Source organism: Marmota flaviventris, chromosome 14, assembly GCF_047511675.1.
Source record: "Marmota flaviventris isolate mMarFla1 chromosome 14, mMarFla1.hap1, whole genome shotgun sequence".
Lineage (NCBI taxonomy): Eukaryota > Metazoa > Chordata > Mammalia > Rodentia > Sciuridae > Marmota > Marmota flaviventris.
In genome coordinates this window covers 80471496-80615674 of record NC_092511.1, presented here as the reverse complement: position 1 = coordinate 80615674, position 144179 = coordinate 80471496, and the positions used below count along the sequence as shown (strand labels likewise).

General features: G+C 35.2%; 1 protein-coding gene and 1 pseudogene across 1 annotated transcript; one reads left to right on the top strand and one right to left on the bottom strand.

Annotated features, from left to right (window-relative positions):
- Positions 1-31840: 31840 nt before the first annotated feature.
- Positions 31841-32323, top strand: LOC114081239 (large ribosomal subunit protein eL24-like; annotated as a pseudogene).
- Positions 32324-65475: 33152 nt separating this feature from the next.
- On the bottom strand, positions 65476-116377 carry LOC139701819 (zinc finger protein 420-like). Its single transcript, XM_071601810.1, is given in 5 exon segments — positions 65476-65511; positions 65514-66920; positions 76856-76860; positions 77884-78010; positions 116351-116377. Coding segments are annotated over 5 exon segments (1578 nt in total). The 5' UTR covers positions 116354-116377.
- Between the last annotated feature and the right edge of the window lie 27802 nt (positions 116378-144179).

Here is a 144179-nt window from a genome sequence, read left to right as displayed (position 1 = left end):
TTGCTGGATACAAGACACTTAGTTGGCACCCACTTTCTTTCATAGCTTGGTGTATGTTGTTCCAGGATCATGTAGTTTTCAGGGTCTTGGTTGAGAAATCAGCAGAGATCCTAATTGGTTTCCCCCTATATGTAATCTGATTCCTTTCTCTTGTGGCTTTTAAAATTCTCTCATTATTCTGTATGTAGGGCATTTTCATTATGATGTGCCTTGGTGTGGATCTGTTTTGATTTTGTACATTAGGCATCCTATAGGCTTCTAGTATTTGACTTTTCCAATTCATTCTTCATGTTGGAAAAAATTTTCTGAAATTATTTCAGTGAGTAGATTGTTCATTCCTTTGGTTTGGACCTCTATGCCTTCCTCTATCCCAATAATTTTTAAATTTGGTCTTTTTATGTTATCCCATAATTCTTGAATGTTCTGATCATGGATTCTTACCATCTTCACTGTGTGGCCAACCTTATTTTTTTCAGGATTATATATTTTGTCTGCATTGTCTCTGATTCTGTCTTCCAAGTGATCTGTTCAGTTGGAGATGCTTCCTATTGAGTTTTTAATTTGGCTTATTGTTTCCTTCATTTCAAGGATTTCCTGATTTTTTTTTTCAGAATCTCTATCTCTTGATTGAAGGAATATTTTTGCTTCCTTTATTTTCTTATGTAGCTCTTTATCAAAATAATCCTTTGCTTCCTGCATTTGCTCTCTTACATCATCCTTTAACTAAAAGAAAATTATACCCCTCCACTCCTTGTCTATCATTTCTTCTGCTGTTTTGACCATGACTTCTAATAATGGAGCATCTTTGAGGCATATTTTTTCCCTTGGTTTTTCATCTTGTTCATGCATCTTCCCTTCTAGCTCTGTTTTTAAGGTGTTACAGTTTTTACCCTGTAGGCTTATAGTGTCCCTGCAGGGTTCCAATACCTCTCCTTTAAGGGAGAGATCAATATTCACAGATCCCAATACAAACAATATGCAGCCTTAAACCAAATAGCTGCTATTAAGGTGTTTATGGCTTTTTTTCACAATATACAGAAATGGCTAGTTCAATCATTATCTACAACATAAACAGTAGGTTTGCAAAAGGGTCTGAAGTTTCTGGTGTGGACAAAGAGATAACCAGGGTAGGATGAGATGTTGTGGGGGTAGGAGGTGAGGATATAGAGTTATTAGGTCTTAGGAAGAGTGAAAGAAGAATGCAATGTTGGATAGTATCAGGAGAGAAGAGAAAAGTGATTTTGGGGAAATATGTAAGGGGAAGACAGTAGTGAGAACAAAAAAAAAATAAGAAATACAAAATGTAAAAATAGGAGATAAAAGAATATACAACATAAGTGTAATATACTTCCAGACCTCCCAGGCCTTAGTAGCCTAATCCAAGAGAAGTTCTTGGTTTACAAATATTGGGAATTTGAGGGGGGAAGAAGAGGAAGGGAGTGTAAGAAGAAAAAAAATCTCAAAGGAAGATACAAGGATTTATTTGTTGGAGTTCAGTATCTTGCCTTCTTCTTTTCTCTTCTACTAGTTGGGTTGTCTGTTGTTTGCTGGTGTCTCCACCCTCAGGATGGTGAAGGTTGTTAGGGTGGGAGGGTTGGTCTTAGGGATGGAGTTCTTTTAAGTGGTGTGTAGTGCTTGCCAGATGCACCCCAAGGGTCTCATCTGGGGCCCACCTCTAGACCTCACAATTCCTGGTCACTAATTTAGTCTCTGGAATCTATCTCACTTGCCCCTCCCTTTCTACTTCCCAATCAGAAAGCTCTCTACCCAGAGGTCTTGTGGGCTGTGCTCTGGGTGCTGCAGACCTGTTGTGGAGAGCTGTTGAGCAGACCAGGACCAGGCTCTGCAAGCTATGAACTGGCCATGTGGTTACAAGCAGTGTGTGTGGTTAGTGGCTGCTGGGGAGAGGGGGGATTTGGGGACTATGGGTACCTTGATATTTTTTCTAGGCCCCAGTCAGTGTCCCAAGCTGGGAGGTGCCCTAACTAAAGATGGCATCAAAGGTGTCCCAATTTGGAAGTGGCTGCTTTCAGAGATATGGTGTTGGTTGTGTCGGGCCAGGTGGTGGCATTGGGTGACATGTTAAGAGATCCAGCTATGTGGCATTCAGTTTTGTGGCTCACGACTGTCTCCAGATGCAGGCTACCACATCTAGGGGACTATGGCAGTGGTTGCAGTATCCCATGATGGAGGCAAATGGGGGAGACCCATGTTGGTAATGGGGAACCACACAAGAGTGCTGACTGAGGATCCTGTGGCAGTGGCCATCAGGATTCCTGCATAGATGGGCAGCTAAGAGTCCTGTGCAGGTGCTCATGCTGGTGGTCCTGCTTGGGCATGGTGACTTGAGGACCTGTGTGGGCTTTGTGGCTAGCATTACTGCATGGGAGCATCAGTCAGGGGTCCTCTAATAACTTTCAGAGAAATAGTATTTCCACTGCTTGAATCTTAGGTCACAGAGCGTCACAGCATGCAGCCTCCCTTTATCCCACATCTTGAATTTCTCCCTGTTTTATGCAATTTAAGTTACCCATGTGACCAAATGCTCATGTTAATGTGACAGATGCTAAAGCTGGGTAATTGTTGTCAAAGTTGTGCAACTCTTTTCCAAAATATGGTTGAAGTTTACTAGCTTATTTTTTTTTCTTTTTAAAGCAAGACCTTGGGCAGACAACTCCAACTGAAGTATTAATATTTCATGCTTCTTTCCTTAATTGCAACTTATCATATATGTGAATATGATATTCTACCCTGAGGAAAGAGTCCTTGTTTTGTTTTGACTATGTCTCATAACTTATGCCATAAGAAATACTCTGAAGCTAAATGTGACCATTTTTAAATTTGTGGTGCACTACTCTGATGTAAACACAGGGAGATCTTATACTCATATAGATTTCCTGATAAAAATTGTTTTTGTTTTGGAGATGGGTGCATTCTTTCCTGATTCTGTCTTCTAAAGTGAGAACAGGAAGCTTGCTGGCTTGTGTATCTCTCATCTCCTTTGCCTGGTAATGTGTTTGTGGCAGACTACAGATTTGTTCACTTGGTTTCTGACTTGTAGGGAATAGAGTTTTGTTGAGATTCTCAACAGTATCTTTGCCTTTTTCAAAGGGGTATTGAAACTTACTCGTGTTTCTTGCTGTCTCGCTTTTGTGGTTTTCCAAAATGAGATATGAAATAGAAGTGGTTTAAAGTGGATATTTTTAAGGTAGGAGTTCACTAAGTACTGTTAGAAGTGACAGATGAACTCACAACAGTAACAAAATTCAAGATCAATCAGTTGTTTATGTGCATAAGCAAATAAATAGCAAACATAAAATTAAAGACAGTTCTAATGACCATAATATCAAAAGCAAAATGCTTGGAAATTTTTCAAGAAATGTGAACACTTGAACATTTAACATTGCTTGTTTTTAGAAAATATAACATCATTAGTAAGCCACTTCCTTGTTTGTGAGGACCTTAACTTCATAGAAAGAAGACGGGAATTAAAAACTTCCCCCTGTGATCCTGAGGATAGGATCTAGGTATGTTCTACCAGTGAGTTCTATCATCATCCTGTTCTTATTTTTCTTTGAGATATGGTCCTGCCAAGTTTGTGAGGCTGGACTCAAAGTTGTAACCCCACATACTCGGCTTCTGGGGTTACATGTGTGTTCCAACACAACCCCTGTCAGGGATTGCAGTCTTTTTTTGTTTTCTTTAGAAACCAGCCACAGAATGGCAGAGTTCAGAACTATCTCTCTCTTCTCTCACAAACAAATAACTAGACAGGTTCTCTACCACTAAGCCCCAGCCCCAGGGATTACATTCTTGACTTTCGTATTACAGGTTGGCTCAGGATAGTATCTAGGTTTTCAAATGTGTATAATGTCCCCATTTTTGTTAGTAGAAGGTAGAGGCCACAATGAGAGAGAATGTCTATCATTATCGTTTGAAGTGGAACATAAAATGTGGATTCACCTGCAACTTAGTATTTCAAGATTTCCCAGAAATTTAAAAATATAAGCAAGAGAGACATGAGGTCAAGGCTCTGAGGAAGGGGGACTAGATATTTCAAATTGTGAGGCAGCAGACTAAGAAAATCAATTCTAAGCTATCTGGGTATGGAGAATAGGGTCCCTCATATTTAACTGTAGGATCACAGAGGACATATAAGAAAATAAACCATTTAGTGGGTACATTTTTAAAACATGGATAGGACTTGGTCAGAAGTCATCATTATCACACCTCACCCACACACCCACACCATTACTTTCCTTTTACCTCTTCCCCACTTGAGCAGTCAAGCCACATCCACTCCTCAAGGTGCATCCTTCCATGAAGAGAAATGACTGAGCCATAGTACCCTGGGGATCATACTAGGCAGATCCTTGCCTAGCTTATGACAGAAACTAGCACAGGAATGACAGAGTTCAGGACATTTTCGTCTCTTTTTCTCTCACAAAAGAAAAATAACTAGAGATTTGTGAACTTGGGAGTATTGGGCCAAATATTTGGAACACTAAAAATACAAATGTTCAGCAGCCTAATGTCTTATATCTTTTTAATCTTTGTTTTTGTTTTTGGTGCTGGGGATTGAGCCCAGGGGCACTCAACCTCTCAGCAACATCCCTGATCTTTTTTGTATTTTAGAGAAAGGATCTCACTGAGTTTCTTGGTGCTTTGCTAAGTTGTTGAGGCTGGCTTTTTGTCAGCCTCCAGAGACACTGGGATTATAGTCATGCACCACCACACCCGGCTAATGTTTTATTTCATTATATGCACAAAAGCAGTTTTTTCGTGTAATATAATCTACTGAACACTCTAAAATTATTGCACTTTGTGAAAAATTCAAAGAGATCGCTTTTATCTTTATATTAACAAACTTAAAGTAGATACATGATTTTTATGCCTTCTTTTAAATTGATAAACCAGGTCAGGACATAGTTTTCTAGTTTCCTTGTTCTTTTTTTTTAACTAGTGATTTGTCTCAGTGTCACTCAACCACAAAGCCATTTCCCCAGTCCTTTTTATTTATTTTTTTATTTGTAAACAGAGACTCACTGAGTTATAGGTCCCTAGTAATTTGCTGAGGCTGACTTTGAACTTGTTAATTTCCTGCCTCAGTCTCCCAAGCCATTGGGATTGCAGATATGTGTCTCCATACCCAGCTTATTCATTCTTTTGTAGTTGTTTATGTATTTTGTTACATAAATTCAAGTTGAATAACAGTATGTTTAATGATACAGATATAGAGAAAAGCCAGTGATGTAGGTAAGCAATTGAGCATATACAGCAGAAAATATATTATATATTCACCATGGTGTATTACTCAGCCATCAATACAAACAAACTCCTCTAATGGTCAGCAAAATAGATGGAATTGGATGATGTCATGCTAAGTGAAGAAATACACAAAAGTGCCATATCTCTTATATGTTAACTAAAATAAAATCATGTGAAAATAGAATAGTGATAGAAGGAATGAGGAGTGTGTGGGGGCATCCAAGGCAGAAGATGGTATTTTGATATTATAAATACATGTATATGAATATATAAATAATCACACCGAATCCCATTGGTATGTGCAATTGCTATGTGAATGATAAGCTATATTTTTAAGTGCTGACAAGAAAAACAATGCTCAATTATGTTGAACCCAATTTGAAGATACTTCTATAATATCTAATCATTTTTTAATCAGGACAAATATTACAACAATAGAATATCTGTTTGGAAATGAAAAAAAATACGAGATTGCGTCTTGCTTTCATTGTGTGTAATTGTTAGAAGACCCATTTTATGGAATTTTGGTTTAGAGTTTCCATGATATATATATATATATATATATATATATATATATATATATATATATATATATATATATATATATATATTTTTTTTTTTTTTTTACCAGAAAGTGAATTAAGGGGCACTTGACCTCTCAGCCACATCCTCAGACCAATTTTATATTTTATTTAGAGACAGGGTCTCACTGAGTTACTTAGAGCCTCACAGTTGCTAAGGCTGGCTTGAACTCGAGATCCTCCTGTATCAGCCTTTTGAGCCACTGGGATTACAGGTGTGCACCAGCACGCCCTGCTTCCATGGAGTTTTTTTTTTTTTTTTTCCTATTTGCTGATTCTATTTTATTTAAAAAAATTTTTTTAGTTGTTGATGGACGTTTATTTTTCTCATTTATTTATATGCAGTGCTGAGAAATGTGCCTCACACATGTGAGGCAAGCGCACTACCACTGAGCCCAGACCCCAGCCCCTATTTCTTGATTTTATTTATTATTTATTTTTTATTGGTCGTTCAAAACATTACCAAGCTCATGATATATCATCTTTCATACATTTGACTCAAGTGGGTTATGAACTCCCATTTTTACCCCAAATACAAATTGCAGAATCACATCAGTTACACATTCACATTTTTACATAATGGCATATTAGTGACTGTTGTATTCTGCTACCTTTCCTATCCCCTACTATACCCACTCCCCTCCCCTCCCATCTTCCCTCTCTCATCTGCTGTTGTTCAATTCTCTCCCTTGTTTCCCCCCCTTTCCCCTCACAACCTCTTATATGTAATTTTGTGTAACTTTGAGGGTCTTCTTCCATTTCCATACGATTTCCCTTCTCTCTCCCTTTCCCTCCCCCCACTCGTCTCTGTTAAATGTTAATCTTTTCCACATGCTCTTCCTCCCTGTTCTGTTCTTAGCTGCTCTCCTTATATCCAAGAATACATTTGGGATTTGTTTTTGAAGGATTGGCTAGCTTCGCTTAGCATAATCTGCTCTAATGCCATCCATTTCCCTGCAAATTCCATGATTTTGTCATTTTTTAGTGCTGCGTAATACTCCATTGTGTATAAATGCCACATTTTTTTATCCATTCATCTATTGAAGGGCATCTAGGTTGGTTCCACAGTCTAGCTATTGTGAATTGTGCTGCTATGATCATTGATGTGGCAGTATCCCTATAGTACGCTCTTTTAAGATCCTTAGGGAATAGTCCGAGAAGGATGATAGCTGGGTCAAATGGTGGTTCCATTCCCAGCTTTCCCAGAAATCTCCATACTGCTTTCCAAATTGGCCTCACCAATTTGCAGTCCCACCAGCAATGTACAAGTGTACCCTTTTCCCCACATCCTAGCCAGCACTTATTGTTGTTTGTGTTCATAATGGCTGCCAATCTTACTGGAGTGAGATGGTATCTTAGGGTTGTTTTGATTTGCATTTCTCTGACTGCTAGAGATGGTGAGCATTTTTTCATGTACTTGTTGATTGATTGTATGTCTTCCTCTGAGAAGTGTCTGTTCAGGTCCTTGGCCCATTTGTTGATTGGTTTATTTGTTATCTTATTGTTTATTTTTTTTTAAGCTCTTTGTATAATCTGGATATTAGGGCTGTATCTGAAGTGTGAGGGGTAAAAATTTGTTCCCAGCATGTAGGCTCCCTATTTACCTCTCTTATTGTTTCTCTTGCTGAGAAAAAAAAAAAAAAAACTGTTTAGTTTAAGCAAGTCCCATTTGTTTATTCTTGTTATTAACTCTTGGGCTATGGGTGTCCTATTAAGGAATTTGGAGCCCGACCCCACAATATGTAGATCGTAGCCAACTTTTTCTTCTATCAGGTGCAGAGTCTCTGATTTGATATCAAGCTCTTTGATACATTTTAACTTTTGTGCATGGCGAGAGAAAGGGGTTCAGCTTCATTTTGTTGCATATGGATTTCCAGTTTTCCCAGCACCATTTGTTGAAGATGCTATCCTTCCTCCATTGCATGCTTTTAGCCCCTTTATCAAATATAAGAAAGTTGTAATTTTGTGGATTGGTTTCTGTGTCCTCTATTCTGTACCATTGGTCCACCCACCTGTTTTGGTACCAGTTACATGCTGTTTTTGTTACTATTGTTCTGTAGTACAGTTTGAAATCTGGTATCACTATACCTCCAGATTCACACTTACTGCTTAGAATTGCTTTTGCTATTCTGGGTCTTTTGTTTTTCCATATGAATTTCATGATTGCTTTATCTATTTCTACAAGAAATGCCATTGCGATTTTGATTGGCATCACATTATACCTGTAGAGAACTTTGGGTAATATCGCCATTTTGATGATGTTAGTTCTGCCTATTCATGAACAGGTTACATTTTTCCATCTTCTAAGATCTTCTTCTATCTCTCTCTTTAGGGTTCTGTAGTTTTCATTGTGTAAATTTTTCACCTCTTTTGTTAGGTTGATTCCCAAGTATCTTATTTTCTTTGAGGATATTGTGAATGGAGTGGTTTTCCTCATTTCCATTTCAGAAGTTTTGTTGCTGATATACAGGAATGCCTTTGATTTATGCGTGTTGATTTTATATCCTGCCACTTTTCTGAATTCATTTATTAACTCTAGCAGTTTCTTTGTGGACCCTTTTGGGTCTGTTAAATATATTATCATGTCATCCGCAAATAGCGATAATTTAAGTTCTTCTTTTCCTATTTTTATGCCTTGAATTTCTTTTGTCTGTCTAATTGCTCTGGCTAGTATTTCAAGAAGTAAATTGAATAGAAGTGGTGATAGAGGGCATCCCTGTCTTGTTCCAGATTTTAGAGGGAATGCCTTCAGTTTTTCTCCTTTTAGGATGATGCTAGCCTGAGGTTTAGCATATATAGCTTTCACAATGTTGTTCCTGTTATCCCTAATTTTTCTAGTGTTTTGAACATAAAGGGATGCTGTACTTTGTCGAATGCTTTTTCTGCATCTATCGACATGACCATACGGTTCTTGTCTTTAAGTCTTTTGATGTGGTGAATAGCTTTATTGATTTCCGTATATTGAATCCGCCTTGCATCCCAGGGATGAATCTTATTTGATCATGGTGCACATTTTTTTTTATATGGTTTTGTATTCGATTCGCCAGGATTTTATTGAGAATTTTTGCATCCAAGTTCATTAGAGATGTTGGCCTGTAGTTTTCTTTCTTTGAAGTGTCTTTGTCTGGTTTTGGGATCAGGGTGATGTTGGCCTCATAGAATGAATTTGGAAGAGCTCCTTCTTTTTCTATTCCTTGAAATCGCTTGAAAAGTATTGGTATTAATTCTTCTTTGAAGGTTTTGTAGAACTCCACTGTATACCCATCGGGTCCAGGGTTTTTTTGGTTGGTAGTCTTTTGATGGCTTCTTCTATTTCTTCCTTTGTTATTGGTCTGTTTAAATTGTGTGTGTCTTCCTGACTCAATCTGGGCAGATCGTATGACTTAAGAAATTTATTGATATCTTCACTATCTTCTATTTTATTGGAATATAGGGTTTCAAAATACTTTCTAGTTATCTTCTGTATTTCTGTAGTGTCTGTTGTGATAAAGCATTTTTCATCCCGTATGTTAGTAATTTGACTTCTCTCTTCTTCTCTTCGTTAGCATGGCTAAGGGCCTGTCGATCTTATTTATTTTTTCGAAGAACCAACTTTTAGTTTTATCAATTTTTTCAATGTTTTTTTGTTTCAATTTCATTGATTTCTGCTCTAATTTTAATTATTTCTTGTCTTCTACTACATTTGCTGTTGTTTTGCTCTTCCTTTTCTAGATTTTTGAGGTGTAGTGTGAGTTCATTTATTTATTGTTTTTTTTTTCTTTTTTTGAGGAAAGAACTCCAAGAAATGAATTTCCCTCTTAAAACTGCTTTCATTGTGTCCCATAGATTCCGGTATGTTGTGTCTGTATTGTCATTTGTATCTAAGAATTTTTTTATCTCCTCCTTTATGTCTTCTGTAACCCATTGATCACTCAGTAGCATATTGTTCATTTTCCATGCGATGTAGGATTTTTCCTTCCTTCTTTTATCATTGATTTCCAGTTTCATTCCATTATGATCAGATATGGTGCATGGTATTATCTCCATGCCTTTATAAATACTGAGCATTGTCCTATGGCATAATATATGGTCTATATTTGAGTAGGATCCATGCGCTGCTGAGAAGAACGTGTATCCACTTGATGATGGTTGATAATTCTATATATGTCGGTTAAGTCTAGGTTATTGATTGTGTTATTGAGTTCTATAGTTTCTTTATTCAGCTTTTGTCTAGAGGATCTGTCTAATGGCAAGAGTTGTGTGTTGAAGTCACCCATAATTATTGTGTTGTGGTCTATTTGACTCTTGAACTTGAGGAGAGTTTGTTTTATGAACATTGCAGCACCATTGTTTGGTGCATACAAATTGATAATTGTTATGTCTTGTTGGTGGATGGTTCCTTTTAACAGTATATAGTGTCCTTCTTTATCCCTTTTGATTAACTTAGGTTTGAAGTTGATTTTATTTGATATGAGTATGGCCACTCCTGCTTGCTTCTGAGGGCAATGTGAGTGGTATGATTTTTCCCAACCTTTCACCTTCAGCCTGTGTATGTCTTTTCCTATCATATGAGTCTCCTGAAGGCAGCATATTGTTGGATTTGTTTTTTTAATCCAGGTTACTAGCCTATGTCTCTTTATTGGTGAATTTAGGCCATTAACATTTAAGGTTACAATTGAAATATGGTTTGTACTTCCAGTCATGTTTATTTATTTATTTATTTTAGTTTGGCTAGTTTTTCCTCTTTGGTTATTTTTCTCCCCCTTTACTGAGATACCTCCCACTGTTAGTTTTGGTCGCTATTTTTCAATTCCTCTTCTTGTAGCATTTTGCTCAAAATGCTTTACAGTGCTGGTTTTCTGGCTGTGAATTCTTTTAGCTTTTGTTTATCGTGAAATATTTTAATTTCATTGTCAAATCTGAAGCTTAATTGCCTGGATACAGTATTCTTGTTTGGAATCCATTGTTTTTCAGCGTTTGAAATACGTTGTTCCAGGATCTTCTCGCTTTCAAATTTTGTGATGAAAAATCAGTCGTTAACCTAATTGGTTGACCCCTGAATGTAATCTGCCTCCTTTCTCTCATAGCTTTTAATATTCTCTCTTTGTTCTGTATGTTGGCTATCTTCATAATTATATGTCTTGGTGTTGGTCTATTACGGTTTTGAATGTTTGGGGTCCTGTAGCCTTCCAGGATTAGGCAATCCATTCCATCTTTCATCTCTGGGAAGTTCTAGGATTATTTCATTTAATAGGTTGTCCATTCCTCTGGTTTGAACCTCTATACCTTCTTCTATCCCAATGACTCTCAGGTTTGTTTTTTTTATGACATCCCATATCTCTTGAATAGTTTGCTCATGAGATTTAAGCATCCTTTCTGTGTTGACTATATTCTTTTACAGTTGATAAACTTTGTCTTCATTATCTGATGTTCTGACTTCTACTGGATCTAGTCTATTTGTAATGTTCTCATTTGAGTTTTTAATTTGGTTTATGGTTTCCTGCATTTCTAGGATTACTGTTTGATTTTTTTAAAAAATATATATCTATCTCCTGGTAAAGCTCATTCTTTGCCATTTGAATTTGTTTGTTTAATTCGCTTTCAATATATACTTTCATTGCTTGGACTTGCTGTCTCATGTCTTCTCTAATATTCCGTTCCATCTGAGTTAGGTATGTGTTGAGTTCTTTCCCTGTCCATGTTTCTGATGCTTCTAGGTCCTCCTGTAGATTTAAGTTGTCCTGCATTGTTTGTAATCCTTTTTTCCCTTGTTTTTTCATGTTGTTCACGTTACTTTCCAGCTCTGTTTGATTGCTGTGTTTCTGCTCTCTCCTATAAATTTGTTTTGGTTTTGTATATCTCTGTTGTCTCTCCTTTGTGGTGATAGACAATGCTTAGAAATGTTGGGCTTTATTGTACTTTAAAGCTGATTCATTCAATTTATGAAAGGCTTCCGGATTCTGTATGCATATAGTGATTTGTTGTTTGTTCTTAGGACTTTATGTTTAGGTTAGGTGCTATGATGGTTTGAGGGTTAGTATGTCTTGGCTACTTTAGAAGACTGCTCTACTGAAGGGGGATACTGATAGGCGACTGGATCAGGATGTTGGTAGTAGCTAGGTATTTAGGAGCCCTATAGACATCCTCGAAACATTCACCTATTTGCATTTAGACAATTACACATAATGGAAGACGTAATTCTTGGGATGAAAGTTGGGGGGTAGGGGAAGGAAGGTGCTCTTAAAAAGAAAGAAGGAGAAAGAGATAGATAGATTAGAGGAGAATGGAAAGAACAATAAAACTGCTAAAGTGGATTCCACTGGGAAGGATTTCAGTCTGCTGAACTCCGGTGATGTCACCTCTCTGCTATGGCGGGCCCCAGGCTCCTTGCTGGGGTGTCCGAAGGGAGGGGTGGGCCTGGTCTGTCTCTGGTTGGTTTCAGCTCCCGGTTGGCTACTTCATGAAGGCCTGGCTATAGACCTCTTCCTAGACTCCCTGCGCCATACATGCTGGGCCGCACCTCGGGGTCTAGCCGCCCAGTCGCGGGGGCAGCAGGCAGGCGGTCTCTAGCCGCCCAGTCGCAGGGGCAGTGGGCAGGCGGTTGGTCTGTAGCCGCCCAGTCGCGCGGGCAGCGGGTGGGTGGGCGGTCAGTTGCTGCCCAGTCATGAGGGCCTGGCCTCTCGTCCCCTGGCTTCTCCTGCTAGCCCGGCCTTCCCCTGTGTGATGCCTCTCGGCGGTTCAAACTGTACTCTGGGCCTGCAGTTTGCTGGGTGTGGAGGGTGGCTATTGGGAACCGGCACCCTATTGTTTTGATTTTTTCCGCTTACCCCTCCCCCAGAGCTGGCAAGACCGGTTTCGTTTTGGCCACTGATGGGAAGGGGAGTTGGAGGTCAGGTGTCTTTACCTTTCCCCACGTCTCTATGTAGGCTCGCTCTGACAATCCGTCCCCTGGAAAGCCTGGGAGAGATTTTAGGTGAATTCCCCGCTGTTTGGGAGATGGGCTGAGTAACACACGCCTGTTTTATTGTTGCAATCTGTCGGAAACTGGCGGTGGTGATGTCAGCTTTCCAAGATGGTGGCCGCTGGCTTCCTTGGTGGACTTTCCGTTGTGGGGGATAGAACTGGACCGCTTCCTTCCCTGTCTCAAACCCCAAACTCAGCCTGGAGCTCAGTGAGGGCACAGCCGGCAGGACTCCACAGAATCCGTAGCACCATTTCTCTCTGCTTGCTGGTTGCTTCTAGGTGGTGCCCCGCCGTCTGTAGCCATGGGGCGGGCCGCGTGGCGGGCGGCGGATCAGTCAGCCTGGATCTCCGCTCGCTCAGTTGGCTCGCATTTGAGACTCAATAACTGGTCCTCGGTGATGGAAATCCTTCCTCTAGGTTTCAGTGCACACCAATTTTCCTGGAAATTCCTAGCAAGATAGCTTTTTGTCCTTCTAACTCGTTATTCACCTGCACAGTGACGCAGTACACGGGGTGTGATGCACTCTATTCGCGGCCATCCTCCATGGAGTTTTAATGATCTTCTTAAAACACAGTAAAGCCATGCATGCCTGTTTTAAATATTTCCTAAATCTAAATCTTTTATTTGGCATTTTGACCTAAAAAAAAAATCACAGGAGAACAAATCTAAGCTTTAAAAACAATGTTGCAGTCAAATAATTTTGACAGGAAGAAATCGGTTTTAATACACAAATTACAATGTAATTTAATTATATATATATATATATATATATATATATATATATATATATATATATATCATCAGATATTATATATGTATATATTTCAGTTTCTTAGTTTACATAAATAATATCTTTCAGAAAAACTGAGAATCAGATTTGAAGTGTTGAGAGTTATAAAATTGGATGACCATGTACAAGAAGAGAATAAAAGTTAGTTGTTATGCATGTTACAATATAAATTGTTCTTATTAGTTCTTACCAGAAAAATGAAATAATTGTCAATTTCACAAAACAGTGATAAATAATGTGTAAATGTAGTCACAATGCAAGGGGATATCAATTATTATCCCATAATTTCTGGGAGAAAGTGATGTTTATTTTTTTAGTTATTCATGAGCTAGTTTACTTAAAACTTAATCTAATAGTTTGTAGTTTTTTGTCGAACATTCATTGGCCATATAATGTTAGCCTTAATAAGAGACCTTAAAAAGCACTCTTCTATCAAGACACAAAAATATGTCTTCTTAATCACTGCAGAATTCCTTCAAATGTAAAGGAAGGAGAGGAGAGAGAGAAAAAAAAAAAGGTAATAGGTAATAGAGATGAAGAGTGATCAAATTATTTTCTTGTTAATCTGTGAATATTTAATAATTAATTCCACTATTATGTATAATTAAATGTATCAGTAAACATTTTGTTTAAAATAATTTCACTTAAAAAATAAATTCAAAATAATTTGAAATCACATCTAATTCCTGTGTAAAGAAATTGGGTGTAACATTAGTGTTATCACTACAATATACTTACTATGATCAGAATCTATTTCTGACTTGTTTGGAGCCAGGTTTCTCTGCACTGAGGTGATTGTAACTTTCCTCAATAACTGTGGGTGTTCAGTTAATCTCCAATTTTAGTCCCTTTTTCACTTCTCTCATTCAAGTAAAGCTTGAATTTTCAGACTTGTTCTCTATATTGTACACAAATCCATCACAAAAGCTACATAGGCCATGGCTTTTCTTGGAGCAAATTTTTGTAGCTTCTGTATATTGTAGCTTAGCCAAGAGCAGGTGATGTGAGAACCTTGAATTTCAGTCCAAGAGTACTCTCTCCTTCTCACTTTAGTGTCTGTAAAAGGAAACATCATTGCTGTTAACTTTGGCAGACTAATGTAGGGGAAGCTCATAACTAGCCATGGTTGTGTCCATCTATAGGGAGAACACAGAGGGACTGAGCTAGCCAGAAGTGATTCACAGGCTCTTATCCATGCTTCTGGTTGATAGTGTCAGTTACTACTAAAGTCCAGAAATTGATCACCCACAGGTGGAAGGGCAGTGTTATTTAAAAAATGGAAAAAACAATGTCGGGCTGCCCCAATGGCAAATATCAATTACTATTTTCATCCACAGCTCTGTTTATAATATCAGACATAACTATATTTTATGGGTTACAGCACTGTTACTTACACAAATTATCCTGATGAATACCCATCAAATCTTATCAGGTATCTAAAAGAAAATGATTTTTAAAATATTTTTATTTGTAAATGGATGCAATACCTTTATTTTGTTTATTTATGTTTATGTGGTGCTGAGGATTGAACCCAGTGCCCAACACACGTGACACAAGCATTCTACTGTGAGGAAGTGCTCTGAATGACCACATCTTTCATTACTGAAGCACAAGGCTCTGACCAGTCCATACATTTCTTTTTGACTTGGGCTTTCTCCCAGCTTTGAAGCAAGGCTGGTCTTCAGGTGTAGGCATAACCAAGGGCATTGAGCTACATTCACTTATTCCTTTGTAACCCTACTCCTTCCCTCATTTGAATGACTTCTTCCCAATGAAAGGATTCAGCACATAGACCTCTCTCTCTATCCATGGACCCCCATAGGTCAAAGGAGCCATCACAGGACCTAAAGAAAAAATGTATTTCTCTGTATCTCTGTAGTTATTTCATGCAGTCCAGTTCACCTGGAGTCATCTTGAGTGTTTAGTACTTAGACCTGACAATTGGAGGCCCATACTGGGTCTCCAGGGTAAATTTTACAAATTTAAAGAGTTTGGAATCTCTTCAGAAGTTAAACACACTTAAGATTTCAGAGTATTTTGGACAGAGTTGTAGAAAGTAAGTGAATTAGAAGAAAAATCTGTGATTTTAAACTTTTTTTAAATATCTGGGAATATTTTATCTTTAGAAAGATAAAAAAATTTGCAATTCTAGAGACCCTAAATAAATTTAAAGAATTATTAAGATTATTAATGGGATATGTTAAGTTCAGTCCTCTCCCATGAGAAAATTGCTTTTATGGACTTTTTTGGATTGTTTTTGTGAATCTTTATATTTAAAAAAAAAGGTAAAGATTTTGGGGGGTTTATATGCTAGAAATCTGTTCTTGGAGGATGTAAGAGAAAAAAGAGATTATTATTATTATTATTATTATTATTATTATTATTATTATTATTATTATTTATGGTGAGACTTGATAAGAAAGATTATCTACTTCTAGAGAGGAAATTTATTTTTTACTTTTTATTTATTTTTTGCTGTTTTATAAAGTTGCTCTAACAATTTATATTAAACCTTTTTATCACATTCTTGTCCTCCCCTTTCAGAATGGTTGTAACTCAGCCTCTGTGAACAAAAGACTTTACCTGCTTTTCCTAAGGAATCTGTAACAAGACCCACAACCAGCAGTGCTTTTAACCATTAAACAACCTGGCCTGGATGCCAAATGGAAACTGCCCTAAGATCTGATAGTAACACTGCCATCTGCCAATAAAACTCACTTTTAAAGTGTCCATGTGCTGCAAAGAAAAATACAAGAACAAGGGAGCACACACTGCAAGCACAGGTGGTAAAGACAAAGAAAGCCTCTGCCCACTAGTCAGATAAATACAAACAAATCAAATGGAATGAAATCTTGCTCTGGAAGCCTTTTCCCCAGACAATGGGCAACCAGCTCCAAGCTCTTTACATCACCACAGTAACAGCAGAAAGCGAGTCTAGCCAATTAGTCTTCTTGGTCTCTGCTTCCACATTTGTGGGGGCTTCCCATTGGTCCTTCCCCTGTCACTCAACCAGGACATCTTATCTTGCCTCCAGTCACTAAACTGTACTTTCAGTTTCACACAGATCTGATACTAAAATTACAGAGAGCCTACATTTTTATGAATTCCCACCTGTAAATCCTAACAAAATGTATCTTTTTTAGGCAAAATCTAATTCCACAGGTTTCTACATTGCAGCCCTAAGCCTGACTTGCTCTCAAGACTAAATAACTTGATTGTTTTTTTATCACCCAACAGCTTCCTTTAGGATCTTTCATTTTCCTCTATATGTTTGTAATACTAAATAATTTTCTGTTCATGAGAGGTATCAAACATATGCATCTTTGTATTTTACTTTCAATTTTGGAGGTTAAAAGAAAGTATTTGTTCACCAAAATAAACAAAGCCAGCAATGGCCCTGTGATGAGCAAAAAAAAATCTATTCTCATCACTGACTATATAATTAGAAGAAATAAGTAAATGTATACACAAAGATCTTATTATGTGACCTCACAAATATAAAAAAAGTGCACTGCTAATACAAGGAGAATTAAAATGGACTCAAATGTCTTTAAAAAACATGTTTCATAAAAGTTAATACAATTATAAATTATGCCCTTATTCTCAAAACATATTTTTTCTAGGTATTTGGATAACCAATAGTTGATAATCCAGAAAATAATTTGCATATGTATCTAATTATTTAGTTAATATATATTTATCGAATCATTTTTCTTCAACAGGAAATATATAAATATATATAAATATATATGTGTGTGTATATATATATATATATATATATATATATATATATACACATACATATATGTCTCTCTCTATATATATGTATATATATACATACATATATGTCTACATATATATGTATGTATATCTGATGATACATATATATATATATATATATATATATATATATATATATATATATTCTCTTTCTATAAAAAGAAATATTTAAGATAAATGCTTTTTACTATAAACTTACTTTCAAGAGAGAATCAAGTGATTTTTAATTCTGAAATTATTGTACAAACTTTATAAGATTAAAAAAAACAAATGTAATTATGCCTGCAAAAATGTCTAAGGGCTTTAACTATATTTTAATTAAAATTAAACTATATTTCATTTCTCTTTATCAATGTGCAATAATTTGTTTAAATTATAAAATTTTCACTAATCATTCCACAATATAACCTTTAAGAATTCTAAAATAAAAGTAGATACTTCCACAGAGAGGAAACAAACACTGGAGGTCCAAAAAAAAAAAAAAAAAAAAAAAAAGAAAGAAATCATCTTTGATTAAAACAAGATTTTCATATTCTAAATTTTAATAATAAAATTATTTCCCTAAATAGAAATATCTATATCATTATATTTGCAGATTATATAGAAAGTTAAAATAATTGAGAAACAGAATTGCATATAACTGGGCTGATTATAAAAATATAAACTAATTAATTTCAGGATACTTCAGGTTATTTCCCTGATTTCTATTATGCTGATATAAGCTAAGATCATTTTTCCATATTTTGACATGATAAAGACCTATTAAAATGTTAAGTTTTATTTTCTTTAAGGAAGGTCTTTATTGCCTGATGATTCTTACTGTTTAAGACACAGGTTAATTTTAATAAATAAATTCACGTTATTGATTAAACACTAATTATAGAAATTGACTGACTTAGATTCTAATTTTGACAATGCTTTTGGAAGACTAATTTGATTAATTCAGAGTCACTGCTGATTCTTGCATATTACCTCTGTTTGTTGGATATTGTAAGATATTGGAGAACATATTTTTAGAACTGATGCTCTCCAAATTAAAGTCTTATGTTAGTTTTAATCAATAAAAATTACAAATTTTCTTGTAAATTCATTAGTATTATATAAGTTCTCGGAGAGGACCTATTATCCATAAAAATGTGGTAATATGTATATACTACTTCCTACACTGGGAAGTTACCTTAATCATATTCTCTAGAACACAATTAAGAGACACCTATTCAAAGTATAATATTCTAAGAGATAAAGATATTTTGAAACCTTCTCTCAAAAAGAGATTGAGGGTTCCTTTTAAATTGTCAAATTACACATAATATCAAAATAATTCATCTATTCTATATATGAAAAATTAGAGTGATTAATAAAAGATGTCTCATTTTCATAACTAGCCTCAATTACTATTAACAGAGAGAACTTAAAAAATTGCCTACTGGAAACTAAAATTGAAGGAAACTTAATATAGACCAAAATAAATTAAAAGAGACTTTCAAAAAACCCAAAATCACACATTGTATCTTTCAAAATTTATGTCAGATGTCTAACATTATCTAAAGAGATATTATTCTGTTACTTAGATAAACTTTAAAATAGATGGTCATCTCAAAAACAGGTTTTTTTTTAAAGATTTATCTTAACCATGTCCCAGTGACACACAATAGGGACAAGTCTGACAGTCTGGAGAACAAAGAGTTCCCTGGGACATATTGGTATTAAATAGCAAAAGAAAATGCCTAAAAATAATAATTTATTAACCCTTTAGAAAAATTTTACTGTTTTCATAGAGAGACTTAAAGAGACAATACACACCTTTAATTTATAAGGGGTAACCCATTTTCAAAAGATAAGTTTACCATCAAGTTAGCCAAAGACATTTACACAGATTAACAAAATTCTAGTCAATTTTCAATATTACAGCATAATTAAATGAAGCCTAAACAAAGAGAAAAGGGCAAACTTACAGACGAAAGAATTAAAATGCTAATCTTATGTCAAGAAAAATAAGCTTCCTAGTTAAAAATTTTACTCCTCTTCTAATGTAGGAAAAAATTTTTAGAGACCTCAAACATTGAAACAGGGCCTTATTTCAAAACCCTGTCAACAGTTTTTCACTGAAAAAAAAAATAGCATTAAAAATAGTTACCGTTAAATATTAAACAGGCAGCCAATAATAAATCGGCTCAGCAGCCTATAGCTAATCTCAATAAGAAATCTAACATGGTGAATATTTTCTCAACCTTATAGTATAATATAATATGCTGAATACTTGATAATTTTTAAAACTGGTAAGGCCACAAATTATACATAATTATTGAAGCTAATTTTGCTACATTAAGTATAGTTATTTAACATGCTCATATAACTGTTTATTTATAAACAAAATTGTTCTAACAAGGATACCTCAATGTAATTGCTATTTCAATGCCATAAAATTCTAATTAAATCATTGTCTAAAACAATACTATTGCCTTATTTTTACCCATTGATATTTGAGATACTAACACACCGTACTCACTAAGTTTCATAATAATAATGACAGTTTTTCATGGATTGGTAGACAAAATATTATTAATTTTTCTAAATCATTTTCATTAATTGTATTAATTATATATTATATATTATATAATAATATATAATTATATATTATGTCTTCTCTAGGTTTATTTAACATATGTACTTCCTATTTTGGATAGATGTTTATATAATTTCTCATGCTCCTAATAAAGACCACTGCTTCTAAGTTAAAAAATCTCACAAACAACATTCCAAATTAAGATAATTATTTGAGTTAATCTAGAGCTACTTTCAAAATACACATTTTTATATACAACTTATTGTATTCTTGACTTTAACAGAATTATCAAAAGTAAAAATAAAGTTATACATTTAGTAAAACCTAAATATATTTGTCATGGTCCATTTAAATAACTTTTGTCAAATTCCAGGAGCAACTACAGATGGTAAATCTTTTCTTATTATTTAAATACATGTACTATTATCTATAACTTAAGCTAATGATACTATGGCTGACACCAGGCTTTTTCTCAATTTTATTAAGTGAGGAAAAGGGGGAAAAACAGAACCTCATAGGACACACTAAATCTTACAAATATTACAAAAATTTTCTTAATTATGATACTGAGAGTCCTACTGTACTGAACATGAATCAGTAAATTAATCAGATTTCAAAAGGTAGAGTTTGACCCAGTAATTGTGAAAATGACTGAAAAAACCTGACACGGAAAATTGAATCTCCCATATGCAGAGTTTATAGACATGCAGCTTCATGGGTTGATCAGGAATGTAAAAATTATTAACAAGTTCTATGGACTTATTTCTCAGGTTCACATTTAATTTGCATTGCAGAGTGGACTCAAAAGCCTTCCCTCATAATTTGTACTAACTCTAATGGTCAGTTATTTGTATATATTGATCCTATTACCATCAGGATGTCTAGGAGTATCTTTTGAGAAAAAGACAACATATTAGAACTCTAAGACAGCCAATCATGCTGGTTCTTAGAAATGACGACTATGTATCTGAAAAAAATGTCAAAATAGGAAGATTATGGAAATAGAACTTTCTTTTATAGGTCAATTATTTTCATAAAATATCCACCAATGTATTGTTGCACTAATCATTTTACAATTGAAATGGCACCATTCCTAAGTGAATAGATTTAGCAAATGTCTTGCCAGTATGACATAAGGTGTCTAGAAATACTGGGTATATTTTAGACTGGTCTCCCAGAATTGAAAAGTTGACTATACAAGGATGCTATGATGCCAGAGTTTTATTGGTAATACCCTAACCTTCAGCAAGATAGCACCAAAAAAAGATGTTTTGTTGTTTGACTTCTACCTTCAGAACATTTACATTACTGACAGACCAGATAAATTCCTTAAATGTGAGAATTAAGAGAAGGAATGATGGATATCCTGTAGCCTGTAAGAATACAACTTACCTTATTTTACCACTAGTTATTGCCACTAATATTTTAGAGATATAATATGCTGAAGTTAATGTTCAGGCTTTGAAAGAGGTGCATACCAATAAACAAGATCTAGGCAAACTCTGAATCTGATCTCATAATCCTAGAAGTGACACTATTTATAAGTACTATTCCTTACCACTACAATTCAGCTTTTGTGGCTATGTTTTTAAACTTAGAAAAGTGAATTTTCTTAATATTTGACTCAAATTACTTCCAAGATTCTTCATAGTTAGATAGTGATGATGGAAGGATTGAAATTAAATTAAAATGCTCTAGAAGCCACTGTGATAAATAATGTGAATGAGCTCTTTGCTCTATGGCTTGTGGAAAATATGGCATCCTAAATAAAAAAATTCCATTTTACTATGGCCATATGCAATGCTTCACAATAAAATTGGGGGAAAAATTAAAACCTTCTCATGTGTGTTTGGCAGAGTAATAATAATAACCTGGATCTTCCAAGTTGATTATGTTCTTGAAATGATATGTTTGCTACTAATTCCTTTCATGTTTCAACATAAGTCATGATGATCTTGGATCAAAAATCCAGTGACTGAAAGATATAATTCCCCAGTTGATGTTTTAAATTTACATTAAGAAAAGGGGAATAAGTGGAAAGCCACTCTGAGTGACCACACATTCCATCCCTGAAGCAAAAGGCTCTGACCAGTCACTACATTTCTTGGTATCTTGGGAGTGCTCCCAACTTAGATAGCAAGGCAGGTCTACATGTGTCCTCATAACCCACAAGGTTGAGTTACACTCACTTATTCCTTTGTAATTCTACCCTTTCCCTCATTTGAATGGCTTCTTCCCAATAAAAGGATTCAGCACATGCTCCTTTTTTTATTTCCACAGACTCCCATAGGTCAGAAGAGTCATCACAGGATCCCCCCAAAAGGTATTTCTCTATCTCTGTGTGGTAATTTCATGCATTCCAGTTTACTGGGAGTGATCTTGACTGTTTATTCATAAGACACAAAACTCTACCACTGAGCCACAACTCCAGCCCAGCATTATCATTTTATAAGCTACATGTTGGATTTTTTTTCCATTAACTGAACCCAGAGGTATTAACCACTGAGTAACATCCTCAGCCGTTTTTAATATAGACAAAATGTTTGACTAATTTGCTAAGTTGCTGAAGCTGGCTTTAATATCATGATTTTCCTGCCTCAGCCTCTCAAGACACCAGAATTACAGACATGCACCACTGTGCCTGGCTTTGATATGGACTTTCTAAAAAGCCATTTCAGATCATTTTCTCTCCAGTATGAATGTAGTAAAATGACATTGGAGCAAAAGTTCTCAGTATTTCAGGAAGTACTGGCTATGGTACAGGAAGATAACTTGTCACTGATGTTTGAATTAAGGTTGAATAAATTTTCTTGAGTATGTAAGATACTGGCTTCCCCTCTAATTTCTTTTGTTTATCATTCTTTGGTTCACAAGGTCTTTTCCCTTGTTCCTCATTGGTAAGTATGTGGGATGTACAGCCTAACTTTAACTCTCTCTATTGGGTTCTTTAAATAAATGTCCCTTTAGTTGTCCTCCCTCCCTTATTGTGTTGTAGAGAAAAGGCCTTCACTGGTGATCAGTGTTTGTCAGGCAAGACCATATCCACTCACTTTATTTCTGTCATAATCAGGTGTTACCTGCTGGTGACCCTTTGTTCTGTTTCCTCTTTTCTGATATTGGTATATCCTCAGTGAGTTGACAATTAAAATTGAAATATTTATTTTGAAAATGGACCACTGCACTTTCTACTTCTCACAAAAGGATTACCAAAACCTCATATCTAAATACAGGCAAATAAATACAGAGTTGTGGTGGGTCATTAATTATTAAAATGAAGGCATCTATGTCACTGAGTGAGGGCCATCCAGGCATAGCTCATAGCTGAGGTATGACAATCCCCAGTGTGTTCTATTTGTTTTAGTAGACAGGCATTGCTTTTCTCAAATATGGTTACATTTACAGTGCAATTTACCATATAGAGAAGTGTTCCCATATGCCTGCTCTACACACAGATTTTCCTATTATTTACATCTTGCATATTTATGTTAGATTCATTATCATTAGAGAAACAATATAATAGTAACCAAGACATTATTACTAATTGGACTACTTGTTTTTTTTTTTTTTATTTCTGAAGAAATTGACAAAATATACTGTTGAGTGTCCACCATTATTCCATATTATTAACAGTGTCAGAATGTAAAAGTTCTCTGTTCTTCATCTCTTCACTGTCTTCTATTGCCCCTGAATCTCTGGAACCATTAATACTTTATTGTCTATTTTTTTTTTTTTTTTTTTTTGCATTTTTTCAGAGTGTCACATAGTTGAAGTCACACAGGTAAGGCATTTAAAACCAGCTCTTCTTTAAGCAGTATGCATTAAATGTGCCTCCATGTCATTTCATATTCGTTAGCCCATTGATTTTGTATTTTGCAACACACCATTTAATGGAAATGATGCTTTTTAATTAAAAATATGTAAGTGCTTACTGAAGGATATCTGGTTTGCTTCCTGTTCTGGGAAACTGAATAAATAAAGTATGAATATTTTTATTTTTGTGTAATCATGGAATGGAACTCATTAACTCATGCACACTAGGGAAGTACAGTACCACCTTGCTGTATCCACAATTTAAGACCTTATAAAAATGTGCATGTAGGTTTTCATGTAGGCATTAGATCTCAACACCATTAGATAAATATCATAAATGTGGTTGTGACAATTGTGGTTAAGACTGTGTTTAGCTTTGTAAGAAAATGCCCAACTCTTCCAAAGTGGCTGTACAATTTTGTTATCCTGCTAGGAATGAATGAGAGTTCCTGTTGAACCTCCACTTACACAAAGCAGTTGGTATTGTCAGATTTTTGGATTTACCCATGCTTGTTGATGTAATTTCTAGTTCTAGTAATCCAGCTGCTGAAGAGGCTGAGATGAGAGGATGACAAGTTCAAAGCCAGTCTCAGCAAAAGTGAGTTGCTAAGCAACTCAGTGAGACCCTGTCTCTAAACAAAATACAAACCACAGATGGGAATATTGCTTGGCGATCAAGAGCTCCCAAGTTCAATCTTCTGTACAAAAATAAATAAATTAAATTTTAAAAACTGTATCTTTAGTGTGGCCTTGGTCCTCCTGGTGTGAATCATGTAGCTTGACATCCTATGTCATAGAATGCTAAGCAACTTTTCCTATGTTTATTTTTTGTCTCTATGTACTCCTGCCTTTTTTCCTTTTATTTTTGGATTTCTTGCAGTGATGTTTCTCATAGCAGCTAATACTTATTGACTATTTATATGCCAGACATTGTTTTTGGTGAGTAACTAATTTCTCTTTTCCCTCACATTATCCTTATTAAGTGGTATAATTATGATCATCATTTTATGAACAAAACATGTGAGGTCCAGGCTGGTAAAATAATTTACTCAAGATTTTACTGCTACTAAATAACAGAGATAGAATCGGATCCCAGATAATCTACATCTAGTACAAATGTCCTAATTATTATACTCTGCTCCATTTGGAAATGAACAAGTGATACTAATCAATGCATTGATACTAAGCCCCACATTAGCCTTTGTCATATGCCAGCTAATCACTGCATATCACTGCAGACAATAGTATGACTCAGAGATGTTTATGTCCCTGCTTAATAGCAGAAAGAACTGGGAGTACTAAAATCTCATGTCAAATAAGCTGCATGGTTCACAACATGAGGACCAAGAACACATTGAAGATACTGCTTTATCATAGGGAATCTAGGATTCATATAATCCTTTTTTTTTTTTTTTTTTTTTTTTTTTTTTTTTTTGTACAGGAGATAGAACTCAGGAGCACTTGAGCACTGAGCCAATCCCAACCCCTTTTTTGTATTTTGATTAGAGATAGGGTCTCATTGAGTTGCTTAGCACTTAACTTTTGCTGAGACTGGTTTGAACTTGACATTCTCCAGTCTAAACCTCTCAAGCAGCTAGATTACAGGCATGATCCACTGTGCCTGGCTCATATAATGTTTTATTAATCTCTCTGTTAAAATGTATTTTCTACAAATTTATTTTGAACCTGTCAATAGGAACACAGGGTGCCCAAGAATCCACTCCCCCCCACTTCTTGTCTTTGGTTTTCTCATCTATAAAACTGAGCAAACCAGATAATGACTCTCTTATTGGAATAGGGTCCTTTTTTCTATTTTGTTGTTGTTGTTGTTTGGTTCATATATTTTTATATAATGGTGGAATGTGTTGTTATATATTCTTACATGCACACAGTATAACAATATAATTTGACAAATATTATTCCCCAGCACTTCCCTCCTCCCTCAATCTCCCCATTTCTTTAATCTACTGTTCTTTGCCAAGGGAAGTATATGTCTATAGGTAGTCTTATCTAAAACTCTAAGGTCAGCCCAACATGACTTATTTTGGCAAGAGCAAAACAGAGGGTTTAGCTGTCTGGATTGTAGATTTCATTACATCTACTATAGAGAAACAAATGGGCAGAGTAGATATGGATATGCTGGCATTTCGGGTTATGGTTAGCTCTTAAATTGATGTCAGAATCAATGAGGTTGGAATTATTAGAGAAAAATTTATGTAAAGCTCCTTCACAATTGGCCACTGCTAAAGATGGTGGATTAGTGACCAAAGCTCAATTTACCTGATGTGAGGCCTAATTGTTATAGGTGAAAGGTGCATACAATATGTTCACCATTATAGGTCCAGGAATGAGGTTGCCACCAGGCAAAGGAGCCAGTCTGGTGGCTTGGCCAAAAAGGTATTTAATATTACCCAGATTACTTTAGGTGAGGTCCATTTGCATTGTTAAATTTTTGCCTGCAGGGTTTTTCTACAGAGTTAGTTTCTTCAATTTTTGTTGATGGATTTGAGGGTCCAGATATTGAGTTTTATGACAAGCATCAAGATGGGGTGAGGCTCCTGTTAACAAATACAATCCCTCAAACTCATGGTTAGGAGGAGCCCTGGACCATCCCATGCATTAGTTATAGGATTCTTCCATGAGACCATAGGTCCCTGAGAGGAGGACCCAATGTTAATGGGCTGCTGTTTCTATACAAGCTTTTGACATTGAAATAAAAATTAAAGCAAACAAGGTTTTCTTCAAGATATCAAGAGTGGATTTGTATAGTTTTCTTCCTCTATTTTGTAGCATAGTCTTTAATTTCTCATGCATTATTTCTATGATGCCTTAGCCTGAGGGTTAAAGGAGATCCAAGTTACGTGGAATATATACCAATCTTTGCAAACCACTTGAAAAGTCTTGCTAGAATAGACTGGGTCATTGTCAGTTTTAATAGACATGGAAATATTCATATCTCCAAAAAATTTAAGTAGATGGGAGATGGACCTATTTTGTGATTTCTCCTGTGGAGGCTGTGGCCATTACTCAGCCTGAATAGGTATCAATGACTACATGAATATACTTAAATTTCCAAAAAATGCATAATGATTGGAATGCATTGGCCATAAAGCATTAGATTTTAACTCTCTGGGATTTACTCTAGCAGGTTGTAAACCATCAATGACAAGAAAGAGTGCACACTTTTTGTAGTCTCTGACTAGGTACATATATGAATCTACCCCAGTGAATAACATCATCAAGTAAATTAATAAAAGTGGGGGTCCCAATTAGAATAAGATATATTCCATTCTTGTATAATTATACCAAAATACATCTTACTGTCATGTATAAGAGACCCAATAATTTAAAAAAAAAAATGCTTATTTTATTTTTTAATATCTTAAATTAGTTTTTTTTAATGTTTTGCCAAGGATTGAAACCAGAGCTTCACAAGTACTAGGCAAGCATGCTACAACTGAGTGATAACCCCAGGCCCTTGCTTATTTTAAATATATAAATGCTTCTTAAACTTAAATGACAAATTGATTTATTATAATTTCAATAAATTTTCTGCAATGTAGAAGAGCAATTTACAATAACTAGTGAAAATATATATTTTTTTTCATGAGAACTATTTTCTCGTCTATTTTCCATTCAAATCTTGTCTGATGGTGTTCTGAGTTAATTGTTTTAACAAAAATATTTTCCAAGTACAGTTTCAATCAAATCACATTTGCCTATTCACGAAAGTACATAAACCAAAACCTTCAGGAATTTGTTTGATTTAGATGAAGAAGGAAATGGTAACTATATCATAAGAGTGGAGATGTTTTGCACACTGGTTAGCAACTATCTAAATACAGCCATTGGTAGGAGAGTGACTTTAAATCTGAAAACATGGGGCAGATTTTGTAAAGAAGAAACAATACCCCAGGTGTTTCAGTGCCTCAATGAATATGATGTAAGAGATGTCATATAAAGAATGTCATATAACAAATATTCCAGCATCATACAAAACACAAGTTTTCCAATTTTTCTTAAACTTGTTTATAGGAGACAGTTCTTTTATTTTTTCCATTGGTGATGGACATTCTAACTGCAATGTTACAGGTTGAATTTAATAGGTTCTGAGTTTCATAGGATCTGATTTAAATGAAGGTCATTTGGATGAACAAAAATATTATAAACTTTTAAAATTCAGCACTTGAAATTTTTAAAAAAGACTTGGAAATTGGCATGTTGTGATCATTTCTCCAGAAGATTCCTATATCATTTTTAAAAATATTTTTATTTGTAGATGGACACGATGCCTTTATTTTACTTTTTTGTGGTTCTGAGGATTGAACCCAGTGCCTCATGCTTGCTACGCAAGCACTTAAACACTGAGCTACAACCCCAGCCCAATATTTCTATTTCTGCTTAACCAAACACGAAATCCACAGTTTGTGGTAAATAATTTTTATGTAAGCAAAAGTACTTCAGATACTGTAGATACAAGCAAAATAAGACACCATCTTTAATTTTAAGAAATCTGCAGGGAAGATTGAAAATCAAACAAATACTGACCATTAAATAATATAACTTATGATACAAACTAAAACATAATGTATACAGGCTCAAAGACAAGGGTAAGATCTGAGCAATTTCATGAGGTAAACAGAAGTAAACAAAAATATTACTCTGAAGAATGAGGTATGTTTGAGTTAAAATTTATTTTTTACTTACTTTTTATTTCCTTTTCTTTCTTTCATTTTTTTTTTTTTTTTTTTTTTTTTGAGCTGCAACAAGGGCTTTCTTTGTGGTAGGCCATTGAAGTGCTTGACGTGAAATTAAGATCAAGAATAAAATCCTGCTGCAATCAAATACTCCTATTTTTCTTCCAAGAATCCAGATAAAGATGAACAATTATTTCAGTTGTATTTCCATAAGAAATACCTTCCATCCTCAAGCTAGCATTGGAATCTCAGAAGACACATTTCTGCTTTGCCTTTACATTGTCACTGTCTTTGTGGGACCCAAACCCAGGATTACTGACCTCCCAATCACCCACATGGCTCTAACACACATCCGCATGCTCCTTACACATGGGACTTTTGGTATCTACAGATTTTGGAGAAGTGTAGGACAGTTCATGTCAGTTCAAATGCAAAGTGCTTGTCTTCCTGGCCAAGGTCATGAGGGGACTATCCACCTGCACCACCCACATGCTGGGTGTGCTTTAGGCCATCACCATCTACCTCAGTGGCTCCTTGTTGGCCTGCTTCAAATTAAAAACCACAAATACCATCCATTGGCTAATTATTTTCTTATTAATCCTCACCATCTCCACCTATACCAATCCAGTTTTATTAATATTGTGGCCAGACCAAATAAAACGCAGCCTGGTCTTATATTTCTCACTGACCACTGTTCCTTTCTGCTCATGAACTACAAGAACAGGATCCTCTTTTTTTGTACAGATGGCATTCAGTGATCTCTAGTTTTGAGACTGTATGGTTCTTTCAAGCAGATACATAATAATAATCTTTCATAGATGTAAATAACAATCGTGTTTTTTCAAAGCTCCAGATTTTCTCCATAAAGTTCCCCAGAAAAAAGAGCCACTCACACCCTTCTGCTGCCCATCATGTGTTTTGACATCCAGTATTGTTTGAACTCCATCATCTTACTGTTAATAAGCATGGTGTGAGCAAGTTATCTCATCTTAAGATGTCTTCAAAGGCTTGGTATCAATGCTGATGGCATGCTCAGTCTTTTGTGCTGATCTATGCTGACACTCAAATATTAAATCTATGCAAATTAAATGGAGAAAAAAGTCTGCTTCTGACAAAACTGATCAGAAGCAACTTTGTCATTCTTATTAAAATAATATTATCTATTTCAGAAAATTTTACCTCTTATAAAAATCAATAAAATAGAATTAAAATTTTCTATTACAACAGTGTTATCTAAATAGATAACAAGTAGATTGTGGATAATTTTTTTTTCTGTATATGGATCAGTTTTTTTTCAACATTTGCATTAATTTTCACTGTATCTTACACCATTTGTGTATCATAAAGTTTTATGTACTTTTTGTGTAAATTTTTATGTACTTTGTATCTTAGACATTCGTATTTTGTCTCTCTCTCTTTTTTTTTTTTTTTGTCTTCCTGCATTAAAGTTCCTGATATTTCTTTCAGTGAAATTCTATTAGAGGAATATTGATGCTTTTCTCTTTTTGTCTATTAATATGCACATGCTCATATCAAAGCTACTCAGGAGTCTGCAGTAGTATTGCAAGTTTGTGGAAACCTTGGGTAATTTAGTGAGACTCTGTGAACACAACAGGTAGAAGATGGATCTCGTTGGTGGACCACCTTAGAGGTTCACTTCCCTATACAAAACTACTACAACAACAAACTGAACAACAGAAATACAATAAATACCATGAAAGAGTACTTCTTGAACAAGAGAATGCCGGCATTATTTAAAAAATAGAAGTGTTGGGCACCATGTGAACCAATTAGAAGCCACACACACTTCTGTTCAAAATATAAAAAAATAGTATAGTAGGTATAGAAAAGAATTTGATGATTACTAAAATTTTAAACATAGAATTACCACATGACCTACCAATTTTATTTCTAGCTATATTTTCAAATGAGCTGAAAACAGATATTCAAACACTTGAACAATGAATATCAATGACATCACCATTTCCAGTAGAAGATACATGAAAATCCAAATTTTCATTAAGAATGAAAACAAATGTGTCTATGTATTTATATGTATCCTTGTCTGAATAAGCACATGTACATATATATTTGTTCATATTCATGTACCTATATCTCTTTATAGCATCCATATATATGTTTGAATATTATTCTGCAATAAAAATGAAATACTGATACAAGTGATCATGTTGACAAATCTCAAAAATATTAAGAAAAGTAGACAAAATCAGACATGAAATTTCACCTGTGCTATAACTATATTTATATTAAATATTCAAAATTTGTAAACCATAGAGTTAGAAAGGAGAGAGTTTGTTGCCAGGGGCTTGGAAGGCATTTAAGTGAGTGGTTGATTTACTGATTATATAATTTATTTTCAATAATTAAAATGTTTAAATCAAAATAATTGTGGTAATTATACCACAAAAGTATAAATGTCACTACTTAACTTATTTTTGATGAGCTCTTTTATGAGAATTCAACCTCAATAACCCCAATAAGAAAAAAAAAATCTTTAAAACACTGAAGTCTATACAACTATAGCTAGAGGTGACAGAAATGAACTATGGAACTGGACATAACTTTCTTATCCTTGTATTTGAACACATGACCACAGTAACTGCATTATGTAGAACCACAAAAATAGAATTCTAAATACAATGAGTTATATTCTATGTATGTATAATATGCCAAAATATGTTCTATCATCATGCATATCTAAATAGAACAAATAAAATAAAATAAAAAGAAACTATGGATTTATAGTCACCCACATGTACTCTGCATCACCAAACTAAAGCATGGATGGTAACACTGGATACTAGAAATCAAGAGCCTTCTCTGTGTCAGGCAGTATTCTTGATTCATTATTCACTTTGTCCTTATCTTTCAAGTATCATGAATCCTGATTGGAAGACTTCTGATCGTACAGATGAGTAAACTAAGTTTGAGGGATGACTGATTTTTCCAAGATCACTATCTATGCAGACTAAGGCTCTGACAATTAATTTGTGTGATTTCCAATTTACTGTATCGTGTATCACAATACAAAGTCAGCCAGGTTTTTATGTGTGTTTGTTTTGTTTTGTTTTTGTTTTATTTTGCCCCCCCCCCCCTTGGAGGAGGAAACAAGAGGTAGAAATACAAAAGGGCACCAAGAACTATCTGCATAAACTATCAATGTTAAAAACTTGATCGTGGTCATTGTTACACTGGTAAATAGGTATGTGAAACATGACAATGTAAAAATTATATATGTATAGTTTATTGTATTTCAGTATTACCCTAATACAATTGTTTTAAATTTGAATGAAAGAAATAAATATATTCCTCAGAAAAACAAACAATATATTTGGAAAGCATAGGAAAAAATGCTGAATATTAAATTACAGATAAGCCACCACCATGAAGGTCAAGCTGTGCAGTTTTAGTGGGTACAAGATATACCCCATATACAGGAGTCGCTATGCAAGGACTGACAGAAAGGTTTTCCAATTTCTTAATGCAAAATGTGAGTAGGCTTTAGTATCCAAGAGGAATCCTTGGCAGATAAACTGTACTGTCCTCTACAGAAGAAAGCACATAAAAGGCCAGTCAGAAGAAATTCAAAAGAAGAGAACCCAACTTGAAGCCAAATTTCAGAGGGCCATCACTGGTGCATTCCTTGCGGATATCATGGCAAAGAGGAATCATAAACAGGAAGTTAAAAAGGCTCAATGAAAGCAAGCTCTTAGGCTGCCAAGGAAGAAAAAAAAAAAAAAAAGGGCTAAGCAGGCATTTAAAAAGATGGCAATGGCTGCTGCTAAGACTCCCACAAAGGCAACCCCTCAGAAAAAGACTGAGAAACCTGAGAAGTTTTCTGCTCCCCAAGTTGTTGGAAAATGCTAAATTGGCAAATGAAATTTTAAAATAAAGAGGTAACCCTTTTAATTGGAGAAATGTTAAAATAAGGCAATAAAGATGCATGATTGAATGCTAGCTTTGCTTTGATATGTTTAGGACACACTACATAGACTGAAAGTAGTGGAATTTTGCATAGATTTAATCCAAGTTGACTATTCAAATGCTCTTTTCCTGTCATTTCTCTATCCATGACAGGCACATTTTTTTTTTTTTTTTTGGGTTTGACTTATACATTGGGACTCCCCCCCTTCTCCCACCATTAGCTATTATCTGATTTGATGGTGCCAAAAATTAATAGCTGTATTAATCTCTTGATCCCAGAAAATAGCATCCCCCTTTCTATTCTGGCTATATTATTCTGTCTCTGAAACCAGGGACACTGAATAAGAGTATATTTTACCTATTCCCAGAGTACTTTGTTGAGCTAGGACTTTTGACAAAGCTGTGCCAAATAAAATAAAATTGCTCAGTAGCCTGATGAACAATAAATGTGTAATGTGATAAGAAAAATATTATAATTTGTGAACAGGCTTGTACTCTATAGATGTCTTTATTATCTGCCCACCTGTGCTGAGTTGCAAAGATACAACAATGCATAAGCCATGTCTTAAACAAGCTTTCTCAAGGTAAAATTATGGTGCATGTCAACATTTTCTTCATCCCCAATTATCCAAGTTAATGAATTACGAATTTTCTTGCTGGTGCATATTAAATTCAGGCATTATTCTAACTGTTGGGTAAAATAAATAGTTTTGGGGAGAAAAAAAGAAATTACAAATTAAACACACTTGTAAAAATTTATAAAATTTTATACCTGACAATATCAAAAGCTGGCAAAGATTGGGAACAAGAGGAACTCTCATACATTGCTGTTGAGATAACAAAATTGGACAGCAACTCTGGAAGACAGTTTGGTAGCTTCTTAAATATCACAATAAAGACTTAATATGGCCCACTAACTGTATTTCTCATGGTTAATTCAATGGAATTGAAAGCTATGTCCACATAAAAGTGTCCACAAAACCTACATACAAATGTCCACAGCTTCTTCACTCATGATTGCCAAGAAAAGAAAGCAGCTAAGAGAGATTTCAGTAGCCATTTACCTGTTATTAATGCAAACACTTTGATACATCCAAACACTGGAGGGTCACTCAAAAAAATTAATAAAATGAAATTTACTATCAAACATGAAAACACATGGAGGCATCATTAATACATATTGCCAGAAAGAATATATTGTCTGAAATGCCATATTTGTGTGATTCCAAATTTATGACATTCTGGAATAGTCAAACATTAAAAATAGTAAACATTGCCAAGAAATCAGCCAGAGTAGATGTTAAAGAGGTGAAGAACAGGGACTTCTGGCATGGTGAATCTACTCTGTAAGATGCCATCATGGTGAAAATTGGCATTATTTTTTCTCAATGCTTTAAAAACTGTAGAATGATTTTTAATATATAACTAAACTATTGCCATTAACAATTATTTAGTACCATCACTATTGGAAAAATATTTTGATTTTGTACTTACATCAAATGTTTCTCAGTAATATACAAAAAAAAAAAAATAGTAGAAACTCTGAATAGGGAAGGCATATGGGAACATGGTCCTATATGATTCATTTTTCTGTACAACTCTCCTTAAAATAAAGTCTGTTCATTAAAACAATCAAAGAAGGCTTGGTGATTTTCCTAGCCTCAAAAATGTCTGGTCCTAGAACTGGCCCTCAACAATAAAATTTGTACTGAGAATTAATAATTTCCAATAACCTTTTCTTTCTTTTTCTTTTATTTATCTTTTTTGGTATACTTTTCTGTGAAGTGTTGCTGATCTTTTCCAACAAGAAAGTCAAGAAAATCTATTTTTTTCTATTTTAATTATCTTTTTAGAAAACAGTGAACATAAGCCCTTAGTGAATAAACTAGTACTTTACATTAAAAAGATGCTTATACATCAATAAAATAATTATTTATCAGTCTGCTCCATAGATAGTAAATCATTAAATACTAAGGAAAAGATGTTCTAAACTTATTTTACTAAACTCATATTCATGAGAAAATTATCTGATATATTTTTTAAGTCCACCTCACTTCCAATATGCTACCTATAAAATGAGATTACTTTCTTTTTCTTACCCAACATATTTCTGGTTGAAATAAATGAAGATAGTCCAAGTAAAGGGGTTTGCTGATACACACTATGGGGCAGATAAATTGTGGGTGATATTACTGAGAAACACAATCCTATTGATCAGATAAATAATAGGCATTTTGTGATATTGAGAGATCCATAATATTTCTCCATTTTTTTTTTTAAACTTAACACTTCCCATGTTGATCTTCCAATTCTGAGCTATGGTACTTACTATCACTAATCTACCAGAAACAGATAACATTGTCTGTGAGTTATATCTTTCCAGATCAAGTTCCATTATGCTCACAACAATATTTAGTAGAGTTGGACATGATCAGGGACAGTCAGGACCTTCCCTTATATTTCTCAGACAAGGTTAACAGAAAAGAGGTTCTCATTTTGGTTTCTAGAATGGGAAAGAGAAAATCCTGCATGATTGGCATCAACTTTTTTTTTCACAGTTCTTAAACTACCTGCTCATGGCTAAGCTGGACTGTACAGTAGCTGAAGAAATTATCTTCAAGCACAGATTGGTTCATAATGACAATGTATATCTGCTAAATATTCAATATTATGAGGGTGAGAGAATGAGAAGATAGACTACAATGGAAAGGGGAAATTGGAAGAAAAACTGGCTCCCTCAGGAAGAAGGTGCTTTAACCTATCTCTATTCCCAAATGAGAAAAATCATTGGTCAAATTTCATCCTTCCTTTCTCTCTTGTCTACTTTCTTCCTTCCTCATTTCTTTGGTTATTTTCTTCTTATTTCTCATTTTCCATCCATTCTTTGATTTCTTTCTAAGAGAAGATGTCTCAGTTCACTCTCCATATTTACTTCTCAGAAACTAGTCATTTGGAAAATAAAGCTCTATGGGAGGCATATCCATTTATATAGGGTGTCATTACTCTAATTTGTTTTCAATTGAAAAACCTGAAAAATATATTGTAAGAGTATACACACTCACATGAAACATTAGTTTGGGGTTTATAAAAATTTATATTCTTATACACCAAGCCACACATATCTGGGGTATAGTGAGAGGCCTTACATTGTTTTGCTAGGAACAGAACCAAAAAAAAAAAAAAAAAAAAAAAAAAAAAAGACAACAGCAATAAAAACCAAATTATTTTCTATCACATTACTGACTTTTCTGTAATAAAAGCAGTTTATGATAATTTAAAGTTATTTTGTCTTGTCTTGAAAAATATTTAAACTTTCAAATGAATTTTTACTGATTTTTTACCCAAATACCAAAGGATGATTTTGTTCACTGAAAACTTTAAAGAAAAAATGTTTTCCAAAGACAATTTAAATTCATTTCATGAATGACAGCAGACTTTGGGTGTTCAGGTAAAGTAAGCATTTTCTTTTCTTTTCTTTTTTTTATGGATCTTTATTTATTCATTTATTTATATGTGGTGCTGAGAATAAAACCCAGTATCTCACACATGCTAGGCAAGTGCTCTACCACTGAGTTCCAACTTCAGCCCCTACATATATACTTTTTGCTTGTATTATTGTATATAATAGTTGAGTTTGTTTTTACATAATCATACATGAATGGGATATAATTTACTCCATTTCAGGCTCCAGTTCCTCCCCTTCTCTCCCTTCTCCTTCTCCCTATTCTCCTTCCTCTACTCTTAAAGTAAGCATTTTCTATAGATTTTTTTTTTTTTTTTTGTAATTTGAAAGGAGAAAGGTAATTGGATCATCAGAGTACAACTTTGCCCCAAATATCTGAATCCATACATTGATATCAGGATGGCCAAAGCTTGGGAAAAAATGAAAATTTTTCTTGAAGAAAACTCAAAGCCCTGGGTACCTACTTTGTACCCATGAGTCTTTCAGGCACCGAGTGACTATTCTAGATGAGGCACCAGAGTTAATGAATACTGCAGCATTATTCAAAGTGTAGCCATTTATCTGAGAAGACTTTCTTTCTGTTATTACTGAATTTATTCATGGGAAATAGTCATTTTCCCTTCTCGGTCATAGATGTGTGAAGGACAGTTTAACAAGTTGAACTTGACAGTTTCTTCTACCACAGCCTGGTTTATTAGTTTCCCTTGAAATGAAGAATTTTTATTGAATTTATTAAAAATATGTGTGTAAATTATTGCCTTCTACTCTGTCCTCAGCAGCAAGAGAACTGATGTTCTATTTGCTTAACTTTATTGCTTTCTACAAAACATCTCTAGGCTTCACATTTGGATTTCCAGCTAAATTCAGCATGATGTTTATGATAGTGCTTCCTTTATTTCCCTATTTCTTAACACTGTGATCCTATCTTATATCTCCTACATTACAAACACCTAAATATTTTAGTGTAGTAATTGTCCCAATGCGCGCGCACACACACACATGAAAAATGTTGATTCCACTTCTCATGGAACTTAGCTTTTATTTGAGAAGCATTTCATGATCTTCATCCTGCTCCCATGGGACTCTGTCACTTCCCTTGACTGATCCTCATGTGTTTTATTTATTTCAAAGCTTTTTACCTTTATTTCAGGAGCATTATGTCAAGAGTATGAATAACATTAAATTCCATTAGAAATAAATTTGATAATATTGGAGAGTTAGAGTGTTAAAATATTTTATCCCATCATTTCATACTTCCATGTAGAGACTCTGATAGAAATTATAGCTACTTTAAGTGTTGTTTGGATCAAAAATTTAAGATGTGGGCTAAAAACCTTGAGTAAAATACCCAAATTGGAGTCATGGCTGTGTTATTTAATGCAGTTTTACTAAGTGACCACAAAACTCTGGATACACACACACACACACACACACACACACATACACACGTTTAAAGAAAGGACTCTTGGAGGTGTCAGTCCTCTCCTGGGGAAAACAAAAAAAAAAAATGTTTAAAAATATATTGTTTTTTGACGACTAACATTTGTCAAAGCAAGCTAATGTTAGGGTAGTCATTTCTCCTCTAAAGCATGGAGTCTTGAGTGTACTACATTAATTCTCCCAAGCCAGGCATTATCACAAGCCTAACAACTAAGATAAACCCAGTATCAGATAAATTCTCAGCCCAGTTATACAAGAAGCTGAAAAAAGAATGAACACCAATTGTTCTAAAATTATTTTATGAAATAGAAAATAGAAAAAACCTTCTAACTTCCTTCTATGAAACTAATATCAACCTGATGCAAAAACCAGATAAAGACAAATCAAGGAAAGAATATTTCAGACCAGTATTCCTGATGAACAGAGATGTAATAATTCTCATTAAAATTATGGCAAGCAACATACAAAATCATGTTAAAAAGATATTCAACATGATCAGTGGGGTTTGTCCCAGGGATGCAGGGTTGGTTCAACACATGGAAATAAACATTTTTTAAGTAAATAGATGTAAAGGCAAGAATCAGAAAATTATCTCAATAATTGCAGGAAAAGCATTTCACTAAATACATGGTCAAAACACTAGAAAACTATGTACAGTAGAGATATATCTTAACACTATAAAAGCTGTCTATCCTAAACACAAGGGAAAGTTATACTGAAAACAGAAAACTGGGAGAACAAAGGATTACAAACAGGAATGTGGACCCACAGCAAAACAAAAACAAGAACAAAAGAACAAAAGGGCAGGGGGGAGGGGTGTCAGAAGGACAGAAGGGGGGTAGCCAGAGCAAGGAAAAGGCATAGTATTTTTTTCTTCTTCTTCTCATTTCTTTCAAAAACAAACACAAGAAAACACACATGCACACACAACTGTTTGTTCCCTATTAGAAACATAAATAGTGCGAAACATAAATAGTGCAAAATCGAACACTCTGTTCTTCTCTCTTCCAAAGGCAAAAAAAAAAAAAAAAAAAAATGTAAAAGAAAAGGCAGGCTGGAGGCTGCTCCCCAAGAGCCCGCTTACACAGGAGCAGCCAGGGCGCTCAGGTTTATGCAACACAGGGAAGCCTGGGCAACAGAGGCAGCTCAAGGGGGAACAGAGGCAGCATGAAGGGGGCGTCATGTGCTCAACCCCTAAGGAGCAGGGGGCCCAGCTTGTCCAGGGTGCCCTCTCCAAGTTCTGGGAACCCCTCAGGTATATCCCTGGGGACCATGCCCTCTCCATGTCCTGGGCATCCTCAGGGAGGGGGTCGCCAGGGCCACACCCTCTCCAAGTACTGGGAGCCCAAGCCCCCCCACCAACCCGCCCCTCAAGGAGAGGGTCAGGCATGCGCCCCGAGCTCAGGCTCAGTATGCGGGCACCTGGTGCTGGGGCAGAAGCTGGCCGCCACTGTTGACGTGCCTGAGGACTTTCTGCTTGAGCTGCGCCACCTGCTCGCGCAACAGGCTCACATGGGAGGCCAGCTCCTTGTTCTGGCTCTTGAGCGTCTTCACATTTTCCTCCAGGCACAGATGAGCTCCAGATTATGCTTGCTGTACTTGCAGGCTGCGGTGCTGTTGAGCAGCCGCTTGGGCTCCGACTTGATGCGTTCCAGCATGTCCATGTGGATGGATGGGCGACAGCAGAGGGCTCTCACCAAAGCTTGGCACAAGGGGCATCATCTGAGGCTTGTCATTGAGCATGGCCAAGCATAGAGGCCCCAGTGCACCAGGGGCGGCATGCTGGGAAGTGAATGGGCCAGGCAGCAAAGGCGGGCCTTGCAGCGCGCCCAGCACCAGTGGTGCCACCAGCATAGCTGCTCAGGTTTGCTTAAACCCGAGCCTCTGGCACGCCCCTGGCTAGGGCCAGCTCTCTGCATTGTGTGGGTGCCTCCAATACCTTGACGGAGGGTTCTCCTGCAGGTGGCTGCGCCAAGCTGGTTCTGCTTGTGCAAATCCTCCAGAGCCTTGACAATATCTTCATGAACTCCTGCTCCTGGCTGCCGCCATCTTGGAGTAGAGGAACTGCATGCTCATCAGTGTGGTGGTGACCAGCCCATTGAACTGGATGATGAGGCGCTCCAGCTCAGGAGAGGCGAGCTTGAGCAGCTCCACTTCAGCATGGAGAGCAGGCCATGGGGGGCACCTCGCTGGGGGCGCCATTTGCACGCAGGGGGCCCATACGTGGCGCTGCTGCTTCTGGCCCCTCCATCAGAGGCCTCAGGGGAACAAGCGGCCCCGCTAGGTTGCCGTCATTGCCACTGGCACAGTGCCTCAACGCCCTAGAAAAGTGTTTCCATCCTCAGTCTCCCCCACCAAGCTGGCCCGAGTGGTTGGGGGGGAGTGGCCTGGACTCCCTGAGGATCCACGCCCCCCACCACCTTACACTTGACCCTGCTCCCACCCAGGCAGCAGCAGCTGCGCCTGGACCTCCAATGGCAGAGGCTCCTAGGAAACATTATTCCTAAGGGAGAAAAATTTAAAGCATTCCCTCTAAAAGTTCAAAAAAAAAAAAAAGAAAGAAAGTAAGAAAAAAAAAGAAAAAGAATGCCCTTTTTTGCCACTTCTATTCTACATCATCATTGAAACACTATCCAAAACAATTAGATGAAAGAATTAAAGATAAATGAAGAGAAAATGAGGAACTCAAAGTACCACTCTTTTCTAATGACATGCTTCTGTATTTAGAAAATCCAAAAAATTTCACCTGAAAACTTTCTTGACTAATAAATAAATTTAGCAAAATAGCACAATACAAAATAAACACCCATAAAACAAATGCATTTCTATAATTAAGCAGTGAATCCAGTGTAAAAAAAAATTAGGAAAACCACCCAATTAACAATAGCCTCAAAAAAGAAAAAGAACGCATGAAATAAAATACCTCAGAATCAATCTAAAAGTCAGGAAAAAATACTTCTACAATGAAAACTAAGGAACACTAAAGATAGAAATTTAAGATCTTAGAAGAGGTAAAGATGTCCCGTTCTCTTGGAAAAGCAGAATGATCAGTCAAAATGGCCATTCTAACAAAATAGTTATACAGATTCAATGCAATTCCTTTTAAACTCCCAAAGACATTCTTCATAAAACTAGTAAAAGTAAACACAAAATTAACTTGAAAAAATTAGGAGAGCCACAATAGCCAACGCAGTTCTCAAAAAAATGAGTGAATCAGTAGGCATTATAATACTAGACCTTAAACTATACTACAGAGAAATAGTTGATAAAAAAGGTATCAAAAGACATGTAGACCAATCTATACTAGACAAAGGTGCCAAAAACATAAATTGGAGAAAAGATAGCCTCTTCAACAATTGGTGCTGGGAAAACTGGAAATCCATATGTAGAAAGATGAAATTAAAACTCTGCTCAAAAAATCAACTCAAAGTAGATCAAAGACTTAGACATGAGAACTGAGACCCTGTGCCTAACAGAAAAAAGAGAAGGTCCGCATCCTCAACATGTTAGCTTAGGATCTGAGATCTTGAACAAGACTCTTAAAACACAACCAGTAAAATTAGGAATCAATAAATGGGATGAATTCAAACCAAGAAGCTTATTCTCTGCAAAGGAAACGAAGAGAGAGCCTACAGAATGGAAAAATAAATCTTTACCACACACACATCAAATAGAGCAGTAATCTCCAAGATATATGAAGACCTCAACAATCTTAATGCCAAAAAAGAGACATAACCCATCAATAAATGGACTAAGGAACTGAACAGACACTTCATACAAGAAGAAATACAATTGCTCAAAAAACATATAAAAAAGACCATCATCTTTACCAATTAGAGAAATCCAAATCAAAACTATTTCAATACTTCATTTCACTAGAATGTAGTCATAATGGCAATCATCAAGAATACAAGCAATAATAGTGTTCATGGGGATATGGGAGAAAAAGTACACTCATACATTGCTGGTGGCCACATCAATGTAGAGTAGGTCATTTCACAATGTCTAAACTAGGGAACCAACCTAGCTCCCTTCAACAGAAGAATAGATAAATAAAATGTGATATATGTGTGTGTGTGTGCGTGTGTGTGTATGGGTGTGTGTGTATGGAATATTACTCAATCCTAAAAAGAATGAAATTATGCCACTTGCCAGCAAATGAATGGAACTTGAGAATACCATGCTAAGCTAAATAAACCAACAGAAAAGTTCCAAGCGCTGAATATTTTATCTGATGTGCAGATGCTAATTCACAATCAAAGGGACTAGGGAAGATTAAATGCACTTTGGATTAGAAATAGAAAAGAGGGGCTGGGGATGTGGCTCAAGCAGTTGCGCACTTGCCTGGCATGCATTTGGCCTGGGTTTGATCCTCAGCACCACATACAAAGATGTTGTGTCCGCCAAAAACTAAAAAAATAAATATTAAAAAATTCTCTCTCTCTCTCTCTCAAAAAAAAAAAAAAAAGAAAGAGAAAAGAGTAGGGAGGAAAAGAGGTATGAGGTTTTGAAGGATAATGAAATGGATCAGATATTATTACCCTGCATGCTTACACAAATACATGACTGGTGTAATTCTACATCATGTACAACAAGAAAAACATGAAGTTATACTCCATCTATGCATGCTGTGCCAATGCATTATACTGTTATGTATAGATAATTGTAACAAATGCCAAAAAGATAGAATCAAACAAATTGCAAACTATAAAAATTAAAACACTGTTGTACTGAAATAGAAGGCAACGTACAGACCAATGCACAGAAAAGAGAACAAGGATAAGCCCGGACATTCACTTCACAATCATCTTTGAGGAGGGGGTCAATAATACAGAATGGATAAAGGGTAGTCTCCTTAACAGATGGTGCTGATGACACTCTATGTCCACATGGGGAAAAAAAGAAAACCAAAACCTTTCCTACACCATATCAAAACATCAAGTCAGAGAGAAAAAAAAATATATATATATATAACAGTGAGATGAGAATCTGTAAAATTCTTGGAAAAAAATACTTGGGTTCCATTTACTAATCTCTTCCCATCCTACTAAGGTGACAAATATGATATTTACTCTGATTTGATCACTACACAATGTTGCATGTATCAAAATATCATGTTATACAACACATGCAAATAAAGTTGATAGTTTTCAATCTAAATTAAAAAAAAAAGAAGAGCATAAGTTTGTGAGCAAAATATAAAAGAAAATACAGAAGAAACACTTTACAACATTGCTTTAGGAAATGGTCCTCTGGCTATGACAGTAAAACGACAGAGGACAAAAGCATAAACAGACAAGTATAATTTTATTAAACCAAAAGTTTCTGCACAGCACAATAATGCATGAACAGGGAAAAGATTTAACTGTTAGAATGAAAGAAATTACTTACACATCACCTGAGAAGAGTATAAAGTCTAAAACACACACACACACACACACACACACACACACACACACACACACAAATCCCTATGAAAAACCAGTACACGAGCTGGGCACATTGGGACATACCTTGAATACCAGTGGTTTGAGAAGCTGAGGTGGCAAGATCACAAGTTAAAAACCAGCCTCATCAAGTTATCCAGGCACTAAGCAAGCAACTGAGTGAGACTGTGTCTCTAAATTAAAAATACATAAATAAATAAAAACTCTGGGGATGTGGCTCAGTGGTTAAGTGTTGTGGGTTCAATCCTTAGTGGCAAAAACAAAAGGAAACAGAGCAGCATGTTGTTTCCAAGAAATGTGGTTCAGGTAAAACGGGTGCTAATCTTCAATGGATATAAAAGTTTAATAGTATAAGATAAACAACTTCTAGATATTTGCAGAATACTTCTGTACTTACACTTTACAATACTATAATGTTCACTTATATATGTTTTCAGAGTACATATATCCTACTAGTGTTCTTACTATTGTGCAAGAGAGGAATGAAGGAAGCAAGCGATGGAGGGAGGGAAGAATGATGGAGAGAGCGGAGGAGGCAGAAGGCAGAGAAAGGAGGCCTAGCCCCATGATGCTCTTCTACACAGTCAGGATTCCTGCTGAAAGTGGACCTGTCCTTTATTGAATATTGTGCTACTGCTATCATAATTTTTATTGATTATATCTTACTACTTACTTTTCATAAGTAAATTCCAAGAAGACAATGGACGACAGGTATGAACACTGCACACAAATGTAACCTGCAGATATATCACATGTGGCCACCTCATGCACACTGAGATTTCATTCCCATTATCATAGAAGTCCAGTGGGCCAAGGAAATATGGGAGCTAAGAGAGAGTTGGGTACAATGTAACCATTTCCTATCCACACATAAGTTAAAAAAGGGAGGATTATAAAATCCAGGGAGACCACACATTAATGTCCAACCAGAATTAGATTTAAATATAGAAAGAAGAAAGCTTTGTCACTCAAGGTACTTCACTGTGTCAGCCCATCTCTCCAGCTGAGGATGTGAAGGGAGAGGGAAAGTAGGGTGATCCACAGTCACTTTTCTTCCAGTTATTTCAAACTCATTAACAAACCAGGTGGAGAAACTTTCACAGTTATCAAGGTGTAGTAAAAACAATTGCACTGGTTCTGTGTAACATATTCACTTCTTTGGTATTAATGAACACAACATGTATGTACAAGCTCTACAATGTGACTTGTTAGTAAGTTTGCATTTAGAATTGATATGGTATACTTAAAGATGAATGTTAGAAGTCTTGCTAATAATTAAAAATGTTATAATTAAAAGGACAATTAAAAGACAGACAAACTGTACCATGATACGTGCAGAGATCACAGAAGAAGGAAATAGATTTCTGTGGCATGATGTCAATGGCACAGGTCACCTGCTTTAAGACAGGGACTCTAAGTTTTCATTTTGCATTGGACCTGAAAAATTACACGTTTCCCTAAAAATGCCAGTAGAAAGGTGTATATTTCCCTGGAGAAAGTGCTGATTCTAGGATCTGGTAAGATAAATTTTAAAATGAGCCTTAACATATGAAGGAGGAAGAGAAGGAAGAGTAGGAGGAGAGTCTCCGAAGGGCATATGTGGATTTCTGAAAAGTGACATAAGAACTAAGGTAAAAGATCCTGAAATAGTTAAAGTTGGAAAAATATGAGCAATAAAATAAAAACCTATTACAGTAAATTATAAGTGAAAGCAATGAATGAATATATATTTACTGATAAAACATAATTCACTTCATTGATAAAAAAAAGTGATGGAAACAGACAAATCTTTGATATAGAAGAGTTCAAAACAATGCAGGATAATAGCATCCCCTCCTGCATGTGGAGCTTAGTATCCTTGTCATTTTATGGATGGGCAGATTCAGTGACTTGATTGTAACAAATAATGAAGGAATAAGGAAAAAGTATTACATTCCCAAAGAATTTACCTGGCACAAAATATTTTGACAATGGATGGACTGTAGCACTTTAAATATTTCAGTGACCATCTGGTAACCCCATCATGCTGTGACAACAAGGCATTACAAATCCATACTATTCCTTCCAAAATTATTATTATTTTTTAACAAATAATATAATTTTATTTTCTCATAGTTCTGGAGACTGAGATGCACAAGATCAAGATGCTAGCAGGTCCAGCTGTCTGGTGAAAACTTGAATACACATTCTTCTCATCAGTGCATGGAACATTCTCCAAGATAGATCATAGGATAGGCCCCAAAATAAGTCTCAACACATGTTAAAAAATCGAATTAATATCACGTAATTTTTCAGTAAAATGTAATAAAATTAGAAATTGATAACAAGAAATTCTTTGGTTTACTTTTCATATATTTGTATAGTTTCCAGTGTTCGACCTGCATTTGACTTGATTTTTTGCTTCCTGCAATACTGTTGACAGTAAGTTGACATCATTAATATAAGACCTTGATTATTTGTGCCACTGTTACCTTGAAAACATTGAAAGTGGTTTAAAGATGAGCTATTTTTCCCCCACTGGAGAGAATTAACTCACCCAGTTCAAGGAAATAAAGATTTGACCTGGAATACAAACTGATATGTATAGCTTTACTTAAGATTAAATTTTATTTTTTAAATATTGCTCAAGACAATACAATGATCTTGACATATCACACATTTGATTCAAATAGGGTATTAATTCTCATTTTTCCACGTGTACAGATTGCAGGATCACATTGGTTATACATCCATGTGTATACATACAGCAATCCTAGTGTCAGTTGTATTCTTCTGCCCTCCCTATCCCTCCTCCCCTTCCCTCCCCTCCCATCACATCTCTCTACCCATTCTAATGGGACACTTATCTCTCTCTCTTTTTTTCTTCCCTTCCCTGTCAAACCATCGTATATGTATTTTGTGAAACCATTCAGATCTCCCTCCATCTTCCATGCAATTGCCCTTCTCCCTCCCATTCCCTCCCACCTCTTTTCCTTGATTCATGGTAATCTTCTTCTCATGCTCTTCCTCCCTACTCTGTTTTGAGTCACCTCCCTTATATCAGAGAAGACATTCAGCATTTGATTTTTAGGGATTGGCTAACTTCGCTTAGCATAATCTGCTCTAATGCCATCCATTTCCCTGCAAATGCAATGATTTTGTTATTTTTTAGTGCTGAGTAATATTCCATTGGGTATAAATGCCAGATTTTTTTTTTATCCATTCATCTGTTGAAGGGCATCTAGGTTGGTTCCACATTCTAGCTATTGTGAATTGTGCTACTATGAACATTGATGTAGCTGTGTCCCTGTAGTATGCTCCTTTTAGGTCTGTTGGGTATAGTCAGAGAAGGGGAATAGCTGGGTCAAATGGTGGTTCCATTCCCAGCTTTCCAAGGAATCTCCAATTATTTAATTAGTTCTCTTTATAGGTGATTGAAAGTGACCATTTTCACAAGCAGGAAACAAACCATAAGGATACTCTCTCCCTCAGTGTTGAGTGCCTACCTTTCAGTGATCAAATAGAATAATTAGTTTTAATTTGTTTTTAATTAACAAATATTTATTGCATATGTTAATGGAATTGAGCATAATAATTCCAAATTATTATGGTACACAGTTATCATATCTAATTATCTATCTTCTACTTTCATCCCTTGCCCTGCCTCAGCACCCTTCCTACTATGCAGAAATTACTACTGGGCTTCCTTATTACTTTAAAAAAATCAACTCTAGGGTGTAGGTAGCAGACATGGTAATAGAAAAAAAGATTTCTGCAGCCACAAACAAGCAATTGCAGGAATTATCTCTTTCCACATCTCAGAGATCATAAATGTTAACATCTGACTAAGTCTCCCTTTATCTCATTGTGCACAATTAGAAAAACAATCTCCAGCTATTGCTTTCACTATGCTGACCTTAATTTTTCCATAAACCATCCAATTGGCCTCAGTTCCCACAACCTAAGAACAGGGATTTTACTGAGATCATCAGAAACCACTATGGTGCCAAATCTCAAGGTCTCTCCTTTGCAACCCTGTAGTTCACTTTTAGTGGTTTCCAAAACACGAGGTTCTGCCTTTCTTTTTAAATTCATCTCTTCCAGAAATCCATGTCATTACATTTCTCTGGTTTTTCTATCTCCTTAACTGGATGCCCTCACTCTCTGCCTTCTTCATAGACTTTTCTTCTCCATTGCTAAATATAGGTTTCTCTGAGCCCTAGCTCAGAGAAATGCTCCCTGTACTTCTATATATTCACCCACACCCAGGGTCATGCTCAGTCTCATGGCAGTATTTTCCAAATCCCTTTGCCTCCCAAATATTCATTTTCTTCCTAGTCCTCTTCTGTCACCTTCAGACATGTTCAAGTGGATATCTAGGAGAAATCACAACATCAACAAAAAAGCCTTCCTCAAGACTAGCACTCTTTTCCCTGCCTCATGAGGTCTTTCTGCCCCATACAGGATTGGGTATCAGCAACTACCCTAGAGTGCTCAAGTCAAAAATTCAGCAATTGTCCTTGGTCTTTTCACCATTACTCTCACCCCAATCCATCCCCAAACCGTGCTTATCTTAAAGACAATATTATAAACATATATGTGTGTGAGAGAGACAGAGAGATTTATATATTTAAAATTATAAATATATAAGTATACAATTATATGTATATTAAATATCTATAAAATATATAATTATAAATAAATAAATCAGGTTAAACTACTTTTATTCCTATTACCAAGTCATGCCATCATATTATATCATATATATTCTATTGGTAATCATATCCATGGGGACAAGTTCTGCTAAATTGCCACAAATTCTCATATCAAGGAACTTAAAAGATGCTTTTGCCAAAAAAAACACTGATTATTCACTTAGGCCTACAGATGCCAAATAAGTGAGATAAAACTTGGCATCTCTGAGATATATTTATTCTATTTTTTGGCTTATAATAATCACAGCATAGAAAAGAGAAAGAAATACCTGCAATATTAGTAAGGACTCCTGAAACATCCCAGGCATAATAGGTGTAGGAAGAGGCCATGACTGAATTGAAACCCTTTCCGCACTTCTGAATAAAATTTTGAAAAAAAAAATACACATGCACAAATACACAGACACAGACACACACACACATAAACACACAAAAACATAAATATATACACTGGGTAGTAAGTGTAATACTCCCTTCCTTAACTGTATGATTAATTTCATACATGCAATTAATGAAGATTTGTACGAAAAAAATTAACAAGCTGCTTGTAAAACAAGTAGTGAAGGGCTTTCTAAATGTTTCATAACCAAGCCAGCCAATAAGTAGGCAGACACTCTGGTGGACACTAGAAACCTAAATGGCTTTGCAGATGTGTAAATATTCATAATCAGTCTCATTTAATCTCTTTATACAACAACAACAACAACAACAACAAAAAACAATACCACCACAATGTTCTACCCTTTGTTTGATGCTACAGTAAGCTAAAGCCTTAACAGTATTTTTACTTCATTAGATCATTAGAAATTAGGCACTCTTTGGAGTTAATCTGCAAATAAAAAAAAAAAAAAACTCATAAAACTAATGTTTTTTCATTTTATATCCTTTCACACTTTTTGAATAAACGTTATATTAAAAATGAAGCTAGATTACAAGTTAATAAATTTATACATATTTATTTGCTATCAAGTTAGAATGATTATTTCTCCATGAATTATGCTGTAATTGATAACAATTAAGAAGAAGCTTAATTTAATCTACCTCCCCATCCCTAGTACAAATTTCTCTCTAGCACTTCTGACACCTTTATCTATCATACTGTGTTCAATACTGCAAACTTCTGGAACATTTATGTAAAATGCTCCAGAAGTTTGGAACAGTTTCTTAGTGGTATATTCCAGAATGGTTCTATGAAACTCTGCATTACCATTTGCTCAGCCTAACAATTTCTTAAGACAATGAGATATTGATTCTTCATTTTTTTTTGTTTCACCCAAACTTGAAAAGCATATGTTATGATTAAAATCAATATAAAGTGAATATATAAATTACTTTTCATAAAACAAATAAAAAGTGATAGCAGCTGTCACATTTTCTAAGGTCATTAGTAATTTTAGAATTTTAAAACATGACTTTTACATATATTTCATGTTTGTATTCCTGTTTCAATAACAAAAGTAGAAATACTTGCTAAATAGCTTAAAAACAGTCTGCATTAAAACAGTGTTTTTGTAGACCTAGTTGGACAAATAAAAAACTGGGCTTAAAGAGGAGATTCCATCGGTTTTAAGTTAGGGAAGAAAAAAAGTTTATGCCACAATTACTTACTTAATTTCAATTAAAATCTATTTAGCAAATTGTCTTAGAAATATCTCTTTTGAACATCAAAACAAAAAAAGCTTCTTCTTATACTTACAAAAAAATTATTCATAAATCTTTACATAAGTGCAGCCACTTGGCAGCAAAAATATATTTTACCACAAGCTTACATCATTTCATAATTTTTTTGAAATTATCATCCTTGACATCTTTGCATTCAGAATATTGTCTTTAGATTAAATATAACTCGTTTTTTTAAATACCAAATATTCTTGTTAGCCACTTAAAAACAAAGAAAACCTGTCTACCATTATACAAATATATTGAATGTAAGATAGGCAATAACACCTAATCACAAAGTGATGATTCTGTCATAGATTGCTACTATTAGACAAAACTAAATAAAACTGTCATGATAAAATAAAAGAATAAAGAAAAATAAGCAGTGATTACTGTTTTGTCATTAGAGAAAGGAATATCCATCATAGCTCAATAAAAATGGGACGGAAAGCCCACAGCTGCACAAGTAGAGTATAGACCTGATCAAATCACTACTAGAAGCTAGACACAATTTAGGGATAAGAGTGACACCTAAACATCTATCAAAGAATAGAACAATGGGCTGCAAAGAGAACGCAAGTGTATTTTTTTAGGTTCAGGGTATGCAACATACTGAAGAATAATATTACATGGGACTGGGTGAAAAATAACTAAGCTATTCTCAAAACAGCTCTTTATTAAAGACTGAATTAGGACTATTAAGTGAGGATATTCTTTTCAAATCATTGGTAGTCTTAATTTGGTCACTTAATATGCAAATGGTCCAGGCAAGTATAATCAAGTGTGTCCCAAACTTTAATGTTTAGAGCAAATTAAATTCTAAGGACACAGAGAAACCAAGGAAAATGTCATGCAAACATGGAGAGAGAAGATGGCAATCTACATGTCAAAGAGTGCACCTCAAAGGAAATCATTCCAGCAATTACCTTGATATACAAATTCTAGAATTAGGACAAATAAATTTCTATGTAACCCCATCAGTGCATTGTCTTACATCAGCCCTGTGAAACTAATGCAGCCCATTTGGACACACATACACTGACCCTCCCCCTGGCTGAATGAATGTACAATTGGATCACATCTCCTTTCAACAGCATTGAAAGGCTGACCTGCTGCAGGAAAAGACGTTTCTTACTAGAATATTCTTAATGTATGCAAAAACATTGCTCCTTACCTGATGGGGATATAGAGATTTGTGGTATGGCACACTAATGCAAAATATATACTATTTTACCTCCTTAATTAATGTAACTCTCACTTCTCTTTGTGTCAAAATGTTCCTGGTGAGGATTTTTGTATATAATTTTCATAAAAGAACTAGGAGGACAATGGAATTTACTGGTACATGGGCTACCTGGGGTAGATGGCTAAAACAAAATCAGTAACATTACAAAAGAAAAATTCAGTGCCCCAAAAATACTGACATTGATGTGAAAGTGATTTTTCTGTTATTTCTACTTATATGTAATCTGAATATCACACCTATTATGTTGACAGGAGAAATAATACAGTCCAGATTATTTTGGAAAGGGCATTTAGGTCATTCAAGTGGTAAAGTTCTAAAAGTTAGAGGATTCCCGATCATGGGTATTTGTTCTGGCATATTCTGACCAACTCCAGATTTTTCCTGTGGAGACAATTCTCCAGAAGGCTCAGCTAACCTCAGACCACAGATATCATTGTGGGTTTTGTGGTGCACTTGTTCTTTCCACAGGAGACAGAATTAAAATGTAACTTCTTGATGGTCTACAAGAAGCTCTGCAAAGAGTTTGTCTTACATGTAAGACAACAGTTAACCCTAACCATCATGGCTGTTTCCACAGGTGAAACTCCCACTGAAAATTTTTATACACAGATTAGAAATAGATGAATATATGCATAGGTCTCCATACATTGGATTACAGAATAAGGTCTTTGGAAAATTATTTCAGTAGAAAAACTAGAATCCAATATTTAAATATCCACCCTACCACATATGTCCCAATATAACCTAATTCTGCCATTGCAGGTGCCTGCAATTACTGCCCACCCCTACACACACAAAGAGAAGGGGAAGGTCAAAAGGCTTTCCAGCTGTGATCCAAGATGAGGATGTGCCTGGATTGCTCTTCTCTGGATTGCTCTCTTTTACCTGTAAATAGCCTGATATCCTGGTGTGAAGACTGAGACAACATGTAAATATGCTCAGGACATTTTTGTGTCTAGAACCCTGGAAGGTTTGCATACATCATAAAAACATATTTTTATCTTGTGCATCTCCATTTAAATGAGAGGAATAATGCACCCTCTCTGGAATGTGTGTGGCTGGTTACCAGAGTTCTAAGTTCTATTTGGTTCTAATGCTGAATAATTGAGTTTGATTCTTCAAAGTTTCATCACCTTGGACACTTCCTATACTAAGACCATGAAAAAACATTCTTTAGAGTGCTGAATTTTGTCTTTCTATCTGTGTAAAAAAACATAAATGGATATGGTCTTTTAGTCTCTTGGGAAGTTGTCAATACATCTTGTAAAAGAACTATAAGGCCAGTGGAGTTGACTGGTACATGGGCTACCTGGGGGTGGGAGCTAAAACCAAAACAGTAGCAACAGAAAAGAAATGTTAAGTCCCCAATAAACCCTGACAATGATGAGTGCACCCATTGGTGAAGGCTTCCAGCAGGCTTGGCAGGTGCCCTAGAGTAGACTTGGATCTGGATGGCAACATTAGAGCTTGATTTTTTTCTGAGTTTAATCTGGAGGCAGAATAAAAGGATCAGAACAGAAGAGACATCAGACAGCACAGACATGTGTACAACCCAGATGTCTCTGGGCTCCCTTGCTCTCTTGTGAGGCTTTTTTTAAAGAGAAATACCTGTGGTTGCCATATGATGGCAGCATTGCACAGACCAAGGCAAACCTGTGCACTTTGTCTGCCCCCCCACCCACCTGGAACTTGGGCCCTGGGCGCTCACCTGCCTTTCCTCAAAAGTCAAAAAGAATCTGCCCAGGGGTGCATCCATAATTATAGCTGGACAATCTGCACTTTACAAAGAAAAAAAAAATAGCATTATTAACTGCCCACCTCTGCGTGCTTGTTTTGATGCAAACAGAGCAGATCTGATTCAAAGCAGAGTTCTGTATCTTACTCCCCAAATATCAGGGTTGCAAAAAAATCACATATTACAGACAAGACTAATTGTTAAGAGAGGCTCAAGGGTCTCTCTCTTCAAAGAGAAAAAAAAAAAAAAATATTTGTCTTTCATTGTGAATTCAGGAAAACTAATTCCAGATTTTTTCTAATTCTCTGAATAACTCCATATATATGCCAATAAATAAATAGCTGAGCTTAATGCTAACACAGACCCTTGGTCATGGCACCCTGCTCCTCTCTGCCCTAGTTAAACCATTGACTGCCTTGAGATTACCTGCCTCCTTGGATTCCTTCATCTGCATATCAATGCAACAGGGGTGTGGTCCCTTCTGCTCCTCTTTGCAGCATTCTGAACTTCTACCTTATTTTCAGGCCTGAACACTTTTGCATACTCTACTTGGGGAGAGATTGAGAAAATTCTGGAATAAACCTAAAGACATTTCATCATCAGACTATGATGCTATCAATTTATTCCTATGTTCCTATACATTATTTTTAAATTTACATTATTTTAGTTGTTCTTCTTAATTAAATATGACATAGAATTTACTTTGGTAAAATTAACAAGCATAGGAATTCCTATTTATGATTCATAATTGCCACACACATGTGAAGAACTGCATTCTATCCTCAGCACCACAAAAAATAAATAAAATAAATAAAGGTATTGTGTTCATTTATAATTATTCTAATTCTGAATCTCATTGTTGTGGGTGGATATGATGGTGGAATTTATTTATATATATTTTTATATGCATACAATCTAAGTTATGTTACATTCATTCTTCTGTCATTTCTATTCCTATCTATTCTATATTTCTTGAATGCTTCTTTGGATAATCTACTGAACTTCTCCTCTTTCCTTCCCTCATTTATTGTGGTTTAGCCTGACCATGCCAGCAAAAACATTTCACCTATGGTGTTTTGGGATTCTCTTTTTTCACTTAGCATATCAGTCTCCATATCCATTTATTTACTGGCAATGTCATAGAGTCATTCTTCTTTATGGCTGAGTAATATTTTATTGTGTGTATATATACAACAATTTCTCTGTTCATTATCTGTTGATGGGCATCTAGCTTGGTCCCATAGCTTAGCTATTGTGAATTGGGTTGCTATAAAGATTGGTGTGGCTGTGTCACTATAGTATGCTGATATTAATCCCTTTGTATATATGCCAAGGAATGTGATAATTGGTTCAAAAATCCTAGTGTTTTTTTTTTTTTTGTTTCAATCTGCATACTGCATTTCATAGAGGTTACACAAATTTGCAGTCTCACCACAATTTTTGAGTGTTTTCTTTCCCCCACATCCTCACCAAAATTTGCTTTTACTTATATTCTTGATAATTGGCATCATAGTTAGAATGAGATGGTATTTAGTTTTAATTTGAATTTTTCTAATTGCTAGAGATGTTGCCTTCTCAGTGTTTTTCACTTTTGCTTCTCAGTAACAACATCCATTGTATTCTGGGGACCAGTTTTGCTTTATTTATGAAGTGGGGACAAGATTTCACTTGAAAGATTGACTGGGAAGTTTAAGGCACATGACCATGAGTCCAGGAATGACTTGTACACAGTTGTCTTGCCCATGATTATGAGAAAAAAATACATATGGGGAGAGAAGGGAAAAGGGAGAAGGGAGCAAGAAAGGAATGAAACATATTGGGGCCCAAAACCACACCTTTCCCAATGAAGTGTAGGTGAATGGAAACCAGGCCTTGTCCTCAGATCTTGGGGAGAGAGATGGGCCATCTCCCCAAAGACCAGTTCCTTAGCTAAGCCAAGCTTAGACTGGTAGCAATGTGCCCAAGATGCTCCCAGCTATGGTTTGCCATGTATCTCTGGAAGTAAAAACTTGAGGTAAGTATCTTCTTGAATTTTCAAGGTTAAATTAATGCAGCAACCCTTTTGGGGCACATTGGTCCAGGAGCTGAGCTTAATGCTGGCAGAGACTCTTGGTCATGGCAGACATGACCCACACTACCCTTGTATTTTCTGGCCAGTAGAGATAGCAGCCCCAACAAGGAAGGGGACCACAGCTCTAGTTTTATCCCAGTGTTAACAAGCAGCATGTCAAACTATGGCCTTACACAGAGCTGATGAAGGAACTCCCTATGTGATTCTGCTGGCAAAGTGAGCAGCAAGAAGAGAGACAGAAAAACAGACACAGAGAAATGTGGCTGTGGCACATGGCAGGTACTAGTGACCTTGAGTTCTCTTATAATACTGAAGAAGGAGCAAGATGTAAAGGGTTAACCTGTGAATAGTCATCCTAAATCGTAAACCCCCTGAGGTCAGGGTCAGAGCTCAACCCCCAAGCAACACAAACACATTCATTCTCATAGGAATGTCCATTCTAAGCCTTAAAATTAAAGAAAAAAAGTTCTCAAGACCACATGCACTCTGCAAAACACAGTGTCATTCTTCTTGGTGTGGCACCTCCTATGAAGCAGAACAGGTTAGGCACCTGGATGAGCTTCCTAGCATAAATTCTTAGGGACAGCTGTTTAGGGCATGCAGGCTGGAGTTGGGTATCCCAGGCCACTCTGAGGCACTGAGTGGAAACAGAGATTATACTTAGGTCATATCTTTCTATATTTGAATGCACTAGTCCAGAAGTTCACTAGGTCCACTATAGTTGTATATGGGTTGAAACATTTTGCTCAAGAAATGTAGCATCACCTAGCACAGTAGTAATCTCATCACACATGCAATTAACTATTTTTTTACACATGAACATTATCTGAATTAAACCATCCATATTTTTAAACCATCATTCTTAGGTCTGCATAAGAGCCTTTAGAAACATTGCACCATAGATACCCAGCCATATTGCTATCGTGCATGATTGGGTTACTTATAATTTTTAGCTATTCTAAAAATAATCTGTAAAATATAAACATTTTACCCCAAATAAAAAAACAAGAAGTGAGTGTAGAGGAAGTATTCTTGGTTGGGGAATGATTTCTGTTCTCTCCCATCCCTTTTCAACAAGATCACACTTTCTTGGAATTCTAGGTTTTTGGGAGAATATCTGTCCTTAAATTGTTTGGACCTCTGCTCCTTAGACTCTTTGTGTCTCTCACCCATACTCAGCTGTCTTTCTGGTGTAGTTGTACTGAGTTTGAATAGGTGGGATGCATTGAGCCACTAAGGATGACCCTTACCAAACTGAGAGAGGAGCCAGACTTAAACCCAGTTGTGAAACAGGGCTGAGCAGAAGGAAGCTGAGTGGCCAACTGTGAAAGAAAAGCCACAACCTGCCTTCTTGAAGACACAATGACTTCATATTGATTTCTGAGACAGAGTAAATGTCCTTTATGTGCAGCCTTCTGTTTTAAGCAGTTACATGAAGCCTTCTCCACCCACAGGATAAAAAGACTTGGAGTCTTCAGGATGAGGGCAAGGTGTGGTGGGTTTCTCTAGATCCTTTTGTTTTTCCAAGTTTTTTTTTTTTTTTTTTAATTTCTATTTCTATAGGATCATTAGCTACTAGGATGTCATGTGGTTCATCTGCTAGGTGAGAGAAAGTCATTATGACTACATGGCTGTTCCACAGAGACTAAACAATTTTAAAATGAGAAGTTTTCACATTCTATCCTTAGAGAAAGGATATCAATGTGATAGAAATAATCTCAGTTGAATAAAAGAAAACCTTGTGCAAGGAATCAGGGAATATTGATCAAATACAGCTCTATCACAGCTGTTTGTGCAAGATGGTTATACCAGGTCCCTGAGGACTGATTTTTTTCTCTTTACAGTGACTGGTATTTGTTCTTACTCTCAAAGGCCCTCCTTGATTTTGGAGTTGGTGGCCTCTGTGTCTTCCCCTGAAATTTGGTCTAAGACAGACATTTGTGCAGCAGGTAGGCAGAAGAAAAGTGAGCAAAGATGTGTATGGCCTAGCACTGCCTGGCTTCCTGGATACACTGTGCAAACCTGGTGACTTCTTCCCAGGGCACTTAAAGCAATAATCACACTAAAGGTAAAATGGGAATTATAACATGATACAATGTTCAGGCAAAATAGTGCTAGAAGAAACCAAGGCCCCTGAATAAATTTATACACCTATAAAACTATGTGTTCAGAAACTAGGGTTGCAGTGGCCAGGACCTAGAGCCTGAGGATAAGGTGTGGAGACTTGGCCACATTTTGGGTAGGATAACCGGGCATCCTGGTTTAGAGGAGCTGGTACTTTCTTAGACTTGCTCTTAGAGTGCAGAGGAAAGTGTAGGAATGGAAAACTGCATGTGGAGGAGGATCATAGAGTTCAAGTGTGTTCTGGTGTGACCTGGTAACTCTAATTTTCCAAGTTGATTCTGAAGACCCCACCTCAGTTGTGGGATGATATTGAATGGTGAACAGATGGCTAGCCTTTCATTTAATACTTTTATTGAATTTTAAAACTATTTTTTATTTGAGGCAAGCATTACTCATTTTGATTTAAAACTGCCACAAACACTTAAGATTTTGAGGACATTTCTGTAAGTATAACAGGCAAGTTGACTTAAGAAAAATAAGTGAACAAAAAACAATACTAATGCCCAAACTGCAAAGGTGATGTGGGAATATATATGTGTACCAACCACTAGAAGGTATTAGTAGGCAGGAAGCCTCCCAAACTCAGGAACAAACTCACCAGTACAGGGCCTATGTGAAATTATATCAAGGAATCTTTATCCTTCCTGCTAACCCTCTTCCTCCTCTATGCCAATGAGAAGCTTCTTGTACTTGATAGAGACTAGCCTTGAGCTGGGATTCAAAACAGTCTGGATTTGTCTTTATATTCAGGTCTACCACTTTCAAGGCCAGTGGCCTTCGACAGGAATTTTAACCCCGTGAGTTCTGGTTTCCTCATTTATGAAGTGGGAATGTCCTGAGCCCTGAGTGCTTGAACAGTGTCATGAACTAACATAGACTTCTCAGCTCCACAGTATAGACAATGGCTTCCCTGAAGATCAGAAGGGAGTCTAATGTGTTATTTGTCTCCAGTGTCTGTTTTCTCTTCTTCCAGAAATTGCTTGTGTTTTTTTCCTGTGAATCCCCTTCTGCATTCCACTCTATGTGGGGTGAGTCAGGTTACCCAGACCAGGAAGTCTTAGCATGAAGCCCCCTGAACAAGCGGCTCTTTAACCTGCCAAGTTGGTTTGAGCTGGTCTGGACATACTGTTCCTGAGGCCACAAATAACTGTAGAAAGAGAGCATGAAAACCTTATTGCCAACTGTGGCTATAGGGAAGTCCCTGTAATGAAATGGGAAAATGAAATGGGAAGTGAGAGATGAAAGGACACTGATTCCTGAAATCAGCTGTGCCTCAGTCAGAACTACCTACAGATATTTTACTTGTAAAAGAAAACAAATTTGGGGCCAGGTGCAGTAGCACATGCCTGTAATCCCAGTGGCCCTGGAGCCTGCAGAAGGAGCATCCTGAGTTCAAAGCCAGCCTCAGCAATACCACAGAATTAAGCAACTCTCTCACTAAATAAAATACAAAATAGGGATGGGGATGTTGCTCAGTGGAGAAATTAACTCTGAAAGTGTTTGTTTGTTTTACTGTATTATATATACATGTTTATAAGTGGGCATATATTTATAGCCAATAATTTGTTTCTAGTTTCAGGCAAATTCTTTTTTTTTTTTACTAGTTCTGCAATGCATATTAAAACCACATCAACTGAGATACTTTTCTTGAGTGAGTAGAACAGGTAGAGCAAGGTTATAGTTTCCAGTTTCTTGAGTGTCCCTTGAACAGGTATAACTTCTGATTGGCTCTATGTACTAGTGGTTTGAATAGGCTGAACAGAATTTGTGGGTGGAGATCAGATCGTTGCTTACTTCTAAACTAAGAATCATTTCTTGAGCCAAGCATTTACCAGAGCCCCTTATGCTGGAGATACAGGATGGAACTGATCCTCTGATGGAATTCTTCTGGTTATACAGTGCAAAGCCTTAAGATTTGTTTTTGTGATTTTCTAGCATAAAACACCTCACATGCAAATCTTTATTTGAAAGTGATGAAAATGTGCATGTGTCTTGTGGAGACATCTCATTCCTGGCCTCATATACTGTGGATGATGACCATCCTTACCTCATTGGTCATTTGGACACAGAAGTGGGAACCAAAGATCTTTGCTGCACAGAAACTGGACTCAACCTTATCTCCTGGTGGTCCTAACCACTAGAGTGTGAGGAAAAAGACAGTCACACCATTTAGCTTTATCTTAGCTGATCTTAGCTCTATCTTTTGGCTTTTCCTGAAAGAGCTGAAGACTACAACTCTGTAAATCTTGAAAGTGTACCTGGAGCAAGCTTAATGTAGATCATGAGAACTTTTTAAATGCTTAATGATACAAGGTTGGTGACTTCATATAAACTGAGACAGTAAGGGGGCCCCCCTTCAAACTCTAATTCTTGTAACTAAGAAAAATTTCAGACATTTCACTCAGAAAAACAGGCATTAGTTTATTGAAGGGATAAACAGGGAAAGGGGACACTCTCATAGTAGATAATGGGTCCTCTGAGAGAGGAGAGAGACAGTGTGCCTTTCATGCAATCCACTTTTGTTGGGTATCCCAGAGAAGTTTTCAAAGAGTCCCACCCAGGCCTACTACTTGACTTTGGACTGACAGCTGGATGACATCCAATTGTCAAGTCCACACTGCTATGATAACTTTAGGTCAGCTTGGCCAATGCAACTGATTCTCATTGGATTCTTAACCATAAATTCTTGCAGATTTTAGAGCTAGGAAAAAATATTTTTATCTCTCTGGGTTTAAGAATGTGGTACATGGAAAGAGTCACAAAAGTTCCCTTCTTAAGGGTAACATAGCTTCCTCTTACGGACATTATTTTATACCTCATTTTCTCCTGCAGATAACAGTTTACTGAGGAATGTGATATACCCTGACCACTTAAGGCAGGCCGGGTTGCAGGTTAATTTCTTCATGATGGAAAAGCAAGTGGGGGTCAGCACAGTGACACCCACTTTTGTAGAATTATTCCCTGAACCTCATGCTCTCACCACTCAAAACTATCCCCTATCATTTAGCAAGAAGTAGTTTAGCCTAAGTCGTACTATGGTTGATCCTGCGTCCCAAAGACTGGGCCCCAGACAAACATCAGTTTTACCAGAGAACTGGATAGAAATGTGAATTCTCAGGCTGCAGTTCAGCCTTATTATACGAGACTCAGAGTGGCTCAGAAATCTTAATTTTTATTATCCATTCAGTTGCATGATTGGGGCTTAGAATCTGTGCCCTGATTTAGTCTCTCCTCTAAGAACTATTTTTTTTTCACCACTTTACAAAAAAAAAAAAAATTATTATGACCTCACTAACTTACAGCTTAATGACTTGCATCCAAAATTGTCTAGTTTCAGCCCTGGTGGACAGACCCTGAGATTCAAGGGGCTGGGTGCATGGATCTCTACTGCTGAGATGTTCAGGGAATCCTGTTGCAATGACCCCATTAAGACCTTAAAACACAACACCCACAGCTAAGAGTTAAATCACTGTAAACATATTAACTGTTACTTCTCTTCCAGAGATTAAAGCAATACCCAATCTCTTGTTTAAAAACTCTAAGGGGGTCTGGATTTGTGACAGTGGAAGAGTGTTCTCATAGCATGCATGAGGCACTGGGTTTGGTCCTCAGCACCATATAAAAATAAAATTTATAAAAAATTGCATCCACCTCAAACTAAAAACAAACTATTTTAAAAAATAAAAAAAAAAAAGAATCTCTAAAGGCCATGTTACTGCACTATAACCATGATTGGATGGACCATGGTTTTCTTAAATAAAGATTTTGGGTCATGATGTACAGATTCCCACAGTTGCCCGATAAGACCACTAGATGGTGAGCGTGGTTTTTTTGTTTGTTTGTTTTGTTTTCTTTTGTTTTTGCCAGAGGAGGGCGCTCTGCAGGTGGCTGAGGGCTTCTGTTGGTTGCTTCCATCAGAGTCCCTGAAGTATCCTGTGCTGAGGCAGGTTTTACTGCAGATTCTAGGAAGTGATATGAAGCTAGGGTCTTTGACTACAATACTACTTTAGTACTGTAGCAGGAAATTTATTTAGAATGGCACAGGGCCTCCTCCCATACAGGACAGGCAGACTATTTCCCCACAGACTGAAGTCCTGGTGGTGGCAGAGATATGGTCATAGGCGCTAATAGTACCAATCTGGAAGAGAAAAGTAGAGACAATATTTTCTTCTCCTGAAAAGTGTACTCTGGTTTTATGAACACCAAGAATATATGGCCTGCCTTTTTCGATGCTTTAACATGTTTATAAGGAAGGTAACTGAGAAGATGGGAAGGTATCTTGAATTTGAATCTTGGGGTACAAGCCTAGCTCTACTCCAGACTATTGTGGATTTTATCTGCTAATGTACCTCTTCTGCAACCCACGTTTACAACAATGGTGGAAGAGACTGCATGCAACAGGAACAGTGCCTGCACAATTCCCATATTCCAGTGCCCCTCCTTTCCACTCACCTCTGATAGCCCTTTGTGCTCCCCAGCTCTAAGAGGGCGAAGACCTTACAGAAAGCAGGGGCTTCGGTGCCTCCCCATGACAAAGACCATGTGGTACAGGTTACAGATGTAGTTGCTCTGGCCCATTTGAGGAGATTTATAGATTTTCCATTGCCCTAAGAGTGCCTTGGGTTTTAAACATATATAGAAGATGCACATAAACACATGCACTGTCACAGAGAAGAGTTTCCTATAAGCAGTACTGAAGAGCCATTTGGGAAGCTCCAGGGTTGGTCAGGAGATGAGGGTGTGGGAGATGATGGAGAAAATGGGAAAGAGATTTTCTTGTATTTGTGCAGGAAGAAAAGATGAGACAGCATAAGTGGATTTAGGGTTAGTATGTTATTATAATTTCAGTGAGCTGTAGGGGGCATGAGCCATCTCTGGCATTATGGTACCTGGACATGCCATGATTATTAGATCAGACAAAGACTGACATTGGATGCTGGGAGCATAATAGGAAGGATATTGGTAGTATGGAAATTATATTAGTTAATTTTCACATGGACAACTTGGGAAGATGGCTAACTATCTCTAAGAATTAACTCTGTACAGAAGGTCATGACTGGGTGAAGTAGAGCATGCCTGGGTGAGGTGGTCCATGCCTATAAATCAAGGGATTCAGGAGACTGAAGCTGGTGGATTTTAAGTTCAAGGTCAGCTTGAACAATTTAGTGAGACCCTGGCTTACAGTAAAATTTGCAAAAACACATCTAGGTATCTTCTTCCGGTATAGTAGAACAGCTGTATAATGCTCTTGAGTTAAATCTTCAGTACCTTCCTCTGCCCCCAACATACACACAGCCACCCACAGTCTAAGAATTTATCCCCTTCATGGTAAGCAAAGCCCCATTGTCAAAGAAAGAGAGTCCAGGCTGTAAAAGGCTGTAGTAACACAAGTACTTTCTATTACCAGAAAAAAAAAAAAAAAAAAAAAGGAAGTGACTCTGTAGGTCCTTCTAGAGGCTTAATCTCTACTCCCTCATGCAAGGACCTGTGTTTGTGATCCTTTTTTTTTTTTTTTTTTTTGCTTCATTGACTCTATAGAGCCTTGTGGGTGATTGCAGAGCAGCAGGAATTTTGTTTTATTTGAGTATCTTCCAGTGAGGCATAAAGCTTAGCCAGCAGAGCAGAGAATTCTGATGCCTGTCAACAGTCTCTCCTCTGTCTTTGATCCTCAATTTATCACCAGGTGATACTTGCCTGGGGCAAGCTCAGGATGTTTTGGAAAAGGCAAACTACTCAGGTAGAGAGATGAGGGCAGGGACCTGGCTTTGAATCTCAATGGACCTTTTTTTCCCTCTGGTTTGGCACCTTGGAAGGGGAAAGTAAAACACTGCACAGAAAATTCTGGAATGTGCAGGAGCAGAAGTAAAATGTCTTTCTTGTAGATGGCAAGATAATGTCCCAGGCCACCAGCTCCAGCATGGGGTTGCAGATTCTGATCGCCTGAATATTGATATGTGTGTGTGTGTGTGTGTGTGTGTGTGTGTGTGTGTGTGTGCACGTGAATGCAGGTGAAGTCCTCAATGACTCACTATTCATTCCTGGAATAGAAGAGCTGGAAAGACTACTTCCTCAATGGGGTTTCTGCTAAGAAGAATCTTGTCTGTTGTTCAAGTACATGCATCTGGCTCAATATTGACAACTGACCTGAGACCTGAGGTTTGGGAAGGATGGTAGAACTCTTTGACAGAGAGTTAGTAGCACCACAATCAAGCCCAAATTAATAATTCTCCTGCCTGCAGGCTTTAGGTTTCTTCTGATAATATGCTGTGCTTCTCCTTTTGCTCCTTCTTTTGTTTCTTTCCTCCTTCCTCACTACTTGAAGACAATCATTGTGCTTAAAGCACTGGGGAGAAAATAATAAATTAGAAAAATCCCAGTGGTTTTTTTTTTTTTTTTCCCAGCATGTATGATCTACCCCAGAGTTCCTGAGCCTAAGCATGGTTAAACTTAGAGACCAAAGACTTATTTTTGGCAAGGGGCTTGCCAACCATGATGATGTTTAGTAATCCTATTCCCTACCTTGAAAATAATTTAAAAAAATGCCTCTAAAAGGCTCAATGTCCACTGGGTGTAACCACTGCCATGGCTGAGAACTTCTGAGCAGTGAGGTATAAAGCTAAGTTCACACCTGCAGTGGAGTTTGAAAGGATGTCTCTGTGTCTTCTTGGGGTCTGTTTTACTTAGAGTTATGATCTTCCTAACTTCCTAAGCATTGCCACATTATTGATATTTGTATGGTTTCTCCCCAGTATGAATTATCTGGTGTTGCTCTTTTATTAAAAGCTTTGTCACCTTCTTTACTTTTGTATGGGTTTTCTCCAGTGTGAATTCTCTGGTGTTGATTAAGTCATGATTTTTGAGTCTGAATTGTGATCACGAAGTAACTGTAGCTATTACCATTTTTTTTAAAAGAAAAGCTTTCTAAATGCTGCAATTGTTCAGACTTATGCACAGCGAAAACCTGAGTCTGATGACCACAAAACCCGAGTCTCTCTTGTCTTTTTTTTTTTTTTTTTTTTGTACTTGGGATCAAACCAAAGTGCTCTCTACCACTGAGCCACATCCCCAAATCTTTTTTATTTAGAGTTTAATCCCTGTAAGTGTTACTGGCAAGATGACTCATCAGTCCAAATGCTTTTCATTGACACCATTTTTTAACAATTATTATTTTTTTTTCAAATGTAACACAATTATTGATTTAAAAAGTGTGCAGGGCTGTGGTTTTCTTTTAAGAGAAAAAAAGGGCAACTATGTTTCATCAGGAACTGGCTCAGTGTTCTCAAAAACATATATTAGATATATGCAAGCAGAGCCACACATTGGTACAAACACACACAGTGCTACCCCTGGTCTGCTAGTAAATGCTATACTATGTTCAGGGGTGGGAAAAGGTAGTATGCTTCTTTCTCACTTGTTCAAACCCTCTGGAGGATCAGGGGCTCAAAGTCATGGATGGAGGCTCAGGGCTCTCAGGGTCATACACAGTCCTCCTGCTGTCTATTCAGTGTGAGCATTAACACCCACTACATGTGTGGATTTAACCAAAACATATATTGCATTTTGCTGTTCAAAATCTTTGTTTCTCAGCCACCTGGTTTCAAACGTGTAAACTCTGCATTTGATGTAGAAAGATAAGATGTATCATTTTAAAAGCTAGAATCTGATGCCTGAAGTGTGACAAAAAATATTTTTAATGCTTTTTATGCCCATAAAATCCTGAGTAAAATTTAACAAACTACAGAGCAAAAGACATTGATATGCACGCTTCTCATCCAAGCAGCACAGGAGGCTGAGGCAGTAGAACCACTAGTTCAATCCCAGCCTGAGTACTAAAAGTGAGGCCCTAAGCAACTCAGTGAAATTGTGCGTATAAATAAATACAAAACAGGGCTGGGATGTGGATTAGTGGTTGAGTGCCCCTGAATTCAATCCCCAAAACAAAATAAATAAATAAAACATTGACAAAGGAACATGCTGTCCATCTGAGTTTATGGGAAAAACATTGATGTGATCATAGACTTCAGGCATAAGATAGTTTTATTAATGTGTCAGTTTGATACAAATGAGGCCTTTAAGTCCAGAGATAGCTTTGGAAAAAAAAATCATTTGAATTTAATCAATTAAAACAGAGAAACTGATGAAAGGACAAGTGAACATGGAGAGGTCCACAGAAGGAAAGAGGGCCAAGGATCCAACCATGCTTCCTGCCCACTTCTATGGACTCCTGTGTAATGGCCAGTTGGGCAAGGGTTGGGGTTTCATAGAGTGAGCACTGCAGAGCTATCTCTGGGCAATTGTAACTTTTCTTTCCAGTATGATGTTTCTGGCGACCAATGAGGTGTGATGTTACAACAAATGACTTTTACAGCCTATTCTTTACAATAGTATGGCTCTTCGCCAGTATTAATTCTCTGGTGTCAAATAATGTATGATCTTTGGTTAAAAGCTTTGCCACATTCTTTTCATTTATATGGTTTTTCTCCTATATGAAGTCTCTGGTGTTGACTAGGGAGTGACTTTCAATGAGAACCTTTGCAACATTATTGATATTGGTATGGTATCTCCCCAGTATGAATTCTCTGGTGTTGAGCAAGGTATAATCTATTCTTAAAAGCTTTGCCACATTCTTTACATTTTTATGTCTCTTGTCCAGTATAAATTCTCTGATTTACAGTAAGATGTGATTTTTGAGTAAAAGCTTTGCCACATTCTTAACATTTCTACGGCTTTTCTCGGGTATGAATTATCTGGTGTTGCGTAAGGCTTACTCTATAATTAAAAGCTTTACCACATTCTTTACATTTGTATGGCTTTTCTCCAGTATGGATTCTCTGATGTTCATTAAGGTGAGATTTTGAATTAAAAGCTTTGCCACATTCTTTACATTTGTATGGCTTTTCTACAGTACAAAGTCTCTGGTGTCGAGTAAGAAGTGATTTTTTATTAAAAGCTTTGCCACATTCTTAACATCTGTATGACTTTTCTCCAGTATGGATTCTCTGGTGTTGAGTAAGGCATGATTTTTGATTAAATGCCTTGCCACATTCTTTACATTTGTATGGCATTTCTCCAGTATGAATTCTCTGGTGTTGAGTAAGTTGTGATTTTCGATTAAAAGCTTTGCCACATTCTATACATTTGTATGGCATTTCTCCAGTATGAAGTTTCTGGTGTCGAGTACAATGTGATTTGCAATTGAAAGCTTTGCCACATTCTTTACATTTGTATGGCTTTTCTCCAGTATGAATTCTCTGGTGTTTAGTAAGGTTTGATGTTTGATTAAAAGCTTTGCCACATTCTCTACACTTATATGGCTTTTCTCCAGTATGAATTCTCTGGTGTCGAGTAAGGCTTTCTCTATAATTAAAAGCTTTGCCACATTCTTTACATTTGTATGGCTTTTCTCCAGTATGAATTCTCTGGTGTTTAGTAAGGCATGAATTTTCATTGAAAGCTTTGCCACATTCTTTACATTTGTATGGCTTTTCTACAGTACAACGTCTCTGGTGTCGAGTAAGAAGTGATTTTTTATTAAAAGCTTTGCCACATTCTTTATATTTGTATGGCTTTTCTCCAGTATGAATTCTCTGGTGTTGAGTAAGGAATGAATTTTCATTGAAAGCTTTGCCACATTCTTTACATTTGTATGGCTTTTCTACAGTACAAAGTCTCTGGTGTTGAGTAAGAAGTGACAATTTATTAAAAGCTTTGCCACATTCCTTACATCTGTATGACTTTTCTCCAGTATGGATTCTCTGGTGTTGAGTAAGGCATGATTTTTTATTAAATGCCTTGCCACATTCTTTACATTTGTATGGCATTTCTCCAGTATGAATTCTCTGGTGTTGAGTAAGTTGTGATTTTCGATTAAAAGCTTTGCCACATTCTATACATTTGTATGGCATTTCTCCAGTATGAAGTTTCTGGTGTCGAGTCCAGGGTGATTTGCAATTGAAAGCTTTGCCACATTCTTTACATTTGTATGGCTTTTCTCCAGTATGGATTCTCTGGTGTTCAGTAAGGTGAAATTTTGAATTAAAAGCTTTGCCACATTCTTTACATTTGTATGGCTTTTCTCCAGTATGAATTCTCTGGTGTTTAGTAAGGTTTGATGTTTGATTGAAAGCTTTGCCACATTCTCTACATTTATAAGGCTTTTCTCCAGTATGAATTCTCTGGTGATGATTAATTTGTGATTTGTGATTAAAAGCCTTGCCACATTCTTTACATTTGTATGGCTTTTCTCCAGTATGGATTCTCTGGTGTTCACTAAGGTGATATTTTGAATTAAAAGCCTTACCACATTCTTTACATTTGTATGGCTTTTCTCCAGTATGAATTCTCTGGTGGTGAGTAAAGCTTTGTCTATAATTAAAAGCTTTGCCACATTCTATGCATTTGTAAGGCTTTTCACCAGTATGAATTCTCTGGTGTTGAGTAAGGCAAGATTTTCGATTAAAAGCCTTGCCACATTCTTTACATTTGTATGGCATTTCTCCAGTATGAATTCTCTGGTGTTCAGTAAGTTGTGATTTTCGATTAAAAGCTTTGCCACATTCTGTACATTTGTATGGCTTTTCTCCAGTATAAATTTTCTGGTGTTCAGTAAGGGGTGATTTTTTATTAAAAGCTTTGTCAGTTTCTTTACATTTCCAGATGTTCTCTCCAGTATGATTACTGTAGGGTTTAAAAAGGTTTGAGCAACACTTAATGACATTTTCACATTTCTTCAATTTGTAGGGCATATCTCCATTGTAAACCCTATGGTTTTTAGTAACGGATGGAATTTGAGTAAAATATTTTTCACATTCTTTACTTATGGAAGATTTATCACTGCTCTGATAAACAATTGAGGAAGCTTTAAATGCTTTTACATATTTTTTAAACTTGTAGGGCTTCCCACCAAAATTCATTCTCTGGAGTTCAGGAATTCTTGTAGTTGTATGAAAAATGCTTTCACATACCTTATATCTGTAATTTGTCTCTTGATTATGAAAGCTTGGATAAATAAATTTTGGGCATGGATTAAAACCTTTTTCACTTTTATCACTGTAAAGCTCTGTTAAATGATCACATGAGTGTTTTCTAGGATTTAAAAAAGAAGGAAATTTTAATGACTTTCACAGAATTTACATTGTTTTACACCAAATCTAATATACTGCTAATTACTTGGGGTTGAGATTGTCTTCAGGTCCTGAACAGAAATATTTGTGGATATTTACAAAATGGTGCATTTCAAATTATTCCACTTACTAACTAAAGTATAAAATTGACTACATAGAAAATTTTGTATGTTTTAGAGGAAGGGTATAATTACAAAATGCTGTGCAAATATATTTAAAATCACACGAGTCCTCAAATATGACTGCCATATGTGCTGTTGTCTCTTTCCAGCTTAGCCAATGCCCCATACCCCTACAGTTCCAACTTGCCTCAAACACACTATTGTTTGGTTTTAATTTGTGGGGAATCCTGCAGGCACTGGGACACAAATATGGTGCTTATGTGCCAGAGCATTTTTCATTAAGCCAAAGACCAAACTTCATCTGAGCTGGGCTGCTCAATTTTCCAGCAAAAATATATATCATTGAGGGTGTTGTTAAAATTCTTTCTATGTAACTAGCTCACTGAAATCCGTTAGAAAATACTTTGGATTTGTTGAAAACATATTCCTTGAGATGCACAGATGAGTAGTGCTATAGCCTCAGATTTTGTTCACTGGGGACATGTATTGAATCCAGGAAGTCTCTGGATTTCCCACTTGGAAAGTTTTTCTCATTCCACCCACAACCACAGAATGCATAGATATTTTGAGTATTCACTTGGAGTTAGGTCAAAATCCCTGTTGATATGAAAGATGAAGCAGTGCATGTCAGATGGATCTGCTGAAAGATATCTATGAGCTGTGCATGAATTTTTTTTTTTTTTTTTTAAAGCATGGAATCCATTAGGAGAAAAAGTCTGGTATCTGGGAACTCGCGGTTAAAATCCAGCTAGTTTGAGACTATCCATTACATGTTATATACTACCTAGTTTTGTCTAAATTCAGCATGACACTGGAGATAGTATCATCCATTGGAGCCACATAGCCGCAGCACCCCAGAGATGGGTGTGATTTGCCAGAATGCAAATCTACATGTCTAAAGAAAGAATCTTACTGTTGAAATTTTATTCCTACCATTGATGTACACTCCCTTAAATAAAGAATGGAACAATTATCTAGTCATCTTTTTTTAGATCCTATGTGGTCTAGAGAATCTATAAGATGCTTTACCTATTTTACCATAAGTTATGGGGCCCTGTCTTATATTCCTTTATTATTTATTTCAGATATTCATTTTTTTTTTCAGGTGACTCATCACTTTCCAAGAAGGAAATGACTCAGGTGGAATGCTTGAGGTCCCATGACATGGAGTGATTATGCTAACTTAAATAAATAAATAAATAAATAAATAAATAAATAAATAAATAGATAGATAGGTAACTACACAAAGACTGCTTCAAGTTGAATTATAATCATAAATATTTACAAGCACCCTTGACTCAAACCATCAAGTTTCAAGGAGAAGGGTCTACAAAAAAATGGTATTCTGAAACAGTAGACAGAATCATGGATCGACAAAGACATTATAGATGTTTGTTCCCTAAGGAGAAGAAATTTCATGGTAAGACATGCCCCATTCAAAGGTGGTCTTACCTCACCAATGTGGCTGTTTTAATTTTCTTAAAGGTTTTACAATCACAAGCTTTAGTCCTTCATTGATCTTCATTAGCCCCACACCTTCCCTACTGCTTATGCACCAGGCATATTTTCTACCCCTCAGCATGAGCCCAGAAGAGTGTCAGAAGACTTACATTGTTCTCATAAGACCCTCATGTCTGCTTTTGAGGTGTGATGCATTCCTGCAAGCCATTTGGGCTTTGGGTTTTCTGGGAGACTGTGCTAGAAGTTCCTGAGTCTTTCCTTTGTTTCAATTGCTGTACATGATAGATGAGCTGTATGCTTATTTGATGTGTTTTAGAAGGACCTCACTGCTTCTCTTCACTTTTATTAATTATTAATGCATTTAAAAAGCAATGCCTAACAAACTTTTACCTTAAACATATTTAATTACTCAATAGTTCTTTTCAACAGAAAGTCCTAGTGAGGCTTATTGCAGCATTTCCATTTCTCCTTAATCTGAATATTTTTCTTGTCTCTAAGTAAAAATACTATACATGTGTTTAAATGATGAGACAATTTGTCTATTTTGTGTAGAAAATCACCTTGTTAGAACATTGCAATTTTGTATTAGTGATCTATAGACTTTTATCTAATGTGCAATCACATAGAGATCTTTAAAAGTTAAAACATAACGAATTAATAAGCATTTTATTACTATTTAGATTTTTTTCACTAAAATGCCCATTTCTAATCTAGCTTTATTTCTAAAGCTTACTAAACTGGTTGAGTCTTTATTTTCCTGAAGGTATTTTAAAGACACAGCTTTATAATGGCCTGTAAACATTGAATACATATGTAGTTTGATACATGTTTTTGCATTTGAAAATACTGTGCATTGTAGTGGTTTTATAAAAAATACTGAGTAGTATATATTTTAAAATTACAATAGTGTACTTAAAATTTTTAACCGAACAAAAAGTGGCTGTCACAAGTTGAGGAGTCAGTCTTCTGAGATGTTTGTAATAATGTAACCTGATAAATTTGTAATTTTGTGTATAAATAATTTTCATTATTTTTTCTCTTTATTAAAAATAACAGAAACCCTCTCTGATTTTTAAAAAAAGTATGAGCTGAAGTACTGAAAAGATGAGAAACCACAATTGAAACACCACGAAGAGGAAAACATGAGACTGACAACCTCAAACCATAATCTTAAAAATGCGCCAAGCACATACATGATGAGCTCTCTGGGTTCTGGCTGCTCAACTTTCCCTCTCCCTTCTTCAGGTAATCATACCTTTTTATTTCTGTGAGGAACGACCCTCCCCTAACCTCAGGAAACACTATGAGGGACACTCCTGCACCGGAAGCAGCTATTTACAGTTTTTACCATCAACATATTCCTTACCTATGCCCACAGTGATTAGTGCAGAGGGGAGCACATGACCCACTCTGACTCTGATTATCAAGCCCAGAAGTTCTTGGTTGAGCTAAACAGGAACCCAGAAGGACACAAACCTGAAGTCACTATGGACCATCATAAAAGGGAACATCTGTGAGTGAAGTCATCAAAAGAGTAAGTGAAGAGTAAGACTGAGTACAGATGAATTTGAACTCCAGAATCCAGCCATGCCTCAAATCAAAATTTTGCATAGCTTTTAAAAAGTGTAATAGAATCTATTTTAAATCTTTTTTTTTAAATTAATATCAGCTTAGAGGTAGGTCCTTTATAACCAAGATGACCCTGAGTAGTATACTTCAAAAGAATGAATGTGAACCATAGTGGGACTGCGAATGTAAAATCTGAGTCTATTGTTCTGGTAGGCAACACAGAAGAACTCCCATCTGTGCCCCAGATGAGCTGAGACCCTTTACTCATTGAGTCTATGTGCCAAACACAGAGTCAGTCAGAGGCACAAGGGCACTAAAAAAGATCACAATGGTGATGCTGGGAATGTCTCCAGGATGAGAGGATTTGACACAATTGAACTGAAGTATGAGATGACACAGGTAAACTCTAGTTTATCTGCTACCAACACCAAATGAAGACAGGAGAAGACATAAAATGGAGACCAGCTGGTGAACATAGTTTGGATTTGCAAAGCATCAGCACAGTCTGCAGTGAGGGAGCAGGATGCATTGTAGAGCTTCCATGTCTGCAGACCAAGCACAGATTTCCAGGAAGCTCCGTTAGTCAGATTTTCCTGGGTTGCTACCACCATCCCATCAAATTTCCTCTAACCCCTGTCTGATATGATTGACAGGTATTCAGAATTTTAGAGTGGCAGAGAGATGGACCTGTTTTCCTTTTTATCAATCAAATATGGTTTTATAACAATGTGTTTGTGTGTGTTTGTGAGTTTGTTTGTGTGTGTGTAAGGATCCCTGGTACAGGACCTTGCACATGTTAAGTACTCTACCATTGAGTTGTGTCCCCAGTCCTATAACAATATATTAAGAAAGAATTACCTTATAAAATACAAGCAGAATTCTAGTTTTAAATACATATATGCATATGTAAAAGAACAAAGATCTTTTTAGGAAGAATTGGAGGCCAGGCTAAGTGCATCAAAGAACATCCTATGTAAAGAATCTAAAATCAATTCTTAAAAGTTAACAATCCACAAAGGAAAAAAATGGAAAGGAAAATAAAAGAAAAAAAAATAAAAACTTTCTGAACTTTCCTCTCTTTTAATTTCTATTTCTTGTTTAAAATTAAGTATTAACTGTCTTGGTATCCATACCTGCTCTTTATAAAGTTTTGCAAAAAATATTTTATTTCTTGTTCTTCTGAAAATTCTTGGTTTGGATTAGAAGTCATACCTGAAATAAATTAAAATAGCAAGTTATTCCACTTATGACACTATGGTGAATAGACTCTGAAAATATATAAAACCTTATCAAGGTGGGGGAGGGGAATAGCCACAGAACAGAATAATTTAAAGCCATTATTACTCAAGAAATATATATAGAGAGAATTTACTACAATATGCTGTCAAAAGCTGTGAGAACTTTGAAAATCATCTTAAGAATTTGTAGCACCACAGATGAGGACAACATTCAAACTGACTGATATCACAATCACAGCCCTTCACTTCAATATATTTGAATGCCACCTGTGACTCAAATGTTGCAGGAAATAAATTTCTCATTTAGGTTTTTTTTTTTTTTTTTTTTTTTTTTTTTATCTTTTTGGGGAGTATTTTTTAGGATTAAACACAGTGATATTCTATCATTAAACTACATCCATAGACCTTTCTATGTTTATACATTTTTTGAGACAGTTTATTACAACAATGCTAAAATTTATTTCAACCTGGCATTCCACTGCCTTAGATTCCCAATTATATGGAATTACATTTATATATCATTGCACATGACCTGTTTTTTTTTACATTGTAACTTCTAAATATTTTCCAAAATGACTATGATGATCTAGTTTAAAAGATTTTAAATAGAAAAATCCCAATGAAAATAATAGCTCACACAATAAAGGGTATAATCTACTTAAGCAAACAAAAAGTTGAGAGTTGGAAAATTGATGTTGTTAATTATCTAAGCAATGCCCAATAACCACTTCAAAGATATTTATTAAACTAAATAAAAATGTAGAAAATTGAAAATAAATTCAGAAAAATAGCAACAGAAAAAGTATAAATTATATACTAGAAATATTCTTTAAAAAATGTCTCAGGCTGGGGATACACTGTGGATGACAGATTGCTTGCCTCACATGCAAAAGGCTGGGCTTGATCCCCAGCACCCCACCCCACCCCCCACACACACAGTCTCATGAATTAAAAATTTGAGGAAGAAAATATATCAAATGCTAGAATTAATTAAAAGACACAGGTAGTGCTGGACACAGTCATGCATGACTTTAACCCCAGCATCTCAGGATGCCGAGACAGGAGGATCAGGAGTTCAAAGACAGACTCAGCAATGGTGAGGCACTAAGCACCTCAGTGAGAACCTGTCTCTAAGTGAAATACACAACACTGATGATGTTGTAACTCAATGGTTGAGTGGCTCTGAGTTCAGTTCCCAATAAATAAATAAAAAAGTTAATAAGTTTATAATCAAACTTGTAAAACTCTTCAAGAAAATAATTGATATCAAAAGATATAAAAAGAGAAATTTTATTTACAAACATATTCTTTTATGATTAACAGTTGATTTCTTTGCAGAAGACTTCCAAAAAGGAATTGGGATATATAGGTATGTATGTTGAAAGAAAAAGAAAATATGAACCTAGAATACTTTATCTACCAATACCATTTTTTTGAACTTTATGAAAAATACATCTTTAAAGATATGAAAATATTCAAAAATTGCTTTACTTCTTGACCTGCTGCAAGAGAAATAATCAGTGGAATATTTCCAATAAAATATTCTGCACAACAGAAATCATATAAAATTTGAAAGATCTTGTGGAAAAGAAAAATATATACAAATATATATTTTATTATACTTTCATTGTTGTATGTAAAACATTTCATTCTACAATAGAATGTGGAAAACTAAAGCATAAAAATTATCATAAATCTTTGCTAATTAGTATAAATTAGAAAAGCAGGAGTGACATCAATAACAAATCATGGCAACACATGTAAAGACACTGATTGTTTTAGGAAACCAAAATTAATTCAGATTAAAATGTAGTGCAAACTAAGTACTTTATTTTTTTCATTAATTTTCCTTTAGTTATACATGACAGTAGAATGTATCTTCATATATCATACATTCATAAATTATAACAATCTATTCTTTTGGTGGTAAATTATGTGGAGTTACACTGGTTGTATATTCATTTAAGAATATATGAATGTTATTTCCAATTTATTCTACTGTTTTTAAGCACTTAAATAATTACAAAGTAATGACAAAATAAACATCAAGGATAAAAAATAGAAAAAAAAATATCACCATAAAAATGTATGAACTACATATTAAGGCATATTTTAATAGTACAAAAAATTATAAGAAATCATCAAAACGTGAAAACTATAGAAGTTTTTCCTCATCAGTAATTTAAGTATCAATAAACAATTTTGAAAAAAAAAAAAAAAAACTAATCAAACACAATATGACCAACAAGATTAAACTTAAAAATATGTTAACTATGTCAGATTTAAATCTACAAAAATTCTCTTTAGATATAAGGTCACAAAAAGATTAAAAACAAAAGGATAAAACAAATATTACATTCAAAATTGTTGATAATATTTATATAAATAAGAGACAAAGTAGAATATTATATAAAAATAAATATGCCAAATCCTTAGATTACAATCATAGGGAATATATTTGTAACTCAAATAATGTTTTTCATATACAGAAAGAAAAGACAAATTCAACATCATAGAAAGCAACATGTAATAATAGGAGACATCAATCCCCAATTAATGCAAAGAATAAAAAATAGAATTGCATTATTCCCCAAGGAATGAAAAAAAAAAAAAAAAAAAAAAAAAACCTTCAAAAAACATTAAAAACCATTTTGGTTTACAGAGGCAATATTCTCTGTAGTCTCTGGAATATTATTCCAAAGAAATCAAGTTAAATGCACAAAACAAATGTTAACAGATATTACAATATTGAAGTTGCATTCTAACAAAACATAATTTAAGACGGAAATCAAAAGCAAAAGTGATATTTAAAATTTATGAATATGAATTTAAAGCCAAATTCAGCAATTAAGCAAGGCCCTAAGCAACTTATCTAGACATTGTAACAAAATGATATATAAAAACAGCTGCCAGCCAGGCGTGATAACACACACTTTTAATTCAAGAAGCTTGGGAGTCTGAGACAGCAGGATTGTGAGCTCAAATCCAGCCTCATCAAAACAAGGTGGTAAGCAACTGAAGGAGACCATGTTTCTAAATAAAATACAAATTGGGGCTTGGGATGTAGCTCAGTGGGCAAGTTCCCCTAAGGTCAATCCCTAGTACCCTACCCCAAAAAGGGGTGTAGATGTGGCTCAGAGGGTAAACACCTCTGTTACAGAAAAAAAGCCTAAAGCACCCAAAGTAATCTATGAAGTCCATGTAATTCCAATCAAAAAAATCAATATTATTTTTGCATGTACGAAATAAGTTATTTGAACAATTCTATGGAATCAAGCCAATCAAATTACATTTCCATGACTACATGTAGGCGATTTGGAATTAAATATGAAAAGTTTTAAAACTTTACAAAGATAAGAAATTGTATAATATTTGCAATGATCAACTTTTAAGATAGTATATTAAGTGAAATAGTAATACCAATAAAAATAACAAATACCAGGTAATTCTATTTATGAGAGATATCTATTGTAGCCAAATATAGACACCAAAAAGAATGGCATCAGGGATGAAAAGGTGAGACAAAGGATCACTTGTTTGGAGGAAAAATAAACTTACTTTTTATGTGATACATACATTTTAGAAAAAAAAAAAAATCTTACAAAACAATTTATATGAATACTACTGAGCAGTAAATTCAAAATATATAAGACAGTAAGTTCAGGAAAGTTATACAGTCTACAGTTTTTATCAAAATTAAAAATTTGACAAATACATAAAAGATAAACAGAATTGGAAACATCTTTGTGGTACCTTTAAAATACTAAAGTCTTACTCCTAGACAAAAGAACAGATTCATATATAGAGAGATAATGAATATGCCATTAATTCTAGCAACTTGGAAGAAAGGCTGAGGCATGGAAATAGAATTTCAGCTTCAGCAACTTAGCAAGAGTCTATTGTAAACTAAAAGTCAAAAGGGGATGATGATGTAGCTCAGTATTATAAGAGTTCATTCCACAGTGTGTGTGTGTGTGTGTGTGTGTGTGTATAAATATATAAACTTAAATACATTATATGATTAAGCAAAGAACTGAGTATAAACAATCAATGTACTATATAAAATCATATATAAAAGGGGTTAATATTTATATATATAAGATAAATCATAGAAAACTTGATTGAAAATTGGAACATGGTTCACGTGCAGTTTAACTTCAACTAATGTTTTCCTAAAGTGACAAATCATGATAATTTCTATTCAAATATAACATATAGGTATAGAAATAAAAACAATATCACGGATGTGAGAAAACCTAATGAACAACACTGAAGCTCTCTATAGAGTGAAACTGCAAAAAAAAAAAAAAAAACAAGAATTAGAAAAATGTAACCCACAAAATTCTGGATAATTATATTACAATAGAAATATTTCTTTTTACTTTTTTTGTAGTGATAGGTGGACAGAATGCATTTATTATATCTGTTTATTTTTATGAAGTGCTAAGGATTAAACACAGTACCGCACACATGTGAGGAAAGCCCTCTGCCACTAAACTACAGCCTCATCCCTGAAAATTCTTCTTTAAACCACATTGATCAGCTATACTTACATAACCATTAGGAGCAGGTATTATGAAATACTGCTATTTATTACATGGCAGAAAAAAAATTCACAGAATATCTAGTATAAGCATTCATATAAAGATCTGATTGGAAAATTTTGAATGAATAAATATTTAAATTATATTAAAGAAACTCTACTATAATACTAATATATTACAATGGTTTTACCTAGATATATTTGGAAATGAGCAAGTTTTCTAGGGATCCCCCAAATTCCAATAAATATCAGGTCGTAAATATCCTCACAGGCATTGTGAAATACTCTGTAGGGATTCTGATTGTGGAAATATACAGTGAAGCATTCCTCTGGAGAGAAAACTCCCAGGGTAATAAGCACTCTGTTTCCCACCCTTAGAATGCCCTGCAATTTCCCCAGGAACTAGTAAAATAAGCTGCTATGGCAATTCCCTGCTTGAAAATGCTCTGCACTAGAGTGTTATCAGCCTCAAATATAATCTCTGGCACACAGCTCCTGGGAATAAAAGAACTCTCTTTATAGATAAGCACAATGTTTCACTGAGCCTAAAACTGTCCACATAACATTAAGTTTATACAATGGACTTTCTTGAGAGCTACACAAAACTCCTAACATTGCACATTACAATTTAGTATATAACTGAGGAATAAGGTGCATAATGCTGATAAGTTGCTAACCTGCCTAGTAATAAAATGAACAATATGTAGTAGTGATGCCAATGAACTAAATTAACCTATTGATATGAGGCAGCTTGGCCTTCTTGCCATTATGCCACCTTTCCTGCCTCTTGACTCTGTCTTTTTTTTTTTTTTTAAACAAATGCTTTGTTTATTTGAGTATAGGGAGAAGGGAGATCACTGGAGAACAAGAAGGAACTTAAATAATTGATATGCATGATAAACATAGAGCATGGAATGCTCTTTAATTATTGCAACAGAAATAAACCTACGCTTGAAAAAATTAATTTTTGTATCAGATTTTAGCTTATCAATTAACATTTTTAAATGTGAATTCCTCTTTGACATTTGAACCTCTTATCTGTATTCTTTGCTTCATTGATTTCTACCCACTTTGATATATGTCTGCTGTCAATTTTCTCTTCAAATCCCAAGGTTATTTCTTTGGGGGAAAGAAAGGTGACCAAGGATAAATTACAGACAGCAAGATGTTTTTGATGGAAAATGGAATATGTGACATTTTGTTATTTTCTTGATAAATACATAAGTCTTTTTAATATTTTCCTCCATAGGAAAAAATAAAGAGAAAACACCCTATAAGATTCTACACAATCATTTTCCAAACCATTTTTTCCAGATAAAAACACTAAAATACTTTGAAACCACTTTTATTCTCTACATTGTGAGAACTAATTAGAAATGATAAATTAAACATAAAGAAAAATATTTAACACTTTTTTTTCTACATAAACAAATGCCCAATCTTTGTCCTAAAAAACAAGAAACTAAAACTTTTTCATGCAAAATAGAAGCTGGCATAAGATACTCTATACAGTTAAAAAATTAAATATTGGTTTTGAATTAGATGTTCTGAATAAAATTTAGGCTCACCAATAAAGAGTAGGTGTCTACAGATCTCTAACATCACATCTCCATATAAAGTCTGCTGAGAAGGGTCCAGGCATTTCCATTCCTCTTCTGAAAAATCAATGACCACATCCCTTAATGTCAATGGTTCCTGAAGTAAAAATGAATAAATACACATCACATAAACCATATGATTCATGACATAGTATTTAACTTCAGAAAAATTTTAATGAGAGTTAAAAGAGGTGGTTTTCACATATGGTAGTGATGTCAACCATTCAATAAGATACTTTTTTTTTATGGTGCTGTGGATTGAACACAGGGCCTTGTGCATGAAAGGTAAGCACTCTACCAACTGAGCTATAACCCCAGCGCCAATAATTTGTTATAAGCAGTAAAATTGGTTGACAAATTTGGTATAATGAAACCCAGAGAACAGCACATGAGGAGCAAAACACTGAAGCAAAAAAGTGAAAAAAAATCCAACATAATTCCAAAGGATAAATAATAGTTGCAATTAGTTATTGAATATTCAAAAGAAGCACAACCAAACAAAGCAATGATACTTGAGACATACATAGAAAAATTATAAGTATACTTATACAACAGTGGTCACCTTAGCATGTTGAAGATATAAGAGATCACTAAAGACACACCAAAACTTTCAATTGTCCACATATTTATTTGAATGGTTATCTCCAAAGTTGTCTATCTTCTCATTATTTAAACATACCATAAATCTATATGATATTTAAAAAAAAATACTTTTACTTCTGCAGACCACAATATCACAACTCACTTCTAAAACAATAGAATAAAATTTTTAACTATCAAACTATTACAAAACACTTAGGTACTTGGGTCAACTTGAACTACATGGAACAAAGTTATAACAAAAAATAAAAATAAAAAAGCAAATTAAGTGAACAGACTGTTAATCTCTCAGTTCATAAGGAAACTGACACATCAGGTTTAACATTCCCAGATTTGTAAAACCACTGTCACGGTGAAACTGTATCCTCACCTGGCTCATTTCAAAGTAGAAAGTGAGAGAATATTAAGCAGTTAAGAAAAAAAAAAAAAATTCTGAAAGGTTCTGGCACCCTAAATGCCTCCCTGACCACATGGAAATACACCTTTTTCCAGGTTCTCACTTATCACTAGTGAACCAACACATACATGAAGTTAGTTTAACATTCTGTGTGATGTCTTTCTTCTAAAACAGCATTATTAATTTTTTAATTACAGATTTATCCCAGGAGCTCTCTACCCCTGAAATGCATTTCAAGAAGTTTTTTTTTTTTTTTAATTGTGATAAATGGGCTTACAAAGTTGCTTAGGGTCTCTATATTACTGAAATTAGACTCAAATTTACTTTCTTCCTATCTCATTTTTCCACATCACTGTGATTACAGGTGTGTGCCATGACTCCTGACTCTGCAACCACTTTTGATACCAAATGTGCAAACAACAACCAATATTTCAACAATTAGTAGTCTAATAATTCAATTCTGATAACATCTAGTACATATCCCACAAGGTTAGTGTTATGCCTATAAAATTTTCCTAAATGAAGTGCCAGTTTCAAGTCCCAGAATAGAATAATATTTATATTTATGATTAATTTCCTATAAATTAGGGGTCTCTGTGGTGAGCCGCTTCTGCCGTTTCTGCAGACTATGGTCGCCATTACGAGATGGCGCTGGCTCCGCTGTGGTATGTGACAAACAACTCCTTATCTGAGAGAGTTGGCACATGATTTTTCACCACCCTGTGAGAAAGTTCCACGCGGCAGCTTTGCATTGGGGCTTGGGATGCTTTATTAAGGCTGGGAGGGCATCCGGGAAGGAGAGAAGAAGAAAGAATAAGAAATATCAAGGGACCTGAATAAACTGCTGAGAGAAGATTCCTGAGTTGCGTCTTCCTTGCGGGCAAGGGGTCGCGACAGGTCTCCACATCTATACACACACAAGTTACTTATTCTGATAAAAAAGAACACACTTATGTATACCAGCTTCTTATTATTTATATAAATAGGGAAGTTGACAATTGAAACCTTGCATAGAATATAAAAAATGTCAGATGAAAATGGCATACCTTATAGGCCATTTTAGGAAATAATCGGTTGAAGATATTACCTCCAATTTTTCTGCTATGCTACAGAAGAGCTCCCTTCCCAATATGATTTAGAAGATCCTCACTATTTTAAATATGCTGGTTCAGAAACTCAATCAGAATATTCCCATTGTTTGCCATAAAAAAAAAAAAAAATAAAAATAACTGAACACTTTTATATTCAGGGGTAAGAACAAAATATTTGTTTTAAAAAAAGTGAATCTTAAGTCTCTCCTTTAGGTGAAACCCTTAGAACATTAAGCCATCTCATGTTCAGCCCAAAACAACATACACGCAATTTTCTTAAAACTCCTAAGTATTTGTTGGCTTCAGGGTAAAGGATACTTCATCTGGAATTTTGATTTATTATTAAGGGGGCATTCTACAACTAAGATATATTATAGGCCTTTTAATTTTTTTTCTTTTTTTCTTTTTTTTTAAGACAGTGTCTCATTAAGTTGCTACACTAAGCTTCAGGTTTGATCTTTCTTTTTCAACCTCCAGGTTGTTGTGATTACTGGCATGGCCTAATATGCCCAGAATTTTATGAATTTTCTAACCTCCTTTGGTCCATTTTCCTTTCACCTTATTTATTTGCTATTTCTTCATAAAAAAAAAAAAAAAAAAACCTTGACAGCCTAAGATTTTGGATGCATCCATATCTTATGTTTGATGAATTTGAAGTATTGCAATGTAGATTTACAAAAACAAAACCTGCTTATTGCCTATCTGAATTTTTCTAACATGACATTCTAGAAATAACTCCACAGCAAGGAAAATTATAGCCATAGACACAACTAAGATCTTACTTAACCTTCAATGATGTTCTTTTACAGGCTCAAAAAATTACCTTGGTTTGAATACAATTTTATTTGAAATTTAACTCTATCCTTTCTCTTTGGAAACTTTTTTTAAACCTTTCAAATATTAGTGATAAATTACATTTTATATGTAATAAAAATATTAGAATAAGTGAGAGATGCTCAATCCATATAGAATTTACTTAAATATTTAGTTACCACCCCAAACATGAGGCAGTACATTATGTCTTCCAATTAGTATATAGTGAGTTTTTCCTTGAAGACATCTGCACAAACACAGTAGGATTATTTTTTTTTTTTTCCTAAATCCTTGCTACAGTTTATTCTCCTTTCAAATTCTGGCACATTATAAAAAATCTTCCCTAGATGAGTAAGAAAATGGAAGTAAAAAAATCATATTTGCCTTTCTTTTCAGTTACAAAATCAATGGATCTGAGCAGCAATGTATTTCTGTGGAGCTGAACCTAACATTTGGGGAAAATAATATTAATATTCCAATATTTGATGTTTACATGAATCCTATAAAAGATATTTCTGTAATCTCTAGAGTATCTAGAGTATTCATCTAGTCCAACAAGATGCTCCATTCCCTGACCACAAGGTACTCTGTAGGAAGACAGGATTACACCCAGGTTGGTATTCTCTAGGTAATTCAACATGGGAGCTGTGGGCACCTTGGTTTAGCTTCATGTAATTTTTACACCATGGCCACTCAAAGACATGGCAGATACTTAAGAGACATCATACTCTAAAGTTTCTTAAGGGGACCCCAAACTTGCTATCTATGCTTATAAAAGAAAAATAAACAAAAGATTCAAAGATTTTTTTAAATTTTTAATACTAAAGATTAAACTCAGCAGTGTCTACACACTGAGTAACATCCCCCTCCCCTTTTTATTTTTTATTCTCAATATATTGATCCTCTTGCTTCAGCCTACTAAAATGCTGAGACTATGAACATGCATCTTCACACACAGCATTAGGTATAAATACTTTTTTAAAGAGTTTCATGTTATAACCCTATGTTCCTCTCATGTAAAAGTACAACCATATACATGCACATATGCACTCACTCACTTTTAAAAATTCCATCCAAAACCAAGGAAAAGATTAATTAAAACTATGTGATATTTGAAATGTTTCAGGGAACCATACTTCATAATATAGTGAATTCGCTTAGAAAAGATGACATTTAGGAAAATCATGCTTACCACACATTTGGAAAATGCACTCAAAAAAGTGAGTGCCACCTGATAAGGAAAGAGAAACTGAAAATTCCTTGGACCACAGCTCATCCCAAATATGCATTATTTACATGAGTCAAAATTCTCATGTTCTGATCCTGTCTATAACATCCACTCTGAAGGGGTGTAGGCAAGAAAACACAGAGTTACTTTCAGGCCAGGAAGAGGTCACCAATCTGGAGCAGGACAAAATTTAGAATCCTCACTGTCAACCCCATTCTTAGGGCCAGAGGTGGCAGTATATTGAGCTTTATCAAATTTAGAGTAGGGTTAAAAGATTACAAAGGTGACCTCAGGAAAACCTAGGTTCTCAAAATTAGTTCGGACTACTTTTACTCAACCCCTTTCTTCTGCTCCATAATGTCAAGCCCTGCAGACTTATCATTTTTAAAAATACTCAAGGGCCTGCAGTGGTGGCTCTGGTAGACTGCTTGCCTAGCATGCATGAGGCAATGCGTTCGATCCTCGGCACCACATAAAAACAAACTAATGTATCCACCTACAACTAAAGATACATAAATAAATAAATATTAAAAAAATGAAAATACTCTAAACCCTGAGAGTCAGAGGGAAAAGGCCTGTAACAGAGCCACCCAGGCATCACAAAACCTGGAGATGGATCAAGAGATTTGCCTGAGACAGAGATGAATTTTCTCCCAGATTTTGAAGCCTACCCTCTATTCTTTGGTTGTTGCTCTGATTTAATAATTATTACCCCAATCAGTTCTGATTGAATAATTTTTACCTGCATAGAGAAAATACCAACATCAGACTCCTCTGAGTGCCAGGTGAAACAATTTCAACTAAAGCTTTAGGACACCAAAATAATGAAATATTAATTATATTCCTTCTCAGACAGAGCCTTTTATGTACTAGAAGACCTGGCCATAGAACGGGACATACATATTTAATGTTGAATATAATGTCATATCAATTATCAGTGACAATAATTCCAATAACAGATTGACAAGTGAAAATAATATAGTGAGAATTACTTTACATATTTGGGTTTCAAAACCTTCGTACTCTGTCTAAATGAGGCTTGTTTGTTTGTTTGGTTGGTTCCAGGGATAGACCCAGTGATGCATCACTGAGGATCATCTCCAGTTGTTTTCTTTCTTTCTTTTTTTTTTTTTTTTTTTTTTTGCCAAAATCTCACTAAGTCTTTGAGGCTGACCCTAAGCTTGTGATTAACTTTCTTTAGTTTTCTGAATCACCAGCATTACAGGTATGCAACAACACACTCAGCTCTTGTTCAGGAATTTTGATGCATCTAGATTTTAGAAAAAGTAGATAATCTTCTATAGCATCATACATAGTTGAAAAAATAAAATGATAAATATGTATAACTGAGCTTTTAGATGTCACAAGTAAAACAAATAAATAATTATAATAATTTATAAATAAATGTCTATAAATTCTTATAATTTATAAGTTACAATAATTTGTACTATACAATAATTTAAGATATAAAATAATTTAAAATTTTTATTACATAAAATTATAATTACTAGGAAAATATTTTTATTTTAAACCAATATATCCATAATTTTATTATTTTAATATAGAAACAATGAAAATTCTTAGCTAACTACATGTATTTTTCATTAAACTTTCAAATCTCACACTTCTTTCTACTTCTAATACTTCTCAAGTTACACCCGCCATATTCCAAGAACTCATTAGCCACATATGGCAAATGGCTGCCACATCAAAAGTATATACTGAGTGCTGAGTTTCCCTACACTGCAAAAAAATTGAATGACTGAAACCCTCCTTTCTTATCAGAGTTGAGAAAACATGTTTTCCTTAACAATATTTCTCCTTTAAATCAAATAAGAAATAATATTTTTAGACTCAGGAGGCTGCTATGAGAGATGCCTAAAGCCGGCCATTCTTTCAAAATGATAACTGTTATAATAACTTTTCATATATTAAAGAGCAAACAACTGATGATGCAAATCCAGGGGGAAGTGTCCTCATATATCTTCATGTCTGGATATACTTTTTAGTTGTGAACAAAAAGATTATTATTATTTTTTAAATTTTTTAATTGGGCCTTCATCCTAGTGATCCAGCTATGGTTGTCTGGCTTATCTTTTTTTGTAGAGTATGCTGTGAGTTAAAGTACTAATAACATTTTCATGTCTATATGCATTTTGGCATTACTCAAAATTATTTTATAGATCTTTTAACATTAAATCAAGAAAAATAAATTCAGTGCTTCTTCCATGCATAAATCTATACAGTTAATTTGAAATTATTATGTTTTGAATTCTGGCTTCCTGTTTCTATTAAATGTATTTTAAGCTATCAAGTATTATAAACTACAAGAAAACTTACTAATTCATGATTCAAATGAACAGTTTTTGAGTAAGCCAAAATTATATTGACTTATCTGAGCTATTCTGATTTTAGCAGAAATTTTACATGTGTATGCTCTGCTATTTGACATGGTTACCCTGTTCCTGGAAGAGAGATGACTGTCCATTTTGGTCTTTTCATTCTCATCCACATGGTCTCTTCTCCTTTATAAGCCTAATATGAGCTTCTTCTTCTTCTTAAGATGATGAAGTTTACAAAGATAAAAACTGGAAGAATTCAACACACTTTAAGTCTAAGCAGAATACCAGTACGTTTCTATATTTACTCTCTTCTACTGGATGTAATATAATAGACATACTTTTTATTCACATATTGGCAAAGATATACTACCTCTTGATAAGGAGAGCTATAACAGAGAATTGCCAATTTACTGGGATACAGGGAAGTATATGGAACTGGAGATATTTTTGCATTTTATACTCTTTTTTTCTTTTCTTTTAGAGAATATTTGCATGTCTATTGTAAATTAAAACAATTTTACAATACTACAGGTAGTAAGAGTCTATTCAGGTTTTGAACTCAGAAACACAACTGTCTGTCTCAAAAACTCAAAGATTTTTCTGGATTATATAGTCATGCTACATTTCTACGGCTCTTAATATAGTTCAATTGATAATGCTTGCCTTGAATGCAAAAGACCCTGGGATAAATTCCCAGCACCAAAAAAATAAAAAAAATAAATAAAAATAAATAAATAAATAAATAAAACTTTTCTAGGATTCTGTGAACTAAAGAATTACACCTCTGCTATAGAAGCACATTTTTTAGCTTCATATCTCCAACTACTTTTTACTATTCAAATACTTTCAAGAACACTCAAGTATTTTTTTAAATAGGGTATAATTTGGGTAAATCAATTTGGACTATGTTTTGAAAATTAAGCTAAATGATTCATTTTTATTTCTCACCATGACATAATAGTAAAAATGTGCATAACATACAGTATATCTTCAACTTAGTTTATTTATTTTATTTTTTTGGTATTCGTAGTCTATTATAATTTTGAACCTAGTCTAAACCTAGACATTCTTTTTATGAAATAGTCTCTTGATATGAAAGCAAAAGAACAAGATAGATCTACTGAAAAAATACTTCCTCACCAAACACTTTGAGTAAATACCTGAAAATTTAAGAAAATCATCCTTTTAATTTTTTCAACATGGCAAATCTGTTTACTATAAACCCCCACATGAAAGGGTGAAGTGGACAAATCCACACAGCACACAAGGAAAACACAGAGACTTAATGCATTTTCAACTGGAAACCAGTGGTTTCCAATTCTGACTTAAGTGTACCGGCACTTGAAGGGCTCTTTAATTTTAAAAAGAAAAAAAAAAAAAAATGCATTAAAATAATGTAATCCATAACCCTGGAATTCATATCCCTGGAGACAAACCCACCCATCAGTGTTCTTGAAAGATTGGAAAAAAAATTACCTTGTATAGTAAAACTAAAAAACAAGACTTTAAATTAACATCTTTTAAAAAATGAGTTGCAAAGACACATAAGATATATGCTCATGAATTTAGCTACACAATTTTTCAGTTTTTTGTTTTGTTTTGTTTTTAGCTATGAAAACTACTTGTGATAATCAACTAACAAATAGAAAAAAATCATATTTTAAATAAAAATTCTGGAGATTCTTGTTGATATGTTATTGGTATTACAGCCTTATGTTTGAAGTGAGTAAGCAGATTATGGCAGGAACACATGGCATAAAATTGCACCAGGTGTCAACAATTTGGTCCAAATACATACTCTACAAAGAACTAAACAATTCCCAATAGGCGTAATCCTTCTAATGTTTTCACTAAATAAAACAACCTTAGGAATAGACCTCTAATACATGGACCATTATGAGGCAGTTATTTAAACCACAGAGCCTGTATTGTATTATTGATGTCCTTTGCATACACTGATGTTTGATAGTCATTTTTGCCCATTCAACTCAGTTAAAAATTACTGGTAATACACCAGGCACAGGACACAGTTATAAGTGTCTTGATCATGAAACACATCATTTTATCAAAGAATTTAATAGTAGACAATTATTAAAGAAAATTTCTTAAGCCATGGGTTGTGTTGCATGCCAATAATCCTACAATGAAGGTGTCTGGTACTGCTGGATTGCAAGTTCAATGACAGGCTTGGTAACATAGCAAGGTGTCATTTATGGATGCACTTCAAATTGTTCATATAAACATTCAAGAACATTTGAGTTACCTCTTATATTGGACCATTAGGACTAGTGGGGGCATCAATAATTTTAAATAAGTAATTATTCCACTCAACATATTCTTTCCTAGTATTTCAATGACACTATATTTTATTTTTACTGGTTGCTATGAAAAATCATAATTTCCATCTTATCATTTCAACTTAATTAGAGTGAATATTACATCCGTTAACTAAATACAAATTAAAAACCTTACCACAGACTGTTTATTTTCGTGAACCCTTTGTGCAATTACTATAAATATTTATGTTCACATTATACATCCCAAAATACACCATATAATTTTTGTACAAAATAATCATAGATTATTATAAAACAAAGAGAAACAAGTATCAATCATAAGACTGATAATGTATGCTATCCATGGAGATACACACCTATAATTCCAGTGACTTCAGAGGATGAGGCAGGAAGATCACAAGGACAAATATTACCTCTGTTACTTATCAAGGCTCTAAGTCATTCAGCAAAACACTGTCTCTAATAAAAATATTAAAAAGTTGTGGGAGCTCAAGATGCAGCTCAGTGCTTAAGTGTACCTAGGTTCAATCAATGGTACCAAAATAAAGATTTCTAATATATTATAAAACTTAGGCTCTGTGGTAAAACTAACAGGATATATTATTCTTTGTACTGATTGTTGTATGTTCTACAAGATACTTTGCTCTCAGCTTTCTAAAGTTTTTAGGAAAGTGAATTCAAGAATTCCAAAGTCACTAAACACTACACAATATGGAGTATAGAGATCCTTTAATACCCCTGGTGAAAACCTAAAACATGTCAGAGATGAAAAACAGTTCTATGTGACCATTGTGAAGTTAAGTCTTCACTCTCAAAATTTTATCTACACAATGACAACACACTTTAGATAACATTCAGCCAGATATTCACCACATAATACACATTACTCAGGAGCCCAAGTGCATATGCTTTGTTGACTTTTCCATTTTCTCTAAAGTTTCCTATTTTTACACACTTCATTTATGAGGACCATGAAAATATCCACTTTTTAAGTTCTGTCATTACTCATTTGAGGAAAGAACAAAATTAACATAGCAAGAGATAAAAAGATCTTATTTTCACCATATTAAAAACACTGGTGAGCATCTCACAAACCTACAATTCAGAAACAAACAAAAAATAACAAGACCACTAAAGAGACACAAATACATCCACTCAGAGAAAGAAGTGAAAGAAACATGAAGCAGTAAATTTCCTGTTCTCAATTAAGTAGATGACAGAAGCAATAAAGAATTCTTCCAATCTTTAAAAATAAAAACAAATATTTTAAGAAAGTTTGTCAGAATCAGCCCTACACTTGAACATTGCAAAATATAAAATGTATTCAAAAGTATTTTATAACAAAATATTTTATAAACAATAAGTAGTGAGAAGTTATATAAAACATAGAATACTTCCTAAAGTCACATCTACAGTAAGCAGAAGTTAAGAAATTAAAGGAAAAAAAATTAAATACTGAAAAATTTGAAGAATTTGCTTTACCAAACTGTTTCTCTTTCTGAAAATATGATAGGCAGCTTTCAATTATAATTTGCAAATATATGCACAACCTGAACAACAACTATTTATATTTGATACCTACCACTTTAGCATCATTCAGTTTGGTCACATCATCAATTAAACTTGCAAAATATCCCTAGATTCTCATTGCTACCAAAGGAAATAATCACAAATATAACAGTTTAAAATAATAGAAACTCATTCTTTTATAGACATGGATGTTTTTATTATCAAAACAAAAGATTAATATCAAAGTATTAGCAAAGCAACACTATTTCCACAAACTCTGGAAGAGAATCATTTTAGCTTCTAATGGCTATTGGTCTCTTTTCTGTGGTTACATGTTTCCCTTCTTTTTGTAGTGATGCAGCCATCAAAAGAGTAAAGAGAGACAAACTCTCTGTATCTATATCTATTTATCTATCTATCTACATAAACATTTGTAAACACAGAAAAGATACCAGTAGCCATTAGAAGCTAAAATGATTTTAGATAGATAGATATACATATGGGTAGATATACATAATAGAGTGTGAGAGAGAGCACATGGTGCTGTCACAGTAAGTTATGACATTCAAACATCATAGAATCTGAGAACTGTAGAAATATAGAATATAAATGCTCCATTGAGCTTATTTTATTTTTGCAGAGAATAATTGAAAGAATCACACAGAAGGATATTTTATGCACAGTGGATGAAAAAAGAAAGGGAACACAGAGCCAGGAGAAATGTAGCAAAGACAGGTTAATTATGCACAAAAGTGAGTGTAATGGGTGAAAAATGTGACATTATACACTGTCTCCAGATGCAGATCAGAGGACAGCGCCATGTTCAGAGTGCCAGTCTTATTTGTTTTTTCTTGGAACTCTGGAAACTCTCTCAATCCCATGGGGCATTGGATTATTCCAACTAATACTCTATTCATACTTTCTGCCTGTCCTAGTCATCCTCTTACAATAAGGATGCATGATACTTATTTGAAAACTGGTAAAGGAGAAACTACATAAGTGAGCTCTTTTACTTAATTTTTAAAAACTTTCCCTGTATATTTCCATGGATTTATGTACTTAAAGGGCATTTTTCAATATTTTAGAATGAGGAACACTCAGTGATCAAAGCTAAAATATAAATTGGGAGAAAATACTTGCAAAGTACATATGTAGCAAAAAGATGATGTGACAGAATGAAAGTGGTGTTATATTTATGAAAAAAAAGACATACCAAAACAGTATGTTACAGAAAAAAAAAAAAAAAATTCTAAATCCACTTAATGAAAGAAGAAATATTCAACCATCACATAAATTTACAAAAAAAAAAAAAAAAAAAAAAAAAAAAGAGTATAAATCACTACAACTGAGACAAGTTAACACTAAAGCAAATTCACTATTGCATACCAATCAGGAAGGAAAACATGAAAATAAGGTAAAAAAAAAAAAGATTGAAATTACAAACATGCCAATTTATTAGAATTGACAAATCCTTTTCTTTGCCATGCAAAAATTTAGAGCCTTGTGGAAAAAACTGATTTGGTACTGCCTAAATAGGTATACATTAATGAGTCATCAGTTCTATTCTTTGGCAACAAAATATTCTGAATGCTTAAACAGGTAATTGCCACTGCAGTTTTCATCATGAAAATAGACTGCATCTGCCATGACCTTCTACATTCCAGATTCCCTAAGTCAAGGCCCTGGTTACCAAGATTTCCATAAGCCTATGCCCAGTACCACAACAATGTCAGAGTAAAGCATAAGGAATGTGGCATAGTTGAGAATCAAGAATCTGAACCTAGATCACAATGGAAGAAAATGCAAACTAGAGAGAGTAGAAGAAAAAGTGGTGAGGGAGTAAAAGAATGGATTTGAGGAGGAAGAAGAAACTGTAAACTGTGTATTAGATGAGAAAAACATTCATCCCAAGTGGGAGAAAACAAGAAATATTGTGGCAGCATAATATTTACCCCAGCGGCCTCATATTTAGAAATTCCTAAAAACTAGAACTTAAAGGTGTAATGGTGCAATCAAACAAGTATGCAACACATCTGTCTTCCTGCCCCTACCAGAGATGTCACATACTTTTTCTTTTAAGAGTACTAATTTCTTCATCTCCAGGCACTGCTCACCCAAATTAAATCTGTTGTTGCTCCACTTCTGGACCTGTTCCATTTAAGCTCCTTCAGATTGTCTCCAGTAACTCGTACCTATTTTTTTTTTCTTTTTCTTTAACCAATCCCACCAAATCCTTATACTCTTGTAATATCTCATACCAGAACTCTTAATGCTCCATCCCTGACATTTTGAGCTACCCTGCTTTTTTCTGACTCCTGAATCACCCTCCAATTAGTTCCACCAACAAAGTTTTAAGCATATTTGGTGTAAGATTTTGTTTCCTACACAATGCACTACATATTTTGCTCATCTTTTATATAATTAAATAAATAAATGGTACCACTCCTGTATATTTATTTATTTTAAAGAATAACACATTAAAAAAACAAGTTGGGGGAGAGAAGATGGCCGCAAATAGAGTGCATCACACCCTGTGTACCGCGCCACTGCGCAGGTGAATAACGAGTTAGAACGACAAAAAACTATCTTGTTAGGAACTTACAGCAAAATGGGGGTGCACCGAAACCTAGAAGAAGGATTTCCAGCACGGAGGTCCGGTAATTGAGTCTCAAACACGAGCCAACTGTGCGACTGGCGATCCGGGCTGACTCATCCGCAGGGCCCGCCCCACAGCTACAGACGGAGGGGCACCACCGAGAAGCGATCAGCAAGAAGGAAGAAACATTGCTGCAGATTCTGTGGAATCCTGCAGGCTGAGCACCCACTGAGCCCCGGGCTGAGTTCGGGATTTCAGATGGGGAAGGAAGCGGTACAGTTCTATCCCCCACAACGGAAACTCCACCAAGGAAACCAGCGGCCACCATCTTGGAGAGCTGAAGTAACCACCGCCACTCTCCGACAGATTGCAACAATAAAACAGGTGTGTGTTACTCAGCTCAGCTCACATAAAGCGGGTAATTCGCATAAAATCTTTCCTAGGCTTTCCGGGGGTGGGATTATCAGAGAAAGCCTGCATAAAGACGCAGGGAAAACTAGAGACACCTGACCTTCAACTCCCCCTCCCATTAGCAGCGAAAACGAAACCTGTCTAGCCAGCGCTGGGGGAGGGGCAAGCGGAAAAAATCAAAACAATAGAGTGCTGGGGTTCCCAATAGACACCCTCCACACCCAACAAATGGCAAGCCCAGAGTACAGTTTGAACTGCCGAGATGCATCACTCGGGGGAAATCTGGTCTAGCAGGAGAAACCAGAGGACTAGAGGCCAGACCCTCGCGACTGGGCGGCTGGAGACCACATGCCCGCCGGCAACAGTCCACCAGCTGCCCGCGCAACTGGGTGGCTAAAGATCGCCCGCCGGCGATAGCCGGCCCGCTGCCCGCGGGACTGGGCGGCTGGAGACCGCCTGCCCGCTGGTGACCTATTGCCCGCCGGCTGCCCGCGCGACTGGGCTGCTGGAGACCACCCAACCGCCAGCGAAAGCCCACCCGCTCACGCAACTGGGCGGCTGGAGACCCCCGCCAGCGACCGACCATTCCACTGGGCGGCTAGAGATCGCCCGCCCGCCGGCGACAGCCCACCGGCTCGCACGACTGGGCGGCTGGAGACCGCCCGCCCGCCGGCGACCGACCATGCGACTGGGCGGCTAGAGATCGCCCGCCCTCCAGCGACAGCCCACCCGCTGCCCCTGCGACAGGGCGGCTGGAGAACGCACGCCTGCCGGCGACCGATCGCTTGCCGGCTGCCGGCGTGACTGGGCAGCTGGAGACCACCCACCCGGCAGGGAGCGGGAGCTGAAACCAACCAGAGACAGTCCAGTCCCACCCCCCCTTTCGGACACCCCGGCAAGGAGCCTGGGGCCAGCCATAGCAGAGAGGTGACGTCACTGGAGCTCGGCCTTCGAAATTCCTTCCCAGCGGATTCCACTTTAGCAGGCATAGTCTATCAACACAAAGGAGAGACAACAGAGATATAAAAAATCAAAACAAATCTATAGAAGAGAGCAGAAACACAGCAATCAAATAGAGCTGGAAAGTAACGTGAACATCATGAAAAAACAAGGGGAAAAAGGAGCACGAACAATGCAGGACAACTTAATTGTACAGGAGGACCTAGAAGCATCAGAAACAGAGATAGGGAAAGAACTCAAGGCATACCTAACTCAGATGGAAAGGAATATTAGAGAAGACATGGGCAGCAAGTCCAAGCAATAAAAGTATATTTTGAAAATGAAATAAACAAACTCAAATGGCAAAGAACGAGCTTTACCAGGAGATAGAGATCTTAAAAAAAAAAAAAAAATCAAACATTAATCCTAGAAATGCAAGAAACTATAAACCAAATTAAAAACTCAAATGAGAATATTACAAATAGACTAGATCAAGTAGAAGTCAGAACATCAGATAATGAAGACAAAGTTTATCAACTTGAAAAGAATATAGTCAACACAGAAAAGATGCTTAAATCCCACGAGCAATCTATTCAAGAGATATGGGATGTCATAAAAAAAAAAAAAAAAAAAAAAACAAATTTGAGAGTCATCGGGATAGAAGAAGGCATAGAGATTCAAACCAAAGGAATGGACAACATATTAAATGAAATAATTCTAGAAAACTTCCCAGAGATGAAAGAAATGGACTGCCAAATCCTGGAAGCCTACAGGACCCCAAACATTCAAAACCGTAATAGACCAACTCCAGGACATATAATTATGAAGATAGCCAACATACAGAACAAGGAGAGAATATTAAAAGCTACGAGAGAAAGGAGGCAGATTACATTCAGGGGTAAACCAATTAGGTTAACGACTGATTTTTCATCACAGACTTTGAAAGCGAGAAAATCCTGGAACAATGTATTTCAAACGCTGAAAAATAATGGATTCCAACCAAGAATACTGTATCCAGCAAAATTAAGCTTCAGATTTGACAATGAAATTAAAATCTTTCACGATAAACAAAAGCTAAAAGAATTCGTAGCCAGAAAACCAGCACTGTAAAGCATTTTGAGCAAAATACTACAAGAAGAGGAATTGAAAAATAGTGCCCAAAACTAACAGCGGTAAGTATCTCAGTAAAGGGGGAGGAACATAAACAAAAAGTAAAAACTAGCCAAACTAAAATAAATAAATAAATGAACATAACTGGAAGTACAAATCATATTTCAATTGTAACCTTAAATGTTAATGGCCTAAACTCACCAATCAAGAGACATAGGCTAGTAACCTGGACCCAAAAAAAAAAAAAAAAAAAAAAAAAAAAATCCAACAATCTGCTGCCTTCAGGAGACTCATATGATAGGAAAAGACATACACAGGCTGAAGGTAAAAGTTTGGGAAAAATCATAGCACTCGCATGGCCCTCGAAAGCAAGCAGGAGTGGCCATACTCATATCAAATAAAATCAACTTCAAACCTAAGTTAATCAAAAGGGATAAAGAAGGACACTATATACTGTTAAAAGGAACCATCCACCAAAAAGACATAACAATTATCAATTTATATGCACCAAACAATGGAGCTGCAACGTTCATAAAACAAACTCTCCTCAAGTTGAAGAGTCAAATAGACTACAACACAATAATTATGGGTGACTTCAACACACCGCTCTCGCCATTAGACAGATACTCTAGACAAAAACCGAATAAAGAAACTATAGAACTAAACAGCACAATCAATAACCTAGACTTAACCGACATATATAGAATATATCAACCATCATCAAGTGGATAAACGTTCTTCTCAGCAGCACATGGATCCTACTCAAAGATAGACCATATATTATGCCATAGGGCAACTCTTAGTAAATATAAAGGCGTGGAGATAATACCATGCACCATATCTGATCATAATGGAATGAAACTGGAAATCAATGATAAAAGAAGGAAGGAAAAATCCTACATCGCATGGAAAATGAACAATATGCTACTGAGTGATCAATGGGTTACAGAAGACATAAAGGAGGAGATAAAAAAATTCTTAGATACAAATGACAATACAGACACAACATACCGGAATCTATGGGACACAATGAAAGCAGTTTTAAGAGGGAAATTCATTTCTTGGAGTTCTTTCCTCAAAAAAAGAAAAAAAACAATAAATAAATGAACTCACACTACACCTCAAAAATCTAGAAAAGGAAGAGCAAAACAACAGCAAATGTAGTAGAAGACAAGAAATAATTAAAATTAGAGCAGAAATCAATGAAATTGAAACAAAAAAAAACATTGAAAAAATTGATAAAACTAAAAGTTGGTTCTTCGAAAAAATAAATAAGATCGACAGGCCCTTAGCCATGCTAACGAAGAGAAGAAGAGAGAAGTCAAATTACTAACATACGGGATGAAAAATGCTTTATCACAACAGACACTACAGAAATACAGAAGATAACTAGAAAGTATTTTGAAACCCTATATTCCAATAAAATAGAAGATAGTGAAGATATCAATAAATTTCTTAAGTCATACGATCTGCCCAGATTGAGTCAGGAAGACACACACAATTTAAACAGACCAATAACAAAGGAAGAAATAGAAGAAGCCATCAAAAGACTACCAACCAAAAAAACCCTGGACCCGATGGGTATACAGTGGAGTTCTACAAAACCTTCAAAGAAGAATTAATACCAATACTTTTCAAGCGATTTCAAGGAATAGAAAAAGAAGGAGCTCTTCCAAATTCATTCTATGAGGCCAACATCACCCTGATCCCAAAACCAGACAAAGACACTTCAAAGAAAGAAAACTACAGGCCAACATCTCTAATGAACTTGGATGCAAAAATTCTCAATAAAATCCTGGCGAATCGAATACAAAACCATATAAAAAAAAAAAATGTGCACCATGATCAAATAGGATTCATCCCTGGGATGCAAGGCGGATTCAATATACGGAAATCAATAAAGCTATTCACCACATCAAAAGACTTAAAGACAAGAACCGTATGGTCATGTCGATAGATGCAGAAAAAGCATTCGACAAAGTACAGCATCCCTTTATGTTCAAAACACTAGAAAAATTAGGGATAACAGGAACAACATTGTGAAAGCTATATATGCTAAACCTCAGGCTAGCATCATCCTAAAAGGAGAAAAACTGAAGGCATTCCCTCTAAAATCTGGAACAAGACAGGGATGCCCTCTATCACCACTTCTATTCAATTTACTTCTTGAAATACTAGCCAGAGCAATTAGACAGACAAAAGAAATTCAAGGCATAAAAATAGGAAAAGAAGAACTTAAATTATCGCTATTTGCGGATGACATGATAATATATTTAACAGACCCAAAAGGGTCCACAAAGAAACTGCTAGAGTTAATAAATGAATTCAGAAAAGTGGCAGGATATAAAATCAACACGCATAAATCAAAGGCATTCCTGTATATCAGCAACAAAACTTCTGAAATGGAAATGAGGAAAACCACTCCATTCACAATATCCTCAAAGAAAATAAGATACTTGGGAATCAACCTAACAAAAGAGGTGAAAGAGTTATATAATGAAAACTACAGAACCCTAAAGAGAGAGATAGAAGAAGATCTTAGAAGATGGAAAAATGTACCCTGTTCATGGATAGGCAGAACTAACATCATCAAAATGGCGATATTACCCAAAGTTCTCTACAGGTTTAATGCGATGCCAATCAAAATCCCAACGGCATTTCTTGTAGAAAATAGATAAAGCAATCATGAAATTCATATGGAAAAACAAAAGACCCAGAATAGCAAAAACAATTCTAAGCAGGAAGTGTGAATCTGGAGGTATAGCGATACGAGAGTTCAAACTCTACTACAAAGCAATAGTAACAAAAACAGCATGGTACTGGTAGCAAAACAGGCAGGTGGACCAATGGTACAGAATAGAGGACACAGAAACCAATCCACAAAATTACAAGTTTCTTATATTTGATAAAGGGGCCAAAAACATGCAATGGAGAAGGATAGCATCTTCAACAAATGGTGCTGGGAAAATTGGAAATCCATATGCAACATAATGAAACTGAATCCCTTTCTCTCGCCATGCACAAAAGTTAACTCAAAATGGATCAAGGAGCTAGATATCAAATCAGAGACACTGCATCTAATAGAAGAAAAAGTTGGCTACGATCTACATATTGTGGGGTCGGGCTCCAAATTCCTTAATAAGACGGCCATAGCCCAAGAGGTAATAACAAGAATAAACAAATGGGACTTACTTAAAATAAAAAGTTTTTTTCTCAGCAAGAGAAACAATAAGAGAGGTAAATAGGGAGCCTACATCCTGGGAACAAATTTTTACCCCTCACACTTCAGATAGAGCCCTAATATCCAGAATATAAAAAGAACTCAAAAAATTAAACAATAAGATAACAAATAACCCAATCAACAAATGGGACCTGAACAGACACTTCACAGAGGAGGACATACAATCATTCAACAAGTAAATAAAAAAAATGCTCACCATCTCTAGCAGTCAGAGAAATGCAAATCAAAACCACCCTCTGACCTTGGCGAATCAAAGATCCTGGACCCCTTCATTCTATGCAAGAGTTGGGGGAATATACTTTTTAATCAATGCTTTTCCACAAAACCAAAGAGCAAAAGTGGCACTACCCTCAGAAAGAGAAGGAAGACAAAACAGACAGGGTCCAAAAGATAATGATTTTATTTCAAATTGATGCTGAACACAAACTTATTCCCATTTCAGATGTCAGACAGCATAAAAGAGAAGAGAGAGTTCCAAGAGTTGGATGTACCATTTTGGTATATCTTTTCACAGCCTTGACTCTAAAACTTAAATATGTTGAAGACAAGCATCTTATTTTGCAACTTAGCCTTTGACCTAATGCCTAGGATGTGATAATAATGTTTCCTCATTTGAAATGAGGTACTGTGAGAGTTTTAGCATCAATGTGATGTATACATGTCTGCATAAGCTAATAGCACCTCAATAATGGTCCAGACTTAAATTAGGGAAAAAGGAAAACAGTACCAAAAAGGCAACTGCTGTTTTCCACAGAATTTTCTCAAAGTATATGACAGAATTCTGGTTTCCAATTATAATTGATAGATGAGTCAGCCTAGAGCTTATTAGATGATGATTGGTCTTCTTATTAATTCATGCTGGTCTTATCTGTTTTTTCCTGGTAGAAACAGTTAGCTGATGACTGCTTAACTTCAGAGGGTAAGCTATCATCCTCACCAGAAGCACCTTAATTCTCTACACAACAGGATTTGAAAAGCAAAATCAAAAGAAATAAAGACCTTTTGATTGTAGGTACCATACTATCACTTTCATCTTTACTGGTTCCTATTAGCCATAATAAAAAAAAAAAAAAAAAAAAAAATGCCAGGCACAGTGGTGCATGAACATAATCCAAGTGGCTTAGGAGATGAGGCAGGAGCATTGTTAAAAAAGTTTAAACTGAGCCTCAGAAATGTCAAGGAACTAAGAAACTCAGTAAGACCCTGTCTAAAATAAAATACAAAATAGGGCTGGGGATGTGGCTCGGTAGCCAAGTGTTGCTGAGGTCAATCCCTAGTACTCCAAACCCCACCAAAAAAAAAATGGACAGAAAGAAAGAAAGAAAGAAAAGAAGGAAAGAAAGAAAGAAGGAAGGGGAGAGGGAGGAAAGAAAAGAAAATAAAGGAAAAGAAAAGAAAGAAATATTAGATCTTGGTCTTGGAAACAGATTCTGCACTTTAACAGGCCAAGATAAAAAACACAATACCTAGTTTATAAGTACAGAAAAGAAGAAATAATTGCTTATATCATGCACTCTATATCATTCTACCCTATTTTATACATGAAACTTATATAATGATTTGAAGAAAAGAAATGTGTCCAAATATCCACAGCTATTAAGCAGACTAGGTAGAATTCAGAATCAACTATGCATAACTCTAAATCTCCAAAATTTCCACTAGACCACATATCAATGCAAATTATCTTACTCTTTGAGGTTTTGTATAGAGACATATCAGAAAAACAAAATCTTTGTCCATATTATGTATATCACTGATGGAAATAATATACTCAAGAGTGTTCTTCTGAAGCTTCTAGAAAGGACTTGGAATAATTTTGAGTAATGACTGAAGTCTCAATTTAGAAAATCAATAATCAACAATACATTTTCATGAAAATACTACAATGAATTTGACAGGAATAGTGATAAAATATTCTTTAGAAATTCTAGAAAGCATACTTCATCTGTTTCCCAAAAGTGCTAAAAATGAAAATTTGAAAACCCACAAAAGAGAGTATAGCAGAACCCAGCGCTTTTAAATAAGATACCAAAAAATGCACTAGAACTCTCTGCTGAGATTACTATCTGGGTCTTTCTATATAAGAACATGAAGCTACATGGAACTTGTGCCAATACAAAATGATTTTTAAATGACATAAATGGGAAATAAATTCCATGATTATGATATTTATGCATTGATAGGATAACATCTTAAATTTAACTGAAAGAATTATTCTAAATATTTAATGGAAAGAAATCCAAATATTAGTTTTAGTTAAAAAATATGAATACAAATTAATGGAAAACAAATAATAATTTAAATAAAAATCAATTCTAAAACACACCTGATGTAAGTGAAGCCACCCCTGTCACAAGAGTAGACCCTGGTATAGGGATGAAAATTCAGTTTCAGGTATCAACTAAATTTATCCTAAAGTTTTTTGATTACTAACACTTCTGTTAATAAGTGAGAATAATTTCCAATAATACAGGTGAACAATATTGCATCATTGTGAAATACTTAAAGTAACCAAGAATGGTGGCACAAACCTAAAATTCCACTGGCTCAAGAGGCTGAGATAGAAAAACAATAAGTTCAAAGATAGTATCAGGAACTTAGTGAGGCTCTAAACAACTTTGAGAAATTCTGACTCTAAATAAAAATAAAAAGGTATGGGAATGTGGATCAGTGGTGCAGTGCCCCTGGGTTCAACCCCAGGTACAAAAATAAAAATAAATAAATAAATAAAAATAAAAATAATTGAAATATTATACTTCAATTTTTCTCACTAGTTGTTCTTGTTTATGTCTCATAAAATTAAGTAAAAATTATCTATTGTTACATAGTATATCTTATTGACATTGACATATTCTATCACCTTAAGCATCATAATTATTTGAATATTCAGGTAGTATATATATGAACAAGATCGGACAATACAACAATGAAGAAAAAAAACTGAAAGCCTATAAGTAAACTTCACACTTCCAGTCAATTTAATTTTGAAAATTTTGTTAGAAAAATTAAATGGAGAATAAGTAGTCTCTGCCTTAAGCTAGATTGATATAAATGCATATTTATGTTTCAAGTTATGTTATTGGATTTTAGATGACATTATGTACAATATTTAATATGAAATGTATCTTACACAAGAATATGAGTTAAAACTATAAAACTTAAGAAGAAAACAATTACATATTTCTAAATTAGATTTAACTGTGAAGTCTTGGCTATGCTTCCAAAGTAAAAATAAGAAATAAGAAATTGGACTTGAAACAACTTCTGTACAAAAAATCACCTCAACATGAAAGTGAAGACATAATTATGAAGTTTTCCTTTTTGTTTTCAAAGAACTATTTGTTCCAGTTTTTCACATTCGCTAGAGGGCAGTCAATCCTCCTTATTAAGAAGCTGATTGAGCCCACAGCCTATAAATATATATTTTTTAGGTTCTCACACTCCAGTGCCAAAATGCACCCTTCATAATTACCACACAATAAGAGACTCAACCATTGAAAGATGTTATACATCCCACCGACCCTCAATTTTTTCAAGCTGTTAAGTCAATGATAAGTCCTAAAATTTAGATGACTTCATAGCACTTGACATGTACAAATTTCTGTCACAGTTCTAATTTGTTTTTGTGAGACTGTGGAATAAACCACTATGTGTTTATTTTCGGCAGTATTCTTTTGTTCCTTTTGCCTATCCAAATGCAACTATTTTACATTATGTAAACAAAAAATATTAACATTTGCAAAAAAATACCCTAAAATGGATCAATATGGAAAAGAAAAATAGGTCATGATGCAGAAAATTGAAAATCTCATTCCTCTTTGATACAAAAGTAAAATTAATTACCTTGGTGATTTTTTGGTACAATAAAAAATTACTAGATGAACAAGAATTTACCTCTGAAATATACCAAAAGTAATTAGAAATGTGTTGAGACTGTCATTCATATAGGAATATTTATTGCTGGACTATTCATAAGAACCAAAATGTAAGATCAATGCAAGGTAAATAGATAAATGGAAACATGTAAATCCTTACAGTAGAATATTACTCAGCAATATTATCTTTCTGTTACTAGGAATTGAACTCTGGGCCTCACACAGGCTAGGAAAGCACTCTAGCCTCTGAGCTGTTATCCCAGCAATATTGAGCAAGTATGTTTCATGAGAGCACTAAATGTTATAATAAATGTGTACATGGAAACCTTAAGCTAATTGAAAGTAAGCAGAAAAACTGTAATGTGTTTAACAATTAATATTATATGTAATTTTCTGAGCAAGTGAATTCAAGAAGCAAAAACACATATTAGTCATTGCCAAGAGCTTTGTGAAAAACAAAAAGAAAAAAACTGCTAGTGGGCACTAATTTCTTTTCATCTAAAATAGTTCCTGAAACTAAATTTTGGGAATGGTATATATGTGAATATACTACATGATAAAGAATTACACCTTGAAAATATTTATAAAGTTAGTTTTATGTTCACATGTGTTTTGCAGGAATTAAAAGATAAATTATTTATGGAATGCATAAAGCAGTCAAAATTCCAGCCAGTAAAATAGAAAAATAAAAATGTAACTGATTCCTGTTCAAAAAAACACTGAGTTTTCATTATGAGATCCACTTACATTTATGTGAATATACTGTGGCTTTTAATTTTCATTTTTACTTTATTATTTGTAATAAGTATATAAGAAAACTATGTCTACACATCAACCACTATTGTAAAGTTGTCTAGTTTTTAATATTCTTATGTTAATAAATATTCATTTTTTGTGAGTGTGTGCATGCATGCACTGATGGAGATCAGACCCAAGATCTTGCACAAGCATGGCAGGTGTTTCACTGTTTTGCCACAACCAATGTACAAATGTATGTTTTTAATCTTGGCTCTCTCTTCTCCCTCTCTCTCTGTCTCTCTCTCCCGCCCCCCAACCCATGTACAAATGTACATTTTTAATCTTGGTTGCCCCCCCCTCTCTCTCATTTCTTCTCTCTCTCCCTTTCTGTCTCTTTGTCTCTCTCTCTGCCCTTCAATTTCTATTTTTTCTCTCACTCTCTCTGTTTTGCATTTTTAGACACAAATGGCACCTTGGGCTCATTTACCACTGAACTACATCCCTAGTCCTTTTGATTATTTTTTTCAGTGGCAGAGAGTTTTTCTAAGTGTATTAGGCTGGCCTCCAATTTATAATCATCCTGCCTCAGCCCTCAGTCCTGGGATTACAGGCATGTCTTGCCATATCTGTTTATCTATTTTTAACGGATATCTAATGCCAATTTTTAACTTTGTATTATATATATATTTCTTATTGCTAAAATGAACATTTATTATGTTCTAATGAACATTCTGCTAATAATCTATTGATTGCTGTTGCTGTTTTATGAGTGAATAAATATTTTACATAATTAACTACTATCTTCTAATATTTCACACATATGCTTTCTTGTATTGCCTATTTATTTTATATAGAATATAAACTGGATCTCCCTGCTGATTAGTGTTCTCAGTCTCACACACTCCTCAGTTCTCTGGGTTCCTCAGCCTCCTCACTCCGGCTTTTGCTCCAGTTCAGTGTCAGCAATCTTCTTATCTATGCTTGTGCATATGTCCTGGGTCTTATTCTAACATAGCAAAGCACAGGTCTGTGTTAAAACAAACAAAAATCATCTATATATCATGGCCATGTTTTCAGACAGAAGAAACTATGCACAGGGACAGTCAGATTTATGAAAAAGGAGTCACAAGGCATTTTCTAAAAGACAAAATGAAACCTGAGAAATAATATCCCAAGCATAAAGTTCCCTGACGTTATTTACACATATATGAGTAATATACAACTTATCATACATCTGTAAAACCGGCAATTTTGGAAGCTGAGGCCAGAGGATTACAAATATAAAGCCAGCTAAGCAAGGTCATTCTATTTCCAATTGTGCTCTCTTAAAATCTAATAACTGTAGGGGGGCACTGGAACACTACTGTAATCACAGAAATGTTGAAGGTTGAGTCAGGAGGATTGCAAGTTGGAGTCCAACTTCAGCAACTTAGTAAGGTCCTATGCAACATAGAGAGACCATGTCTTAAAATTGAAAATGCTCAGGCTGTCACTCATTAGTAAAGTGTCAATGGGGTCAATCACCAAAACCCCTAAAACAACTAATACCTGAAATTTACTAAAAATGAATTAATTATCTAATAGTTCTTTAAATTACAAAAACAGCACTTAGTTTTTAGGTGAAAAAAATCTCAACTACACATTGTTTAGCCTCAATTTTAATTTCTACTTGAAGGAGATAACTTAAAGTTGCAAATCAAAGGCATATGATATATATTGTAAATAACAATTGTATTGTAAATAACTGAAGAATTGTAATCCCCTGAGACCAGGACATATACATTACTTTTAGTTCATTATCCAGATTCATGAAGCCTAATTATTATAATAGTATAGGTTTTATAACCAGTGTTATTAACAAATATTAATTTAGCAATAAAATAAAAAAAAAAAACAAATTTGAAGTATGTATCTTGCTACGCTCTGTGGATGGACTTTTATTTTTCATTTATTTATGTATATGTGATGCTGAGAATTGAACCCCGTACCTCACACTTGCTCAGCAAGCACCAGGCATGATGGTGTACTTCTATAATTTTAGTAAGTTGTGATGGTGAGGCCAACCAATAAGTACAAGACTCCTTGTTATGATGGTGAATTTCCAGTAGCTCAGAAGGCAAAAGCAGGTAATTCCCAAGGTTAACCTCAGAAATTTAACAACAAAAAAAAAGTTTTTGAAGTCACTCAGTGGTTAAGTTTCTCTGGGTTTAATTTCTGATACTAATGAAAGTACAAATCTAATTGGACAACTTAGGCAGACATGATTTTGCTCAATTATAGAGCACTGCTAGATTTGATCCCCAGTACAAAGGAAACAAAAATAAGAAGAAAATAAAGAGCCACACAATTACTTAAGTCAATCCCAGAGTAAAATTAAAAATTAACCAATTAATTACTCAGTGCCTTAGTTAAGTTGGTGGGCTTACAGAATTCACAACAGAGCATTGCTCCTACATATTCAATAAGAGAAAAGCAGGATTAACTGAAATTGAATGATAGTTTTTCCTCAGCCCATATGAGGGCTGATTTCCACTGGTGAATAACTAATGTGGCACTAAGTACATGCTAGACTAGAAGAGATACATCCTGAAGCCTTTGGTTGCACTCTGAAAAAAAAAAAAAGGGGGGGGGGTAAATTAGTAGAATTAAACCAGGATTTTTGTACAAAGCCAAATGTGTGTGTGTGTGTGTGTGTGTGTGTGTGTGTGTGTGATGAATAAAAATGTTAAACACTAAAGTCTAAAGACACTCTCTATTTTTTACATGTTTTTCTTTAGAAACCCCAAAATATGTGTCAAATAATATAAAGAAGAATACTTAGAATGTTTCCCACATAGTGTGAGTTGATTTTTTTTTTTTTTAATTTTTGAGGTACTAGAGACATATATTCTAAATATACAGTTTTATATGTTGCTTTCAATATCCATTAAGAAACTAGAAAATGTGTATTTCTATTGCCTTTTCTACTTTTGTTTGTACCTTTACTTATCTATTTTCGTGAGCTACATTTCTGGACCAGCAATAATAAATAGTTGGATTTTTTTCCTGTTCATTAGTTCTGCTGGGCTAAACGTTCATATATATCATCATGCTTTCATGCTAAAGGTCTCTCAAAAGTTCATATTTTAAAGAATGGACACTGAGTAAATTATGAGCCATTTCTAATGGACACATTGTGGTAACATACTAATTACTAAAACAACTCAAAATCGCCTATGAAGTAGGAACACTACTATGTTCTTTATAGGCTTATCAGATGTAATGATAACCTGAATAAATACAATTAAATGTTTCTATTTTGAATGAATCTAAATTTTTTCATTGGCCTACTCATCATAAAATGACAAATTTGAGTACAAACACTAAAAAAGTGTGTCTGAAACTAGCTACGTTGGGGTCATAAAAGAATGAAGAAATATGAGCTTATTCATTTTTAGGTACTGGATAGCTACAAAAATATTAAATGTTGTAAAAAACTGTCAATAACATGACATTAACATGATATATATTTAATTTAGTAAGTACAAGAGAAAAATTATAGAGAAACATTACCCCCAAAAAAATTGTTACCACAATAATAGTTGCATAATGAATAGAAATATATTTCTGTAAGTGCAACATAACTGTATTTGCAAGTTTAAAATGACATCAAATTAAAACATGCAAGATCTAGCTGGGTAAGGTGGCTTAAGCCTAGAATCCCAGTAGCTCTGGAGACTGAGGATGGAGGATTTCAACTTCAAAGCTATCCTCAGCAACAAGGCACTAAGCAAATCTGTGAGGCCCTGACACTGAATCAAATACAAAATAGGTCTGGGTATGAGGCTCAGTACTCCAGTATCCCTGAGTTTAGTTTCTAGTTATCCCCACCACCAATCAGAGAATTTTGATGGAAAACTTTGAAGAAACCGATATCAATGAGGTAGAAAAGTAGAGAATGGGAACATAAAATTGATCAAACTACATTCACATGATGAAACAAATGATAGGAAACTAGCCAACAAATTGACCAAGTTTAAATTGAGTTGGTTAAAAAGCTGAAAATAAAACAGCCAATCTCCAAAATATAAAACTAAAATGATCAGAATATATATAACAGTAGAAAACCTCCTTTTGTGAAAATCAGTTTTTTTAGTTCCAAATAATAAAATGTATCCCTATTAGCTTCATAAGAAAATAATAGTTAAGGCAGAAGTTATCAGAAGTAACTAAAAGCAAAGAGAACCTGTGAGTATCTAACATGAAGAGAACAGTTTAGCAAAGAACACCAATAAGTTACATCACAAAGAAACTGGTATTTCTTTCTTTCTTTCTTTTTTTTTTTTTTTTTTTTTTTTTTTTTTTTTTTTTTTTTTTTTTTTATGCTAGGGATTGAACCCAGGGCCTTGTGCATTCAAGGCAAGCACTCTACCAACTGAGCTATATCCTCAGCCCTGGAAACTAGTACTGAAAATTGAATCACAAATAAACTTACATACTATTCAGAAATTTAAAGTTGCTTTATCAACGTGTTTCTGACACTCAGAAAAGGCAGGGAAGTTTCAATCATGCTTTATAGCATCTTTGTTCAATGTTCTCTTAATTCCTACTTAATTCTGATCACATTATCATGATGGAAATTTGAATACATAGATTTAATTTTCAGTAATTTCTGATTTTTAATATGGATAAAAAAATTAAGTCACTTATTGGAAAGAAATAACCAGAAGTTATTTCTTACAATTATGGATTATTTAAATACAAGACTTTCACAGTGTGAATGACTTTGACTATATAAATTTTTATCAAAGTGATGAAATAGCCATACTTCCTATAAAAGTCTAAGAGAAAATTATTCCTTGCATTTTCTCAAATCTTGTAGCTTCTAGTGTTCTTTAGCTTGTGACCACAAATACTTCTCTTCTGAGTTGGTGGAATACTCAAAACACAGAAGACAGATAAGCCTTCTCACAGGGAAGATGATAGTAAAACAACAGGGCACTACCCTCAATTCCCACAGGGTATGAGAACCATATTATATGATATGGAAGACCCTCCCTAGACTGACTATTCCAAACATTGTTTGCAAAGATAGAAAAAAGTCAGTTCATTGAACAAAATGAGTGAAGTGGGTCTGTGCCCCTGCAGATGAGAATAAATTGTAAAAGAGCCACAAAAGTGAGTTCAGGACTGGGCATTTCAAGACATACCTGACAAAATCCTGAAAACAAAAGAAAACAAAAATTCAGAAAGCACTTTACACACCTAAGCTCATTTGAGAGAATCAAATTCAGATGAACAGCAGAGGAAAGAGGCATACCCAATGGTGTATAACAATATCTAATTTTTTAAAAAAAAATTATTATTATTCCCCACAATTATAGAGTTCTGAATCACCTCAATTACTACTTTCTTCATCTTTTAGGTGTTATCATTACCTGTACATACAACTCATGTTGTTATCATTACCTTGTACATACAACTCATGTACACTGAATTTACCCCTGCATTTATGAGCTTATCATTTATCTTTTTCTCTGTTTAACTGTATATGTATGTGTATATTTTTATCCCACATTTCCAGGGTTCTAGCATTAAAATTTCTTTGATACCACCTCCATGAAATGCATTTTTGTCATTTCAGTTCAGTACATCTAAAATGTTCTATTCCATGTAGTTGGGAAAGATGGGGCTATTGCAAGGTCTTTCTTGTTTTACTAATTACCCACTAGAGGTAAAGATCAACCTTGGTGCCTCCAGAGGATTTAATTCTCATTCACCTTTCTTATACATAGTGTTTTATTTTTTATGCAAGCAGCACTAACTGTATTTAAAAGGTGAGTAAAAGATTCTGATATGGACATGGTGCTTTAGAGGTCCCCAAATCCCTAGGGTGGTGGTTCTGACACCACCTTACCACTGAAGCATCTTGACTGCATTCCACGTTGGACACTGGTACTATGCTTCCACTGAAAGTGATTCATTAGTTATGAATATTGTTCTTTTTCTGCTCTCAACACTCTTGGAAATGTGGGGATTCATGATAGGTTTGGAATCATAATTTTCAACACACGTATCATAGACCCATTTGATAACAAGAGACACACACATATCTAAGAAGAGAAAGAAGACCATTTATCAATCCTAAAGAAGTAACAGAATAAACTGGGAATAAAATAGTAGTCATCTTATAAATTTGTTTCAAAAACTATTTTAGATGGTAATATATTAGTGCATTAGAAAAGAGTGATGTAAATGCAATTTCAATTATTAGAGTTGTGACTGATTTTTTAAAGAGAGTATCAAAAGCTGTATGCAGTGGTGCATGCCTGTAATTCTGGAGTCTTCTGAGGCTGTGGGTGAAAGATCACTAGTTCAAAGCCAGCCATCCTCAGCAACTTAGTGAGGCTCTAAGAAACTCCACAAAACCCTTTTTCTATATAAAATATTTTATAAAGGGCTGAGGATGTTTCTTAGCAGAAAAGCATTCCTGGGTTCAATCTGTAATATGAAGGAGAGAGAGAGGTGGGGGGTTAATCAGTGAAACTTTCAGGGTCAAGGATTTACACAATTTAAAAACAATAGTGGGTTTGTTGATGAAAACTCATCTACATTTATTAAATGATGCATTCAGAAATTAGTATGTTCTCAAACATATACAAGTGAGACAGGAGTCCTATTTTAAGGTGTAAATAGGAACAAAGAGGAGATTTGACACAGCTTTTAATTGACCCAGATGCCCACTTTAGTTTGTGATTGGAATTATGCTCAGGAGATAGATCCTTAAGCTGTTTAAAATAATGTGTTTTTATCAAGTATTTATAAAACAAGATTAAGATCTAATATAAATCAGGCTTGGCAAGGGGGAAATTGTTCAAATAATAAGTATATACATAAACACATAAACCAATATTAGAGAAGTTAACATTTAGGATATTTATGCCATTATATAATCACTAGGAATGTAAAAACAATGACAAGAAAAAGTGAGTAAATGAAGAAACAAATAAATAATTGAATGAATGAATGAATGAATGAATAACTATAAAGTACAAAGACGTAATGTGACTGGAATTGTAAAAGAGAGCTTGTAGCCTTGAAAAAGTGTAAAGGTACTTCGATATGGTGTTCTACTGCTTACTGAGGTATACCTTATGAACTGTCAACTCCACTTCTAGATGGGAAGAGTTAAAAACAGAACCCACTCACCTGGCTCTTTCACTTGGGAATAGTGCAACAGTTACCTTTTTCTTTCTCCCCAAATTTTATTTCTCCTTCCAAGAACACTACCCCTGTAACATCATACTGCCATTGTAGACTTGTTGCATCTGAACCCTTCTGATGCTCAAGATTTTTTTTTGTCATTGATCTTTTTCTCCCTACCCCCATATATTCCACAATTTTTAATGTGTTTATTTTCAGTTGTAGTTGGACACAATATCTTTATTTTATTTACTTATTTTTATGTGGTGCTGATGATCAAACACAGGGCCTCTTATGTGCTAGGTCAAAAATCTAGAGCTGAACCAAAACCCCAGCCCCTCCACCAATATTCAAAAAAAAAAAAAAAAAAAAAAAAAAAAATGTCACCTACATACTTAGCATCCACCAGTCTTACATTCTACTCCATCCATTTCCTGCTTTGTGCATGAATAATTTTGAGATTTTTTCCATTCAGACATCAATAGTCCAGAGTGCTCAGAATTGGGGGTAAATTTTACAGAATATTAGAGGTCAATTACACAACATTAAAACTTTATATAGTGGGATGCACCTAAAGCTGAGGATAAAAAGAAAATCTACAGACTTCACTAGTTAAAATAAAAGGTCTAAAATTCATGAAATGAATAATTTTGAAAGGAAAATTTCATAAAAAGGAGAGTAAAGGGCAGAACATACTAAGCAGAAGCAAAATTTTCACACCACAAAAGATGTACATCTGCATAGAGTGTCATGTGTGGGTGCTTCCAAAAGACAATTTAAATTGAAAGAGATATGATTAATTTGAGATGTAGCAATAAAATATTAATTTTATATAATAGTAATATATATGTACCTGTACCAAATATGCCTCATTTAATAATAGGTATACATTGCAAGAAATGAACTCTAAACTTTTTTAACATTTTTTTTTTAATTTATCTTATTTATTTTTTATGTGTCATAGTGAATATTGACATCTAGAATTTTGTATTGCCAAATGTTCAAGCTTCATTTTATATTTACTTGAAGTACATCACTGAACAACAGATGGATTTTACCACACATTGTTGTACAATATGAACTTATAGAAATAATTAGATACCTTATAATAATATGAATAAATAGATGTGTGTAAGTAACACAGAACCTTTATTAAGAAAATGAAACGAAACAAAACAAAACAACAAGAAACTTGAAATTTAGAGAAAGTTTGCAGTGCTTTGCAGAAATAGAAATATGACATTCTTTCCAAAAAAATCATTGGGACAAGGAATTATTTTTGGAGAAAACTATATTATATGCTTTCTTAATACCAGAAGAAACTCATTTTCAGAAGTATTATATACTTCAACATAAAAATAAAATATAGCTGTGGATGGTATTACACAAATAATCTCAATGACTTGGGAGGTAGAGGCTGAAGAACCAAAAGTTCGAAGAAAGCCTCGTCAACACAGGAAGGCCATGACCACCATGAGGAAGTTTCTGTCTCAAAACTAAAATATTGAATGGTCTGGATATATGGCTGTGGCTTAAGGGTATACCACCCCTAGATTCAATAACCCATATATATCTGTCAAAAGTTACTATAACAAGGAATTTATGCTAGGTGTGGTGGCACATGCCTGCAATCCCAAAACTCTGAAGACTGAGGCAGGAGGATTTTGAGTTCAATGCCAGCCACAACAAAAAAGAGTCACTAAAAAGCTCAGAGAGACCCTGTCACTATGTAATATATAAAATAATCCTGGGAATGTGATTCATTTGTCAGTTGCCCCTGCATTCAATCCCCAGCATGAATAAAAGGGATTTATATTGAAAATGTCATACTACTTGCCTCTAATGCCATCTATTTGGAAGACTAAAGCAGAAAGGTTAAAATTTCAAGGTTAGCTTGGCTACTTGCCAACAACCTGTCTCTATTTAAGATTTTTAAAAAATGCCTGGGGATGTTGATGAGTGTAATGGCAACTTTGGTTTAAATATCAAGAACCACAAACAGAGCAGTTATTTATTTTTAGAAAGTTACATAAATATGTTAAAAAATTATAAATTGGGCAACATTAAGAAATACACTTTTTTTCGTTAAGTGGTACAAAGATGGGCTGGAGTTCTGGATCAGTGGCAGATCACTCACCTGGCACATGTGAGTCCCTTGATTCCATGCTCAGCACCACATAAAAATAAATAAATAACATAAGGGTATTTTGTCCACCCAAACTAAATAATAAAATAATTTTAAGAAAAGGTATAAAGAGAAGTGGGAGAACTCATGAACTCACATAAAAGTAAAGAATATTTAATAAAAAAGAAAATGACACTTATGGTAGGAGAAATGTTCAAAAATTAAAACCTCTCAACATCTTAACAAATTATAAAAATGCAAACTACCATCTGATGCCAAAAAAATTACACAGTATTGATGAGGACAAGAAACAAATTCTCTTGAATTAGAGAAAGAATATAAATTGCTATTATTTTTTGTGTAAAGTGTTTATTTAATATATATGATACTCCTCAAACAGTAGCAAAGCCTATATAAAATATTGTGTTTCTGATCCTGATAATATGTAGTTATATGATAGCCTAAGGCTACAAATATGTTTGTCCATGCTGTTGAAACCAGAAAAATAGGTGCAAAGAGGAGGTACATTCAAAATGAAATAAATACTATAGTTGGAAAAAACTGCTCTCTTGGGATCAAACACATTTTTAGTTTCATTGAAGTAGCTCCTGTTTTCTCCTCAGAAATTTTTAACTGGGCTTCTCCAGAAAACTTCAAATTGGCTGATTTTTGGACTGTCACCAAAAGAGTCTCTAAAAAAGAGTTCAATGTAGATAAACTTCCAATTTCAATGTTGCCCTGTTTTAATTGGCTGGGACAAAATCAGCACTCCAGGTACTGGACACCCACATAATAGTTTCTCACAAACATGTATCCAGTAGAGTAGTTTGTAAAAAAAATATGTAAACAAGGCCTCTTGGCCTGGAGCTGGGGCTTCACACAGTTGTTTACATTTCTAAGATATTAGAATTAATAAAAAGCTACTCATGTTCTGAGTGTCTCTTTCACAAAGTTATAAATGAATAGAGAGACTGAAATACATTCAGCAATTTAGAAAATATTTACCTTCAATCAGAATGAAAATCTGTGGTACACTGAATATTAGCCCAGTCTTGAAAAAATTACATTTGAGAACAAATCCCCAATATCACCGACAGCAAACAGAAGTGTGGAAATAGTGATACAGAAGTGTCTAAGCCACAGAATATATGGTGATTTCCAGGGGCAATGAAAGCCTCTGCAGTGTTTTATCAGCTGGGATCAAGGCCAAATATCAAAGTTGTTGTTTATCTCAAGAAAACACTTGCCAACATATTTTCCCAATTGCTGTTGCTGTCAGAGGATATTCTCCCTAGATTTTATTGTGGATGTAATAGGAGGAAATACAATGAACCACTGGTACCCTGAGTAAGATTCTAGCAGTTCATGAGCCCAGACCCAACCCTGCTAACTCCAGTAATAAAGCCAGAACTACCAATTGCTCCTAAGAGGAGTTTGCTTGTATACTAAATTTCTCAACTTAAACATCTTTTGTTCAAGTTACTATGTCCTGAACTTCTAAGATCTGGAAGCAAAGGAGACTGAGAATGTGCAAATCTACATAGATTGAAAATCAATAAATGACATTGTATTTCTCTCACCTTTATGGACTATGATAACCAATAGTAGAAGTCAAAAACCACAAATCTCTGTTTATCCAAATAAATCTTTACAGAACACTCCTACACTGGCTACTTCACATAAACTTGCCTCAGAAATTTAATGTATGAATTCAATCAATTTTCTGTGCCCTCTGTAAGGCTCTTAAAATGTCTTTAGGTAAAATCTGAGAGCCAGGGGAGGTGGCAGAGGCCTGTAATCCCAGTGGTTTATAATTGTGATTTGAAAGACACTCTCAGCATCTTAGCAAGTCTCTAAGTAACTTAGACATTGTCTCAAAATAAAACATAAAAAGGACTGGGGATGTGGCTCTGTGGTTAGCACTCCTGGGTTTATCTCCCAGTGCCAAACCAACTAAGATGAACAATTTCTGAAAGATTACAATTATGCCAGTGTATATATACTTGTATAAATATTAGTGAAAATTAAAAAAAAAAAAATAATAAATATATTTTTTGAAAAAATTGTTAAGGTTCTTCAAAAGCTCAAGATAAAAATGACATATAATCCACTAATAATAATTTTGGGTAGCAAAGCAAGGCTGCACATGCCTATGCTCCAGTGGCTCAGGAGAATAAAAAGGGAGAATCTCAAGTTCAAGACCAGTCTCAGCAATTTGGCAAGGTTGTAACCAAATGAGTGAGATGCTGTCTCACAAAAGGGGTACAGGTTGGTGTATAGCACAGTGACAAAGTGCCCATGGGTTAATCTAGAGTGACTCAATAAATAATAATAATAATAATAATAATAATAATAATAATAATAATAAATAATAATAATAATAATAATAAAAAATCTGGCTAAAAAATGAACATATAATCCAGTAATAATATTTCTGGGTATACATCTAAATGAATGGGAAAACTTTTCTCAAAGAAATAACTGCAATTCCAATTTCATTGTAGCTTTATTCACAGTATCTAATAAAAAAAAAAAAAAAAAAATGAAATGCCAGCCAGGCATGGTGGGAAATGCCTCTAATCCCAGGGGCTTTGGAGTTTGAGGCAGAGGATGGAGAGTTCAAAGCAGCCTCAGCAATGGTAAGACACTAAGCAACTCTTTCCAAAGAAAATGTAAAATAGGGCTGGGGATGAGGTTAAGTAGTGGAGTGTCTCTGAGTTTAATTCCTAGTATGCACCCCCAAAAAAACATCCTTTTAGATGAAAGGAACATCAAAAGATTCCTTCCAGCTTCACAGCATCCAACTACTCCCCTTAGATGCTACACACTTATAGTTCAAACTGATCTCTAGAAAACAAGACTCAGATAATGATATTTTCTAAATAAGCTAAGAGACATTGATATCTGTGGACACCTTATGTCAGACTGTTCTAAAACTAAGGACTGGGCAAATATGGGAGGTTGGAATGAGAACACAACACAAAGTTAAGTTCTTCAAAGGGGAATCTTAACTCACACACTGTGATATCTGAAACCACAGTTGGAGATAAAATTAGATTCTTTGCTTCACTGATTTCTGGGTTATTAATTCAACCCAAACAGATATTGAAAAAGTATTAAGGCTACTGGTTAATGTCTATGTAAAACAGGTTATTAAAAAGGTATCAAGTTAGGGTTGGGGTTTCGGCTCAGTAACAGAGTGCTTGCCTAGCATGTTGAGGCACTGGGTTCGATCCTCAGATCCACATATCACAATAAGTAAAATAAAAGTCCATTGATAACTAATTTTTTTTTAATGTACCAGGTTTCTCACATGGCTTTTGATGTTCAGATTCACTATGTACTCTAGCCCTTGTGATTAAACTTCCTTATAGTTTAAATTAAGTCCAGTCCCATCTTTATTTTCCTCCACATTAGGACAAAGATGTGTGCTGGAAATGTTTGGAATGCTTCTACAGGTCATTTTAATAAAGTGGTCTTACATATATGGAAAGAAAAACCTCAATTAAGGTCCCATTACATTTTTAAAAAGTCTTTAATTGGGACTGTGAGGATGGCCTTAGCCCTGAGCTTAAACAACTCCATTTTAAAAACTCCAGTTTGAAACATGCAGTCACAGCAGGCACACCCACAGAGTCCTCCAGTATGGCCTAAAAAAAAAAAAAAGTTACTTCCCCTTAACCTGATAAACAGAGTAAACATCTGGCAGGCTATACTTGCCTGATAAGAGAGAAAGACAAGAAAATCAGAGTGGAGACCACAAGACCAGAAGTTTCTGACCCCAGGGTAAAGGTTGTCATGGAGAAATCCCATGATAGATAATAAGAATTAAAAGAGAGGTTAAAAGACCCCAAATTTAGTATAAATAATAGAGCTATTGAGCAGGGAATTAGCCAGCAGAAACTAGGATGCACTCAAGCTGAAGAGCCTGATGAGGACCCGATATCCCATCACTTGTCATGGTTCTTTTGATCCTCTGCATGATTTTCTCATCTCTCAAACTCTACCACTTCATCTGAACTTTGGTGAAAGCCACAACTTCTCCATAGGTTCTCTCCTCAACATGCTGTCCACTCCAAGCCAGGATAAGCCTGCCTTGGTTCTGGACCTGGTCACCATGGTCTGAGTGAGTGTGCATCTGCTGGACTAAAAGCCTAAGGCTTAAGAATTTTGTTCTGACATTTAAACTTAGTACACAGAGGGAATGTCTATCACTAGCCTGTCATGATTAAGTGACTTTTGCAGTGTTTAGAATTAATCTATAATTCCTAGCAGTGAATTAATCAACCTTTTTTTTTTTTTTTTGCTGTGAATGGATTATGTCTATTGCAGTGCCTAGCATTCAGGATTGTTATTTTCTTGAGTAAGAACCTATCGAGTATAAATGCATTGAGCAATTTGAGTGAATAAAGCATTGAAAGGGGCAGAAGCATTTGAACATTTTTTATTTCTCTCCTTTACTGCATATGTTGCAATTTTGCCCCTGGCGACTGGGACACATTGACCATATTATTTTATTAAGAAAAAAGTCATTATTCTTAATGTCATCTAATTTTTCCCTACTTTTTTCTTATGTGAAAGTCTCACAAGGATAAAGCAAATCTTTTAAAATTGCCATCCAGTTCTTGGAGAAAAAAAATACAAATAAAGCATCCCTTTAAAACAAAACATGGGAAAAAATAATTATGTTGAAACTGAAGTTTTGAGATGAAACTAAATTTCCCATTTAACCAATACTCTCTGGGATCTTGTCTCACAAGTTTTGAAGAATAAAATCTATGGACACTCAGGGAAGGTTTTAGTAAAAATAATAGGATTTATTTTAGCAAGAAGAAATACAACTCCCAAAATGTAGGAGAGGGCATGATAGCAGAAGAACCCATTTTATTTGTGTGTCAGGTTCAAAGTTTAAATATGGTTTTTGGCAGATCACTGGTTAAAATCTATTTAAAATGAGTATTGAAAAAGGCATTCTTATTACCAACTAGCCTCAAGTTTGTCCTTTCTGTATCCCATCCTCCTTCCAGTGACTTCCAACTGGGTTCACCCCAAGGACAAAGAATTTGGTTGAAGGTATTCCCACAAGTGAGTCTCAAGTGTTCTTTTAATTTGAATATGCCTTAATGGTGCTCATTAACATATCTATCCATTAACCTTCAGGTGTGGTTAAATAAGATGTCCACTATTCAGCTGCCTTGTCATTTTACTATCTATTTTATTTTATTTTTTCTCAATCAAGTTGAGCAAGAAACCCTGCCTTTGAGAATGTGAAGAGAGCTGGAAATTTGGGATTTAATCTCAGATCTATAAATAGCTAAACTATCAGATAGCCATTCTGGATTTGAGATACTTCTTAGTCTACATTTAGAAAGCTCAGGAGGCATGAGGATGTTGAGTTCAAAACCAGCTTGAGCAAGTTAGTAAGGTTCTAAGAAACTCAGTGAGACCTTGTCTCTACATAAATATATAGAAAAAGGTTGAGAATTATTCCCCCCAGGAATAATTCCTGGTCTAAAATAAACAAACATATATACAACAATAAAAAACACTTAGGAGGAACAAGAACAGGGTCCCTAAAAAAGCCACAGCTTCTCTCACACAGGAACACAACTAATGAAGTTGAGGTCCTCTTCTGATGATTATCCCAGTCTTCACCACATATTCTGGGGACATGCTGAGCTAATGGCACACAGATTCCCACATAGGAATTCAGGAAGGCCCTGAATATACCATACAATTATGGAACAAAAGACTTGAGGTCTCAAATACTGATCTAAGCTCCACTATACTAGTCAGAGAAAACTAAAGGCTAAGCTGCCAAGGAGAGACCTTCTACCCACCAGACTCTGGAGACAATTATGAGGAGTTTCCAGCCACCATAGCCAATCCCACTGGCTTCAAACAGCCTCCCTACCCAGTCTCAAAATAAGAACACACACTTACCATTTTCTGGATTTCAGGATGCTTAGTGTTCCCCTTATATTTTTTTTCAGCTCCAGTATAGCACAGAAACCTGGAAGCATAGAAATGGATTCAATGAATGGCAGACTCCAAAAAAGAAAGGAATAGAAGACTTTGGAAGTCTGCCCCCTCTTCACTGGCTGTGTCTTGATTGGACAGTTCTCACCCAAGAGACAGATTGGAAAGGGCTTCAGGAACTTCCTCCAAAATTGAGGCCTGTAGTGACACCACTGGTAACTGGTGACAAGTCTTCCTTTTCCACATGTTGAAGTTTGAACATTAGAGAAGCATGTTGAGGCAAGCGTACAAAGCAGGGTTTATTTGGAAAAGAGTAACATAGACTTCTCCCACAAGGGAGAAGTGGGACATAGCTGGTATCAGGGTATCTCAAGAAGCAAGGTGTTCTGCCTGTAAGGGTAAAAGAAATTGAAGTTAAAGCGTAAAAGTTAAAGGGTAAAAGACCGGGTGTTGTAAAGTTTCTAAGCTGCAAGGTCTGAGTTAAAATGTAAAGGATTAGGTATTGTTAGGTTTCTATGTTACCTGCAAAACCTGAAATCCCTGTAGCTGTTAGGACAATACTGGAATTGCCCAGTAAACATTTCCCCTGGCTGTTTGGTTGTTTAATAACTGAAGGGCTCTGTGTAACTGGTCACAGAGTCCTTTAGGCCCTAAAACCAATCAGTTTGAATGTGTACCCCATTTAGAAATGACCTATCAATCCAGCCTGACCTGTTCCAGCCAATGAATGAACTAATCATGTTTAGAAGTTGTTGTTCAAATTTCCCGCGCCTCATGATGATTTGTTCTGATGTATACAAAGCCCTCCGCCCTCCCCAAAAAGTGTACTTAAGCAGTGCTTAGCCCCTGCTCGGGGCTCTGGGCTGCTTTCCCTTCTTGAGTGGGCACGGAGCCCCAGCATGCTGGTTCAATAAATCACCTTCTGCCAATTGCATGAGTGGTCACTTGGTGGTCTCTTTCTCGGATGCTTCGCCTGACCCTTACACTGCCCTTTTTATATGTCCTAGGCTTCCTTTGTTCTCCTGCCTTTCCCCCCTTATCTTTCTCCTTCCTGAGGACATGTCTAGGCCCAAAAATGCTTGGTGGGATGGCCTAAAGTTGGGAAATAGGTGGGTTTAAGGGGGAAGGGCAGGATGGAGTACAAGGACACATTAACATTCTTATAGCTCTCTGTAGGGAGGGGAAATTCCTGGGACAGGTTACCTTGGTAGCAGGTTGGAGCAGGGACAGGTTCCTGATAATATCCCTCAGGGGACAGTCTCCAATTTCCCAGATTCACTCAAAATTGGCTTCCTAGATTTAATCTGACTTGATTTACCTCTCTACACTGACAGGCTGTCTAAATCAGTAGGCCTACTGTTTGAGTGATAGTAAATTTCATCCAGATCAGAATCAAATAAGGACACAAAGGCAGGTTTTTGTCTGCTCTGATTTGTTGATCAAACACTGGGGATCTACCACTTGCAGGGGTGCATGCCTGTAATCCAAGCAACTGTAGAGGCTGAGGCAGGAGGACAGTGAGTTCAAAGCCAGCTTCAGCAATGGCAAGGCACTAAGAATTTCAATGAGATGATGTGTTTAAATAAAATAGAAATAGGGCTGTGAATGTGGTCTCAGTGGTCATGTGCCCCTGAGTTCAATTGTCAGTAGAAAAAAAAAAATACTGGAGATCAGATCCATGGGTATTATTCATTAAAAAGTCCCAGTGTTGTTACCGCTGTTGACCAGTGAGGAGTCCTTGCTTCCCCAATGTTGAAGAATAACACCAGAGAGCACGCCGAGGCAAGGTCAGAGTAGAAATTAGAAGTTTATTAAAGGACAGCAGAAAAGACTTCTCCCGGAGGAAGAAGGGGACCCAAGAGGTGGAATCCGTGGAAGGGATGTTGTCTCCCCTTTTTATAGGTTTGGTGATGGAATGTGGGTTGGAAGGCCCTAGGGGTGGGACACAGGTGGGCCAAAAAGTAATCTGGTCAGGAAGGACTTCTGAGTCAGCACCTTTTTGATGGGGGCTGTTCATTAACATTTCTTTGAGGTGGACTTTGGCCTAGGGCCTTTTGGGACTTCATTAACATTCCATGAGTTGTCCTGTGTTTTCCCGAGTCATTCTCTGCACGGCCTCCATTTTAGATTTCACTCCATATTAGACCCGATTTACCTAACTACACTGACTACCTAATTTTAAATCTGGCTTCAGTGTTGGGAAAAGTATAAATGGCAGCCATACCCCAGAGAAAAAACCCCAACATGGCGCCTAAGCACCTCTTCTTCCTGCCTTCTTCTTTTCTGCAGTGGCGCGAAAAGTTCCCGCCCCTGTGAACTCTCCTGCAGGCACCAATTTCAAATCTCGCTGGCAGGGAACCTTAGCCCCAATGAGAACTAATTCCTGGGCTCCGAAGCTGATATCTGAAAGAACTTGCCAATAAACGGGTTGCCTGCAATTTATCTAAGCCCTACCATCTCCCCCTTAGTTCTATATAAGCACACTGCTTTTTGCAATAAAATTGGAATTCTCCCGGCGAAGTGTCTTTGTGTGGGGAATTCTTTCACCCAGGACCACAGATGAAAGGATTGATGGATTAATAGAAACATAGATAGAGTCCTGGGGAAGGGTCTCAAATACTCCTCTAATGTATTTTCAAGTAACTGATATTACAATATTACAGGCATGCTCCACAGCCTTGGAATCTTTGTATATATTTTATTTTTTGATTTTTTATTTTTTTCGCTGTGAATTGCATTAAATGCCTCAGGATAAATTTATTTCATGGAAGAGTTTCCTCCCAATATTTAGATCTAGCCCAGACAGAAGTGCATTTATATAAAAGTTAAATATCACAATTACTTTAAAATTTTATTTAATATTTCTGTTCTCTGGCCTTATGAGAAAAGACCTTGAGACTTCAACTCATAAGTAATTCCCTGAGGCAGCATTGTCCCTACTCCCCTACAAAAAAATGGGGCAAAAATAAAATTTTAAAGTTTCTAGTTTAATAAAATAAACAAGAGGTGAACAGTGCCAGGTCTCTAGATCTCTCAATATTCCAGAACCTAGAGTATAAGGATTTAAAAAATAAATTATTTGCAATTTTGCCTTGAGTATAATAATAGAATTATGATGTTTGTTTTTTCTTTGGTATGGGGTACTATGAGAATATTAGCACAAATCACAGGCATTATGTCTATATATTTGTTTTTCTATAATTCAATACAGCCCATCAACAGAGTCAACTTCAAATTTAAATGAAGAAAATTTTAATTATTATTGCCAGTGTCCAGCCCTAGCAAGAATCCAGGGGTCCTTAAGTATGAATGGCATTGGGTACTGAAGGATATGTGGCCTCAGCAAAAGAAGAGTAGACAGGATGACAGGTTGCAAGTTACAAGTAGCCTTCAGAAGGATCTGATGCCCATAGAGGGGCCTTTATTTTTATACCTTTTTTTACAGGAATTTATAAATGTAGTTAAAATAGCATCAAAGCCCAAAACTTCTTTCATTTACATAATTTTCAAGAGTTGTAATCTTTTCTGACATATATTAACTTCATAAGATATTGAACACATTGTTTAAAATCTGCTCCTGTAACCTTTGCCAATATGATTAAGCTTTTACATTTTCACTTCAATCACTAAGTACTAGACTATGCAACTTGACTACGTGTATCATGACCTATTATTAACTTTTAACTTTAAAGCATACCTATGATTATTGGTAAGCTTTTTTGCTTCTAAACTAAAGTCCTAATAATACACACTTAAAAGAGTGAAAGCGTATTACTTAAAAGCCTACTACTCTGAACTGACTTTAAAATATATCTACATAAAATTTTACATTATTCTGTTTTTCCAAAGTAATTTTCTTTATTCACATGACATATTTAACTGCTTTTTTAAAGAGTTTCTTTGATCCTTCATCAAATTATGAATTTTTATGTCTTTATAATATTTAATTAAAGAGCAGGCTCTGCACTTCAACTCATTTGCTATTAGTATTTACTATGTGTTTCCTATTTTCATCATGAATTCCTGTGTAGGGCAAAGAAGGCTCTGTTAGTAAAGGGAATGTATGTTGGACAGGTTGTGGCTTTAGAATGAGGGGCTTAGTGTAAATTGTTAAGCTTTTCTCAGGAACCTTGATTTGCAATCGTTTCCCTGTGAATTTCTTAAGAAATAACACTATTGTTTGTATTGTCAGAGATACTAAAATACATCTCAGGACATATCTTATTTGTATCCTTAATCTCATTCTGGGAATTTTCCTGCAATATCAGGCAACATGTACTTTTATTATTGATTGTCGTATGCCCTATTATCTATCTCATGAGTATCATAAACAAAACACTTAACATTACCCATGGTGGTGCAGCCCTGCCACTGAATCCCCCATACTGTGACCCAGTCAGACAGGAGGTGCAGGAACATCTTCACCACACTGTCTATAAGATACCAGCTATTTTCCACATAGAAACTAGCTGGTATCTTGTGATTGAATCGTGGCATCCAGTCAATAGTGAGTGGATTATTTATATGTCATAGGATAACAAGTCATTCTAAAATGTATTCACTCACTGGACCCCTGAGCCAAATCCCAAGCCCTATTTTGTATTTTATTTTGAGAAAGATTCTCACTGAGTTGCTTAACACCTCATCTTTGCTGAAGCTAAAATTGAACTCATGATCCTCCTGCTTCAGCCTTCCAAGATACTGGGATTACAGGAGTGCACCATTGCACTCGGCTCTGTTCACATATTTGATGCCAGTATTCCCTCTTTGCCTTGTCAACTGTTTTCTTTTTTCTATTGTACATTTCAAATGAATGCAGTATTTCTAATTTTTCTCCAAGAACTGGATGTCAGATTAAAGATTTTGGTTTCTCTTTGTGAGCATTTCACATGAGAGAAAAGCAGAAAAGTGTAACTTGACAGTTTGAAAAATAAGAACAATTTGTCTCTGCTCTCTGTCTTCCTAGGTACAGACACCTTATCACAATATCTGATTTAAAATTCCTCCTTTAAGAATTTCTGGTGTGATGTGTCCTCATTCTAACCTCCTATATTGTCCTACTTGTGGGTTTCATAACTGCTTAACAAAAGGTTTGAACAGCCACCATGTCTAAATTCTTTTGGAGTGTCTAGTGAATATCATTCCCTGGGTCTTTTCCCTCTAGAGAGCAGTATAAACTATGAAGTGAAGGCACTCCAGGGACTCTCTGATAGCCCTTCAGCTGGCAAGGATCTTTTAGTGATACAGGGCTGGGACACTCTGAAAAACTGAGATAGAATGAAGACCACCCCCTTCAAATGCAGACCTTTTTTTTTTTTTTTTTTCAGTCAAGACATAAGTTTCCAAACTTATCAATCAGAGTGGGAGGCAATGAGTTTATTAGAAGTGATATGAAGAGGAACTGGGTGACATTCTGACAGAAGAAAGTATGTTCTCTCTGAAAAGATAATAGCATGGCTCTCTTGAACTTCAGTTTTTTTGAAGATCTAAAAAAAGTTCCCAAAAAGTCTTGATGAGGTACACTTCTTGACTTTGGACTGACAGCAGGATAACATAAAACTCTCAAGTATCCTCTGCCATGACAACTTTAGGTTAATTAGGCTCATGTTCACCATTTCTAATTGAATTCTTAAGCATAAACTCTCACAGATTTTATGGTTAGTAAGAACTATCTTTATTTCTCTGAGTTCCAGAATCTGGTGTATAGCAGGATCACAAAAGTCTTCACTTCAGGGTAACTTAAGTTGTTCTTATAAACATTATTTTGAAACTGCATTTCTTCTGTAGATAACAGTTTGTTAAGGAATGTAACATATCCTGTGCAGTTAAGCCAGAATTTTCTTGGAAAATAAAGCATGGGGTAAACATATTGGGCCTATTTATTTATATTACTACATGTTGAAAACAGAGCTAGTCTACCACTGAGCTACATCAGTGTCACCCTTGCCAGAAATAAAGTTGCATAGAGATGCAAATCTCTCAATCAGACAAAGGCAGTATCTAATTGACATCACATTCTGGAGCTAAATATCATAGAAGAGGGTTTTTTTCAAATGTGCTATGCCACCTTTTCATTAGTTGTGGTTTATTTACTATTTTCACTAATTCCAGGAAACCCCTTTGAAATAAAAAATTTTATTTACATTCCAGTCCTCAGAACCTCATGTTCTTCTCCTGTAGATCCTCAGCACCACATAAAAATAAGTAAATAAATTAAAGGTATTGTGTTCATCTAAAAAAAAAAAAAAAAACTAACACTGGAAAACTGGGCACACAGGTGCAAACCTATAATACCAGCTGCCCGGCAGACAGAGGCAGTAGAATGATAAGTTCAAGGCAAACTTCAGCAACTGAGACCCTGCCCCAAAATAAAAAGGACTGGGGATGTAGTTCAGTGGCAGAGCATTCCTGAGTTCAATCCCTGCCACTGCAAAAAAGCAAAAGAAAGTGACAAAAAAAGTAACACTTAGAATTTGCTCTCAGAATTTTTTCCACAGATTTCAACAAAGTAAGGTACCTCACACATTAGTTTCTGCTAGTTCCTCTTTTTTTTTAATCTTTATTTATTTATTTTTATGTAGTACTAAGGATCAAACTTAGTGCCTCATATGTGTGAGGGAAGCACTCTACCACTGAGCTACAGCACACTTCTCTGTGCCTCAATATCCTTATGTCTCAGGGAGGAAATAATTTAAATCACAATCTTCAAAGAAGCATATTTTATGTATAAAAATTTTAAAATATGGTAAAAGAAATAATTAAATCACATGCAGAGAGTAAATGAGAAAAAGAAGTAATGAAGAAAGAGCAGAAAGATCAATAAATAAACAACAGAAAAAAGTAGAGAAAATAAACAAATTAAATGCTGGTTCTTGGGCTGGGGTATAACTCAGTAGTATAGTGTGTACTTATCATGTGTTAGGCCCTGGCTTGATCCCAAAGACAGACAGACACACACACACACACACACACACACACACACACACACATATACACACAAAAGAAAGAAAAAAATAAAAATAAATAAATAAAACACTGGTTCTTTGAGAAGACAGAAAAAAAGTGGAAACCTCCAGTTGGGCTAATGAGGGAAAAAAGAGAGAATATACATATTACTAATATCAGGAAAGAAAAGATGATATCACCATAGTTTGTAGAGATATGAAAAGGACATATGCCAATAAATCCATCAACATAAATAAAAAGAACAAATTTCTAGAAAGATACCACCAAACTCACCTACAATGAAAACCTGAATTGAATAGTCACAGGTTTATATTTAAGAGAATTTGTAGCTTGAAAATCTTCCCTTAATTTTTTTTTTTTTTTCAGATCCAGATAGTTTCACTGGCAAATTCCAACAAACATGTAGGGGAAAAAAAAAATATATATATATATACCAATTCTATAAGAAAACTGAAGAGGAGGAAATACTTCCTAACTTATTCTGAGGCCAGCATTAACCTGCTATCAAAGCCAGACAATGACATTACAAGAGGTTGTGATACCTCTCATGAACACAGGTGCAAAATCCTATACAAAATTGTGGGGAGGGTGGGGGGTTGTAAAAAGGGATAGCACCCAGGGTTTCACACATGCTAAGCTAATGCTCTAATGTGGCTAGGCTAATGCCACATCCTCAGTCCTTTTTATTTTGATACAGGGTCTCACTGAGTTACCCATCCTAGCCTTGAACTTGTGACCCTCCTGCTTCAGAGTAGCTGGGGTTATAAGTGTATGCCACCACATCCAGTTCCCAAGCAAAATTTAAATGAATTAAATTCAATAATATATAAAATGAATAATACCTCATGACTAAATGAGATTCATGCTAATATTTCAAAGCTGGTTTGCCATTCAAAACACAATGCACATCATTATATTAGCAAACAAATAATAACAATCCAATACCCATTCTTAGTTCAAAAACAACAACATTAAAAACCTTAGGAATACAATAGTCTCATTCTGATAAAAGGAATCCACAAAATAACCCTATATTTAACAGCACACATAATTTAAAAAAGATTGAATGTTTTTCTTTTAATATAAGGAACAAGATAAGGAGGACCACTCCCATCATTTCCATCCAACAATATACCAGAGATTCTGCTTACTTTAATAAGGCAAGAAAAAAAAAATTGACATTCAAGTGAGAAAGGAAGAATTCAAACTATATTTTTAAATGATGAGATTATCTATATAGGAAAATCCAATGAAATATACCCCCAAAAAAGCTACTGCTAGAAGGTGAGTTTGGCAAAGTTGCATGATACAAGAGCTAGATACAGAACTGAATTGCTGTTCTATGTTAGTAATGAAAAATTTTATATTGAATTTTTTAAACATACTATGATAATACCAAAAATGTCAAATATTTAAGACAAATTTGAAAGGGATATGCAAGACTTCTACTTTAAAAGATTGCTGAGAGAAATTAAAGAAAATCTAAACAAATGGGAAGAAATAACATGTTCATTTGTTGCAAGACTCAATGATGTTAAGAAGTCAATTCTCTCCAAGTTGATTCATAGATCCAATATCTCAGAATCCCAGCAGGCTGTTTGTATAAACTAGTAAGCTGATTATAAACTTCCAATGCATATGCAAAGGACCCAGAACAGTCCAAAGAACTTTGCAAAAAAAAAAAAAAAAAAAAAAAATCATAAGACAAACACTATTACAAAGGTAAAGTAATTCAGTCAATGTGGTACTGATATAAAGATAAACAAGTAGATCATGCTACAAAATAGAGGCCAAAATAGACCCATGTACACAGAAAACTTATTTTGGCAATGGTACAAAGGCAATTCAGCAAAGAGACAATGTTCATTTTTAACAAATGGTACTGGAACTAAATACCCATATACAATAACTGATGAATTTTTACCCCTGCTTTATACCACATACAGAAATTAACTCAAAATGGGTCATATTCCTAAGTGTGAAACCTAAAACAATAAACCTCCTCAAAGAAACAGGAGCTAACTTCTGTGACTTGGGGTTAGGCAAAGAGTTCTTAGATATGATACCAAAAGTGCATTAAAGAACAATTAGTAAATTGAATTTCATCAAAATTAAGAACATCTGTTCTTTGAAAGACACTGCTAGGGGAATGTAAAACATGTCAGACTGGTACAAAATATCATAAATCTGATAAAGAATTTGTATCCAGAATATATAAAGAACCCTTAAAACTTAATAAATAAGAAAACCAAATACCCCAATAAATAATAGTATACAAGATTTGATACTTTACCAAAGAATGGCAAATAAGCACGTGAAAATATGCTCATCATCATCAGCAGCAGATAGGAAAATACAAATTAATATCACAATGAGGGGCTGGGGCTGTGACTCAGTGGCACAGCACTTGCCTTGCACACATGAGGCACTGGGTTCAATCTTCAGGACTGCATTAAAAATAAATAAATAAAATAAAGGTATTGTGTACATCTGCAACTAAATTTTTTTTTTAAAAATCACAATGAGGTAATACTATGTATCTATTAGAGGAATAAAATTTAAAAAGACTACCACAGTAAGTATTTAAGATACAGACTTGGGGCAACTGATTCTTCATTCACTGCTGGTAGGAATGTAAAAGGAAATGATAACTTGGTAAACAGTTTTGCAGTTTTAAAAATTAAAAATACCCTACCACATGGTCTACTTATATCACTTCTGGGTATTTTCCAAAGAGAAAAGGGAGCATAAATCCACAAAAAGATCTGTAATACAGTTGTTCAGATATATTTAGTTCTAAGAGCCAAAAGCTGGAAACACCCAAATGGCTGTCAATGTTGAACAGATACATCCATACAATGGAATACTTTGAGCCCTCAAAAGAATAAACAACTGATATAATCAGAAACAGAGACAAATCGCAAAATAATTACACTGAGTGAAAGAGCCAAAAAAAAAAAAAAGAGTACATGTGATATAATTTCATTTACATAAAACCCTAGAATAAGTAAACTAACCTATAGTGACAGCAGATCAGTAGGTTGGTGGTTGTCCAGAGAAAGGGACAGAGGATCATGAGGAGAGAAAAACAAAGAAATTTTGGGGGGGTGATGGATCTTTTCATTCTCCTCATTGTTATGATGGTTTCTTGGGTGTGAACATGTGTCAAAAATGATTAAATCATACACTTTAAACATGAAGTTTACTGGATATCAATTATACCTCAATAAAACTGTCTTTAAAAAGGGCTACCTGAATTATATAATATCAATTTAAATTGTCCCTTTTCCATTAGCATACCGAAAATTTTTCCTGTAGCAAACTTAGTCATGTAACTGCTTCAAATACACCTTTTCCTTTGACATTTACTCTATATAAACACAACTGTAAAAGTAAATTACTGGACTATGGATGTGGCTCAAGTGGTAACGTGCTCACCTAGCATGTGCGGGGTGCTGGCTTTGATCCTCAGCACCACATAAATGTTGTACCCACCAAAACCTAAAAAATAAATATTAAAAAATTCATTCTCTCTCTCTCTCTCTCTCTCTCTCTCTCTCTCTCTCTCTCTCTCTCTCTCTTAAAAAAACACTAAATTACTATTGGATAGAAAAGTTAAAAAACTGATCTCCCTGGATTGCACAGTTGTCTGTTTACTGGCTTCAAATGAAGTCTGAATGTTTAGCTAAACTACCAGTACTGAAGGCTCAGTCACTGAATACTGAAAACACTACATTTGAAAGCAGCCCTAAAGCAATTCATTAATTCAAATAAATGTTTACTGCACAAGTGCTCTCTGTATGTTATGGTTAAAAGGGCTGGATTTTATGCAGAATGGACAGTACCAAATTACAAAGTAATTCCATGTGTCTTTTGGAATAATTTGTAAGGTTTAGCAACGCTTAAATCACATGATGAAAGAATAGCAATGGAAACAGACCACAGACAGCCAAGAACAGTGACTCTTCTAATTAAAGGTTAAAATAATAAATTTCAATAACATGACTGAAGAACTGTATACTAACAGCTTAGAATTGCAAAATGACAAGTATCTCTCATATCTTAAGTGAACTCAGAACAAAGATTTAAAATTATTTCCACACACAGCAAGTATGGAGTCTGCCAGCTCTAAGTAGTCATTCTGGCTTAGAAATATAAAAGGATGTGAAAAGACAGACCCCAAATTATTATTTTTTAAAATACCAATAACAAATAGGAAGTTTTAAGTAAATCCTCTAACAGCTGGTATCAAAGATAATATTCTGTAACAGCATATTCTTCATTACTGAACTCAGCTAACTGGACCAAGAATGGAAATTACTATATCCTATAGAAGATACAAGGTTAATTATTCATCACAAATAAAACCATCCATAGCTCTGCCATAATATACAAGACCTTTTACAGCATAGCAAGGGCAGCCATTTGAAAACCTTCCACTATCTTTTTCCCTTACAATGATACTACCCTTTAAGGTTCTTTATCTAAAAGAACCCAACATCTCCTCCATTTGTGTACAATGAATTGAAGCATTTTCTTCTGTCATGTATAACTGATTACAACTAATGAATAATTTTAAAAAAGAACCCAGGAACTCATGCCAGGCACCTAAAAATCTATAAAAATCACTTGTTAGTGGTAACTGTGGATGGTATGTGCTTCAGATTCCCTTAAAAACCTACTCTTCTAAATTTGCTCAGATTCTTCAAAACTGTCATGTTTTGTGTTCTCAAAGGTACAATTTTGCTAAACAATGGGATTTTAATGAATTTGGACTGACATGATTTCTCTACATGTCTTTCAAACACATCATACCCAAATTCATATCTACATTAAACACTACTAATACTGAGTGTTCAGTAACCATGGAATCTAGACAATGAGTTCTGCAAGCACAATATCCAAGTATTCTTATCTTCACTGAGAAGCAATATCCACTAAACAAAAGATGAAGACAACCATAGTATTCAGTTATTGCATCTTCTATTTATTGATTTTTTGGAGTTTTACAAATGAAAATGGTTTGCTTTAGGTAAATTGCTGAAAAAAAGCAAAGACATTTAACCACTTATAATTAAAATTATGAAACGTTACATCTCATCTCTGATACTGATTGTAATTAATATTGTGAAATAACAACTGCTACACCTTGAGTTCCATTGAAGCTAAGAGCCAATTTATGGTTCCTCTTGACACCTCGACTGTCAATTACTGCCCTCCTGTAGCATTTTAATTTGAAGAAAACCACTGTATCTTACAGTAATTTAAAAAGCTGAGAGGATATAACTTAATTTGAATTCCTAGAAATTTCTATTACAACTTGCTAAAAGACACTGCTGCATCTGAAAGTTTTTTGGCAAAAAAAAATAAGTAAAATTTTTTAAAAGACTCACATATACTGCAGGGAATAGGAAGATTTGAGACAATAAACATAAATGTTAAAAACACATTGGTGGGCTGGGGTTGTGGCTCAGCAGTAGAGCACTCACCTAGCACATGCGAGGACTTGGGTTCAATCCTCAGCACCACATGAACATAAATAAATGTATTGTGTCCAATTACAACTAAAAAAAGAAATAAACATTTTAAAAATTGGTCTTCTATATTCCAGGGTTCTACATGCATGGATTTGACCAACTTCAGATAGAAAATATTTGAGAAAAAACATGCTTTTGTTTTGAATATGTACAGACTTTTTGGAGGGTCATTATTCCCTAAGTAATACAACATCACAATTATTTACACCATATTTATACTATATGAGACATTGTAAATAATTTAGAGATGATAGAGAGTACTTGGAACAATGGGTATAATTTACATGCAAATATTATTTCATTTTATATAAGAGAGTTTAGCATCTGCAGATTTTGGCATCCAAGGAGGGTTCTGAAGCCAATTTCCCACATACACTAAGGGACAAACAAATATGCAACTGACTATGACATTGTGTTATATGAGGGTGGTAGGACAAAAATATTTAGCCTCTAAGTTAATATAACTATATTTTTGCCTTAAATTTTTAAAAGAAACAAGCAGACTCTCCCAAGTAGGAGACTAATATTACTAATTTATATAAACACAATTATGTTTTTATGAAATTTAAATAATAAAAATTATGGCATACCCAAGCTAAAAATACTTTGGCTTTACTGAATATGGAGTGAAGACAGAATTAGAAGCACAGTCATCTCAAAATTAAAGAGTAAAAATATCAAAGTTGAATTCCATTCTAGACTGGTATTCCAATAACTATTAAGAGATAGGAATCAGGAGTCAGATTTCAAGATGCCAAAATCTGAAATCTGTAATCATTTTATTTTTGAATAAGAAATGGAGCTACATTAACTTCTGCTACTCAGAATACACAATATTGATATCAACTGAATTCTTACTTTTAAGGTGAATTTTCAGTCCTTTCCATTCACAAATAAGACCTGATTTATTAAGTTCCCTGATTTGTATCTCTGGAGTAGATCACAGCACATTTTTTTTAGTACAATATATATTGTTCCAACTGTTTTATAAACATCTTTTGTGAGAGTTTACAGGAGTAATCTGAAATCACTTCCAAGATTTCATCCTATAACTCAGTTATTCTTAAAAGAAAATAGAGTTTCTCTGCCTTATCACTTTCATTTCCCTATTTATCACAAGTCTGATTCTAATCTGCCCCTCACACACACACACAAAATCACTGGCAGGATTATCAACAGATAATTACTGGCATTAAATTCTCGGCAGGGCAAAAAGGCACAATTTTGTTACTTAGACATGAAAATTACAGGTCTACACCACAGCTGAACTTTCATAAAAGTCTTTTAGCCAATAAAAATAAATCTCAAGACTTATCAACAACCTAGCTCTACATAGGGCTCCTAAATCTATATTTCTTGATAAAATGATCCATCCTGTGCCTGCTATGCATGGCCACCTATATGCATTCATTCACAGATGTGCCAAGTACAGTAATGCTAGACTCTGGAAGTCATAGCAAAGAAAATAACCAGTCCCTAGAGAGGCTTCTATTAGTGAATGGAGTCAAGTGAATAGTCACAGGAACATAACATCTGGACAGTCACATCCCAAACTAAGGTGGTCTAAAAGTAAACTCGGTTTACTTCCTGCATTCTAGTCTACTCACTTGTGAACCTTGATCTTGCACAGAAATGCTATCATCACAGGCTATTCAGGCCACAAACTTCTGAGGTATTCTCAACCTTCTGCTTCAAATTTTAATAACTGCCCAAGCCAGCTTGAATTACGAAAAACAAACAGATGGCTCTGCTCCACAATGCTTCCCCAATTCTGGGAATGCTAGTGATGATAACAGGGAGTTCCTAGCAAAGCTTCTGCTATAGCAGGAGGCAATAAAACCAAGCCTAAGAGTAATCTTGGGGGCTGGGGTTGTTGTGGCTCAGTGGTAGAGAACATGCCTAGCATATGTAAGCCACCAGATTTGATTCTCAGAACCACATAAAATAAACAAAATAAAGTTCATTAACAACTAAAAAATATACATACATAAAAAAAAAAGTGCTCTTGGGATTTTAAAAAGCACAGCTGGGAGGAGACACTCTTTCCTCCCTCTTGTTGGAGAGCCTGAGGATGACCCCTGCTCTGTCACTTTTAACCCCAAGGGCCTAAAATCATGCTGGCTTCTGTGGCATTTCATTCCTTTAAAACCTTCTTCAGAAATCTTTCTTCATTAGTAATCCTCCTTTTAACTTATGATGATTGATTGCAGCCAAGCATCCAGATTTGCACGTTCTAAAAATTTACAGTCCATGTATCCACCTCAACCATCAGTACACTAGCTCAGATCTTCATTGGCGCTTATCTGGACTAGTCCAATAGCCCCACGATTCTCTTATTTCTAGTCCTCACAACCACCATCTGTGATACAATAACAGGAATAACCATGTTCCCCCCACACACCCAAACTCATCAATAGCTCTGCGTTATTAAAGAAAGATCTAAAATCTTTAACAGGACTCACCCCACTCTCTATACACAATCTTCTCTCCAGCCAAACAGCTGTTCCTCCTTGACTCACATTTTAGTTCTGACTACCCAGAACTGCTTGGCTTTGGGCTGGACTTCAGATATCCACATCCACCACACTGAATTAATTAGTAAGTAGGAAGTTCCCATTCTTGAAAACCTGAAGAAATCAAAGAAAAGTGGCTTTCTTTAGGTTTGCTTCTAGGTATCAAAGTCATCACAATGATGTATACATTTCATTACATCCATATCCATAAATATTGCTGTTACAGACAACTGGTGCCAATGTACACAACACATAAAGCAGCAAGTGTCTGAAAGGAAGAATCAAAGATTATAACAAAAGGTTCTGATCATCCATGCATCTCTGGAGACAGAGCACCAGCACTGACTCCCTGTGATTTCTCATTGAGACAGTGCCCCTTATCCTCCACTGGTACCACTACCCTCTGTAGAAATCAGCAGCCTGGCACATGACCTTTTGTTTCTTAAAGACAGGACCATGTTCCTAGCATCCCTGGATCTCCAAGCCCAGTCAAGTCCTCAGAATACATTAGACACCTATAAATATTTACAGAATGATATGTGCATTCTGAGCTAAGCAGAACACTCAAAGACATTTTCTGATTTTAAAAAGGGCACTAGATACCAGGTTTGAAATCTTGGGCTTCTCCCATTAAATTTCATGAAAATATCTGAAAACACAATTTTTTTTTAATATCTCTAAACCATTGGGCTTCTCCCATTAAATTTCATGAAAATATTTGAAAGCACAAAATTTTTTTTAAATATCTCTAACCCATATTAAATTTTTTTTTAATATCTCTAACCCATTTCATTAACCATTGTGTTAATGAAATGACCATTATTTCTGTAGAAAAAAATTAATGGGAGATTTGAGAAATAAGGTCTGTTGTGTTTTTTTTTTAACTTATAGAAAATTTCAGAGAAACTGCATAAGGAGACAAAAAACTGGTAAATTAGACTCCAACAAAAAATCTACATGCTTCATAAGATGTGAAAAGACTATAGAATAAGAAAAATTTTATACTTCACATATCTGATAAGAGTACATCCAGAATACATCAGAACTATTACAACTGAACAAGAAAAGAACAGCTCAATTTTAAAATGGGCAAAAAATCTGAAGAGTCATTTGTCTAAGAAAAATAAACAATAGCTAACAAGTACATCAAAATATTCAATTTAATTAGTTATCAGGGAAATCCAAATCAAAACCACAATGAGATGCCACTTCATACCCATTAGGATGACTACTATGGAAAAATACCATGGCAAAGTGTTCGCAAGGATATGGAGAAATGGAATCTTCAAACATTGCTGATGAGAATGTAAAATGGTAGAGTCACTTTATAAAACAGTATGGCACAGTTACTTATGGCCAATAAATTTCACTCCTAAGTATCTACCCAAAAGAAAACATAAGTCAACTCAAAAACAAAAATATTCACAGCAGCATGATCATAAGAACCACAAAGTGCAAGTCACCCAAATATCCATCAACTGATAAATGGATAAACAAACTGAAGTGTATCCATATAACAGAACACTATTTAGCAATAAAAAAGGAATAAAGTTCTGTTATGTGCTACCTCAAAAACAGGCTAAGAAGCCAGACACAAAGGGCCATATACTGAATGATTACATTTCTATAACATGTCCAGAACAAGTAAATCCACAAAGAGAGAAAGGAGATTTATAGCTACATGGAGCAAGAGTGAGTGGAGAGTGATGACTAAAGGGTATGGGTCTTCTTTGGAGATGACAAAAGTGTTTCAGAACTAGACAGCAGGGTAGGCACACAACTATGTGAATATACTAAAACTCAGTGAAGTGCACATTTCAGGAGTGACCTTGATGGTAATGTGAATTATATATCAATAAAGCTGTTATTTTTTTTAAATGGCTGCACAAAGTCGTATAGTAACACCTCTGCACAAGGCTCTGGTGAATCACTCTGCCTGTGACAGAATAATCTGTTATAAAAACATACAATCTGTTCAAATCGGGAAATAATCTATGTTCCTACCAATAAATCCCTATTGCAACCAATCACAAAACCAGATCCAATGTAAAAAGAGCAAAGAACAAAAGAGCATGCAATTCACAATTAGCTGGCAAGTTACAGAATGAAACTAACAAAAGACTACAAAAAGAAAAATGTTTATTAAGACTATCCAGTTCTTATCAATTACACGGATATAAAAAAAGTCAAAATCCTGTATACTCATAAAAAAAAATCTGCCAGCTTCTTTATTAGCACATAGCAAGGAAAAACAAGCATACTCTCCTATAACCAAACTAACATCCCACAGAAGGTCTGTTTGTACTTGGCAGCATGAACCTTTTATTTTGGAGTGCTGCTAAATTAAACAAGCCTATGTTGTATTGAACACAATGAGCCAGACACCCTGTCATGCTCCTAGAGTTCATTAGTTGATGCTGAGGAACATTAAAAATAAAAAGGATAGTATGAATGAGGGCAGGGGTGGTGAGAGGATAGAGTTATTGTCAGTCTTTTCAATATTTCCATTATCTATAATAAAACAATGCAAACAGTCTAACAACTTTCTTCTTTTTTTTCTTTTTTTGTGGAACTGAGGATTGAATGACACATGGATGTACTATAAAGGGGCTATACCCCCAGACCTTTTTATTTTAATACAGGGTCTCATTAAGTTGCTGAAGCTGGCCTTATACTATTGATCTTCCTGTTGCAGCCTCTGAAGTCGAATACAACTTTCTAAGATTCTACCAATACCCTTCTTTGTATGCATAAGAAAGCACTGGAAATTAGAGATAGAAAAATCTGAATTCAAGTGATAATTTTTTGTTTTTATTTTTTTAAACCTGCTAGCTACATGCCCAAGGACAAATTTCACAATTTTACCAAGTCCTTGTTGTTTTGAGAACAAAATGAAGTAATATTGCACACAAAGAGCACAGTGCAATGCTCAATCCACAGCCCACCACCAAAATCCTCACTGTTCACAACTCTTCACAGCAAATACTCATTTCAGAATTTATACCAGAATAGGGGTAATTAATATTGGCCATCCTTCTACCTTGTAAACATCTAAAGATCTATGAAGATTTCACATTGAATGAATAATCTTCCTCCTCCATTTTCCTCCCACAGAGGTTTTTTGAAAAGCTATCAATACTCTAAAAATATTAAATCACAGCATGAAACAAAGCATTTATTCACCTAAAAGGTATTTAAAAGTACTGAACTGAGAGACAGAAAGACATGGAGAGAAACACTCTATTAGAAAGAAATGCCTATTTTGCAGTGCAATAATCTGGTAATATGGTAATCTTTCCATAAAGATTGATGCAATATAATTTCCAAGTGTCAGTAATATGTTTTTAAGGTAAAAGAAAAAAGAATTGTGATGGTTTCAAGCACCAAGAAAAGATGTGGGAAGATATACTTTCTCATCGACAGCAATTAATGTTTGAGTGATGGCTTCTTGAATGTTCAGACTGAAAATTTGTTATATTAGAACAGACTCAAATATATCTAAAACAAAACACAGGGGGTTTAACATACACAAACACAACCTGCACCTAGGTGTCCTCTCTAAACAAACCAAAGAAGGAAAAGCTTGTGTGAATTTCCAATTGCACTGCAATAGATAAGGTGTAGGGAAGGGGATAGTGGTTTTCAGCCATATTCCCATGCTGGATGTCCATTTAAAGACAGCATCTAGACTCTGTAGTAATAGACTTGCTCTGCCTAGCTCCACACAAATTTGCATTATGTCACACACTGGACAAAACTTTCAGGGTTAGGAGGAAGGAAATTTCTCAGGGGGATGGCATGTTCAGAACTTTGGGAGTTTCACTAAGCTCTGAACTCATTATGGACCTTGTGCCCCAAAGCTACTGTTATTCCCTCTCCTTTCTAAAACTCCACTCATAAGACTTTGAGTTAACAGTGCCCCTTGGGGAGATCTGGTCAGTTGCAGAGTCCACAGAAGGAAACCCTGAGTGGCTCTCATCTACACTGTACACTAGCACTTGGCATCTCTCCTCCCACTGCAGCTCAGTACTACCACCCTGATTGCAAAGCTGTTTTATCTCAAAGAGTACAAAGTCTCAAATTCTGCACAGGAAGACTGAACTTCTCTGTCTACCGAACTTTCCAATCAAATGATCACTTACTATGCCAGTCTAAATTAAGCTTCATGCCTAATATAGGAAGAAACTGTTTCAAATGCACAAAATCCAACCCATGTAATATGTAACGAAGTCTTTTTTTTTTTTTTGATAGTTGTAGAAGAACATAATAGATTGATTGTTTGATTGATTGATTGATTGATTTTTGTGCTGAGGATCAAACTCAGTGCCTCACACATGCCAGGAAGGCACTCTATCACTGAGCCACAATCCCAGCACTGTAATAACATCTTAATATCTATTTAAATGTAGTATAAAAATTTTAACAAATGCAGCTAACAGGAGAAATAAAGGATAAAGCCTTCATTTTAATTACAACTTCTATTTAATCCTTCACTTTCCAGGAATATTTTTAGTAGGCTTTAGGGCACACAATAAAAAAAATGAACTCATCAGTAAAATAAAAGGCACCGTATAAACAAATTCCTCTACTGCCACAAAGAAAAGAAATTTAAAAACTTCAACCTTCAATATTTTAGAAAACAAATAAGATTACATCATTAGCCACAATAAGATCCCAGAAGGAAAACCTCAGGAAAACCTCATTAATTTTGCCCAATATTGAAGACTCAATAATTTCAAGTCTGCCTTTATTTAATTTTGTACTATGTATTAAGAAACAATTGCTAGGGGCTAGTGTTGTGGCTCTGTGGTACAGTGCTTGCCTGGCACATGCAGGGCCATGGGTTCAATACTGAGCATCACATATAAATCAATAAAATAAAGGTATTGTGTCCAACTACAACTAAAAAATTAATATCAAAAAAAGAAACAATTGCTAGGCAAACTAAAGTGCAAATAAAAATTGCTAGAGGATTATTTGATTTTAAGATTTTCACATGAAAAACTGCTTCTGCAATAATACTACTTAAAACTAGTTACATTTATTCTTTAGAATCCTGTATTCCAATAGAAATAAACAATATAAAATACAGAATAAAACACTGGTTAAATTTATTAGATCATTAATTTTTCCATCTCTCTGTTTACTTTAGCTGTCAAAAACTGGTTTAGGAGTCAGAAAAACTTCACAGACAGGTCCCAGACAAAGACTTATTCATTCTACTCAAATACTGGCAATCTAATTCTCTGCTTTTATTTTAAAAAATGTGAACCATACAATTACATTTACTTTATTTGGTGGGGGTATTTACTTTATCCTTATTTTCAAACAACATATTGTGAAAAATATTGCCATGTCTATACTGGGAAACATAAACAGATCTTAAACAAGATCCAGCAGCATACCTAGTTTAAATACTTACTCTGCCCATAATGAAAAAAAAAAAAAAAAGATTTAAAATACATGGCTTATGTGATTTTAAAAATTAACTAGAATATAGTCCAAATCAAATTTTGAAACATAGTACCATCAAATGAAATAGTAGCAAGTGCCATAGAGTTATGCACATCTAAATTAAATGAAACTATGTTAGTCTTCTCTAAATTAAAATGTATGGGTATTCATTCTCACATCTTTAACCTAATAATAACTACATATCAACCATTGGGACATTGAGGCTTAGGCAGGAGGATCCTTAGTTCATGGCCAGCCTTAGGAACTTAGTGAGGCCCTAAGCAATTTAGCAAGACCCTATCTCAAAATAAAAAATAAATAAATAAACAAAAGGGCTGGAGATGTGTTTCCCTGGTAAAATGCCCCTAGATTAAATCCCCAGTACCAAAAAATTAAACAAATAAGTAAATAATGATTTGGGTGTCTGTAGATGCCCACCAGGTAGGTAGGTATTCAGTGCTGAATAAAAACTGGTGAATTAATCACCAGTTGGACCATATGGTCCCAACCTTAGGGTAATCTGTAGACAAGGTTAATTGAAGTGAAAACAAAAGCCCCCTCAGGAAAGGCAATTGAGATGTACTTTATATATAGAAGAGAGTTTAATGATTTTTTATTAAGCCAAAGAATAAACAGTAGGTCAATGAAAAGTTGTGAATCTGCTTCATGTGAGGCCATCCTTTTATGTAACTCTTACTTGATTGAAATAAAATCTAAAGCAAACATAAAATTAAAAATCATATTTACATAAGGAAGTGATAAAATCTTTTGTACAGAAGAAATACACATAGGTTTAATACACATAGGTTTACACATGAACACACAATCACATAGTTTATATGACTCAAAAACACTATATTATCAACCAATTATGGAAATAATATTCTGTATGCTATTCAGCCATTGGTATCCATGTTTGAAAATTGTTAAGAAATTTATTTTGAAAGTTACTTTAGGCTTCTCTTCAGGTGAATAAAACACAAAAGTACTGCTCTTTGCAGAGGAAAACATTCTGTATTCAAAACAATTATACCTGGTTGATCAAGTTTTCAATATTTTTTTAATATTTCTTTTTTAAGTGGATACAATATCTTTATTTTATTCTTATGTGGCGCTGAGGATTGAACCCAGTGCCTCATACATGCCAGGCTAGCACACTACCACTTGAGCCACATCCCTAACCCTCAAGTTTACAAATATTAATAATGAGTTAAAATCAAGGCAAAAGACAAAAAAAAAAAAAAAAAAAACAACTCAATATATTTAAATATTTGCATCACATTTATGCCTAAGAATATCTGACACATAAGAGTCACAAGTATGTTCTTAAGGAGAGAATTCTCTATTTATAATAATATTGAATGAAAGAAATCTTTGGATAACACAAAGTTTCCTTCAATAGTTGAATACAGTGGAACATGCCTGTTATCCCAGAAACTCAGGAGACTGAGGCAGGAGGATCACAAGTTCAAGAACAGCCTCAGCAACTTAGGGAGGCCCTGTCTCAAAATAAAAAAAAAATAAAATAAAAATAAAAGGTCCTGGGAATCTAATTTACTGATGAGGTGCCCCTGGGTTAAATCCCCAATACCAATTAAAAACATGTTATCTCAAAAATGTACTTTTTCTTCCCTATTGAATTAGCAAAGATTAAGAAGATTAACAAAATTTGGTATGAGCAAGGGTTTTGAAAATAAGATTCTCATGGACATTGAAGGGGATAGTTTTTACAGATAACAGCTTAGCCATATTTATCAATATTTAAAACATATATAATGTTTGACCTGGCAGTTATACCTCTAAGAAGATAAATGAATAAGTACACTATCATCAACGTACCATTATTCACAGAAAGAAAAACAAGTAAAAATGTAAATGGTTATCAAAGGAGTAGATAGATAAAGTATGATGCCTCTAAATGATGGAAAACTAGGCAGCGAGGGCTGGGGTTGTAGCTCGGTGGTAGAGCACTTGCCTGGCACCTGTGAAGAACAGGGTTTGATTCTCAGCACTGCATATGTAAATAAAGATCTACTGACAAATAAAAAAAAAAATAATTAAAACAATAAAACTAGGCAGCCAGTTAAATGATCACCCATGATTATGCACACCAGTTTCAACTCACAAAAATGAGATATATTTAACATATTAAAAATGACCACATAGCTTCATATAGAGAGAAACTTCTATTTATTTAAAGTCTTTTATACTGCTATTTATTTAAAGTCTTCTATATACTTTCATATCCATCAATAAGTTTCCAAAAGTGAGTTAATGGTGGCCATTTCTTTGTGAAGGAATTGAGGGCTTACTTTTGTCATTATGCTGTTTTTATGGGTAGAATTTTTTTCTAATTATTATAATAAAAAATCACAACAAACTTTTAAGATAAAGAAGTGCCTCTATATCACCAAAATTACTTCAAGTCTTTTCAACTTCCTATTTAAGAGGAAAGAATTCATTGAATTTTGCTAGTAGATATAATACAGGACCTCCTTCTCAGAACCACACATTAAAATGACAAGATAACAGAAATTAAAATATTAGAGTCAGAGAGATAGGGAAAGACAAACATCATTATTCAGACAGCCCACATTATTGGCATCTACCTTACCACCCACAGGTTCTATGAACTCAAACACTCCTAAAACAATATCCCTTTTACAACTTAAAGAAGCAGAATAAAAAAAATAATAATAATTAATGTATTTTTAAAATGTAAAATTATAAAACACCACAGTGAAAATATTTACTTATTTTCCTGTCTTACATTCTTTCTTAGCACCTGAAAAAAAAAAAAAAAAAAAGTTTAGAGAAGTTAAATAGATTTTAAATGTATACATTTAATCTGATGTTTATTTTGTTTAGATTTTTGTTTTTCTGGCACTAGACAAAATAGTTCAAAAGTACTCATGGAAAAATAAGCAAGCAAGAATTCCCAGGAATATGAAAAGCAACAAGGGGAAACTAATTTTAAAAGATGTTAAAACTTTTACAAAACCAATAATGTGATGCTGGTGTATGAAGAAAAAGACTAATAGAATACAAACCCCAGAGACACCCCAATACATCCAAAAGTTAACAATACCATAAGAGTATTCAAGGAAGGGCTCGAAAAGCAACAGGTGAAAATATCAGGCACACAGAAAAAGATAAAGTTGAACCTATGCATCATTCTGAACACCAGAAAAAATCCTAGTTTGAACATTTAAATATAAAAGTCATACCACAAAAGTACTTAAAGAAACCATGAGCAAATTCTAAAAATCTTGGAGGCCTTTCAGTGACTTAAAATCCAGATACCTGGACTGGAGCTGTAGCTCAGTGGTAGAGCACTTGCCTAGCACTTGTGAGGCACTGGGTTCAATCCTCAGCACCACATAGAAATAAAGAAAAATTTTTAAAAATATCAAGATACCATAATGAGTAATATAAACTGTAGAATTCAAAGAAAAAAATGTAAGACTTCTGTATATCAAAATATGTGAAGGTAAATAAAAAATAAGTGAAAATTTGGGGAAAAACTACAATTTATATCACATAGGGCTAATCTCTACAATTTATAAATTTCTAGAAATTGATAAGGGAAAAAAAGCAATTCAAAACAAAAATGTGAAAAAACATATGAACAGAGAGTTTACAGGAAAAGAAATACAACTAGTTTTTAAGCATAAGAGCTCAACCTCATTAATAATGATAGCAATGTATATTAAAATGACTCTATATTGATAATTCTCATCTATCAAACTGTTAACAAATTCAAGGGTTGTAAACACACAGTACATTGGAAAGGCCCCAGAAAAACAGGAACTCTCTCAAACACTGCAATCTGCCCTCCTGTATCTGTGGTATTAAGACTGGATTTGAAAATCATAGGTAAAAATATTTTTTTAAAAAAAATTATCATACAGAACACATACCAACTTTTTTCCTTGTCATTAGTCCCTAAATAATACAGTGTAACAACTATTTACATGGCATTAATATTGTATTAGGTCTTTTAAGCAATCTAAAGATGCTTTAAAAGTATGCAGATGTGCATAGGTTATATGCAAATACTATGCTTTTTATATAATAGACTCAAGCATCCTTGAATCTCAGTATCCACTAAGGGGTCCTCAATCCAATCCTCCAAGGATAAGGAGGAGCAACTGTACTTTGGGGAGTTTAAAATGGTGCAACACTTAAGAAAGGAAGTATTTAACAAAACCATAAATGTCCTGCCCACTGGCGCAGTGATCCCACTTCTAGGAATGCATCCCACAGATGTACCTGCATATGTAAAATGATATATATATACAAGCTGTTTCACCACAGTATGGTCTGTGATAAACCTAGAGAATACCCAAATACCCACAAGGGTGGCTGGTTAAGTAAACAAGACACTTAATAGATGCTGTTTAAACACAGCTGTTTTTTTTTTTTTTTAAAGTGTTTTCTATAAACAAAAATTATATTCTTTCTAAATAAATACTAATAGGAAAAGATCTCAAGAGCATATAAAGAAAAAGCCATGGGACAGAATTAGTTACATATTATGCTACCATTTATATAAAAAGAATATAGTACACTGGCATTTCTCCAACTATAAAAGGAAACAATTGACATCTATGGGAAATAAATTAAAGGAGGTTATCTAAAAAAGAGGGGTGAAGGCGGGGGTGGGCAAAGCCATCGGAAATCAGATTTTCCCAAGCATGGCTGTGTCATTTTAACTTTTAACCAAAAGAACATTTAAAAAGTTTTTTAACATTAAAGTTTTTTAAACATTAAAAAGAATACTTACACAAAGAAGAGAAAGAGACACCTATAGATAAGACTTAAAAACAAGCTTTAAATAGATTTTTATATAGATTTTTTGCTCTGAAATTAGATGCTGAAAAGCAATCTTGGTGTGTTTATCACAAAAAATTGCTTTTTCCCCCTTCAATCAAGTTAAAGGATATGATAATCTGTTTTTAAAAAGCTATTTGAAGGAGTAAGAAATTAGGAAAGCAGGAGGATCCCAAGTTTGAGACTGCTTCAACAGCTTCAGAAGATCCCATTTCAAGAAGGGAAAAAAGGGCTATAACTCAGTGGTAGAGTGCCTGTGGGTTCAATCCAATCCCTGTAAGTAACCCAGCCCCTAAGTGATGACATGAATGTATATTCTACTCAACTCAGACCTGCTATAGTACACACTGCTGTCACTGCCCATCTCTCTTCTCACATCAAACTGCTAAAATGATTCTAGTGTTTACTTGTTAACATTTCTAATGTGAATTCCCATCAAACACAGTCAAAATTTTGTGACAGGAAATAACCTTGCCTCCCAAGATTCTAGAATAATTGACAAAAGTGTCACTAACCAAGACCATGTCTATGTTATGTCAGACACTTCAGAAAAAAAAAAAAAAAAATCCTAGAAAAAAGTTGTTTGTCACCCCTTTCTTGTTAAAATTAAGTAGATAATGGATATGTTCTTAATAGTATTCTCAAAGAGTCAGAAATGTCCTTAAGAAAAATTTTTAGTTATCAAAGAGTTTGGGGACACGCTGGGGCATTTAGTGTTTTGGAGCAAGGATCTAGGCTTCACACAATGCTTGGGTGGGATGGATCTGTATCATCAAGATTCATCCTGGTCACAAAAATTTTGATCTTAAAATGGTTTAATCAAGCCCACTTTAAATGAGCATTTCTTTAAGACATAATATTTAAAGCTTTTATAGGAAACCCCACAGCTTCCCTGTAATTATGTAAGACAAAATCCTAAGGGATGATTCAGCAGAATAAGGAAGCTGTCTGAAAATTAGTGCTCATTTCTTTACACTACACATTAACTCAACATAAATTTAAAATTACAACGAGTATACATAGAGTAGTATATATGCCAACAGTATGAGATAGCAGATAAATCTCACCTTAATGAATCCAAAAATTTCAATCTTGTTAATATTTTACTGTTATTACTAGCAACTGAAGGAACTCATTACTGTTCCTTCAAGTAGTAGTACCTCAAAGCACAAGACACAAATGATGTCCAGTGACATAGTGGGTAAAGGGATCCATGGAAGGGCCATAGTATGACCTGTGGGTAGACTGAAGCACCCTGTAATTGACCTTGACATGTCATCCCTATTTCAATCTAGCCTTTCCTTTTTATTAGCTTAAATAAAGTTATCCCAACACTAAGTGTTTTCTCCCTAGTTTCCATCTTCATCTCCCTCTTTGATTTTCTTGTTTGAACTAGATCCTAATACTTTTTTTTTTTTTTTTTTTTTAATACTAACTCAAACTCCTTCATTAGCAGCAGGTGCAAGCATTCAAAAGCATGCTGTCTTCCATCACAGCTGAAAGTTCTGGTTATAAGTGAGACAGCACTGCAGGTCATACATTGTTATCCCTTTATTTCTCTTTTACATGTAAGTGAAAGTATCATACTCACTTTCACTTATGTGTGTAGGTAGGTTCTCAGTGAGGTTTAGGAACCTCACTGCTCAGTAGCGAAGTGGGCTCTACAAATTCTCAAAACCAAAGACAGGGGCCTTGTTTCTGTGGTTGACAACCAACTGTTCCAGGCTAGAATCAAGTGCTTCAATGGGAATCAAATTTTCTTTTGCCTGAAGCAAGCCTTGGGCTAGTGACCCCACCCCTAGTGTACAAAGGTCACTCTAAGCCCACCTCTTCTCTCTCACACAGGACCAAATGACAGGTTAGGGGTAGAAGACCATCCAGAAATTGGGCAAAAGGCTTGGAAAAAGCCTTTCCCAATGAATTCACATACCATGCTGCATCCAATTTCAGAGTGGGTCTGACACACTCTCTGCAGCCCCACCAGGACCCCAGGAAACCAGCTACAAGCACTGCTCCGAGAAGAACCGGAGGCAAAAAAAGGGCAGAGGCCTGTGCAGGTATTGGAAGCCCCATCCCACCACATCCCAGCAGAGCAACTTTGGGCAGGGCGCTGCACCTCTCTGTGCAGCGCTAGCATGGAAGTGAACAAGTTAAATGCCTGGCATACAGCAAAGTGAACCAGCCATGGCCAGCAGTGCCAAACCCACCGCCCTGGGATACTGAGGCGGGTCCGGGGTCCCACCGAGCGCGAGGTCTGACTGGCCAGGGGGAACTGGCCCAAGGCCCAGCCGCCCCACCCCGCATGGTCCGGTATGGCGCCGACCAGGCGGCGCCGCTTTAGCCGCAGGCCCTGCTGGACTGCCTCCAAAGATCTGGCCACCCACCTGTCCCGTTCTTCTTGCCAGGGGCTTGTGTCTCTGCCGCATTCACCCTTTTCAGCCCCCAATAGCCGCCGCCGCCGCCACCGCCGCCGCCACCGCCACCTCCGAG